Genomic DNA, 144,179 nt, shown 5'->3' with positions numbered 1-144,179 from the left:
TACTCAAGCACCACTACGAGCGCTAATGTGAATCAATGCATTGTTTTACTCAAGGACCACTACGAGCGCTAATGTGAATCAATGCATTGTTTCACTTAAGCACCACTACGAGCGCTAATGTAAGTCAACGCAGAGTTACACTTAAGCCCTTATAACTACATTCGGTGGGGGCATTTTTCAAAAAATCAAAAATGTCTGAGTGTATTGAACCAAGAACACATTACATAAAGAATTATGTAACTAATTAATATCGCTAGGATTTGAATAAGAAAGATATCGAGTAAAGAAACAAGCGACTCTAGACTGCTTTACCGGAACTGTATTTAGGCCGGAAGTGAATTTCAAAATTTGTTCGTTTCTTAGAGTTTGATAGAGCTATCCAAAAGTCACAATTTGAAACCTTTAGCCTTGCAACGTTTGGCACAATTCAGGAAATTGCTTAATTTTACGTTTTTCGTGCTATGGGGAGCCGTCCCTTGTCTCCTACGAAATGTTTTCAGCATTGAAACTCGCTGCGAAGATTCATCTCATTTCATAGCCTTCCTGCAGAGAAACAGGACAAGAGTTGCACATACAGACTTGCTTTAGCCAATTCTACTTGCTGTTCTGGCTTGTCCTCATTGTCTTTTACTGTTTGGACCACCTTAATAAACCAGCTCAAATCTTTCCTTTTCCTTATAATACCGCAGTTCTATGCTACCTGATAATTTCCTCGTTCTGTCCAACAAGAACTGTCAAAGAACGGTGGTCGAAAAGCCCAGCCCTCTTTCATAAAGTGCGACAGTAATTGCCGCTACTCTTCTAGTCACAAGGACGGAACAGCACTCTCTACACCTCCGATGGATGTATCGAACTCTCGATAATGGCTACTCCATGTCCTGTGTTGGCGAGTGTGATGGATCTCAACAAGTGCAACTCCAATTACTCACTCCCGCGTGAGATCATCATGTCAACACATTAACGTGCGTCAGATGTTGCGTGCGGATAGCACGTCGCTGGACTATCGATAAATATGTATCGATAGTATCGGGGCTTCCTAAACGTACGCAGCAGGCGATGTAACCTACCTTGCATGTTACGAGGTACTTCATGAGCGAGTAGGACTGTATTTTATATGTTAAAGATAGCAACATGACGTTAACAAATTATCAAGGTTCGCGAATCACGCCACTTCATAATTGGTTAACTTGTGTCATTAATCAGGTGTTTTTTAATCCGTGAGGTTTCCTCAACTTGGTGATGGAAGTAAAGATTACTGCGTTTTGGGTGACGCGACCTTGCTTCTAACTCGGAGGCCCCAATTTCGATTCCCGGGCAGGTCACGGATCTTAATGTTGAAAACATTTCTTAGCAGACTACCAAAAACTTAAAATTAAGCAATTTCCTCAATGGTGCCTACAGTTCAAGGGCTAAATTTCCCGGAAATTTTCAAATTGTGAATCTTGAATAGCTCTATTAAACTTCGAAAAAAAAAAAAATTGAAAATCACTTCTGGCCTAAATGCAGTTCTAGAAAAATGTCATAAAGCGCTTTTTTTCTTTACTCGTCTTCTTTTTTAATCAAATCCTAGCCAAATTAACTTATTTAAATATTTTTTATGTAATTTATTCCTTTGTTCAATACCCTCAGGCGTTTTTGTGATTGTTCACACCGAATATAGTTATAAGGGCTTAAGTGAAACTCCAGATTGACTCACATTAGCACTCGTAGTGGTAGAAAAAGTTAAACTGCTAATCTAATCGACCGGATAACGATGATTAAGGGCAGGATATTAATTTTTAGGAATTGCTAAAGAATACATTCTCACATTTTATTTACCTAAAATCGTAGCTCATATCCCTAGAATGTGTTCAACAATAACTTGCTTGCCTGCACTGTGGGCTATTGCAAACAAAACCAAAAGTAAACCAAAGCAAACTAAACCCTATGACGCAAAAGGCCCAAAAGGTCTTGGCCAACCAAGTGGACGCTGCTCAACAGATTGCAAGTTGTGGTTGCCACGATGAATCATCTCGACCTCTAGGCCAGGGCCGCTATCTCACCGTCACATAGCTCGTCAATTGTGTTCACAGTGTAAGTGGACCTCCAACCAGCCCTCAGGTCTAGGTAAAGATCGATGACCTGGCCAGATGTGCCACTCGTAACATTCAGTCCTTCGAGCTGAACTGCTATCGCTTGATAGGCCAACGCCCTTCAGAAGTGGAAGCCGTAGGGTTGGTTTGTTTCTCAACTGGGCAACCATCCTCTTGTAACACAAATCGCAGGGAGAAATGAAACATTTCCGACACTTGGTGGGGTGAAGGTAACAGGAAAGGAAAGTCGTCAAAGGCCGTGTGGGCCGAGGTAGTTGGCCGTGACGGTGGATTCCACTACCACTGTCGGCAACTTTTAAGGTGGTTCACAGATGTTGAGGTTGTGCCTTAGTTAAGGCTACGGCCGCTTCCTTTCGACTCTAGCCCTTCCCTACCTCATCGTCGCCGTAAGACCTACCTGTGTCGGTGCGACGTAAAGCAGCTTGTAAGAAAACAGATTCTCTAGACCTCTTCGGAACCGAGCTCGATAGCTGCAGTCGCTTAAGTGCGGCCAGTATCCAGTATTCGGGAGATAGTAGGTTTGAACCCCACTTTCGGCAGCCCTGAAGAAGGTTTTCCGTGGTTTCCCATTTTCACACAAGGCCAATGCTGGGGTTGTACCTTAATTAAGGCCACGGCCGCTTCCTTCCCACTCCTAGCCCTTTTCTGTCCCATCGTCGCCACAACACGTATCTGTGTCGGTGCGACGTAAAGCAACTAGCAAAAAAAAAGACCTCTTCGGGAGCAGAAAGAACACGGCGTGAGGTGATGAATGTACCGGTTGGCCCAGCTGCCCCTTGCGATGTAGTGGTATGCAGCCCACTGCGTATACTACAGTTCTGAAAAACATTGGTTCCTCTGTCTAATATGAGGTAATATAACCAATAAGATGTGTGATTACGTGCTAGAAGACAGCAGGAATGGTGAACACGTCTATGATTTTTATTATGGGCACGCTGACTTAACCCATGAAACGAGCACAGATGCGAAGAACTCGCAGTGTACTTAACACAGGAGGTGCATTCACAGACCAGGAGATACTGTGCATTGCATTCCAAGATTCACAATAGCTGCATAGTTTATGCCGCAGACCTCTCAGGGCCAAATAAACAAACCAGTCTGGGGAAACTATTATCTGCGCACTCTTTAGCGATAGATTTACACCCTAATGCTGAATCGGTCGACTTCGGTTATCTTCGAGATTCGTATTGGCAACCTTTGAAACATAAACTAACAATCGCTTATGATCGCTGTGCGACATCTGGCGTACACTTTAAGTACTCGTACTGTTGTTGTTTACACAGCAAAGCCAAACTATAGAATTCTCCTAGGAACAAGTTTTGCATCGAGAAATGTTATATAGTATTATATATTGTGTGCGTGAGACACAGTTGTTGGCGTAAGATAATAAAGGTTTAGAAAATTCATATCGATCGATCATATTATCGGTTCAATTCAGATTTCATTTCCATTCAGTTGGCAGTATTACCGGAACCGGCAGTGCTCCCTCCTTACTCCTCAACGCAGTACAAAAATCTATCAATAAAAAGTGCGCGTACAATATTAATTATGCCACCTAGTCACACCACAGGCAAATGGCGGTAAATAAAAAAGTCATTATTTGCGTGGGATTCGAGCCTCCGTACCCACAAGCCCGTTCCACTACCATCTCGAACCGCAACCGTTCCAAATGAGCTGTTTCTTCTACCCCGCCACCACACATCTTGTTCTATTACCTCGAATTAGGGAGAGGGACGGGTGTTGTATTGTTTTTTATTGAAATGTAAAGGTCTTTTTTTGAGAGTTGGATTATGACGTTGGCGCTGGTCTTGCGAGAAAACGCGCCTCGTTGTCACGGTTACGTACACTAAGGCCCACGAGAGTTTGAGCGGCGAGAAAGAGTTGACTAACGCTGCTCGAAAATGGTCTGTTGCTATGGCAACGATAACAGCGTTGCCACATTTAAGGAAGCTATCGCCACGTGCGTTGGCTTGCTCTCAGTAGCTTTTGGCATATTATTCGGAGTGGTAATGTGTTAGTTATTGCTGGTTTATGTAATTTACTTGCTTGCTTTCTGGATATTACTTTCGCTGTTAGATTTTTTGTAAATTAATCAGTGGCTAGTTTTCTGTTATATTCTCTATTTAACATGTGTATTTGTCGATGTTACTATTAGGAACTAATGATTCTGTTGGTGATTATGAAATCTCATATTTATCGGCAATGACGTGATGTCTTACATGCTGGAATTATTAGCACGAGCTTAGGAACAGGTCAAAGTTTATTGAATTGCATTAGGCCTATATGTTTTATTAAACACTCGGCCTGTATGAGAGGGTGATATGCCGCAGACTGAGATAACTATGGTAACGCAGTGAACTACGTAGTTACTGCTTTGGCCGCTCAAATGTCAGGCTCCAACTCTCGTTGGCCCAACTACACGCATTGTTGACATGCTTCTGGCACTAAACTGAGTGTTTATTTCTCATTGTCACGTGATATCACTTCCCGGCAAATTCTGTTTTTTTAAAAATAGTTTTGTGATACATTGTCTCATCATTGTGTGCGTATTTTATTTTATTCCACGTATGCAGTTATTGTTCTTACTATTCATAATTAAATAATTGTTACATGTTCATAGTTCGATGATTACTTCTAGGTTATATCTCAGTTTACGATAAGATAGGAAAGCATTGTCTGTATTTCACCGGTGGATTTAGTGTGAATGAGGAAAGCGGAAGATATGGTTGACACAGCCGTCAATAATATGACAGTCGAGGTTTGGGAAAAATTGGGAGGCCATGCCCAACAAAGAATCACTCTCACTCCAGCGCGGGAACGAGAGGAGATCATCGATCTAGTAATGTCACTTGGTGATCCCACGAATTCCAGTTCCAGTGAGGAAGAAGTAGGCTGTGAAGTGGACATAGAAGAAATAGACCTCCTCCCCAGCGATTAGCCCGGCGGCCAGACGGAAAGTAATTGTCTTCGTTTAGGGGCTCTATTCGGTTATGTTCTTAGCATTCCATTAGTGATTACCATTGAGTTACTTGGTTATTTTCGTTGTTTATATTATGATCAGGTAAATGGTCTCAAATATTTAGGGGAATAATCCAACCATCCGGATTAAATCGTAAAGGAAACAGAGAGAGAATTTATAAATTATGAAAAAACTAGCGGATCACATGCAATAGTAACAAAAAGAAATCAATATCTCGGAATCCTAAATTAAATCACTATGCCATCTGTTTTACGTCGAACCGACACAGATAGGTCTTATGGCGACGATGGGAGAGGAAATGCCTAGGAGTGGGAAGGAAGCGGACGTGGCCTTAATTAAGGTACTGCCGCAGCATTTGCCTGGTTTGGAAATGGAAAACCACGGAACAACGTATTCCGGGCTGCCGACATTAGAATTTGAGCCCACTATCTCCCGGATGCAAGCTTGCAGCTGCGCGCCCCTAAACGCAAGGCCAACTCGCCAGGTAAAAAACACTACAGCACTGAAATTAAGCCTGAAAAAAGAAAAATCCTTGCCAAAATATTTGGCCCAGTATGCATACAAGGAGTGTAGATCAAAAGGAGGTCTCCCCAATTAATGCAGCATACTGAGAAAATATCAGATACTTCAGTAAAAGGCGATTGAAATTTTATGGTAATGTTCACAGAATGGAAACCCTCCATGGCTCACTTGGCTGCGTGTCGGCATCTCACCGCTGGGTTCCCTGGTTCGAATCCCGGTCACTCCATGTGGTATTTGTGGTGGACAAAGCGGAGGCGGGACAGGTTTTTCTCCGGAGCTCCGATTTTCCTGTCATCTTTCATTCCAGCAACACTCTCCACTATCATTTCATTCCATCTGTCAGTCATCGATCATTCTCTAGAGGAGTGCGACGGGCACAATTCCTATCCTCACAGCTAGATGGGGGCTTCATTCATTGCATTCATGACGTGGTGAAATGAATGGTGACAGGCTGAGGATTTTCATTTACATTCAAAGTATGGGCAGCGAAACATGTGTTAAAAGGATATTTAAGTACACCTCCTCCTAAAAGTCAATAATAATAGGATTATCAAAATTGAAGTAGACGCTATTAAATTAACGTTGTAGGTGACATTTTATCGGACAGCCGTAGCTTCAGAACGTTGGTGAACAAACATCAGTTTGCTGAAAACCAAAGATGAGAACCAGCACTACATGGACGGAAGAACGGAAGAAAAATTACAGCGAGTGGGTGAAGACATTCTGAGAAGAGAAGAAAGCATATTCATCTGCTAAATAAATTTAATCGTGCTCCTTAATTGGGCATTATGTTGTGAAACATATAGTAACTTACTAATAATAAAGTAGACATTAGGCTTGACAGGATTTTACCTACGGCGACAAGCCAGTAAATGCTGCTGATCGGGATCATCAACATTTAACTTCTCTTAATATATCAACTGGTCGTGGCAGGATTCTAACTTGGATCCGTAAGCTAGAAGGTAGGTACTCCTCTGCATACGCTAAAGTTTTCTATTCTTCGCAGTTTACGTTACTTTGCACTGTCACGGAAAGGTATTATTGGTTGTATCGTTGGTGACGCATATGAACGTCATCTCACGAACGATGTCTTTTGATACGACAATCTGGCTGAAGTAATACATTCGTTGAGTTCGATAATCCGTTCCTTTCAATCTGGCCAAGAAGTGGCCGAGTGTGTTGGACAGTCCCCGGCTCAACCAGCTCGGTGCTATGGGTCGATTTTCCTGGGGTCCCGCCTGCACTTCAAGTGTGTGTGTTTGCCATACTAAACTTTTAAGGCAGAGGGCCGCGTGCAAGTATCGTTTCCAAGACTTTTCTATTTGTTATATCTGGAAATGCAATCGTTCCGCACTAGAGCATCCAGAGAAGTCACAAAGTTGAGACAGCGCAATAACACTTTTATGTCTTATGCAACTTTTCTATAGACTTCTCCAATCGTCTGTATGAGGACAGTTCTGCTCGTACGAAGCTATAACAGTCACGTTACTCAAGATTGATTCTCCTGAGAGAAGTTCGCTAAGAATGTGGTCGACGGTGAAAATTAACTAAGATACTACAGTACTATTACTACTACTAACCTAACCACATGTCTTGAAGGGCCTTGGCCTATGATGTGACCGCTGCTCAGCCCGAAGGCCTGCCGATTATGAGGTGTTGTCTGGTCAGCACGACGAATCCTCTCGGCCGTTATTCTTGGCTTTCTAGACGGGGGCCGCTACCTCATCGTCAGATAGCTCCTCAATTCTAATCACGTAGGCTGAGTGGACCTCGATCCAGCCCTCAGATGCAGGTAAAAATCCCTGACCTGGCCGGAAATCGAACCCGGGGCCTCGGGATAAGAGGCAGGCCCTGCATACGGGGCCGGCACTATTACTGCTTCTACTAAATATGTCTCAAGATTATTGGTGGGAGCTCGGGAAACAACTCCTAAAATCTTATCCCAGTTTATGACTTAATTAGGCATAGAAACACATCTGTTGAAAAACATAGTGGCAACTGCCATACGCGGTCAAATATTAATGTTGAGAAATGTACGCAGTATCGAGCGTTATGCACTCGTTTTTAACTCGATTTTTTTATAACTTGCTTTTCGTCCCAACGACACAGATAGGTCATACCGCGACGATGGGGCAGATAAGCACTAGCAGTATGAAGGAACCGGCCTTGGCCTTACTTAAGGCACACCCCAATGTTAAATACCATATGTAATCAATTAGCAGACATCATCTTGTATCCTTTTTATTTGATCTATATTTTAATATTCTGTCCCATACTATATGAACAGGGCATCTAAAACTTAGTTTGGATACAAAGAAGATTACACAATGAAACAAAACACTCACTCAAACCAAAAACGGCCAAGGAATACAACTATAGTTCTGTGGTTCACGCTGGTGCTGCCACATCCTACCACCTAATTTTATGAACTGAAAATTACTAAACATAGTGGCAAGCTCTTTTTCTTAAGCTTTCGCTCATTAATTATTCCTGGACGTATGTACAAGAAGGCAGAGGCCAATAATTGTGGTATTCTCTCGACCATCGGAGCCCATCCCAGCAATGTGAAGCGACGAGATGCTCAATTGTATGTCCTCTAGAAGGGAGGTCAGCGGGATTCCATGTGCTTCCACTCAACCCCTTGAGTTAATTTTCGTATCCCCTTGGCACGATTCCTGACAAAGACTATTCTTTTATTCGGATCCAGGAAAGCACCATGCTTGGATCACTCCACGCATGAATGGGTTCAGTGGTCTTACTAATGGCATCTCGAACAGAATCAATCTCGCTCCGATGGTAGCTGCCAGCAACTCTAATCCTGGCATCGTAAGTTTCTTAGATGGTGCAACTCCCGACTTGGACAGCACCAAATTGACTATGAGATCTCCCTCTTCAGTTTCACTGCGCAAAAATACGCAAGCAGCATACGCCTTGTAACTTGCGTCAACGAAGAGGTGAACGATTATGAGACGCCCCAATACTTCGAAGGATGGTTATTTCTTTGAACATAGGAACTCGATGAAGCCAAGCATTAAGCATCTTTTCGTTTTCATCATATATAGGATCGAACCAATCCAATTTCTTCTCCCGTTAGTTCTGTAGCATCGGCTTCAAATTCAAATTTGCAGGTCTACTAAAGCCAATTGGATCGAATATTCTCTGTGTCATGGAGACAAAGTTTGTCTTACTAAGACAGCTCACCTGAGTAGCTTTCTCACATCAACTGATATTTAGACTGAGCTTGTCACCCTTGCGATCACATTTCAGCCTTAGCATAGGAGCCGACTCTTCAGAAGAGTCATCTAAGAAATCCCACACTCTGAGATTAAAACCTGCTTTAGCCATAACACTTGTAGCAAGAGTCCGCAGATACTCAGCCTTTGAAGGACTGTCTACACACATAGCTAAATTATCAACGTAGAATCTGGTCTTCAATTTGTTCAACATTGCACCATCTTGTACAGGATAATTATCACTACATTTACTGAGTTGTTGATCTAGAACTGCGGCCAAGAGGAAGGGGCTACAGGTCACCCCGAAAACCACGCTGGAGTGTCTTAGTGTCATTAATCTGCCTTCATGGTCCCACCACAGGAACTTGAGGTAGTCTCTATCTTCAGGATGTATCACAATCTGTAGAAAGGGTTTCTCAATATCCGCTGAGATATACACGGTTTTCTCTTGAAATCGCATCAAAATGTCGGGTAATAGTTCAATAAGATTCGGTCCTTCCTCCAAGCATTCATTATGAGAAGGAAAACCAGCAATTCTTGCAGGGGTGTCAAAGACGGGACGCATCTTTGTAGTACTGCTAGTGTCCTTTACCACTGGACGATGGGGCAGGTAGTGGCCCTTACCATTCCCTTTCGCCTTCTCAATGATGTTACGCTTCAACCATTCACGAAATACAGCATCGTAATCTTACTGTTGGATCGGCGCATCTTTCTTGGTGTCCTCACCAGCCGACCCTCCAACACTTCAAGATAAGAGAACAATTCTGAAACAAGGGAACATGGAAGTTGAATTTGGTATCGACCGTCCACATATTCAACGGTTTTCTTAAAATGGTCCAAAGCAGTTAATCGCTTAGCTTTTCGATCCTGCTTCTCAACTGGGTCACAGATACTGATGGCCTCAAGTTTCCACAGTTCAGCAATCTCCCATCAATTATAATTGTCACACTGTAGGTTGTGGGAAGATTGGTACAGCAACTAGCAATGGGTATATTCTTTTCTCTCACCATTAGATACCAGCCAAATAAAATTTCAACAGCCACAACACTAGAAGAAAAAATTACTCTGTTCCCCGACCAGATCTTTCCCCCGATATCAGCTCCTGTCAGTATATCTATGGGCCAAGGCATGTCAACAATGAGCTTGATACTTAATTGTTTAAGCTCTTGGGCTTGGCCAATGGGAAAAACGAAGCAATGTTAGCTTAGCCAAGTACTGAAACCCTACAGGCGAAGTCTATATTTAACACTCGTAGATGAGCTTTATAACATCGGTGCCTCACCAATCCGATGTTACAGCCTCCAAACAGAGAATGAATCAGACTATCTACACGAATGACATCATACATCATTTCTTTCGCCAAGCTACTTATGATATAGGAGCGTTGTGATCCACAAACCCTTCGTTGCATATCACCATTGTACAGAATAGCAGCGAAGGACTGCAGGAACACTTCATCTGAGACACCAAACATCAAGTTATGATCAATAGCAAGGAGATCTAAATCCGAAGAAGGACGTGCCACTACATTTCCCTTTCCTACTTCTTAACTGGCCGTGACTTTGCTACACATCACCAGAATGTGTCGCCTTCTACAAGAACTACACCTCGCCCGACATCGATTTTGCAAGATGGCCCTTCTTGGTGCAGGCGAAACAACAACCAGCCTGAGCCAGAAGCTTCCTTTTCTCATCAATAGATATGGTCACGCCTTCTGGTAGTCAGTGGTACTGTGTTTGCCTTCACAAAAGTGGCACTGATTCGTAAGACTGAGATTGGATAAGTCAGCTGCGGTAGTACATGGTTGAGTCTCACAAGGAGAATAATTTCCTCTAACCATCTGTTGCGAGTTAGAAGTACCGAAACGAGTATTAGCAAGGGCCACACGCTCTTCCGTCTGTACTTCTCTCCTGAAAAAAGTAATTAAATTGTCCATCTGTTCCTCTAAGGTCCTATCACAATCTCCATTGGTACGCTCCAACTGCTTCAACGTTTCTAGTGGCAAACATGACTCCACCAACGAGAAGAGAATGACAGTGTAATTATCGGATTTTTTTCCAATGTTTCTGATGCACGCAATCTATCATCAGTACTGACAGTTTCATGTTCTTATGACCAGTAGCTAGTTTTAACAATTCCCTAATGTAATGTTTTACCAAGATATCCTTACTTCCGAACTTCTCCTTCAACGATCGAATCGCTTTGTCATAATCCTCGCCTGAAGGCGGAAGACTTTCTGCAATGGACCTGGCCCTCGACTTAGGTACTGTAGCCTGTAAAAGGTATTGGAATTTTTCCTCGTTACTAAGTTCCGGGTCGCTATCAATATGGGAAAACTGTACCCAGAACCCAATCCACAGGGAGATCTCGCCACCGTATCTAGCCAATTCCAACTTCGGTAACCTAAGCCGATGTCTTCCCGAATCACATGACTCGGAAACAGATCGTGCCACATTTACTAGGGACTACTTCAGTTCATCAACCGTGCCTTTCAGTGTACAATACTTATCTTTATACTCATCAACTGTCTCCAACTCTTGTAAGATTTGCTCGTCGGTACACTCGCTTAGATAAAGGAAATCCTGTATATTAGTCTCAACAGCCACAATATCGTCATACCTGACCTCAAATACAGAAAGCTTAGCGACAACTTCGTCTACAGCAACTTGCTTACTCATCATTTCTATGACGGCGTTATAGTTCTTCGTGAATACTCACATTAAAATTCCACGACTCGTCAGAGCCAGTTTTCAAATATCTTATTTTTCCACAGTCGTCATAGCAATGGTCATAAAAAAAAACTACTCCGAAGAATAGACGATAGTCAATAACAACCGAACCCGAAAGCACAAAGAAGATTCGGTAATAGAGCAACTCCAATATAACAGACGTATCCTGTCAATGTCAAAAATCATATGATTAAACAGATGCCCCCTTTTATCCTTTTTAATTGATCTGTATTTTAATATGAACACAGCATTTAAAACATACGTTCAATACAAAGAAGGTTACTCATACCAAAATGGTCCAAGGAATACAACTATAGTTCTGTGGTTCACGCTGGTGCTGCCACACCCAGCAATTGTATGCTGTAAAAATGGACAAACCAAGGAAAACCACGTTCAGGGCTGCCGACAGTGAGGTTCGAACACACTATCTCCCGAATACTGGATACTGGCCGTAGTAAAGTGACTTCAGCTATCGAGTTCGGTGTTAACTTTCTTCTTAGTTATTTATTTCTATTTTATGAGAAAGATTTGTTGATATTCCATATGAATGTGATCTATTTGGTAGTAACGTTTATAACCTCTTAAGCAGCGATTATAAGTTGTATAGCGGGTTGTTGTTACGAAGTTACAAACTAATAAACATGATTGTAGAATTCTTACAAACAAAAATCACCTTTTGCAGATGACCTTACAGTCCTTTCCAACAACAGACAAGAAGCAATCCAGTCTATGAAAACTGCGTTGATGGAGTAAAAGTTCCTAATGGGGATCATTGTAAGTATCCAGGTGTTAACATAAGGAAAGATCTTCATCGGGGTAACCACATAAATGGGATTGTAAATAAAGGGTACAGATCTCTGCACATGATTATAGCGGTAGCTAGGGGTTGTAGTAAAGACGTAAAGGAGAGGGCGTGTAAGTCTCTTGTAAGACCCCAACTAGAGTATGGTTCCAGTGTATCGGACCCTGACCAGGACTACTTGATTCAAAAACTCGAAAAAAATCCAAAAAGGAGGAGCTCGATTTGTTAATAATAATAATATAATATTATTGAACGAATCAACGACTTCCCGCAGTTACGGGTCGCCACAATGGACAAAGTAAAGCGTATCAGGATACAGAATGTTTTATCACATAGAAACATAGCGATGATACGGAATTTTTACGTCATGGAGGTCCGAACAGGTGAGATTTTAGGATGTGTACAGATCCACGTATGGTGGTGGTAACTGTTCTTTCAATGCTGTTCATAGGCAGGTCGAACTTCTTCCAGAATTCTACGAACAAGGCAGGTATTGTGCCACGAGCACCAATCATTAGGCCGATAATCCCTACTTCATTCAGCTGGTATTTTTGTAGAACGGAATATTGGGCGGGTAAATGTTCTGATTTTCAGGATGAACTTCAGTAGACTGGCCGCCATGGTGCTCGAATCGGATAGTCGGATCGATAATGAAGCCTTTCTTGTCGTTATCTTTAAAGGCAAGTATGCCAATTCGTCTTGTGCTCCCTGTCGTAGACAAACCGTGGACTTCTTCATATACACGGAAGTTTTTGCTACGGAGTTCTTCTACAATCGGTGATCTTATCTTGTGGTGACGTGAGTTTCTCAGTACTTCGCCGTAGGGGCAAGAACCCAGAACGTGAGCCAGTGTTTCTTTCTCTCTGACGCATCTGCGACAGAGGTTTCCGTCCTGAGTTCTGCCCGGGATAGTTCGTACTGCAGAAACATTTCATGTCATCTTGATTGCCTCTCACAATTCGCTACAAGAAAGTCCCTGGTGATGCCTAACCCAATTATTGGCCGGAGTGTATTCTTTATACAACTCTACACCGATCCCCTTCTGAGGCAAAGAGCACCAAGTTGCCATTTCACGACTTCTTAGTTCTTGGCGGATTTTTCTTGGATTTGGAAGGTCACTGCCTTTATTGGAGAATCTCTTTATATCTGTGATGTTGAGGGCCTGTAGACAATGCGTCGTTTCGGATATCAGATCACGCATCTTTAAAACGTAGCTATTGCTGGCTCGGCGAAGAGCGTTGCATGCGCTTATTTGTTGCAGATGTACTTCCCAGATTGCTTTGAAAAGTCCGAGTCCTGTGAATCTTCACTATCGGGTGTATTCTTAGGTAATTGCAAAATTTCCTTTAGGGAACTCTTTACCATTTTATCGGCGGTTTTCTGAAAGCAAAGCGGTACTTGTCTAATTTCAGCGGTCTGAAAGGCATACACAAGAGTAGAGCTGACTGCTTTGTTCAAAACAATGAACTTTTGATCAGCCTTTAACAGGCTGTAAGTGCATCTAACCTCTTGTGCAAGGTTTTTAAAGAAGTGTTCGCATCAAAAGTGAGTGTTTCGTTAAATCAAGTTGGCTTTACGTCCCACTAACTACTTTTGCGGTTTTCGGAGACGCTGAAATGCCGGGATTTAGTCCCGTGGGAGTTGTTCACGTGCCAGTAAATACACCGGCATGAGGCTGACGTAGATGAACCATGCCCGAACCTGCCATTGAGTTCAGAACGCCAGCGCCTCAACCGTCCGAGTCACTCAGCCCGAGCTCGATTTGTTCTGCGTGATTTCAGACAAATGAGTAGCCGTACGAAAATGTTGCAATGGTTAGGCTTGGGAGACTTGAGAGAAAGGAGACGAGCTGCTCGAAACGGCGGTATGTTCCGAGCTGTCAGTGGAGAGATGATATTAGTAGATGAATAAGTTTAAGTGGTGTTTTTAAAAGTAGGAAAGATCAGAATATGAAGACAAATATTCGTTTGTCAGAAGGGAAGATAGGGATTGGAATAAGTTACCAAGGGCCATGTCCAATAAATTTCCAAAATCTTTACAATTATTTAAGAAAAGACTAGATATTTAACTGACAGGAAATCTACCAACTAAATGCAGATCAGTAGTGATTGATTGATTGATTGATTGATTGATTGATTGATTGATTGATTGATTGATTGATTGATTGATTGATTGATTGATTGATTGATTGATTGATTGATTGATTGATTGATTGATTGATTGATTGATTGATTGATTGATTGATTGATTGATTGATTGATTGGTTGATTGTAATTCATAAAATAACGACCAAAACCGGACTCCAAATTTCAATTTATAAAGACGTAGTATACAGAAGGAACTAAGTCAAGTTTTGACAATCAGTTATTAATCACCAAATTCGAAAATTCTTCCAGGCAGATAAATTCAAGTGTCTTGGCAAAATTATCGAACCAGCAGCGATAAATCAGGAAACAAACTTTGCTCAACCGCGAGGAGCTTACAAAGGCACCTGGAGCAGATGCAACAAAAGAAATTATATCAAGAAACGCAAAATTACGACATTACAAAAAAGTTATCAAACCAGGCGCAGTTTATGCATTCGAAACCCTGGTAACTGGCGTGGGGTCGCTAATTAAAGCCATCGAAAAACAAGGAAAAAGAATTCTCGGACAAATCCAAGGACCAAAATACGGGAATGGAATTTGGATAAAAAGGAAACCCCAGGGAGTTTATCAAGTCACAGAGAAAAATCACAGATACAATAGAAAAAGGCCTGAAATTCCGGAGAGACCGTCGGAATCCGGATCAATGTTACCGGATATAAAGTTCCCTTCACAATGTTCAAATTTTCCTCACGTACCTGATTTTTCCCACAGGTCTGCTATCTGTAATCATAAATATCAAACTAAGATTCCCGCTGCTATAAAACAACTAATATACCAGATGTTCTCCCACTTCCTAAGTCGACGATTCGCCATTAAATCCATTAAATCCACCTTTCCTTTAGTTGAACCATGTAATTCACACATAATAAATAATAATGTCCGGCGCTGTGGTGTAGGGGTTAGCGTGATTAGCTGCCACCCCCGGAGGTCCGGGTTCGATTCCCAGCTCTGCCACGAAATTTAAGTGGTACGAAGACTGGAACGGGGTTCATCCAGCCTCGTGAGATCAACTGAGTAGAGATGGCTCGATCCTCACCTCAGCCATCTTCGAAGTGGTTTTCCGTGGTTTCCCACTTCTCCTCCATGCAAATGCCGGGATGGTAACTAACTTAAGGCCACGGTCACTTCCTTCCCTCTGCCTTCTCTATCCCTTCCAATCTTCCCAACTCCCCCAATGCCCCTGCTCAGCATAGCAGGTGGGGCCGCCTGGACCAGGTACTAGTCCTCCAATCCAGTTGTATCCCCGACCCAAAGGCTCACGCTACAGTACACTGCCCTTGAGAGGGTACAGGTAGGATCCCTCCCTGAGTCAGAGGGAGAACTCAAACCTGGAGGATAAACAAATTATAAAAGGAAAAAAGAAAGATTAATAATAATTTAAATTAAATCCGACAACCTGATTTCCAGTCACTGACCGGGTCAGAGATGGAATGAATGAAGCCCCATCTTGCGGCGAGGATAGGAATCGTGCCGGCTGCCGAAGCCTGTCGCACTCCTCTGGGGTAATGATTAATGACTGACATATGAAATGAAATGATAGTGGAGAATGTTGCTGAAATGAAAGATGACATGGAAAACCGGAGTACCCGGAGAAAACCTGTCCCGCCTCCACATTGTTCAGCACAAATCTCACATGGAATGACCGGATCATTGTAATATTATTAACAATAATAATATTTTCGTTTTGGTCATCTGAGTGACACGTTAATTCGTTTTAACCTCGTTTCTTCTAGTCTTTCTCCTTGTCCAATATTCTTTCATTCCCATACTTCACTCTTCTAACCATGATCATTTTGTTCTGGGCCTAGTTCTGCCCGAAAACCAGTGCAAGCCTGATTTTTTTATTTAAAAATCACTGTGTTGTATAGCTTATCTCTGTTTACTGTATTTCCATTTTATTAGATCCCTTAGTACCTCTAGGATCCAGCATAATTTGGTTCACAAGAAATTGTATTATTTGCAATATTAACCTCCCCTGCTCCAGTCTCAGGATGTGTCCTAAGAAGGCGCTTCTTCTTAACCGTATGACGTCCGCGATTTTCTGTATCTTGGTGTACAGATTCCCCGTCGTCTGATCTTCGCTGACTCAATATCTTCCTGGCAATCTTTAGCTCCATCATTTCTAATCTCTTAAGTACTAGGTTAAGAGTTTCTGCTGCCAAAGTCTGATAATGTCTCCATTTTGAATATTTCGAAATATTCTCTTTATTGTAGACATACGTAGTTAGTTCGTAGGCTAAATTCATTTTGTTTATTCGAGCTCGCATTGCTTCTTTTCCTGTGAGCCCAGTTTCTATCCATTCTCCTGGGTATTTAAATCACTCCACCTCCTGAATTTTCCCTGCTTCTATTGTCATCCATCTAGTAGCTGTCTTGAGGTTTGTTATATGCTGTGTCTTTGCGATAGAGATCTGTAGGGCTGCTTTAGCCGCTTGTCTCTGTAGTTGCGTAGTTCGGTTAACCGCCTCTTCTAGTGAATCCGACAATATCACAAACAATATCGTCTGCGAATGCTAGACAGTCTACCCGTAAATTATTATTATTATTATTATTATTATTATTATTATTATTATTATTATTATTATTATTATTATACTATTAACAAAAGGGAACCAGTCTTAATATTGCGCTGCTAAGTAAGCCTTAAAATTAGTAACTGCTAAAGCGGAGGAATACTCCAGCAGTCCCGACGACACGTCTTATAATAGCCGTATTTAACAGCAGATTGCGTTTTTAAAACCTGAAAGGTAAATTATTTTTGTTAGGGAAGATTTATTATTCCTCACATTTAGTACAGTATCTTACCACATACTACTTGTGCAATTAATTATGCAAGTTGTACATATTCATTCAAAATATTATTGATAAGTAATATAAATAATTTCGAATCTTAAACCATTTAATTCTAACAACAGATTGTTGAATGACTACCACAATTCTGTAGACAATTTTGTGGTTTAAAGAGCAAAGCGTTGCATCAACATATACCACTTGTCGGTCAGCGGTTGCAGAGTGGCTGGTCCGACAGCTCCGCACTCCGACCGACCAACCGAGCATAGGAAATGAAACTTCGGGGAGATGGAGTAGTCCAGCTGACGTTCCTTAATTGCGGGGATTAATAGTAATCACTTTTATTATCCATAGCATTTAGGTACATAGCAGAAATTACAACAATACTTTTTTCCTTCTGATGTTAATGTTGAGATTAAGAGTGATTGTTCAGTTAGAGTTTTAAAATTCATCAAGTGCTGCTGTCAGGAAGTTGGGAATGGTCAAAACACAAAAGACTCATTTTTTTAAACTTAAATGTTCGGTGAATGGACAACATATATATTTTGACTCAAACATTTTAATATTTTAATTCCAGTAGTTTCAGATTACATTTCATTCATACCTTGCGCTAGAATATTAAATAAAAATAGAGCGAGAGAAAAGTATTTTGAGTAAATACTTCGTAAACTGTTCATTGTACAGGTAACACTTACGTCCATACGTTGGCATTACTGTCAAAATAGTAATGGTTCCTACTTGTCAGTGTTTAAATATTAAATTTCAGATTATCTTGGATAAAAATGTGTCGTGTTGCTGTCTTATGATTATTCAATGAAATAAAATTTAGGGGTAATAAATACTCGAAAATAGGGTCGTTGTAGGGAGCTAGAATACAAGCTTAGATGTTTCAGTCATCCTTGTGCTTGTAATGTCAATTCTGCTTCAGGGATATCTCCACTTAAAGCTGGTTGTTCTACAGTGAAAGTGATATTTGAAAAATTGCCTGTACCTTCGTTATTGGCTGTTAACCAGCTTACATCGGGATTTTCGAAATGATAAACCGGTTCAACTCTTTTGTGTTTCTTGGGTGAGGGTGATGCAGTTCTTGTAATGTTTCTTCTAGGACCCTTGGTACTAGTCACATTGTAACTAGGATAGTTAAGGAACACTGATGGTACAGACACTTTTCCTAGTACTCTTCTAATTTTTCCTACAAATGAATAATTATTCACTTAGAAATGAAATCTGCAGACAACAGAAGAAGCAGAATTAGTGTTACGGACAAAGTTATCGCGAGAAATTGCTTTTAGCCAATCCCTTGTTTTGTCTTGATCTACAAGGAAACTGTGAAATGTTAGTGTCCCTTTGCTCTTTTTCCTGTTCTAAGTACAAAACGGCACAAAGCAATACATATTTGAATATTTAAAAACATAGTTAAAGAAAACCAAATCACTACACTACACAATTTAAGAAGAGCGAATTAACACGTAAATTAGAATTCTTGTTCAGGGCGAAGTTACGGCGAGAAATCACTTTGAGCCATTCATTATATTAATATTCTTGTTTGCAGAAAATTTCTGTTCGAAGTAAAAAAAGGCGCACAACAATATCACATATTCTGAGATATGTAAACACAAATCAAATCACCACACTACACAATAAAAAATAAACTAATTAGCGCAAAACTATCAACTCTCAATAACAAGCCAACAAACATCCCATTACGAACACATCACCAATACTTACAACAGCAAAACACAGTACAAATGAAACTGGAAATGTGATAATTTGCGGAATACAGCCTCTGTCATTGACTTAGGGAGCCAGCGCTCCACCGGCATTATGGTGAAACTTTCCAATTACAGCTTTATGCTTGGCTTCACAAACGAATGCCAAGACCGGTATAAGGAGCGCAGCGAGGGATCCAGTCGGCCGTGAATAGATCAACGGTAAAGCATTCTTAAATTCTTAAATTCAAATCTTCATTAGTTGGCCGTGGGGTTAGGGGCGCGCAGTTGTGAGCTTGCATTCGGGAGACAGCGGGTTCGAAGCTCACTTTCGGCAGCCCTGAACGTGGTATTCCGTGGTTTCCTACTTTAATACCAAGCTAAGTGCTTGGGCTGTAGCCTAGTTAAAGCCACGCCGCCTCTTTTCCACTCCTAGCCCTTTCGTATCTCATCGTCGCCGTAAGACCTATCTGTGTCAGTGCGACGTACAGCAGTTTGTAAAAAAGAAAGGAAGTCTTCCTCGTGAACAAAGCCTCCGTGGCTCAGGCGGCATCGCGCCGGCCTCTCACCTCTGGATATCGCGGTTCAAATCCCGGTCACTCAACGTGAGGTGTGTTCTGCACAAAGCGGAGGCAAGGAAGGTTTCTCTCCAGGCCCTCCGGTTTTCCCTGTCATCTTTCATTCCAGCAACACTCTTCAATATCATTTCATTTCATTTGTCAGTCATTAATCATTGCCCCAGAGGAGTGCGACAGGCTTCAGCAACCGGCACATTTCCTACCCTCGCCGCTAGATCGGGGCTTCATTCATTCCATTCCTGACCGGGTCGAATGAATGGAAACAGGCTGTGAATTTTCATCTTAATTTTCTTCGTGAACAGACGATATTTTCTTCTGAACATGCGGGGCGATGTTCTCTGATAAACGTGAAGAATTTCACCTTGTTTTCTTATTTATATCTACAACTACGGACCGTGAAAGCTACAATCTAAACATTATTATTATTATTATTATTATTATTATTATTATTATTATTATTATTATTATTATTATTATTATTATTATTATTATTATTATCGATGAATGTTAACTTCGCGTGTCGCATATTTTTAAATTGTTTGTAAGTACAACATTAAGTGTATAAATGATTTTTCTAAGTTATTTACACTAAATTGCTGTATGTAACCTTCAGACTGTAAGCTTTGAAATCAAAGGTTAAATAAAATAAAATCTTCCGAGAACTCTTGTATATTGATGGTACCAAGGAAATCTGTGATCACGAGCAGATAATAATCGATGATGGCCGCCACAATTGCAGACCAAACAGCTAGAGGCGGAGTTTCTTTACATCTGTGCTGTTCAGCCCTCAAGGTATTATCTCAACATTAGGTTTATCAATCCATTAGCAGGTCGCTAATTCTGTGGCCTGAAATTCAACTTGTGTGTCTGTTAGGTAAAGGCCAGATCCTACCACTTCACTTGCTACCCGAACGCCTGGAGCTGACCTGCAACACTGCTCTGTGAGCAAGTCTGTCTACGGTCGACTAGCGAAGCACACAACAACCTCACTGTTAGGTTAACTTAACAAAGTAGCTGTATTTCCCTTGACTGGATGCGTAGGTTGGGTGTTGATGGTGCTCCCCTCCAAGCCACTAGATATTAAGTTCAATGCCAGGCGTAATCAGATAGCATTTGAGACTGCGTAAATGTGAAATACCAGACGCCTCATAAAAGAAAAAAGAATCCCTTTGCGAAAAACTAATGATCACGAATATGTCTAACAATAAATGCATCAAAAATATTAATAACGAACGATTTACTTGCATCATTTCACAGAGCATCTTAGGCGACCAAGGCCTTCGGTAACGACTAATGTGACGTTCTATACGTCACATATTTTCGGATGACTCACAGCCATAAGACATATTCATGTCAAAAATGTAAAATCCACGACTCGTACATTTTCTCCGTCACACGAAAAATCATATAATTATGGATATATTTTTGGGCATAGTTTGTAAGACGAGACAGCGAGTAGTTATCCACAATTTTTTGCTTTCCTGTATGGGGGAGAAAATGTTATAGTGCTTTCATTTAGATCCGATCTCTTACTCCTGATATAAAAGCCAAGCATTAGATTAATATTAAAAGAGAAAACAGAAATACGAATTTTTACGTATGCACATGATTTTGGCCGTTCACCTCCTGAATAACATCTGAAGATTCTGAAAGTACGTAGACAAGTAAGTTACTATGTATTATTGTAAAACATTGCTTTATTCACGTAATTTTCGTGCATTTAATTGAGCCATCGAAGTATTGAAATACTATTTCTCAGTTCACATCACGAACTTTCTTTATACGGTGAATGTTGGTAAACTGGAAACTTGGGGGATGTTTACACAATCTCCTATGAGTCCCCTGGCAAGAACCACGCATGGCTTCACTCCATGACGTGTTACCTTAACGTAAACACGATACAAGATAAACACTGCATCGAGCTGCTGGCAACTGATTTAGTTTACGCATGGCTTGTCGTTACTGTTCTCAACTGTACATTATTGATGAGTTCGATAGTAAGAGGATTAAAATGTTAATTTGTTTTGGCAATGATGTGGCACGTTGTGAAGATAGATTTTGCCACTAGCAGAATAAAATTCAAACGTATTTTAACAAGACGCAAGTCTCATTTACCCGTTCTACAGTTATATAGGTGAGTTGTATCAAGTTTAAGGGGTTCTGATAGTTAGATAGCTAATACACTGACTGACAGAGCAAATGCAACACCAAGAAGGAGTGGTCAGAACTTTATGCCAATTGCAGGGTAGACTGACGTCACTGAGGTATGCTCATGATGTGAAATGCGCCGCTGTGCTGCGCACGTAGCGAACGATAAATGGGACACGGCGTTGGCGAATGGCCCACTTCGTACCGTGATTTCTCCGCCGACAGTCATTGTAGAACGTGTTGTCGTGTGCCACATGACACGTGTATAGCTAAGAATGCCAGGCCGCCGTCAACGGAGGCATTTCCAGCAGACAGACGACTTTACGAGGGGTATGGTGATCGGGCTGAGAAGGGCAGGTTGGTCGCTTCGTCAAAGCGCAGCCGATACCCATAGGGATGTGTCCACGGTGCAGCGCCTGTGGCGAAGATGGTTGGCGCAGGGACATGTGGCACGTGCGAGGGGTCCAGGCGCAGCCCGAGTGACGTCAGCACGCGAGGATCGGCGCATCCGCCGCCAAGCGGTGGCAGCCCCGCACGCCACGTCAACCGCCATTCTTCAGCATGTGCAAGACACCCTGGCTGTTCCAATATCGACCAGAACAATTTCCCGTCGATTGGTTGAAGGAGGCCTGCACTCCCGGCGTCCGCTCAGAAGACTACCATTGACTCCACAGCATAGACGTGCACGCCTGGCATGGTGCCGGGCTAGAGCGACTTGGATGAGGGAATGGCGGAACGTCGTGTTCTCCGATGAGTCACGCTTCTGTTCTGTCAATGATAGTCACCGCAGACGAGTGTGGCGTCGGCGTGGAGAAAGTCAAATCCGGCAGTAACTGTGGAGCGCCCTACCGCTAGACAACGCGGCATCATGGTTTGGGGCGCTATTGCGTATAATTCCACGTCACCTCTAGTGCGTATTCAAGGCACGTTAAATGCCTACCGCTACGTGCAGCATGTGCTGCGGCCGGTGGCACTCCGGTACCTTCAGGGGCTGCCCAATGCTCTGTTTCAGCAGGATAATGCCCGCCCACACACTGCTCGCATCTCCCAACAGGCTCTACGAGGTGTACAGATGCTTCCGTGGCCAGCGTACTCTCCGGATCTCTCACCAATCGAACACGTGTGGGATCTCATTGGACGCCGTTTGCAAACTCTGCCCCAGCCTCGTACGGACGACCAACTGTGGCAAATGGTTGACAGAGAATGGAGAACCATCCCTCAGGACACCATCCGCACTCTTATTGACTCTGTACCTCGACGTGTTTTTGCGTGCATCGCCGCTCGCGGTGGTCCTACATCCTATTGAGTCGATGCCGTGCGCATTGTGTCACCTGCATATCGGTTTGAAATAAACATCAATTATTCGTCCGTGCCGTCTCTGTTTTTTCCCCAACTTTCATCCCTTTCGAACCACTCCTTCTTGGTGTTGCATTTGCTCTGTCAGTCAGTGTATTTATACAAATCACACTGCAGACTCGTTGTTCGGGTAGCAGGCACTGTAGGGGTTCTGATAGCTAATATTTATACAAATCTCACTGCAGACTCGTTGTGCGGGTAGCACACACTTTAGGGTTTTGATAGTTCAGATCGCTAATATTTATACAAATCTTACTACAGAACTGTCGTGTGGGTAGCGGAAACTTCAGGGGTTCTGATAGTTCAGATCATTAATATTTATACAAATCTCACTGTAGACCCGTTGTGCGGGTAGAAGACACTTGCGCCATGGTTAAATACGTTTGAATTCTAACCTATTAGTACTTTAAAATCCTTTTCCTAGTCATAATGTTTATAAGTGGGTTCTGTCAGCTGAATAAAGAAACTATATTTGTTGTTGTATAAATAGACTTAACTCAGAAGTGAAACACGTGAAAACAAGGAACTGGAGATTTTCGTGCATTACTCATTTCGAATCTTCAGCATGAAGGCTGATACAATACCCAATTTCTTCACCTCATCCCTCACAGACAACCTAGGCATCACTAAAGAGGTGTTCTAGGAAAATGAAGATCGATGTACCGCGTTACTTCCCTCACTGTGCCAGAAGTCCTAACATATCTCCTTACCACACTATATTATAGAGATGTATCTTTGCATGAAGTATTAATGCACTCCTACAGTACGATGTGTTTAAGGTTCATTTTCCTTAACACATAAACATGGGAAAATAAATAGAACGAAAATTGTTCTGATTGAGTTCGTATCCTTAAGTGATATGGCTGGGAGGTGTGATCAGTGTTCAAGAAAATAATGGATAGAATTAGTGTTGTCACATACGCGATATTGCTCGCGCAGGGACGAAACGCGTCTAGTAAATGGTAGAGATAACCAAACCTAATCCAAACCCCATGACTCGACCGTCCGGAAGGGCCATGGCCTACCAAGTTATCGCTGTTCAGCCCGAAGGCCTGCAGATTACGAGGTGTCACGTGGTCAGCACCACGAATCCTCTCAGCCGTTATTCTTCGCTTTCTAGACCGGGACCGCCATCTCATCATCCTCCTTAATTGTAAGCACGTAGGCTGAGTTGACCTAGAGCCAGCTCTCAGATCAATGTAAAACTCCCTGATGTGGCCAGTAATCGAACCTGGGGGCGTTCGGGTAAGAGGCACATCGCGGGATCGGCACACAGAGAGAACCATAGGATTATATTTCCCATGGCATCAAATTTAAGGTATCTTAGTGAGAGGGAGACAACTTTTATGGACGGAACTTCCAAATGCTGTGATAATTTCATTAATTATCTATTCATAGTCACGAGGAAGAAAATGGAAATAACTTTACCATTTTCAAACTAACCAACATAAATTGTAAAGGTTACAGAGTAAGTGGAAAATTACGTAATTATAGTTATAATTCGATGAGCGCCCGGAAAGTGCAGCAGAGCTGATTCTCCTGTTTGGAATATCCTACCGTACAGAACTGAAAAAGGGCGATTCGGATACACCGAATACAACTACCTTGAAGTGTTTATTCCATTAACAGACTGTAATTAAAAGGGATTGCCCATCCTGAGGACTAGCCGCCCTTGTCCTTCACCACACAGCAGGTTTGTGAGAAACATACAACGGCAGAGAACCATCACACACCTGTCATGGATTAAAAGCTACGCAGGAATACAGCACTACCAAAAAGTAGATCTTCTTGTAAGACAAAGTACAACCAACAATCCACTCAGCGCTCCACGAACCGAACTTCGTGTTCCGCTTATTAGATCTCAGCTAAATAAAGTAGTAAAGGTGACTAAATCTAGAATCCTCCTTAGCCGCTCAACCAACCTATTCTTAAAACGGTTCGTAAGGACCAACAAGCCAAACACCGAGGTCCATGGCTCAATTACGACCCGTTTTAACTGGTTACCCCCCCCCCCACCACCACCACCACCATCACCACCTCCAATTCGGCCCATTCTAAATTAAAGACGCACTTTCACTAACTAATATAAAAATTAAATCCCTTGAAAATGCCCGCTGTCGGCCCCACGATGCAGTGGTAGCTTGCCTGCCTCTCACACGGACGCCCAGGATCCGATTTCCGGCCAGATCAAGGATTCTTACCTGGATCTGAGGGTTGGTTCGAGGTTCACTCAGCCTACGTGATTAGAAATGAGCAGGATGGTGAGATGGCGGTCCAGATCTAGAAAGCGAAGAATAACGGCTGAGAGGATTCGTCATGCTGACCACATGACACCACGTAATCTGCAGGCCTTCGGGATGTGCAGTGGTCCCTTGGTAGATCATGGCCTTTCGAGGCTGTTGCGTAGTAGGGTTTGGTTTGGTTTCGGAAAGGCCCGTTTGTTATAAATGTTAGTTTCCCCCCTCCCCTATCGTCAGTCACTAAATTTACTAAACGTCATTTTAATTTCAAAATGACCGCCTCTGTAGCCTAACAGTTAGTATTACTAGCTGCCGTCCTCGGGAGTCCGGGTTCGATTCCCGGTACTGCCAGATTTTTTTTAGAATGGCAGGAGGGCTGGTATGTGGTGCAGCTCACCTCCAAGGGGGTGTGCCTAAAAAGAGCTGCACCAGCTCGCGATGAGGACATGAGCTTATTGCCCGGCTCCATGACTAAATGGTTAGCGTGCTGGCATTTGGTCCAGAGGGTCTTGGGTTCGATTCCAGACAGGGTAGGGGATTTTAACCTTAATTCGTTATTTCCGATGGCTCGGGGCCTGGGTCATCATTAGAATTCATCACAGAATTCATCCCCATAGACACGCACGTCGCCTATACAGTGACAACTCGAAGGACCTGCACCAGGCCACACGCCATTATTATTATTATTATTATTATTATTATTATTATTATTATTAGCTTCAGAATTTCCTTTACGTCACACAGACACAGATATGTCTTATGGCGACGATGCGATAGGGAAGGCCTAGGAGTGGGAAGGAAACAGCCGTGGCATTAATTAAGGTACAGTCCCAGCATTTGCCTAGTGTGAAATGGGAAACCATGGAAAACCATCTTCAGGGCTGCCGACAGTGGGGTTTGAACCCACTATCCCCCGGATGCAAGCTCACAGCTGCGCGCCCCTAACCGCACGGCAGACTACCCGGTTTACTACTATTATTACTATTATTATTATTTACTACTACTACTACTACTACTACTACGACGACGACGACGACAACGACGAGACACCAGCATTACTGCTATTCTCAAATCTCCTGTAGTACCAGGAATAAAACCCAGGACTGCAAGGACGGCAGCTAATAGTGTTAAGGCTCGTTTTAACGGGGCTAAATTTATTGTCGCAAGTCAAGGTTACCAGGCAAGTTGGTATTACATGGCGCTAGTAAAAGTCGGACGTAGCTGCCGGCTAGTTGAACCCACACATTGCTTGGTATTGACTACACTCACCCACATCGAGGAAGATACATGTATATTGCTGTGATGACGATGGAAGTCTGTGATATTGATGCTGCTGTAGTAGTCTTAAGAGAACTTAAGAAAAATAGTTAACAACAAGTACCGAAAATGACGGCCATGCAGACATTGGATTGCTCGCGGAGAATCTCATGGTGCATCAAAGTTCTTACTTCGTTAATTATCAAATGAAAATCGCACGAATACAAAAGGCATAGTTAGACTGGGTGTAGATAAACTTGAAGAATTCCTTCTCATGTTCGAACCTTTTATACTGTAACAGGAACGCCCGTACTTCAGTTTATCGGAGAGCATGAGGAACGACAAGGCGTGTACGGCCCATGCTAAGAGAGTGAGAGAGAAGGGTAGTGAAAAAAAATTTCATGATTAAGTGGATCCTTCAGTTTATTCAAATAGATATGCAAAGAATTATGTCACCTTTTACAGCTGAATCGTGGGGTTGTTCCTGACGGCGTGGAGAGGACGTTGTCCTGCGGCGGCTGCGTCGTCTTGCGGTCGGCGTCGGCGTTGTCTTCCGTCGTTGGTGTTTTCTCTGTATTAGTGTTGAAGACTCGAACCTGAGGCAGGAACGGGGAAATGTGGATCTTCCACATTGGACGTCATGGGGCACTGGTGTGACACTTCTCTAAGGCGAAGCACGCCGAAATAGTTCCCACAGTCAATGATGTTGAATGCACTTTAGCAGCATGGATAAAGTTAGAGTCACAGTTCCACGAGGATAAGATGGAAGGAATTATCGAATTTGGAATAATAAACGAAAACAATCTAGGACCTTCCGAGGTGCAGCGATTAAGCACTTCATAAAGAAAATTAAATTTACCGGGTACAGTCTCTGCACTGTACTCCATCAGCACAATACACTTGTTGAAATAAATGACAGTCCAAGTTCCATTATGTCGTAACACAGTTCAACGGATAGACACAGTCTTTAAATGAAATCAAAGCTGGCTAGAAACACTACTGCTGTTTTCACACAGTCTTTAAATGAACTCAAAGCTGGCACAGTTTATGCGAGAACACAGTCTTTAAATGAAATCAAGGCTGGCTAGAAACACGACTGCTGTTTTCACACAGTCTTTAAATGAAATCAAAGCTGGCACAGTTTATGCGAGAACACAGTCTTTAAATGAAATCAAGGCTGGCTAGAAACACTACTGCTGTTTTCACACAGTCTTTAAATGAACTCAAAGCCGGCACAGTTTATGCGAGAACACAGTCTTTAAATGAAATCAAGGCTGGCTAGAAACACTACTGCTGTTTTCACACAGTCTTTAAATGAACTCAAAGCTGGCACAGTTTATGCGAGAACACAGTCTTTAAATGAAATCAAGGCTGGCTAGAAACACTACTGCTGTTTTCACACAGTCTTTAAATGAACTCAAAGCTGGCACAGTTTATGCGAGAACACAGTCTTTAAATGAAATCAAGGCTGGCTAGAAACACTACTGCTGTTTTCACACAGTCTTTAAATGAACTCAAAGCTGGCACAGTTTATACGAGAACACAGTCTTTAAATGAACTCAAAGCTGGCACAGTTTATACGAGAACACAGTCTTTAAATGAAATCAAGGCTGGCTAGAAACACTACTGCTGTTTTCACACAGTCTTTAAATGAACTCAAAGCTGGCACAGTTTATGCGAGAACACAGTCTTTAAATGAAATCAAGGCTGGCTAGAAACACGAACATTCTGAACTCAAATATACAGCCGGACCGAGAGACGAATTATGTCGTGACGTGCTTATTTGCACACACTCACTGAACTGACGGCTTACTGCCGACTCACTCCACTCTCTGCCTTCAGCACACTGCCGCTGCATACCGCACACTCTCTCTGCTTTACCCCAGGCTGGCGACTTGCTTATATTGCCGAAGGCCGGTGGGCGTGGCTACACATGTGGGCCCCAAGAATTTTTTTTATCTTGGCCATCTTCACACCGATTGACACGAAATTTCGGCTAGTAGCGTTCATTATTCCTGCCTGCAAGGTGACGCTATTGAAATATTGATATTATATTTCGTTCATGCAGCAATACCATGGAACACGAAGGAACCTTCTGCGTGACGTCGCTTGTCCTTGGCCGGTGTTCTAGAACGTCGCGAACTTGCTCGCAGTTCCCACTATGCCAGTGCGCTCGGCGTAAGCTTACGGCCGGGTATTAGCGAGCTCCTCCTAATAAAAGAATGAAACGTGAATGCTCGTAGGGCGTTACCGTTTCATCTCCCCCCCCCCTGCTCGGGAAAAAGAAAATTGCTGGGCGATTTTCTTTTCGCTCATCTCCTAGTAAAGTATTTCTTGAGATTGGCTGAGTTGAAGATTCCCTCAATGTCGCCATCTGCCCTTCCTACTTCATAGGCACCATTATTTAGTGCGGTAAGTATCCTGAAGGGTCCTATGAATAAGGGACAAAATTTGGCGTAAATTCCCTGGTCGGGGTGCGAAACTGCAGGCTTGCGTATTAATACCAGGTCATCCACTTGTAAGGGTTGTCGAAACTTGTGATGTCGTAACTTCTTTTCTCGGATTCGGGCAGCATGTCGTAATTGCCGAAGGGCCTTGGTAATGCGAGCTTGTTGGCTCACTACTGCGTCAGGTTGATCAGGCAAAACTCGATCCCACGGTCTGTCAGGAGTGAGGTCTTTATGTACACTCAAAGGGATGTCCTGAATAGACTCATGCACGGTGGTATTGACGATCCTTTGCATAATGGGCAGAACTTCAACCCACTTCCAATGCTGTTGTCCACAATACAATCTACAAAATCTGGCAATTTCTCGCATAACCCGTTCGGCTGGGTTGGCTTCCGGGTGTCGGATGGAGTTCATGATATGCCTTATCTCAAGTTCTTCCAGTGCAACTTGGAATTCCATGGAGGTAAACTGACTTCCATGGTCTGTTAAGAGAAATTCCGGCTTGCCCATCTCGGGAATGATGTTTCGACGAATCCTGCGGAGAATGTTCCCGGTATTTGCCTTCTGAATTGGAAGCAACATAGTGTATTTAGAAAATGCATCTATGCTGACAACAATGTATCTGTTGGCACGTAACGCCTTGGGCAAAGGTCCATATAGGTCCATTGCGAAGATCTGGCCAGGTTTTTCAGGTATTAAAGGTCGTGGATATTCCCGGAGGAGCCTGTTATTGGGCTTGATCCTTTGACAAATATCACAAGTCCTAATGGTGTTACGGATGTCACGGCGTAAGTATTCCCACGTAAACCTTTCTCTAATCAAGTTTAGGACCTTGTCCGTACCGGCGTGTCCAGAAATGGAATGGCAATGCCATATAATAGCAGTCCTTATTCGAGGAGGGGCATAAATACGATCTGTTGTTCTAGCGAGGTCGACGTACTTGTGAAGTAGGCCATCATGGTAGCAAAAATTTTGAGCTATCCTAGATATACGAGGATACTCGTCGTCGTCTTGAGGGATAAATCCTTTTAAAAAACGAATCAGCTCATGGCTTAGAGGATCTCTTCCTTGAGCTTGCGCTAGATACTTTAGTCGTCGCAAGAACTCTTCATCTTCATCATTCATGACTTCAATCGCATGGATCGAAACCTCATCTGTCGGATTCCGACTTAATGCGTCGGCTAGGATATTTTTCCTTCCGGGCCTGTGAACAACAGTGATATCAAATTGCTGTATAAACAGCGCCCATCGGGTTATCCGTTCGCTTGTAATGTCTGACTTGAGAATAAATGTCAGTGCTTGATGATCTGTGCAAATAATCACCGGATATCCAAAGATTATTTTCTTCCAGTAAATGAGAGAATGTACTACGGCAAGGGCTTCTAACTCTGTTATCGTATAAGCCTTTTCATGGGGTCTCAACTTGCGGCTCATGAACGAGAGAAAGATGCGAACTTCAGGTTCCCTTGGATCAATTTGGAAAAGAGCTGCACCGATCCCTATGCGGCTGGCGTCACATTCAATATAAAAGCGTAGCTCGTAATTAGGATAGGCCAGTTGAACATTGTCTTTCAACATCTGTTTTGTCGCCACAAATGCTTTATCGCAGACATCAGTCCACTTCCACCTGTTGTTCTTCCTCAATAACTGCTGCAGGGGTGCTACCGTTTCAGTAAAATTAGGGCAATGCTGCGCGAAGAACTGGCAGAGGCCTAAGAATTGCCTGATGTGTTTCATTCTTGTGGGTTTAGGAAATTCTAGAATACATTGAATCTTAGCCGGATTGGGCTTGATTCCATTCCCTCCAATAAGATGGCCTAAAAACAAAACTTCAGTTTTGAAAAACTGGCTTTTCTTGGCGTTAATTTTAAAGTTCTTGGTCTGTAATTCCTCCAACACCTTATGAACATCTCGTACATGTTGTTCCAGGGACTCGGACGCGATGATGATATCGTCCACATAAATGGTGGTGATTGCCTTTACTTCATCGGAGAGTTGTTCCTCTAAGGCTCTGATAAGAACTGCACCAGAGTTCTTAATGCCAAAAGGGAGTCTATTAAAGGCATAAGTGACATTATCAAAGATGAATCCGGTAAATTTCCGACTATCTTCATCCAATAAAATGTGAAAATATGAAGAAGCCATGTCCATAGCAGAAAATACTTTCATGTTATGAAATCTCCTAATTACATCCCGGAGAAGGGGAGGGTGGTCATATTCTAGTACAAGCCTATCGTTCAAAGCCCTCGCATCGAGGCATATGCGCAGATTACCATTTGGTTTTCTTACTATAGCTAGAGGATTAATATAAGGTGTGACGCATTTTGATATGATTCCATCATTCTCCATCTGTTTAATGATGACCCGTGCTTCTTCCAAGTACTTCATGGGTATCGGATAAGGCCGTTTCTTATAAGGTGATGTGTCAGTAACATCTAAGTGGTGCTTGAAACCCTTTCTCGGAAAATACATCTGGAAACTTCTTGAAAAGCTCTTGGATTGCCTTTATTACTTCATCATCATCGTAATCTGGGCTTTCAGCTACATTGGCGTAAAGCGTGAAGTTGTAGTGGTCCTCGTTAAACTCATCATCGATAATGGACGCCATCTGGTCCTCTACGGGTCCCACTTCCTCGGGTCGCCCCTCTTCGTGGACGCTTTCTTCGACAGGCGGAGCCTCGCTCATCTTGCCTTCTACTATGTCCACCGGGGTCTCACATTCCGGATTCTTCACGTCATTATAAGTAACCAACTGTAGCCCTACAGATTCGACGTGAAAAAATTTAATTACATTAGCGGGATAATCAATGATTCCCCCATGTTGAATGAGAAAGTCTGATCCAAGAATTAAGTCAAATTTCATTTGCGTCAAAATCAAAAACAGATGTTGGAACTTAACACCACCAATTTCTAACTCAAGAAACGCTTGGAATTTGCATTTAATAGCTTTGTCAGGAACTATGCCTTTAACCTTAACTTGAGCAACCGGCAAGATGGAGATGTAGGTCGTCTCCTGCGCCACATCTATTAATTTCTGCGAAATTAGTGAGCCTTGCGATCCTGAGTCTACTAAAGAGTGGACAATCATATTGCCTAACTTAATGATAATGATCGGTAAGCCGCGTTGTATCTGAGGCTGTCGTGGTGTTGAATCCTCATATAGTAAATCTGCATCCTCTAAATACCAATGGTTAATGAGTGCACTACATACTACCTCTCCTCCCTCCGGGTTTTCAGGCAATCTCTTTATTGCTTCGACAAAGTTTTTTTTTTGGTACCCGTAGCTCTTGGATCCATTTCTGTTCTCTCATTTCTTCTCTGCATCTCTGCCTGGTATTCCAAAGAAGCTGCTCCAGGTAAGCCCTCTTCCCTGTTCTTATTCCTTACATATTCCGTAGTCTCTCTCCAACGTTTCTCTAATTCTTCCCGCTGGGAGTTCCTATTATCATTGGGTTGGTTAGCTGCCTGCCTCCATGAAGGTCCAGGTTGAAACTTAGCCCTCCCTTCGTAGGGACGATTCCTAGATCTTCTGTACCGAAACGGAATATCTCGGCGAGTTTCTCTTTCTTCTCGCGGTTCTGGATTTACTTGAACCGGAGTCTTCATTTCCATAAAGTTGGTTGTAGTTTCTTTGGTTCGACCTGCTTTTGCTGCGCTCTGAGTGTGCGCAGTATCGAGTTTCCTCAGGACATCATCGAGCTGCTCCAAGTCCTGGACGTTTGCCGCCACCAATATTTCCTGAACATTTGGTGGAAATTGCAGCGTTATGACCTGAATAAGTTCTTGCTCCGGTAAAGGAGGGTCGAAAAACTGCATCTTTTTAAGCTGAGATATGAGATAATCTGAATATCGCGAGGAATTGACAGACGTGTTATACTTTCTAGAGTATAATTGAAGTTTTATCAGGTGCTGAGCCTCAGCACTCCAAAATCGTCTAAGTAAGGCTTCCTTAAACTCTTCGTAAGTGTTAATACTGAATTTAAAAGCGGTAAACCACATTAACGCCTTGCCTTCTAACAATCGAGACGCTATTGGTAAACGACGGTCGGTCTTAACGTGATTTTCTTGAAAGAATTCTTCGAGGTTGAGGAGAAACTCCTTAGCAGTATACTCTTCCTTCCCCGAAAATTTGGCTGGTTTTTCCTCAGTTATTTTAAAAACTGTGGAAACATTCATGGATTCTCCACTAGTGTTGTGAAGGCTAGATGATGAAACATCCTGTTCGATTTGCGATACTTTGCTGTTGAGAGCTTCTATACCTCCTTGGAGTTCAAGTTTTAGGGTTTTAATTTTCCCCTGTACAGAATTCTCAATTTCCTTGACCTCCTTTTCTATGTCGGTCTTGACTTCTGCTACGTCGCGACAGATACGAGTAATCTGCGTGTGAGCATTATCTAACTGAGTCTTAACACGTTTATCGGCCTCCTCTTGCTGACTTTTCAGAAGAGTAATTTCGTTTCCCAACTTCATGAAATTATTTTTAACAGATTCATGAAGTTTGTCTTGAATAGACGCGATTTTAGTTTGCGCAAGAGATAATTGAGCATGGGACTCTTGAAATTCTTCCTTTAAGCTTTCTACTTCTTTAAGGACTTCCTGAGAAGAAGACGGGAAAGCAAGTTTTAAGTCCTCCGCCACTTGTGATTTTATATCTTGCTTAATGGTTTCTAAGTCACGTGTTAATCTTTCATTTATTTCCGTAAACTTAGAATCCATCCTTTTGTTAGACTCTTTAAATCTTTTTTCAATTTCGGCACCTGCACTATTGAGCCTACGTTCCAAATTATTATTAACTTCTGCAAATTTTTGATCAACAGATTCTGTCAATTTTACAATGTTGGCATCATTAGCCTCCCTTAGTTGAGTGATACTACGATTAGTTACTTCATTAGACTCCCTAAGTTGACCTATACTAGCCTTAGTGTCTTCCATACGACTTTCCAAGGCCGCGTTAGATTCAGCAATCCTACGCCCGAGATTAGTGTTACTTTCCGTAATCCTGTCATTTAGACTGATTTTTAAAGCCTCAATGGCAGCTAGTATATTTTCCACATTAATGTAGTTATTTTCACAAAATGCAGAAAATACAATCATTCACCTCATACGTAAAATCACCATTATTGTCCAATGGTAAAGTTCAAAATTTCACCAACACAAAATATCAAACACTTATGCATAAAATTAAATATCACCATTATTGTCCAATGGTAAAGTTCAATGTTTCACTGGCATAAATATCAAAATTTATATAAGACTGTGCATGAATATTATGCCTGAAATGTTTTACATAGCAAGAGAAAGAGAAAAAAATAATCACTTGTGCCATAAACTTGATCAGAGTTCTGTGCCAAAAGTTTAAAATTTCGTCAAAGTCATTGAATTGAACTTCGTAAAATTTTAACACATTCACTGAACTGGAATTAACGTACGTACTATGCACTTTTATTTGAATTGTTAAGTTAAGATATCACTGATTTCAAAGTTAATTTTTATCACTTTACTCTCTTTAATCTGGCCCCAACGTCACGGGTGCCACTATTCATTACCTTCTCTCTGTAACAGGAACGCCCGTACTTCAGTTTATCGGAGAGCATGAGGAACGACAAGGCGTGTACGGCCCATGCTAAGAGAGTGAGAGAGAAGGGTAGTGAAAAAAAATTTCATGATTAAGTGGATCCTTCAGTTTATTCAAATAGATATGCAAAGAATTATGTCACCTTTTACAGCTGAATCGTGGGGTTGTTCCTGACGGCGTGGAGAGGACGTTGTCCTGCGGCGGCTGCGTCGTCTTGCGGTCGGCGTCGGCGTTGTCTTCCGTCGTTGGTGTTTTCTCTGTATTAGTGTTGAAGACTCGAACCTGAGGCAGGAACGGGGAAATGTGGATCTTCCACATTGGACGTCATGGGGCACTGGTGTGACACTTCTCTAAGGCGAAGCACGCCGAAATTGTTCCCACAGTCAATGATGTTGAATGCACTTTAGCAGCATGGATAAAGTTAGAGTCACAGTTCCACGAGGATAAGATGGAAGGAATTATCGAATTTGGAATAATAAACGAAAACAATCTAGGACCTTCCGAGGTGCAGCGATTAAGCACTTCATAAAGAAAATTAAATTTACCGGGTACAGTCTCTGCACTGTACTCCATCAGCACAATACACTTGTTGAAATAAATGACAGTCCAAGTTCCATTATGTCGTAACACAGTTCAACGGATAGACACAGTCTTTAAATGAAATCAAAGCTGGCTAGAAACACTACTGCTGTTTTCACACAGTCTTTAAATGAACTCAAAGCTGGCACAGTTTATGCGAGAACACAGTCTTTAAATGAAATCAAGGCTGGCTAGAAACACGACTGCTGTTTTCACACAGTCTTTAAATGAAATCAAAGCTGGCACAGTTTATGCGAGAACACAGTCTTTAAATGAAATCAAGGCTGGCTAGAAACACTACTGCTGTTTTCACACAGTCTTTAAATGAACTCAAAGCCGGCACAGTTTATGCGAGAACACAGTCTTTAAATGAAATCAAGGCTGGCTAGAAACACTACTGCTGTTTTCACACAGTCTTTAAATGAACTCAAAGCTGGCACAGTTTATGCGAGAACACAGTCTTTAAATGAAATCAAGGCTGGCTAGAAACACTACTGCTGTTTTCACACAGTCTTTAAATGAACTCAAAGCTGGCACAGTTTATGCGAGAACACAGTCTTTAAATGAAATCAAGGCTGGCTAGAAACACTACTGCTGTTTTCACACAGTCTTTAAATGAACTCAAAGCTGGCACAGTTTATACGAGAACACAGTCTTTAAATGAACTCAAAGCTGGCACAGTTTATACGAGAACACAGTCTTTAAATGAAATCAAGGCTGGCTAGAAACACTACTGCTGTTTTCACACAGTCTTTAAATGAACTCAAAGCTGGCACAGTTTATGCGAGAACACAGTCTTTAAATGAAATCAAGGCTGGCTAGAAACACGAACATTCTGAACTCAAATATACAGCCGGACCGAGAGACGAATTATGTCGTGACGTGCTTATTTGCACACACTCACTGAACTGACGGCTTACTGCCGACTCACTCCACTCTCTGCCTTCAGCACACTGCCGCTGCATACCGCACACTCTCTCTGCTTTACCCCAGGCTGGCGACTTGCTTATATTGCCGAAGGCCGGTGGGCGTGGCTACACATGTGGGCCCCAAGAATTTTTTTTATCTTGGCCATCTTCACACCGATTGACACGAAATTTCGGCTAGTAGCGTTCATTATTCCTGCCTGCAAGGTGACGCTATTGAAATATTGATATTATATTTCGTTCATGCAGCAATACCATGGAACACGAAGGAACCTTCTGCGTGACGTCGCTTGTCCTTGGCCGGTGTTCTAGAACGTCGCGAACTTGCTCGCAGTTCCCACTATGCCAGTGCGCTCGGCGTAAGCTTACGGCCGGGTATTAGCGAGCTCCTCCTAATAAAAGAATGAAACGTGAATGCTCGTAGGGCGTTACCGTTTCAATACTAAACAGGATACAATTCTGAAATATGCACTTCTCTACCTTGAGCCATTCTAGGCGATAAACATTCTTTATTACATTGATCATTTTACGTTAATTCTCTAGATTACCAGTGCAAATATTCTCTTTCGCCAATACACTCATTACTTTTGTTACATGTTTCCGTGGCCCACAGAGGAGTAGAAAGCGCCTGGATTGAATGGCTGGAGATAGAACACTTAGAGCAAATGTTTACTTTAAGAAAACTGGAAAGTTTATTTTCTTCCTTTCTTAAAATTCAGAGAGTAATTTAATGGTATAAAACAAACAGTTGAAATATAACTTGGGGATATTCACATTAACAACGAGCTCGTCACCTCCAATAAAGCATTGGTCTTAGAAGTCCTTAATAAGGTACAAGGTTAAATGGCATAACTCTTGTTTTGCCAATAAATTACCGGTACTCTCTCTGAATTTTAAGAAAGGAAAGAAAGAAAATTTCCAATTTCGTTAAACCCAGGCGGTTTCTACTCCTCTGTGAGCCACGAAACCGCGGTAACGAATGAAATCCCCCGGGTTTGATTGGCTCGGCAGGTGATAGGCAGGAGGAACCGAGAGAAGTGTTACCAACTTCACCCCGTTCAAAGAAAACGATAACCAGAAAAAGATTTACCAACTACAACAAATGAAATATCTTAATAAATTAATTTGTGTTTAGTCTATTAGAGATCGCTAGAAAATAGATGGCAGAGCCATCTAACCATCGGAGAAAAAAGTTTAAGGAATTCTTAAAACATCTTGGTCACTGGTATAGATGGCCATAGGGAAGGCGTATCCCTGGTACAAATTTAGCCATGGCAGAATCCCGTTTGCTTGTATTGCTATAATCGGAATGTCGTATTTTCCAAAGGCACTCATATTGCTCACAGATATGAAGAAATCCTACAATTTCATCACAGTTCCACTTCGATGACATCTTGGTTCTGTCCTCGCTAGCCAATAACCAGTTACCGAGTAAATCTGTGTTTGCACGAGGCGAGTACGTCACGTAACCGGTACGTTGCCGGGAGTTCAACTCCGCTTGCCACTAGCCCGGTAACAATCAATCAATCAATCAATCAATCAATCAATCAATCAATCAATCAATCAATAAATCAATAAATCAATCAATCAATCAATCAATCAATCAATCAACCAATCAATCAACCAATCAATCAATCAATCAATCAACCACTTAACATTGATCTGCATTTAGGGTAGTCGCCCAGGTAGCAGATACTCTATGTATTGTTTCCTAAACTTTTCTAAAATGATTGCAAATAATTAGGAAATTTATTGAGCATCTCCCTTGGTAAATTACTCCAATCACTAACTCCGCTATCTATAAAGGAATGTTTTCCCCAAATTGTTCTCTTGAATTCCATCTTCTAACTAGCGAGTAAGGTCACAAGCCGCTAGAACTTGCAGCTCGTAAACTACACCCGTGAGGGGGCGGACTCCGAACAAGTGGCGTAGCCGCTGACAACAAAGGAGCGTCGTTCACTGTGCTTAGCAGCGCGCTCTAGCGTGGTACTTGATGAGGTGATGTTGCAGTTCAACCTTCTCACAAACTGAACACTGTCAGAATCAGGAGAGGGCAGCACTTGACCAAGACAGGTGAGATGGGTACTTGACTAATAAAAATTCAGCTTCTTCGTGGAAGCATTTTCATTTAATGTCATTTAGGCTGCCTGCAGGTCAATTTTGATGTTTCGCTTTACTCAACAAGATACCAGAAAATAGGAAATATTCTGGCCATATATATCTGAATTTTTATTAGCTTTGGGTGGTAGAAACTAAGTGTGTGATTAGAGATCCTCTACACGCCGGTATCGCCCGATATCGAGTGTTCAATGGACTCAGCTCCACCTTCCACCGGCTCTTGAAGCCATGATACTCGACCACAGATCCATAGAGAGAGCTACGTGAGGGGCATCGAAGATATATTATCTGCTCCCACGCAAACAAATTGGATTATCCAGGAGGAATTAACTGTATAAAATATTAATATAAACCCAAAGATATTGCAGGCGATTTTTAATTCTAGGGAATCGCTAATTAAGTAATCAGAGAAGAATTATAATCGAGGTCAGGAGACGTTAAATCTGAATTCCTTCTTCAAGAGGATAATACGTCAGTCTTAATTCCTTGCCTCTCCTCGCGTCTTTCAGCTGCAGCCGTTATTACAAGAGCAGCTGGTACCAGCGTTCAGTCCCGTCTCCAGCGGCAAATTTTAGTTTATATTAGCGAATGACGTTTAAAAAAAGGTTAGCAGGACTTGACGAATAAGACGGAAAGAATATGTAGTATAAGAGACGCTTTTGTAAAAATATAAAAGCACAATCACTGCCAAGAAAGGAATTAGAATACTCTTGCGAAGCAAAATGAATATTATTAAGTTAAGCGATAAAGGATTGCGGAAGATGCAAGCTGAAGTACAAGATGTAGGATCCAAAAGTTTAGAGACTCTTATCAAACAATAAACCTCAAAGATATATATAAATCCAGTGTTGTAGCCCTTCAGGCAAGCTACTCATTGTTGGAAACATCCAAGGGATATCAGCTACTAATTTTAGGTAAATGAAACGTAATAAAGTATAAGAATATAATATTTATTCTTAAAAATTACAATCTTTTTCTTAATCATCCATATCTGGTAGCACTAGAGAGACGGTCGACTTGATGCGTCGCTTTACCTAGCTCCTTGCCGGGTCCACACACTGTAATCGGAGTAGTTACACAGCTCGACACGTGGCGTTGGCGGGCCTAGGTTTTTGCGGCAGAGAGAGAGAGATTTATTACAGAAATAAATCATCCGTCCTCCAATGAGGGTGACCATTTGGATCCGGAATACAGTTTCAATTTCAATGGAGTTTAAAAATATCAAGAGATGAAAATTTAATCGTTGAAGCTGTTATCTTCTTTTTTCACAGAGTTAGTGGCGGAGAAATGCCAATCACGTTCTCAGGTACAGATGGAAGCGAATGATTTGCAGAGAGTCCCCCAGTACCTGTATTACCAATTTTTCTAACTCGCAGAATGGAACTTTCAAGTTTTGTAGGAAGTTCGATGTCTGACTAGGGAGGGCGCCTCTTGCTCCGAATAGCAGACCCCTATTAATCCACCGATCGATAGGTATTTTATACTTAGATGAAAGGTAAGGCAAGCATGGAACATAAATAGCTTGCTTTTCTAGGTCGACATCCCGAGCCTGATCCAGGTCCCTTTCAAAGCGAATGGTGGAATCTAAGACCATCGCTTTAATGTCTGCTCTGTTGATGGCTACGATGTCCGCCCTCCGATTAGAGTCATCGGTAGAGATACAGTGCACCTCCCATCCACGCTGTCCCAAGCCTTGAGCAATCGACGATCTTACACGGTGGTGGCGGTGGTTGCGCATTAGTTCAGTGCTCCGGAAGAATCCCAGCACATGTCCAAGGGTTTCTGTCTCGCTGCAGCCATTTTGGCGGTAACGGGTTGTGTTGAATGACCTACCGGAACCGACCTGACTGCGGTGAGGTTGCATGTCATCTTCACTGCATTCATGTATTCAGAGGAGGACAGAGGTGATTTATGAGTCATCCAGGAGTTTGCTTTCGGGCAGTCTTAATGTAACACTACTCCTTTTCCTTTATGTGGTAGCTGGCACCACGACTGAAAGGATCGATTTCTCATAATTTCGCGTAGTTTTCTTCCGTAAATCTTTGGGAGGAGACTCCTTTTTTATGTCAAGTTTGTGGAGTGCCATAATCTTGTTCTTCAGATAACTTCCTTCTATACTTCTATACTTCCATACTTCTGTATGGAAAATGTATTGACTTTGCTTGCCGATTTATCGTAATATAGAGGTATGGAGAATGTCACATAGCTTAAAGGTTACTTTCGTTGATATTTGCCAAAACAACGTCTAGAAATGAGATTTCGGGGAGATGGAGTAGTCCAACTGACGTTGTTTAACTGTGAGTAATAAGAGTAATCACTTTTATTATCAATAGCATGTATATGCATAGCAGAGCTTACCATAATACCTTTGTATTCTGATGCTAATCTTGAGATTAAGAGTCATTCTTCAATTACAGTTCCAAAATTCTCCAAGTGCTTTTGTGACGATAGGGGCTTGGTCAAGAAATAAAAGTCTTTTAAATTTAAATATTTCGTATATCTATAACATAAATATTTTGACTCAAACATATTTAAATTTTCATTTCAATTTATATAGTCTGAGATTACATATCGTTCATTTTAAATTTTTAAATTAAAATTCAGTGAGAGGAAAGTATTTTGAGTAAAAGTACTTGGTAAACTGTTCATTGCAAAGATAACACTAAGCTTCATAAGTTGGCCTTACTGGCATAGCAGTATTGGTTCCCACTTGTCAGTGTTTAAATGTTAAAGTTCAGATTATCTTGGATAAAAATGTGTTGTGTTGTGTTGCTGTCATTTGGCAAATGTGACTCCGCATAAAGTGTTATTCGATGAAAGAAAATTTAGGGATAATAAATACGTAAAAAAGACAAACGAAAAACTAATATGAATGTACTAATTCAAGGTTCGATGTAGGGAGCTATAATAGAAACTTACGTGTCTCAGTCTCCTTGTGCTTGTAATATCATTTCTGCTTCAGGCTTATCTCCACTTTATGCTAGTTGTTCTACAGTGAAACTGACGTTTGAAAAATTTCCTGTAACTTCGTTATTGGCTGTTGATAAGCAGCTTCAACTCTTTTGCGTTTCTTGGATGAGGGTGGTGCGGTTCTAGTAATTTTTCTTCTAGGACTATTTATACTACTCACCTTATAACTAGGATAGTTAGGGGACATTGATGGTACATAATCTTTCTTTAGTACTCTTATACTTTTGCCTACAAATAAATAATCACGTCCTTTGAAATGAAGGCTACAGACAACAGAAGAAGCAGAATTAGTGTTAGGGATAGAGTTATCTCGAGAAATTACTTTGAACCACTCCTTCGTTTTGTCCTGATCTATAGGGAATTCGTGAAATTATAGTGTACCTTTCCTCTTGTTACCGTCCGAAGTACAAATAGGCACATTGCAATATATGTTTGAATATTCCCAAACACAGTTAAAGAAAAACAAATCGTTAAAGAAACGAATTAGCGCATAAATTAGAATTATTTTTAGGACGAAGTTACGGCGAGAAATCGCTTTGAGACACTCATTACATTTGTTCCTGTTTGCAGAAAATTTCTGTTCGAAGAAAAAAAGCGCGCACAACAATATAAGATATTCCAAGATTTGTAAATACAATTTAAATTATGAAATCACCACAATAAGCTAATTATCGCATAACTATCAATTCTCAGTAACAAGCCAATCGAAGACCTTATTACGAACACATTACAAACACTTACAACAGTAAAACAATATAAATGAATCTGGAAGTGTGGTAATTTTCGGTATACAGCTTTCCGTCAGTGACTTAGGTGGCCAGCGCTCCAGCGTGAAACTTTCCAATCACAGCTTTATGCTGGGCTTCACTAGTGAGTGTCAAGGCCGGTGGATTAGCAGTTTGAGTTTTTCTACCACTACTAGCGCTAACGAGAGTCAATAAATTGCTTCACTAACGCCCTTATAACTACGTTCGGTGTGGATATTTTCCAAAAATTAAAAAAAGAAAGGCTGAGATTATTGAGCCAATGAACACATTACAGAAAGAATTATGTAAATAAGTTAATAAGCGATGTTATGCTGTTTGGAACTCCCCTCAGGCCAGAAGTGATGTTCGAAATTTGTTTTTTAAATTTGATATAGTTATCCAAGTTGAAACATTTATGGGCCCTTTAGCCCTTCAACTTCCGGCACAATTGAATAAATTGCTTAATTTTGCGTTTTTCATAGTGTGGGAACCCCGATGTTTTCTGCTAACAAATGTTTTCAACATTAAGGAAACCACCTTTTACTTCCCGAATATCAAATGATCATAAATATGTCTCACAGTCATGGCCATCCGTCAATGGCTGCCAATTTCAGATCACAACCAGCCATAAGACATAGTCTGCACGGTTGCTAGGTAACATTGTCTGACCATCAATCCATACCTTACATCACAGTCTGCACGGTTGCTAGGTAACATTGTCTGAACACACCTTACGTCACAGTCTGCACAGCTGCTATGGTTACACTTCCGTGATATTTGTTTTTCGCGTCACGTTACATATATTTTCGGATCACCCCCAAACATAAGACATGTATTATGTCAAAACTTTGACTGGTAACAATAATCATTATTTCGTAACGAACATGAAGTTCGTTAGAATTGTGGAGTGATTTTGCTTTTCGGTGCCAAGAGGTGCGTTTTGGACTCCTATATGAAGCGTATAAATAGAGGGCTGATGAAGTGCCAATAACCCCTTCCAGTTCAACATTATTTACATAAACATGCTGCACGGTATGAGTAGCTATAATGGCCGAAGAGGAAGTGTCCTGTTTGAAGGATCAAATATAACTAATATTGCGGTCAGAATTAAAATTTATCTCGATATTTACCCTCGTAGTTCCATGTGTTTGGATACCACATGTACGACCAGCTAGACTCCACCTGTCCAGACATAGGTGGAACATCTTCAACAGTATCAATCGGGTGCGTTGACCGTGCGGTCAGGGTCGCGCATAGTGGCTTCATACCCTACTATCGACAGACCTGAAGATGACTTTCCGTTGTTTCCCCATTTTCAGACCAGGCAAATGCTGGGGTTGTACCTTAATTAAGGCCACGACCACTTCTTTCCCATTCCATTCCCAGTCCCATTCCTAGAACATTTCCTATCCCATCGTCGCCTATCTGTGTCAGTGCGACGTAAAGCAACTAGTGAAAAGAAATGAACAGCATCAGAACTGACCAAGGAATATTTGCTTATATTCTCCATGAACGGGGATGACCGACTTCGCCACGTTGTGACTGTGTGACTACAATCCAGCGCATGCAAAATTTGGTCACTGGCTGTCCTCAAAGAGCTTTCCACGGCTCCTTGATGAATATTCATGCTGTGACCTCACAGGCTGGATTTGATCTGGAGATATGAACTTCAATATTTGTGTTTGGCTCATTAAATGTGTTCCTGTTATCAGACTCTTCCTTAGGGAACGAGAAATAAATAAAATATAAATGAAGGACTGAGATACGATACACTACCGCCCAATGCCTTGCCTGAAAATGTTTAGAGCCCATTCAGCTGATGGATGAGATGAGCACAACCGCCAGGAAGCATCACAAGAAAATGTGCATCGCTTCAAACTCATGTCACGGTCAGTACGACCTCATGACATAAGAAGAAAACTACAAGACGCTCGACTTTATGAGACTGGATCAGTGGTAGGGTGTCGGCCTCTGGTTCTTAAGACAGTGGATTCAAACCCCGAAGGGGTAGTCGGATCCACACGACACTCCATGTCGTACAATGTTGGCATGTAAAACATATCTGACGACACATTTGCTGTTTAGCGGACAAAATTCATTAAAACTCAGCTACAGACGCTGAAGAGAGATTCTCTTTACTCTGCCATCTAGTAGACCTAGAGTAAAACGGAACGTTGGAATTGACGAGCAGACAGCGTCAAATTAAAATTTCTGCACATGGATGCTGAGGCCGTACAATTAATATTATTATTATTATTGTCCGTTTCGCCCACTTTGTGGTACGATAGATCAATCGTGTTTTCCTGTCCTCTCAGTACTTTTTCATCCTTTCAGATCTTGCCCTCCTATCTTCTTCAGAAATTCTGTATAGTCGTTTCGACTTCACCCTGTCCTGAAACCTCTTTATTTTATTTTTGGTTATTTTCTTTGCAGATCCATCTACAAGCATCTCTTCTGTAATCTGGAACTCTCGTACGTCCTTCTCAGTTCGGCTTGGTTTTCTCATTACGGAAATAGTCTAACATTCTTTTAGTTATCCTTTTCGGGTCCATTCTTAGGATGTGTCCATAGAAGTCAATTCTCCTTTTCCTTATTGTGTCGGAAATCCTTTCTGATTTCCTATACAGCGGTTTATTGCTGATCTGTGAAAGTACGTTATTATGGAATTTGGGGCCTAGAATTTTTCGTAGTATTTTCCTTTCCTTTATCTCCAACTTTTCCATTGGACCATATGTAGTTATAGACAGTGTTTCTGCAGCATAAAGGGCTTCAGGCGCAGAATCTTGTTCCGCAGTTCCTTTGCATGCCGCACTTTCAAATACCACCGGACTAAACGGGGATCGAACTTGTAATTTTGGGCTCAGAAGGCTAGAGGTATTAGCAATTGAGCACCCAGGCCGGTGAAAAGCTAATTTAATTTTGATTTTCAACAGTTTCACGTGAACACTTTTCCTGGACTTCGATACAATTTTAAATACATTTCTAATCTAAGTTCCATGTGTACGAAAAAGTGTGACAAGTGAGCAAAGTTCCTAAGCAAACCGTACATGTGCACGCAATTGATTGCATCTCGAAACGTTACTGCAAAATCACATTCCCACACCTTCCACTATGCAAATATAAATTTGCAAGAAAATGGAGATACAAACATACAATAAAGAAACAAAGGTCCAAAACAACTCGCAAGAATGAAGTAGACAAACAACAAAAATATTAATAAAGTAAAAAAGCACAAACAAATAAACGAAATATTCAAGAAAGATAAACGAACTGTGCCCCTCAGAGCGATCTTTAAACTTTAATTTCTGCAGGAAAATAATTGTACGCAGATGCTAGTATCTGGACATAATTATAGAGTTTTGTATTTTCATACAGGCACGTTGCTGTTAAACTAGAAGTTACTCTTTATCACAAATACTGCAACTTTGATCTTCATATGATGTAGATAAACATTACGCTGAAGAGAAAATGTATCGTTACATTTATTCTTTTGTGAACTAAGACACATTTACCACGCTTCAGTAACTCCTAAACTTCACCCGTAGTAAGCTACTAATTGCTTGCTCCTTTCGTCCATTCCTCTTCTGTGTATATATAGAACACCTGGTGTAGAGAAGCCACTCTAAATTCCTACATATCTTACAGGCAATACTAATGTTAGAGACCTGCATTAACCGGTTGAGATGGGTGAAATTGTCGACCTCCTTGGAAGGCTGTGTACTGTAACCAGCATATAGATGGCCTAACTAGGAAACCTCACATCCAACAATGCATTTTCTATCCATTGTTTCCTCTAAGACTGGTCACGCCTGCTAGCCACATACTGATATGCATTCCATCAGAACTATTTTCGTTCGGTCCATTTTACTATACGAGTGTGTAAAGGAAAATGAACCTTGCCGTACTGTGCTATAGGAATGTATGTTTGCGTGACGTATTTGGTCACTCCTGCGGTATAATATATACAAGCTTCCAAGTACGATTATATGTTTCTTTACTCGAATCGCTAGCAAAGTCTCTCGATTAGGAAATGGATCCCTGATACAGTCTCAAGTCAATATTTTCAGAGAAGTAAGAGTGAAATATTTATCTGGTTTCTGCACCTGGCTTCTTATTTCTTCCAGCACCTCACGATCAAGCTGGAGCTCACTGCATTATACGAGAAAATATCACCGGAAGCAGTGTTCATTTTAAAGTCGTAAAAACGTCTGCTCTGCTGATGCTAGTGTTAATAGGCACAGTGGATGTCTCTCTGCCCCGCCGCACAGTAGTACCGTTGTTATCGTCCACTTCTACGGGCGCACACGATTTTGGTCATGCAGAGCTGATTTCGGTTTAATTTTGCTCACAATTTTGTTTTCCTTCCATAGTGGAGTACTCGGATAGTTTCGCTAGCTTCGTTATGGTTTAAATTTCAAAACTTCAAATAAATATTATTTTTAAAGAGACACGTGACGATAACAGCTTCACCAACTGAAGTGATTTTGAGTCGCTTTTTCGGGTATTATATGGGCTTTTAAGAACATTTTGTTTTACGAAATCAGACCGACGGTCTTACTTGTTTGGTGGGTGTCGCCACAGAATTTATTTTTTGAGTGCCAAATGGTAGTTTAAAGTCTTTTTTTTTTGCTACGATGTAGTTACAATGACGATTTCATTAATACATACAGAGGTTTCAGCGTTGAAAGGTAACGTCACGTTTTGTGACGAACGTATCAGCGCTAGAATACGCCGAGCTCCGGACAGGAAAGAGAAATGTTTGCACGTCAAAACACTTTCAGAGTATCAGAGATTTTGTTCTTCTTTCGGAAACTTACCCTTCCATTTCGTTGCATACTACTGGTTGAAATACGCTGGGTCACAGCATTCATAAACACGTAGGTTGTAAAAAGGTGGCAGTGAGTTTAAAAATCAGACGCAATTCTTCTTCCACCGCTTTTGTGGTGATGGAGGAATGAGGAGGCAGGAGTGCTAAGTCGCACATGAGGACTTAATCAGATTTTACAATCGGAATCTGTTCTTGGTTTTATGTACTCTATATGATAAAGAGTGTGTTGGAAAAAGTGTAAACACCAAATTACCGTGTGAAAGAAATTAGCCAGACGTAGTTAGACGTAGTTAAATTATTTGACATTCTCGGTAATCGAACCCAGGATCCTCTGAACCGAAGACCTCACCACTAACACTTCAGTCAAGGAGGCGAACAAAACGCAGATGTTCAGGTGTTATATACACAATACACTTTTAAAGTCGAATCTTGACTTTCCTCCTAGTGTCACTCAGTTTTATAAAGAAGACATATTCATACGGCTACGTAACTTGCAGCACATCATGAACAATCGCTGGGAATTCGAATATTCTGGCGGATCTGTCACCTTGACAGCTGAAATCAATGTACACCGGTTGTATGGTCAGTTTTGCAGTTCTCTATACTGGATGTTTGGAAAATCGAACTTAAAGTTTTACACTACTTCATATTCTGATCATAGCCACGAAACATCCACTTTTACGTTTTATCACAACTACAAGGACGAGGAGAAATATTATAATTATGCTACGGCAGGGATTCGAACGACGACCAAGTTTTTAAGAAACCCGTGATTTATTCACTCGAATATCTGGTCCCTGTCTCAACAAGCGTACTCACTTCGTCACGTTTTAATTTAAAATCCGACGGACCTGAAGGCAAAGATATAATGGCATTTTAATTTCAGAAATTATCTAATAATAATAATAATAATAATAATAATAATAATAGGTAGGTAAGGGTTGTTCTGCCCGAAAGGCAGGTCCGAACCTCCGCAGAGGTGTTCCTGAGCCGGATTTTACGTGCGGTAGGGTGGCCAGTTCCTTTCCGCTCCTCCATTCCCTTATCCCCCACCAACAGCGCGTGGCAACCCATCCAACTCCTGACCACGCCCAATGTTGCTTAACTTCGGAGATCTCACGGGATCCGGTGTTTCAACACGGCTACGGCCGTTGGTTAATAATAATAATAATAATAATAATAATAATAATAATAATAATAATAATAATAATAATAATAATAATAATAATAATAATAATAATAATAATAATAATAATAATAATTGTACCGGGCGGTACACCTCTACACCGTTTATTTAAAAGTTGCGCCAGTTGAAACTCCTCTTCTGGAGGAAGGTTGAACTTTATCTACTCTATTAATTCTCTACTTTCTCAGAAGATGTCACCACGTGGAAAATTTTGAGTTTTTGAACTGTGTCACTTTTGATGTGTTTTTGTTTCGCTTGAAGTAAGAAGCGTGAACTTTCTCTTCTAGAGGACACTACTGAAGATCAACAATAGTGCAACCTAGTGCGGAGTCAAAGAACTATTTTGTTGGAGAAGTTTTTATTTCAAAAGGTTGTTTCTTGTTAAATTTCTTTCTGTTATGGTTTAAGTTGGCTGTATACCCCTCTTTTTCCCCTTGTTTTAGATTTATCCAATCCCGAATTTCTTTTAGTAATTTCTGACCAATCTGGTGTATCTTCCCCCAACTTGTATCTGTTGCGGGGTCTTATCCAATAAAAACATTGTGGGCGGGTGTTTTCTTTCCCCTAACGCCTAGAAACTTCCGCGAGAGTATTTAAACTGCTGATTTTTGGGTCTCTGAGCCACTTCTGTTCCATCTTTCAGTGTGTTAAGTACCTAGCAGGAGGCGGGTGGCGCCTCTTTCTTCGGCAGCGGTCAACAATAAGGTAATGGCCGATTAATAAATTCTTTCTTTTCTTGCTCAGCAGTTTAACTCTCGGGGCGGGTGCGAAGCGTTCCACCATGTAACCTTTTCCTAAAATGTAACTAGTCTTTTCTTCTATTCTCTTGAAAAGTTACATACTGGGATAGAGAGTGCTAACCCTCTCGAGCTCCCACTCATAATGTTTTGAGGTGAACTTACTGTTTCTCAACCTATTCTTCGATAACGTAAAACAAATTGTTCCTTTCTAAGTCACCTCTGTAGTATGGGATTAACCCTTGCATCAGTGGCCTAAGAGCCAAAGTAGGTTTTAAAATCAAAGTGTATTAGGAGTGCAAGTTCGCCTCCTCTCAAATTGTTTTAGAGGTCATTTAATTAACCTGCTTTTCATTTAATAGACCTCAGTAGATTGGGTATTTTACCCCTGGGTTTGTGTCCGTTGTGGACAACTTGAAGGTGGAGTTTGGTGTGGCCTGGGAGAGGCTTAAATTAAAGAGCGTGTGGCTCTTTTGGAAACGGAGTGTTGTGTGCCTCGAGGAGGCTTAACTGTGTAATTTGGAGCAAGTGCTCCAGGGTTTGATTGGGGTCTTCTGCCCCTTTGTTAAAATTTGTATATCGGAAAGTTGGGCTAGTTGCTCAAGAATTGTGAACTCAGGGCTCGAAGCCCAAACTCTGTAACCCCTGTAATTGTACATTTCAAATTGTGTTTCGGCTACTATGTACCTGTTCTTTGTTATTACTTAATATTGAAAAGAAAATATAACCTCGTTAAATTTTACATTAACTCTGATTCCGTAGTTTGAAACCCATTCACGCCCGCACCTTCTTACACCTCTACCTACCGCTAAAACACGGTAACAAGTGGTAGCAGAGCGTGGTTGAATGGGTCTCAATTTAGCTCCTTTTGACGGCTAAACATTGTTTGTTCCGAACTCTAACTATTTTCCCAGTTGCTGGAATTTTTTGAGTTTTTCAAAATTGTTCTGTCACCATGCCCGGCCCTCGCGATGTTCTCCTTCTTAACTATTTGCGCAAGGAGGAGTTGATCTATGAATTAACTATCAGAAATGTGCAATCTGGAGGCACGGTTGCAATAGACACTAACAAGCTTAGAGAGTCCCTTGATTTGCCCATTTCCATCCCCAATTTGGGAGAGAAAGAAATTGACGACTCTCTTTCCACGATCACGGAGAATATTACTGGGCTAGCTTCTGTAGTTAGTTTTTTTGATGAAAATGATCCGTCTCCTAATCAAATTAAGCGTGTGCAAGGCAGGCTATATCATTTTTCGAATAGGGTTAACGATCTGTTGTCTCTAAAACTGAATGACGTTCAGAGGAAGGAAGCTAGTACGCTCCTGGAAAATATTTCTGAATTATCTAGTAAGGTCACTCAATTGTTAACTGGGGAAGTTCCTCCCAAATCTGATCAACCCACCATAGTGAATGCAGGTAGTGAGGAAGCGCCTCCCAAGGGAGAAGTTAATAGGATAACCGTTGCTGCTCAAACTATCCCTGCCCCATTGGACAACGAATCTGAACGTCGTGCATCATTGAGTAACATCCGTTCTGAATTGACTTCCTTGCCATTGAAACCTTTACCTACTATGTCACCCGGATTTAGTAGCTTGCCTCATCCATTGGCAATGTTGCTCAGAGGTATATCCAAGTTTTCTGTTAATACCACCAGTGACGTAATTTCATTTTTAAGATTTCTAGTGGAATTTCAGGATCATGCCCTTGTTTTTTCTCTGTCTCCATGTAAAATCTTGCAAATTATCTATCCGTATGCGATTGGTATTCTCTCCGACAAAATAGTAAGAGCCATAGCTGAACAGTCATCCATCGAAGATTTTCATGCACATCTACTTGCTAATTTTATTCCTGCCCGCGCAAGGTCATCTCTGATTCAGAAATACTATTATCGAGTACAGAGGTTGGATGAAAACTTGGCTGATTTCATACAAGACATTAAGTTTTATACCAGGGTGTTTGCTCTTCACTTCCCTGAGGACCAAATTGTACAAGCTATTGTGGAAGGCATTTCACCATCTTATAGGTCATACTTGTGTTTTGCGGCGTGCCCGCAAACTTTTTCTGAACTTGAAGCGTTGGCCGTCTCAGCGGAAGGAGTTAGATACGCCGATTCTTTGCGTGTAGCGAAAGAACCCCCGCCTTCCTTTAGTAACACTCGGCCTCCACCTCGCCGACCAGTCACACCCCGTAAATGTTATGCTTGCGGGTCGCCTGACCATCTTCGCAATAAATGTCCATTGGTCAAAAGTAGTAGGGCAAATAATGGAGCTGGTTCAGCACAAGGCTGTTTTAAATGTGGGGCCTTCTCACATATCGCCAAGAATTGTCCGAACTCAAATAGCACCCCCTCCTGCTCAACTTCTGGTGCAAATTCCATCTATGCCAATAATAAAAAGTGACTAGTGGCTTCGGTTGAGTCGACTAATCCATCTTCCCGAGACTCAGCCCCTAGTAAACAGATTGTAAATGCAGAGAACGATCAGCCTTCAAATTCATCTTTTGAATGCCCTAAAGAATGTCTTAGGATCGCGGCGGATACCCCCGCACCGGTTCCTTTTCTTAAGATTGAGTTAAATAACGAGCCTATAACAGCTCTCTTAGATTCAGGTAGTGTTTGTTCGATTATTGCGGCTGAATGGTATTCTAAATTGAAATCGGTTTGTAAACTTCCTGACTATGTCTCTTCTCCTGTTCAATAAGTTTCGGCTAATTCATCTCCATTAGAAATTCTAGGTTCCTTACTGGTCAAAATTCGTGTTTTTAAGTTCACATGGAAAATTAAATTGTTTGTGGCCAAGCAATTGTCTTGCCCCATTATATTGGGAGCTGACTTTATTTCTCACACTGGTCTTGTGCTCGATCTCAAGTCTAGGTCGTGCACATTCAAATTTGCTTCTAGTTGTAAAATCCCACTATTAAAGTGTAATTCTGTGTCATGCTCTTCTATTTCGCCTACCCAGGATGAGATGTTGTTAGACCTTAGACATCTACCTGAGGAGCAGGCTGATAGTATTCGCAAACTGTGTCAGTCGTTTCCCGAGGTGTTCTCTGATACTCTTGGTGTTACTGACCTTATAGAATACAAAATTGAGGTTACGGATTCGATTCCTGTCCGTTTTCCACCGTATAGGCTATCTCCACCTAAAATGAAGGCTCTGAAGGAAATCATCGATCAGATGTTGAAGGACGGTATTATTAGGCCCTCTAAGTCAGCGTATTCTTCGCCTATTTTTCTAGTACCGAAACCCCAAGGAGGCTTCAGGCCTGTCATTGATTACAGGGCTCTCAATCGGAAGGTGGTGTTACAATCTGTGCCCCTTCCCGACCTTCATTCTTGTTTTTCATGGTTTCGTAAGGCCAAGTTCTTCACCATCTTGGACTTAAATCAGGCCTATAATCAAATTCCCCTTGCCGAAGAGTCTAAACACCTTACAGCGTTTGCCACGGACTGGAATTTATATGAATACAACCGCGTGCCTTTCGGGCTCCCCACGGGAGCAGCTGTGCTCACTAGGCTGCTAGATAGGGTCTTCTCCGACATCAAATTCGAGTACTTATATCACTACTTAGATGATGTCGTAGTATTTTCAGAGACTTTTGAAGAACATCTAGATCATCTGCGAGAAGTTCTTGATCGCCTTCGTAAGGCTGGGTTAACTGTTAAGTTGTCCAAGGTTGCCTTTGCTAAGCCTTCTATGTCATTCCTAGGGCATATTGTGTCACCCGATGGTGTAGCAGTCGATCATTCTAGAACACAGGCCATCCGTGATTTTAAACCTCCCAAGGACATTAAAGGTATCGCCAGGTTCATTGGTATGGTGAATTTCTTCAGAAAGTTCATTCCTAACTTTGCTAATAGAGCGGCGCCCTTAAACCTTCTTCGTAGGAAAGGCATCAAATTCGAGTGGGGACCTTCTCAACAAGCCGCTTTTGAAGATCTGAAATTAGCTCTCTGTAATGCCCCTGTCCTTGCTATGCCTGATTTCTCGAAGAAATTCATTGTCCAAACCGACGCATCGTCGTCAGCAGTAGCGGCAGTCCTTCTTCAAGAGACTGAACTAGGGAGGCGACCCATCGCCTATGCGTCTAGGACATTGTCGGCTCAAGAATCCAAGTATTCCATCTATGAGCTCGAAGGTTTGGCAGTCTTATTTGCCTTAGAAAAGTTCCGTCTCTATCTGGAACATGTCAAATTCGACCTGGAGACAGATAATCAAGCCTTAAGCTGGGTCTTAGGTAGGCCGCGTCGTACTGGTCGTATAGCCCGCTGGGCTATTCGTATTTCCGCCTTCCAGTTTGATGTTAGACATATCAGAGGTACCGAAAATGTTGTTGCTGATGGACTCAGCCGTATGTTTCATAACGACGTCGAGACCCACGAACCGGTCGACAGTTCATCACCTTCCGAGTCCATGCTATCTGAGGTTAATGCCATCCTAACAGATGCTCCCATGCTTTTTAGGGATATCGAGAAATACCAACGTGAAGATCCGACGCTGGCTCCGATAATGGAAACCCTTTCTTCTGGGGAACATGTTGTCCCTTATGTTCTGAGGAATGCTGTTTTATGTTGCCCTTCGAGGCATGATAAGACGATGAAAGTTGTTGTTCCAGCAGTTCTTGTACCTATGATCTTCAAGTATTATCATGAGACCCCATTAGGAGGGCATCTGGGTATCTTTAAAACTCGTGAAAAGATTCGTGACATGTTCATCTGGAAAGGTATGGACGGTGAAATTCGGGAACTTGTAAAAGCTTGTAAATCTTGTTTGATCAGTAAACCCACAATGTCCACTAAAGTAGGCCTTTTGTCTTCTCATCAAGCGTCGCGCCCCATGGAACGCCTGTATATTGATTATGTAGGACCCTTCCCCCAGTCGAAGGGAAATGCCAACAAATTCATCTTTGTATGTGTAGATGGTTTTACCAGATTTTCTTGGTTATTTCCGACTAAGCTGGCTACCGCTCAGTCCACCATTACCTGTCTAAATTCCATTTTTGCTTCTTTTGGTCCGTGCCAATATATTGTATCTGATAATGCTAAGGCGTTCACATCAAATCTTTTTCGTAAATTCTGTTTTGACTTGTCCATCTCTCATGTAACCACTTCTGCTTATTACCCTCAACCATCTCTGGCTGAACGGGTTAACCGTAATCTCAGGTCCGCACTTATTGCCTATCATCATGAAGATCATTCTAGGTGGGACACGTCCCTGCATTGGTTAGCTTTTGCTTTGAATTCGGCGGTTCATGAATCACACAAGTTTACTCCAGCTTCTTTGATGTTTAAGTTTGTTCCCAACACGCCGCTCTCTAACCTCTGGTCTCTGAGTGACATTCTGCCCGAGACAATAGATCCGGATAATATTAAAGATCTATGGAAGAAGGCTAAAGCCAATCTTAAGGTATCTCATGAAAAGGTTAGGGAAAGGTATGATCGTGGACGGAGACCCACCCCTTTAAAGGTAGGTGACCAAGTAATGGTCAAAAATTTTGATCCCGCGGGCAAGCTTGCCCCCAGATTTCAGGGGCCTTGTATCATTCTCGATTTTCTTACGCCGGTTACCTTATTGTTAAGTAATCCAGCCACCGAGAGGATATTTAGAGTTCACCTGTCCCAGGTGAAGCCGGTGTAATTTCTGTGTTAACTTGCTTTATATTATTTTGAAAGGATATGAAGGTTATATTTTTTTTTGAGTTTCACTTTTAAGGCATTCTGCACTACCTATAATATTTCGTTTCAGATGTAAGCATTTTTGTAAAACCTGTCCCGACCCGTTAAACTGCCATTCTGTCCTTTCCACGGCCATTACCACGCTCCCGTCTCCTGCTCCACCTTACACTGTGGCTTCATAATATTTAATGCCATGGATATCTACACGCCGCTGGCCCCTCAACCTTTCCATAATGCCTGTACCCTCAATGAAGACGATGGTCCAACACAATTCTGCCGCCTAGCTTTAATGTTTCAGTGCCCCCGCAGCCGCGCAGCGCCGTGCAGCAACTGGGGAGGGGGATGGGCCCCCTCCTCTCCAGCGAGGCCGACATGTGCACGGCGAGCCGGAGCTCTCCTCCCGGCCAAGGCGGATGTGCGGCGCACGACCTGCTACTGGCCCGCAGCCTGTATATGTTCACCGCGGGCGCGGCGTGTTTCAACACCTCTGCTCCCCTCATAGTGCGGGCGAGCGGTATCTCAGGGTACTTAAGGGGTCCGAGCGGCCTCCTTTTGGACGCAAGCTGCAACGGCCGGTCCGGCCATCCAACTTCATCAACATCAACTACATGGACAGTTACTATAAGAGATAACTACACTTGGGAATTCAACAGCAATATTTGGTGGACATTGCAAATTTTACCTTCACCTTTAAGTATTAAAAGCTTATCTTCAGGAATTCAACTTCTATAAACATAAAGACTTTACTTCACCTGCAACAACAAAATTTTGGAACCGAATTAAGAAATTTCTCAAATACTTCTGCAAGTTATCTTAATCTCAACATCAAAACTTGGAACTTATTTTCAAACAAAAGTTTATGTTCTTCTGTGTTACCCCTTGGAGGAACTTTTGGGGGGGGAGGTCTGCACCGGGCGGTACACCTCTACACCGTTTATTTAAAAGTTGCGCCAGTTGAAACTCCTCTTCTGGAGGAAGGTTGAACTTTATCTACTCTATTAATTCTCTGCTTTCTCAGAAGATGTCACCACGTGGAAAATTTTGAGTTTTTGAACTGTGTCACTTTTGATGTGTTTTTGTTTCGCTTGAAGTAAGAAGCGTGAACTTTCTCTTCTAGAGGACACTACTGAAGATCAACAATAGTGCAACCTAGTGCGGAGTCAAAGAACTATTTTGTTGGAGAAATTTTTATTTCAAAAGGTTGTTTCTTGTTAAATTTCTTTCTGTTATGGTTTAAGTTGGCTGTATACCCCTCTTTTTCCCCTTGTTTTAGATTTATCCAATCCCGAATTTCTTTTAGTAATTTCTGACCAATCTGGTGTATCTTCCCCCAACTTGTATCTGTTGCGGGGTCCTATCCAATAAAAACATTGTGGGCGGGTGTTTTCTTTCCCCTAACGCCTAGAAACTTCCGCGAGAGTATTTAAACTGCTGATTTTTGGGTCTCTGAGCCACTTCTGTTCCATCTTTCAGTGTGTTAAGTACCTAGCAGGAGGCGGGTGGCGCCTCTTTCTTCGGCAGCGGTCAACAATAAGGTAATGGCCGATTAATAAATTCTTTCTTTTCTTGCTCAGCAGTTTAACTCTCGGGGCGGGTGCGAAGCGTTCCACCATGTAACCTTTTCCTAAAATGTAACTAGTCTTTTCTTCTATTCTCTTGAAAAGTTACATACTGGGATAGAGAGTGCTAACCCTCTCGAGCTCCCACTCATAATGTTTTGAGGTGAACTTATTGTTTCTCAACCTATTCTTCGATAACGTAAAACAAATTGTTCCTTTCTAAGTCACCTCTGTAGTATGGGATTAACCCTTGCATCAGTGGCCTAAGAGCCAAAGTAGGTTTTAAAATCAAAGTGTATTAGGAGTGCAAGTTCGCCTCCTCTCAAATTGTTTTAGAGGTCATTTAATTAACCTGCTTTTCATTTAATAGACCTCAGTAGATTGGGTATTTTACCCCTGGGTTTGTGTCCGTTGTGGACAACTTGAAGGTGGAGTTTGGTGTGGCCTGGGAGAGGCTTAAATTAAAGAGCGTGTGGCTCTTTTGGAAACGGAGTGTTGTGTGCCTCGAGGAGGCTTAACTGTGTAATTTGGAGCAAGTGCTCCAGGGTTTGATTGGGGTCTTCTGCCCCTTTGTTAAAATTTGTATATCGGAAAGTTGGGCTAGTTGCTCAAGAATTGTGAACTCAGGGCTCGAAGCCCAAACTCTGTAACCCCTGTAATTGTACATTTCAAATTGTGTTTCGGCTACTATGTACCTGTTCTTTGTTATTACTTAATATTGAAAAGAAAATATAACCTCGTTAAATTTTACATTAACTCTGATTCCGTAGTTTGAAACCCATTCACGCCCGCACCTTCTTACACCTCTACCTACCGCTAAAACACGGTAACAATAATAATAATAATAATAATAATAATACTCCACGTCCTCAGAAGCAAACCTCAGCCGAACATGACTCTGTGCGAAAAGTAGTTCATATCACCATTATAGCAGTACGTCTGATGTTTTGTCGGTCATGAGTTTGGAAATAGACAGGTAAAAGGTCAACAGATTTATAAAAGAAAGGGAGCAATAATTACGAAATATATTATAACAATCCCGGTCTATGAAAACAGAGTAGAATAGAGTGAAGCTGAGAATGAACAGGAAATAAAGTATACTACTTAGAAATTAGTTGATATATGTAAAATAAGGAGGTGTAGATGGAGACGATAGAAAGAACAGATACAAAGTTAAGTGGATGAGAGGATAGAAAAAGTGAAATAACTGGCACAAAAAGAAACAAATCGACTCATATGGACTCTCTGCATTGTTCCACCAGGTTCTACTTCAAATAATAGCGTATGAAGAAGTGCACTGAGTGAAGTATCTCCTATAGCTGTCCAATGAGTGTGAGGGTTACTTCAATGAATCGTATCCAGGAAATTTCATTGTAATTTTTGTCCTAAATGGGGGATAATAATTGCTTTCACACAAATCAACAGAAAAATTAGCGATAAATTCATAAATACCACTACCTATTACTATAGAAATATAGATACGTAACTACAGTGACAATTTCGTTGTAGACATGACCCTCTTTTGTGGCATTCTGCTTCATCGTGCTGTCTCTTGTTTCCTTCTCGAGATACAGGGCTAGCACCGTAGAATGGAACTGCTATGCCTGTAAGTTCTCAATATCTTTGTCCATCACGACCAGCTCGGACAGTTCAGACGGGAAAATGCAGGTGAAAAGAATATCGTAAATAACACAAAAGATACTTTTTTGAAAGAAAAATATAGCATGATCATTGGTCCAATAATTATATTAATTAATGAGTTATGGGCACAAGTCAACAACTCGCCCAACAAGTAACATGAAGTAAAAAATTATGATTTTATAATTACTTATAATGTGAAAATGTTATAATGAGTTATAAAGTACTTAGTACTTGCAAAGCAAAGCAAAGTCACCTCCGTACAGGCCATGAAGGCCCTTGGAGGAGTGGAAGGTATAGGCTTCCACCATTGTTAACCTCGGCACGTGATGGGGTAGAGTGGTTAGCTCTACGCCCGGCCGCCTTTGCCCCCAGGAGTTAACCTGGTACTCATTTTTGGTGTAGGCTGAGTGAGCCTCAGGGCCATATGCACCTCCGGAAGTGGAAATCTCGTTTCTTCAATTTTACGACTTCCTGACGGGGATTCGAACCCACGTCCTTCCGGGCGAAGCGAGCACGCCTTTACCGCCTCGGCCAGGCAGCCCCTACTTAGTACTTACAAGTAACTCTCTATCATTGACAAGTTTACGCAATGTAAACAGCACTGTACATATCTACGCATGATTTAAGTGATTTGATACAATCTGAGGATGTTCTTGTAGAACGAAACATGGCGTTGTATGTTTGTAGTGTTATAATTTGTATTTAAATTTTGTGTGTTTGACAGACTGGAAATGTTTTATGTCCTATTTCACAAAGTCGGCACTGGAAAGTATGGCTTCCTTCTTAACAAATTTCCAGTAAATAATTCTAAAGTTTTTGTCCTCTTTGCAGGTAGGAAATCGGCCATCATAGAAATGACATTACGACCCGAAGATGGACGTGCTCTGTTACTATCGATTTGTCTGGCTGATTGAGACGCATATATATTTTATGTTCCCTGATGATAGACTCAGGCCACTGTACACATAGAAGGAGTTTTTCAAACCCAGAATGTAGCATTGGTTTCACGTGCAGTTCATTTATTTCCCTAGCAAAGCTAAACAAAGAGTTGGTTCGTTCATTCTGTGAGACATCAAGATCTGTCTTGGAAACTGCTGATCACAGATAGTGATGGGATTACACTCCAAGCAGCGGAAACAACTGGGTCCTCTGTTTGAATAACTGGCATACTTCTGTTAGTAACCATTCCACGATCATCCTGAATAACTGCTTCAGTTAGCGATATGAACACTAGGGGCGTTTCATTAATCTTATTGGCGTGAAGCGAGGACAAGCTACAATGTCGCCGCATGGCGACGATGGGACATGAAAGGGCTCGGAGTGGGAAGGAAGCGGCCGTCGCCTTAATTAAGGTACAGCCCCAGCATTTGCCTGGTGTGAAAATGGGAAACCACGGAAAACCATTTTCAGGGCTATAGACAGTGGGGTTCGAACCTACTATCTCCCGAATACTGGATACTGGCCGCACTTAAGCGACTGCAGCTATCGGGCTCGGTAGTACACTAGTTTATACGTGAATATAATATTTGAAAAATTCTTAGATACTGAATTCTAGGTAACATTTACAGACAAAACAGTGCATTATTTTCATTTCTAATGTGCTTCTTGTAATGTATTCATATCTCACTTCAAATTTGCCAGATTTTAAACTAGTACCTACTGTGTTTTTGTAATTTTTCAAATTGGCTTTACGTCCCACTGACGAATTTTTCGGTTTTCGGAGACGCCGAGGTGTCGCAATTTTTCCAGCAGGAGTTCCTTTACGTTTCAGTAAATCTACCTACACGAGGCAGACGTATTTGAGCACCTTCAAATACCACCTAACTGAGCCAGGGTCGAACCTGCCAAGTAGAGGTCAGAAGGCTAGCGCCTCAACCGTCTGAGTCATATAATTGTTGACTAGGTATCAGAACGTAGCTTCTTGTTGCGCTAATCACGTATCTGTGGGATCGCGAGAGAGAACTGCGTCACAAACGTGGATTTAGCCCTGATTTACGGCTGGATGCCATTCTTGACGCCGCCCTTATATGCAGGGATGTAATTACTACCCTACTGGGTGTTTCTCGTGTGTTGTGTTGTCTAAATCTGAGGAGGAGAGTGTTGGGACAGACACAAACAAACAGTCCCCGAGCCAAAAGAATTAATGAGAAGAGATTATAATCCCCGACGCGTCCGAAAATTGAACCCGGAATCTTTAGAACCAAACGACAGTATTCTGATTTATTCAGCCAAAGAATCGGACTATCAGAATGCATCAGTGTTAAAATATCTATTTTATTTTCTATTTTCTTTACGTCGCATCGATATAGATAGGTCTTACGGCCACGATGGGGCAGGAAAGGCCTAGAAATGAGAAGGAAGCGGCCGTGGCCTTTGACTGGTGTAAAAATCAATCTTCAGGCCTGCCGACAGTGGGGGTTCGAACCCACTATCTTCGGGATAAAAGCTCACAGCTGGGCGCCTCTAACCGCACAGCCAACTCACCCGATGTTAAAATATCTCAAATACTACATCAAGAAAGCGAAGTTCTTTTGTTTTGTGTTCGTACTTCTATTTCTGGGTTGTATAATGTACTGCAAAAATCTTATCACATATGCCATAAAATGTAAATAAAATAATTTTGCAAGGAATACGGGCTGCGTGATGATTCAAGTCTCTCAAAATCACCAGTTACATGTTTAGGCAGCAGCTGGCTAGAATATAAAGTTACCAAAGCGATTATCAAGTATACTGTAATCTGCACAACAGTTATGTTATGAGCTTTGTATAACCGTTAGGTGTTTGGAGCATCAAGACGCCTAAGATTTATGTTGCTCTCGATACATTACTGAAGAGCGGGCTAGGTGACACCGCAGGTCACATCTCAGTCTGCAGCTACCAGTCCGCATGATCCTAATTCTCCTACATGGATGTAAAAGGTGAACCCTGGATCCAAATACTGAAAAACTAATAGATGCCTTTGAAATGTATCTGTATGGAAGTCTCTTGCGCATAACTTGGATATTGAAACTTTCAAGTGTCAAGATCCTTCATCGGATGAAAAAGAAAAAAAGACCCGCTACGTATTATAAAACAAAGGAAAACACAATACTTAGGGGATATTATGAGGGGTGAGCAGTATCAATTATTACAGCTAATTATTGAAGGAAGGACACAGGGGAGACGGTCCGTTGGTTGACGGAGAAATTCATGGCTGAAAGACACTCGAAAATGGCGCAGATGTACATGAGAAGGAGCTTTTCTTGTTGCATTGGCAAGATCCGAGCTGACTACGTGGGCCGCCAACCACCGTATGGAGAAAGCACTTTGAGAAGAAGAAGAAGAAGAAGGAGATGTGTGACATGTAGGCCTACCTGTTTTACACGACATGTATCAATTGAATGAATGCACGCAAAAACGAGCTCACCATCAAATTAGCGAAAATTGAGTTAGATTCTGTGGCATCCTTTGAGATCTCATCTGACCAATATCACACTCCATGCAGTTCCAACTTTTTAAGAGAGGAGACAGAAATCCTTGAAAAAAACTGATTAACATTTTAAGACTGAATTCAACTTAACTTATAAAAAAATCTCCCTCGTATGTTTTCTCCGTTATAAGGAAAGCAAAATAACGGATATGTTTGTGGACTTAGAAGACGAGTTAGCGACTTCATGTCCACAATTCTGTGCTCACAGTTTATGATATAAACTACATTTACTGAAATGTGTTATCATCAATAAATTACCTATAAACAAATAAAAGTTTTCGACGTTTTGGGCGTATCTAAATCATCTTGACAGAATTCCAAAATCGACCTAACTGTGAAGCAAGTTTAATGGGCCAGTATAACATGGAAACAATTCTCTAAACCCATAGGTAAATATTAGAAATATCGAGCTCGATTAGATGGTATTATTATTATTATTATTATTATTATTATTATTATTATTATTATTATTATTATTATTATTATTTACGCAGTTATGTACGTACTTCATTTCGTATAGATCGTGGTCGTATAATTTATTATTCGAGTGTTGTGTGATCTGCCCAGTGTAACAAAACATGTGAGGTTATGTCACAATACGTCTTCTGTATGTACATTGATAAGACTTTATGTAATGTAAGAACACATAATTAACAGTATATAATTATTACCTGAAAATATGATGTATAAATCCAATGCCATGTTATGCAACACAGGGTAAGAGTCCAGAACAACGCACCATTGTCACTAGAGTTGTACAGAACATTCTATTTATTTGTAAATAATTCATTGGAGACTCAAGAACATTCGAAAAAAAACATGTTTTGTCATACTCTTCTAGAAGCCTGGCCAGGCAATATATATACAGAGACGGTGTAGAGTGCTTGCTTGCTTGTTGTTTAAAGGGGACTAACATCGAGGTCATTGGCCCCTAATGGTACGAAATGAAATAACAAAAAATTCAAATTCATCCACTGACCAAAATAAAATAAAAAAGTCATGAAGAATGAATGGATGGACATGAACCCTACAAAAAACAGTGGATCAGACTCAAAAAGTAGTTAATTAGAGTATTACTGACCAAGGGACCATTTATAAAGCACAATGATGCTTGATGTCTGAAGGGGTGCTAAATTCACTTCTAAGGCCCCACAGAATGGTACATGTCGCGAGTAAAGTAGAACCATGGTATTTGTCATTTTGGGGTACTGATCAAAAGTAGCGAAGACTCACGGTGGTCCACACAAGATGGTACTACTCACAAGTATTGCACTTCGTACAGGGAGCGCAGACCTCTGGTGTTTCTCACGCAATGGCGCCACTCATAACCAACGCAAACCGGTAAGGTTCCTCACCTAGGTGTACTAGTCACGGGCGCCAGTATTCCCGTGGTGTTCCTCACATAGTGGGTACCAATCACAGTCAACGCTGACCCACGGTGCCGCTCATATAGCGGTACAACGCACAGGCTACGCCCAGACCCGCGGTGTTGCCCACATGGGTACAACGCACGGGTACTGGAATCCACCAGGCCAGGCTTTTTACTGCAACTAATCACAAACCTATTTCGTACTTAATATAGTGATACTACTCGCAAGTACATGCAACCAATGGTGTTCCCCGCATGATGGTACGAATCAAGGGTAGTTTCATGGTTCTAATTCAATCATCCCTTGGTCGCCCCTTTTAGTCGCCTCTTACGACAGGCAGGGGATACCGCGGGTGGATTCTACATGTGCCTCCCCCACCCGCAGGGGGTAGTGTGTTTGGTCCGCGAGAGGTATTGTATTTCCCTCAAGTCCGCCGGCAAGCCGGTTAGGACCCCCCTATCTGCCACCTGGGACGCGCCACGTGGGAGTATCACCTCTCCCCCTACTACGCCTGCGTAGCAGGTTCGTGGATGGTGTAGAGTTGTTAGTGCGACTTGCTAGTGAAAGTCCTTAGTCAAGTATGTGAACTCATGATGTGATTTTGTTGTGTTGGTAGTTGGTTGATATGCTAATGTGGCAGTTTTATTCTTCTTCTTGTTCTTCGTACATCAAGTGTTTGTCAAAATGGCGGTTCATTATCATGTGTATAAGTTTATAATTTGTAATTAAACAGTGTATACGACTGACAGCATTTCGTGTGTGCGTCTTTGTAATTACGACAACTGATTGTTACCAAATATTCGCGTATGATGGCGTCACAATAGAGGAAGGATAGGAAACACTACGGAATTTCTTAGTCCATGATACATGTCCGTTCTCTTACGAAGTTAATTCAAAATGGAACTTAAAATATGCCGGCCGACATTATTTTAATTTCCATAATGCATTGCCTTAAAAGAGTGTTCAATGCAATAAACGAATGCAAATTATGAAATGTTATATGGACATTTATTGCTTCTTATTGGCCATATGGTCTGTTTACATCTCCTTATTTCAACACACCTCTTAGCCATCTCCTAAATCAATCACGTCAGCTTTAAACCGCCTGAACCTCCTGGCGAGAGAGAAAGGGTTACCTTCTAAATGGCCCGTCTCCCCCTTCAGGGCAGGAGTGAAAACTTGCTTAAAGAAACAAGTAAAGATGTCTTCTTCTTTTGAAGGTGATGATAATTTATGTGAACATAAACGTTCTTCTACCAGTAGAACTACATAAAATTTAAAAAAGAATGTCAGAAAGTGGGAAGTGTAAAATGGTTGATGGTGATTCTTACATTCCGTAGAGAGGTAAGCTGAGGAAACGAAAGCTTGGGTGGAGACATTCAGTAATTGTACATGAAATTTAATACCATAGCTAGAAGATGGTAAATGTATTTTGTGTTTTTAGATTCTGGCCCCGTATGTTGTGTTCCATTCACCTTCATAGCTGAGGGTGTACACTCACGCACCACGAGAGGACTGAGAAGGTGCGACGTTCGAAGATCGGAGGTTCCATTCCCACTTCTGACAGCAACTATCCTGAATGTGGTTTTACACTGGGTTGTTTAGCATTCCCTAAAGGCAAATTTCGAGATAGTACCTTACTTCAAGTCCCCCGGCACGAACCCCATGACGACAACTAGATATCATTTGAGGAACCTTTCTTCAATGGGCTTGATTATCATTAAGTGGGAGCACCTGAAATTAATTTTTTCTCCATTCCCCGTTGTGATTATCAATAACAGTTGATGATGTACGTAAATTTAAAAAATTAAGCTGCTACTTCTTTCCAATAAAAACAAAAATACGTCAATTTTATCGTCCGAAAAATGATTTTTTTCCACTGTCTCTTATTCTCCAGTTTATCAAAAATGAGAATTAATCCATTTTTGCATGCATACATTCAAATGCAGGTGACTGTCACGGTCTTCATATCCCCACTGTAGCTACAAATAAAATACGCACAATAGCCTGATAACATCACATTTACGCAAGTTATTTGACAGCTTAATACAGCAGTTGATCACAAAGCTCTGAGCGCCTACCGTGAACCAAAAGGAAAACAGTAACTTTTACCACTGGTGATCGACACAAAAAAAAACTTGGAGATAAAAATAATGACGCGAAAGTTCCACGTCCACGAAAGTCAAAGCTTTGAGTCTCCTCTAGCACTTGTGATTGCGTCCAACACGACTGATATTCCTTTCATCACTCGACGGAGCGAGTCTCAGATGATGCTTGTTTTTAGAAGCATTCTCCATTCAACTGGGTGTTGATATTGTCGCATGCTTTGGGATCTCCTCTGACCAATATCACACTCGATGAACTCAAGATTGAATTGAGTATAAGGATGATAACTATTTTAAGAGAGGTGGCAGATATCCTTCGAAACAAATGGCTTGTCATTTGAACTCTAAATTCAACTTTAACTTAAATTAATTCTCGGTTGTACATTTTCTCTACTACACCGGAAAGAATAGAATTATGGGTATGTTTCTGGACTTAGAAGACGAAAGAAAGAGTTCCTATTAACAATTCTATGCTTAGAGTTAAGAATAAAGTGGGTTTGCCTGCTGACGGATAATCGCGAACACGTCCTTCTTCCGCTGTATCCAGTACTGCGTCGAGTTGGGAATCGATTTGAGGACCGAGAGATTCAGCTCTCGATAATGTAAAACCATTTAATGCAATAAGAACAATTATTACATTCTGCAATACATTAGTATGCTCCAGACGTGAATACGCTACTGTTATATGGAACTCGTATAACAAGAAAGATTTCTAAATAATGGAAAAAGTCCAGAAACGTTTCCTACGAATGTCTTCTCATAAATGTCCATTTGAAATCTCTTAAATCACGTAGAGATTTATGTACAAAGTTTTAAATTGCATCTTTTTTATTTTTTTTATTTACCGTACATGCTCTCTGCATGCTCCACTACATGAGTAGTACTACATGCACTTACAATATATTTGCGAGTTGACCGTGTGGTTAGGGGCGCGCGGCTGTGAGCTTGCGTCCAGGAGATAGTGGGTTCGAATCCCACTGTCGGCAGCCCTGAACATGGTTTTCCGTTGTTTCCCATTTTCATACCAGACAAATGCTGGGGCTGTACCTTAATTAAGGCCGCGGCCGCTTCCTTCGAACTCCTAGGCCTTTCCCACCCCATTGTCGCCGAAAGACCTATCTGTGTCGGTGCGACGTAAAGCAACAGGCAAAAAAATGCACGAACATAAATTACATTTTAATAATTAAATTTATAGATGACTGTTAATCTTATCAATATAAATCAATATCAGTCTTCCTTTTACCTGAGAGCTTAAAAGTCCAGAGCATTAACAAATTTGTAAAATTCCTTTAAATACTTTTTTAATAGCACAGATTTCTCCATTGGCCAATTATCACCTCTATTAACACTATTTAACAAGAACTGCCTAATATTTTTCACTTCACTGCACTCGAAAATTATATGATCTATTGTCTGAGGGCTGCTGTTACAGGAACACTCAGAGTTACGTATAATTTTAAGTCTGCATAAGTACGAAGCAATATTCCCATGTCCAGTCAGTATTGTAGTCATATTTGGTGTTAAGTTGATTTTGGATTTGAATCTGCCTGCAACTGTTGGAAAGAATTCCTTTGATAGTTCGTAATATCTTTTAATAAATTCAATGTCCACAGGTGAAAACACGAGTTTCATTTACGTTCTACAGTGAACACGTGAAAACAGCCAATCACAATAACTCGACACTTCACAGACTATGTAATAAGTAGAACAGAACAATATGGAACCAGAGAACTAACATTTTCTCTCTCAACTTAGGCTCATGATTTAGGCATCAGAAAGTTTCAATTTTGATTATGTAGTAATTACGTTAGTAATGATTATTACACGATGTTGCTATCATCGTTGCTTTCTTCCTTTCTTTCTTTCTTTCTTTCTTTCTTTCTTTCTTTCTTTCTTTCTTAATCCGTTTACTCTCCAGGGTTAGTTTTCCCTCTGACTCTGCGAGGGATCCCACCTCTACCGCCTCAAGGGCAGTATCCTGGAACGTGAGGCGTTGGGTGGGGGGATACAATTAGGGAGGAGGACCCGTAACTGGCCCAGGTGATCTTACCTACTATGCTGAACAGGGGCATTGTGGGGGAATGGGATGACTGGAAGGAATCAACAAGGAAGAGGGAAAAAAGCGGCCGTGGCCTTGAGTTAGGTACAATCCCGGAATTTCCCTGGAGGATAAGTGGGAAACTATGGAAAATCACTTCGAAGATGGCTGATTTCAATTACCCATATCATCTCCAGCACAATAAGTTGACCTCCCGAGGCTGAGTGGACCCCGTTTCAGCTCTCTTACCAGTTTCTAAATTTCGTGGCAGAGCCGGAAGTCGAACCCGGACCTACAGGGGTGGCAGCTTATCACACTAACCACTACATGACGGAGGCGGACGTCTTGCTACCAATATGTTAAATTCTTCCTTTCTCGCTCTCATTACCGTGATCATCATACAATTATTTAGTATCTGCAGTGTTATAATTGGAGACATGTTCTCTGTTGTACGCTTTTCATTAAAATAAAATTAAAATAAGTGAACTAAGATGAGTTTCTTGTCTTCAAGTTCCGCGCGAGTGAGTTTCTTGTATCACCAGTGGTTTTGAACATGGCGAACAAACCTTCGGTCAAACGAATACGCATAATCTTCATCGTCATGTTCGGGTTTCACTACGCGTCTGTCTTCTCTACGAATTTTACTGGTAACCAACATAAACGAAGTGACGTGCTTGATCTGGATGAAAAATACGTAGCCTATCTGAGGACGAGTTCCTATCCTGAGTTCAATTGGCCGTATGCCCACCAGCACAGTGGGCGCACTTTCTGCACAACCTGTACAGTATATGAGCCAATGCATGTTTGTTTGTGTGTCCAACCCTTGTCCCGTTTCTCTACGGGGTCGGGTATGAGATGAGATGAATCTGTCGTGGTGAATTTTTATGGCGTCAACCTCATCAGAGGAGTTAATGAGATGAAATGAATGGCGTGATATATGATAGTAGGGAGAGGGTGAAATCCGGTGCCGGCACATAGCCTACTCCTGACGAATAGCAACAAGGGGTCTGCTCAAGGCTTAACGTCTTCATCCGACGGACGAATCACCATCAACAACGTCATATGCTCTCACTCCATAGGAGCACTGCAGAGAGGTTTGGAATTTATCCAGGCTTTTGGCACGCAATCTAGTGATAATAAATTCTATACCACCACCTCCCCTACCCTACCGGCCGACATTCTAATGATGACCAACGGGACTCGAACGGATAACCACGGTGTCAGACCACTTGGACTTCAGCGCGTTAACGATCACGGCCACCAGTGAATGTATATTTTATTTAAACATTAACGTAACAAACTCCTCTTCCTGTTCCTAAGAATATCGGTTTTACATAAAATCTCCAACTGCAGGTCTGATTGGCAGCTTGAATCTCTGAACTCTTAACTACGAGGTAATTCAACTTCAAGTTCAAATATTGACTTCTCTTGAGATAACTTACCAGACTTTCAAGATATAGCCGTGGAAGGTGTAGAGAAGTAGGATGAGTAATTTAAAAAGACTCTTAGGACATCATCTGGAGTGATATACTTGGAAAGAGAGGCACAATAAATTACTAATTTCTGAATACACCTCTTAATTAACAAAATTCAATTCTCGAATTTTAGCTATGATAAAAAACCAATAAAATAAACTGTGATCAGATATGTATAAATGAGGTACTATTTGATGTAGTTTTGAAATGGAAGTACTGTATTACATTTCAATTTAATACTGAAATCGCCGTTGCTCAGCCGCCCACACCTCGCATAACACAGAACTTAAAAGTCCAGTACAAAATGCCTCACTTCTTCCGTCTGTTTGATCTGCGGTCAGGTGTTATTCCTTCCTGACCCCTACGCTATAGATTATCGAGTCAGACAGCGTGGAACAGAACAGTGTTTTGATGTTCACAAATGCACACACTTCGTTTTAAAGTGCAGCCTTTTGGAGAACGCGATATAATTATGTGGATGTTTCCGCTACTGGGAAAAAGCACAGAGTCATGGATTATATTGGCAAGTTGCGTATGATGAGAAAAACTCTGCTGGATTCAGTGAACTTATCGCGTGTAACGGGCTTTGCTGTGACCTAGACGAATCGTCAGTCAAAGACCGTGGAAACTCGTTTAAAACACGGAGCCAGTTGTACCTACTGTATATAGAACGCTGTGTTCTTTAACGTTAGGAAGAAGATGGCGAACATTTGTTGTCCGGTTACCACGATGTCGATTTCCTGACTTCGCAGAAGTGTCTACCTAAATTGAACTGGCCCAGTCGCTCAGCTTGTAGAGGACTGATTTTCAGGCTGACGCTTTCGATACTCGGTCACTCCAGGGTTATCTAAATTTGGCTCAGATACGGTGGAATATTAGCCATGTGAAGGAACTGTCCGGTGTCAAAACTCCTACATCTCGGGCGTCTACAATTATCCACAGTCCTAGTCCTTCAGACAAGCAAATCAGTGTTGAAAACATCCCAGGGATATCATTTACGATTATTAGGTAAATAAAATATAATGAAATATGAGAATATATTTTTATTTATTCCTAAATTTTACAATCCTTTCCTTAATCATCGCTATCCGGTCGAGTAGATTACCAGTTTGCCTTCTATCTACCACTACGAGCGCTAATGTGAGTCATTGCTGAGTTTCACTTAAGCCCTTATAACTACATTCGGTATGGACTTTTTTAAGAAGTCAAACAAAATCCTCAGGTTATTGAACCAAGGAGTAGAGTATTTTGTCTGCTAAGAAAGGTTTTCAAAATTAAAGCTTCAAACGTAGTAAAAAGCTCACGGCTCAACATCCCCGAAGGGCCATGGCCTACCAGGCCCTAAGGTCTGCAGATTACGAGATGTCGTGCGGTCAGGACGACGAATCCTCTCGGCCGTTATTCTTGGCTTTCTAGACCGGGGCCGCGATCTTTGTGATCACGTAGGCTGAGTGGACGTTGAACCAGTCCTCAGATCAGGTAAAAATCCCTGTCTTGTTCGGGAATCGAACCTGGGTCGTCCGGGTACGAGGCAGGCATGCTACCCCTAAACCGCGGGGCCGAATGTAAAAATACTCACTTGGACGTAAACAAATTATTACTTTTAGCAAGAACACCTAAGATAAATAAATAAATATGCTAACTGGATTAAAGGCACGTATAAACTGATCAGCCAGAACATTATGACCACCTACCTATTATCGATATAAACCCGTCCAGGCGATAGCAGCGTCACCTGACGAGGAATAAATGCTAGTCAGACACACGCACGGTGCATGCAGTAGCAGTGAGCCTGCTGCACGTGTACATAACGGTGAAGGCGCGCGATCTATCTGAGTTTGACCGAGAGCAGATTGTGATGGCCCGGAGATTCGGCACGAGCATTTCGGAAACTGCACGACTTGTCGGGTGTTCGAGGCGTGTTGTGGTGAGTGTCTTCAACAAGTGGCGAAACCACGTCCAAACGTCGAGGGGTTGGGCGTCCAACCCTCATTGCAGATGTCGGACGTCGTAGGCTGGGCAGACTGGTAAAACAGAACAGAAGGCGAACTGTGGCGGAAGTAACACCAGACTTTAATGCTAGGCAGACTACAAGTGTGTCTGAACACACAGTGCACCGAACACTTCGACGACCCATGCATGTGACAGTGTTAACACCACGACATCGGCAACTACGACTGAAATGGGCACGTGACCATCGTCACTGGACGTTCGCGCAGTGGCGGAGCGTTGCATGGTCTGATGCGTCCCGATACCTTTTTCATCATGCCGATGGGAGGGTGCGAATCCGTCGTCTTCCAGAGGAAAAACTCCTTGACACCTGAACTGTGGGACGGAGACAATCTGGCGGCGGATCAATTATGCTCTGGGTAACATTCACGTTGGCATCCATGGGTCCAGTGGCGCTCTTCCAATGCAACATGATGGCCGAGAAGTATCGTACACTGGTTGCAGACCACGTACAACCCTTCGTAACGATCATGTTTCCCAACAGCAGTGGGATTTTAACATGATAATGCGCCATGTCACAAGGCCAGGAGTGTGATGGAGTGGTTCGTGGGACACAGTGTCGAGTTGTAATTGATGTGCTGGCCCCCAACACCCCAGATCTTAACCCGATCGACCATGATATCATTGAACATGGCGTCAGAGCTCATCGCCACCCACCCCGGAATTTACAGGAATTAGCTGACTTGTGTGTGCAGATGTGGTGCCAATTCACTCCAGCGACCTATCAAGGCCTCATTGCTACCATGTCGAGACGCGTCGCCGCTGTTATCCGTGCCACAGGTGGGCATACCGGCTATTACGTAGGTTATCATAATGTTCTGGCTGATCAGTGTATATTTATTTAACAAAGCCGAGCTTTCCGCCAAATTACACCGGCCTTCATCAGGAAATGTTAAGTTCTGCTTCAGACAGTGATCATAAAATTTCTTCAAAGAATGCGGAAGTCACGACCATACTATCCGCGGTCCCCTACTAACTGGACTCAAGGATCGTCGCACTGTGCCATGGTGGTGTTCTGCACGTATTTCTGGAGTGCAGGTCTCCATGTATTCGATAACTTGGAGGCGTCTTCCCTGTTGATATTATTTGGGCGGAGCTAACTCTATAACTTCCCTTACAAATCGAGCATATACGTATTTTACAGCCGCGACGACCCTCGCCTGGTCAAAAAATTTGATTTGATGGTCCGTACTGTAGAAGTGTTCTGCTATGGTACACTGGCTTAGCCTAAAGTATTTTCTGTAGAGGATGAAATAGTGACTCTCTCCACTGTCTTCATTAAAAATTGAAGATGTCTGACTTTGAAAAATGAAGGTATCGGTAAATGGAATGCAAGAGGCATCAATGTCGTAAAAATAAATGCTTAAACCTGGTGAAGTAGCTAAATAATTCAGACGAAAAATTGATCGAGGAAAATCAGGTAGAAAGAAATAAAGCAAGAAAAAAAGAAAGAAAGAAAGAGAGAGAGAGAGAGAAACATGGTACAGGTAAGTGGGAGTACCTTAGCCTCAGCTAGTGGCCCTGTGAATGCTAATAAGTTCCAAATCTGAAAGTTCCCCTTCCTTGTACCCGCTATGATTAGCAATCTGCACCTTTGTGCTAACTTTGCTGCCTACAGATTTTTAAAAATATATTCTTCGTATTTGCACTAAATTAGTTCACGTTTTTGTGGTGCATTGCTAAGCCTATGTCGCTTGTTCCTTGGGTGGAGTATGAAACATAAGGTGACACCCAGAATGCATAAATTGAAGGAGAGAAAATTGGAGTGGTGAGAGTTACTTAAAATTCCGGGGAACGGAAGGAACATTGTAATGAGAGCGAGCTGCTGGATGTTGTTGTAATGTTGGTCACGACCAAGTGTTCTTGTCGTGAGAATTAGCAGGCACAGTCGAGTTGACTTGGCTTATCCTCTCACAACACAAAAACATCCACTCACAGCTAGAGTACAGTTTGATGTATGGGGCTGTTATCCCGGATTCAAAGACCGGAACTAAGGATTGCTGGGATTACTTGTCACATGAATTACTTGATCTTCCAGTTGCGAAAGAGAAAACAGAATTTACATACGAGATACAGAACACTTAGCAAGCTATACTAACATTAGTAGGAGAGAAAGTTGGGGAGCTTGTTCGTTTGTTTATAGAGGCAAACCTCCAGAACTACTCAACCGATTTCAATAATACTTTCACCATGACAATGTTTATTATCATCACTAGTACATAAGTCTGTCTTCGGCAGGCCAAATTACTATCTATATAGTAATTGTAAATTATAAATGGACTATTAATATATCTTTGCTAACGACCATGGGCACCACGTTTGCTGCTCTACCGTGTGCTACTTTTTTTCGAATTGGCTTTACGTCGCACCGACGCAAATAAGTCTTATGTCGACGATGGGATAGAATGGAATGGAAGGAAGCGGTCGTGGCATTAATTAAGATACATCCTCAGCATTTGCCTCGTGTGTGAAAATAGGAAACCACGGAAAACCATCTCCAGGGGTGCCGACAGTGTGGCTTTAACCCACTCTCTCCCGTATCCAAGCTCGCAGCTGCGCGCCTCTAACCGCACGGCCAACTCGCCCGGTCGTGTGATTATCGTTAGTGATAAACGCAGAATAGAAAATAAAAGTGATTGACTTCACTGAAAGACTGTACATTTTATTGTATGGTGGTCATCAATGCATAGTTCTTGTAACCCAGTTTAAGTCTCTCAAACAAACTGTGGAAGGCAACCGAAGGCAGGATGTGCGCATGTGCCGATGTTCCTACGTCATTATAGCGAATATGCGACAGCCATTTCACTGATAGAAACACGTTTTTCTTTAGAAAAACAACAAAAGCTGTGATCGTGGGATATTCATTGTATTTATCTTGTAAGGAAGACATGACGATTTATCAGTGGTACCAATTTCTGGTGTTGAAACCTTCTCAATGTCGCTGTCAGTGACAAACAGAATTAGTGATGCTGTATATATATATATATTAGAGCCGGTATTTTTATGTAGCAATAGGATAGAATGCAAACATTGTGTATCCCGTACAACGGTCAAGCTATAACATTTGCATAAATACTAGGGGTAGGCCTTTGCTGGTAAGATGTAGTGTTTACAGTGTACCATGTCTGCTGGTACGGGCTAGAATAAAATTGTTACTTTCATTGACCTGTCTCAGTCTTATACTTGGCTTTGACAATATGAAAGTGGCTGAGGTATGAGTGATGCTAGTAATACCATTCCTTATGCAGCTAGTCCCTGCTGTGAATGGTGTGTAAATGTCGCTCATAGGGTCGGTTGGTGCACGCATTTCAGTGGGCTTGGCAGACTGATGTGCAATAGCAACTTCTGGCTCTGTGAGGAAAGCAACGGAAAACTACCTCACTCCTCTTTTCCCTAGTACGCCTCTTCACTGATAACTAAGCCATCTATGACAGCTAATGGTGAACCTTTTGAGGATCCAACCAGCCTTCGGGCTGAATACCCAACATACATACACAAATATTAAGGGTACGGACGATCAGAATCCCTACAATTTATTTTACTCTTGAACTTACTACATTATAGAAGATAAGGCTAGACCACACTTTTTAACAGCCAAATTAGTATGCAATGAATTTGCATAAATATTAGGGATACGGAACCCAAGAACCCTTATAATTTATGTTACTCTTGCTACAGTACGGAATAGCGGGCTAGGCGACCTATTAATGTCAAAAATCCTGAAATTAATTATTATCCCTGAAACACCCCACCGCTAAAACTCATGAACGGAAAATATAATGGGGCCTGATAAAACATGTCAGTAGGATTATTTAATGAATAATATCACAGCACACGACTATTCTTACTAATTATTATTTTAGTTATCTAGCTTTTTAGTAACGAAAATTCCACAGCCTGTTTCCAGTTATTCGACCGGTTGAGGAATGGAATGAATGAAGCCCTCATCTAGCAGCGAGAATTGGAATTGCGCCGGCTGCCAAAGAGTGTTCCACTCCTCTGGGGCAATGTTTAATGATTGACAGATGAAATGAAATGAAATTGAAGAGTGTTGCTGGAATAGAAGATGACAGGGAAAACAGAAGTACCCGGAGAAAAACCTGTCCCGCCTCTGCTTTGTCCTGCACAGGTCTCACATGGAGTGACAGGAATTTGAACCATAGAACCCAGCGGTGGGAGGCCGGAGCGCTGTTGCCTGGGCCACGGAGATACTAACAGTTAATAATACAGAAATATAATTTTCATGTCGCAGTAAATTTGTGTATAGTTATTAATTAAATCATGTATGTAATGTTAGCAATGTCACCTTCGAAACAGTTTATGTCCTAGAAAGTTAACGTTTTACCAACTCATTATACCAACATTTACGAGTTGATCGTGGTGTGGGTTAGTGTAGTCACGTCCTAGTTCGTGAACCACGGGCAACGGCTGAGTGGCTTACTAAGTGTTCCTGAATGTCAGGACACCAGTTTATATGGAAATGGAATTGGCATATTCTGACTCATTTCCCTCATTGTACTTAGACGGGCAGGACTATAACATCAACCGGTGGTCCCTAATCCATTAGAGGAGAGAGGCAGTATATGTAACTAGGGTCCTGCTTCACAGAATTTACCGACCTATACGGGTAACAAAGTCCCATTTACATTTGACGGGCGGGGGATTCCTTGGAAACATCTTGGCGATTAAATGGAATTCTACGGGGGGGCATATAAAATAAATTACATAGAACTGGCTGAGTCAGCGAAGCATGTGCAAGGAGTTATTGACATATGGGGAAAGGGAAGGTAACCAGGAAGACTTAGGAGATCATATGATTATAATTTGTCCATAACGGATGTTCATAAAAGGGAAGGGTAGTGCGCAGGGTAGGACTGTTCATCAGGAATACTATTGCACTCAACATAGTTTTTTTGTTAGCCTAAATGAGCGAACGATGTAGAAAGATTTTAGAGGTAAAAGAGTTAGGACGGGAATCATCTTGATTTACTCACCATGTGAAGGTGCAGATGAGGATGAAGTTGTCAAGTTCTACAAAGCTTTGTGTGAAAATGTAATTATGGTCAACAACAAGGCTTAGATACGGCTAACGGGCCTTTCCAATGCGAGATTTGGAAATACAACTGACATATATGAGAAGGCGATGCGGAAATGTGGGAAAGATATATTAATAAGAATGGGATGCGTTTACTGGAGTTATTGCCTGCTGCCATTTCTTGATGGATACAGTACTTTTGTATCCATCTCTTGGCACAGGCCAGAATAAAGTGTAGCTTTCACCAAAGTCCCAGTCTCATCCATGGCTGTGAGAATATGGAAGCAGCTGGGGTATGGGTGGTGCTAAGTAATGACATTCAGAGCACGGCTAGTGCATCTGAGTGTTATGAAAGGTGTTGCTCATAGGGTCAGTCGTGCTGCAATAGCACTTTCTGACCCAGTGAGGAAATCAATGGCAAACTACCTCACTCCTCGTCTTGCCTAGTACGCCTCATTTTGGTGCTGCCATTGGTTTTTGCGGTTTCCTTATAACCGCATAACCTTTGGTGGTGCTATTTGAGGATCCAACCAGCCTCTGGGCTGATGACCTAACAGACATGTGCTAATAAGGAAGTAGAAGTTGGCTATTCACTGCTACATATGTGATGGTAGGGGCTCCAAGCTCATAATATTTTACATCATAACCACAGCCCTTGAACGGCCATGGCCTACAAAGCGATCGCTACCCTGCCCGAAGATATGCAGATTGGGAAGTGTCGTGTGGTCATCACGACGAATCCCCTCGGCCATTATTCTTGGCTTTCTCGAGAGGGGACGCTATCTCACCGTCAGATAGCTCCTCAATTCTAATGACGTAGGTTGTGCGGACCTCGAACCAGCCCTCAAATCCAGTTAAAAATCCCTGACCTTCCGAGAATCGAAACCGGGGCCTCCGGGTAAGAAGTAGGCCCGCTACCCCTACACCACGGGGCCGGTAAAATTAGTAGTTTACGTTATCAGTATTATCATTATACTCTACAAATGTAATTTTCGATAAAGAACGGATTACTTTATGGAAATGGAGAGTAACATTACATTTCTACTGCGTACGTTATTTTAATGACCAGGTTTTCTTCAATGGAAATAAGGTTGACACGATAGTTGCTGTACTTTGGTAGTTTCATATTGCCTTCAACACCTTTCAGCAAATATTGTCATGTCTGTATTCTTATTCTACCACTTCTTCCCACACCTGTGTGGTCGCGGGTGCGAACTGTGTTGCCCATGTGGATTTGACTCTGTTTTACGGCTGGATGTCCTTCCTGACGCCAACCCTCTTGCGAGTTCCTGGGCTGGTTGGTAGAGTGATTAAATGGCTTCATAGAGCAGTAAAATTATCATGGAATCTTAGTAAGGTACCTTCTGATTGAATGAAAGCAGTAACTGCGCCTTTCTATAAGAAAGGGGAGAGGTAATATTGAAACCACTATCGAGGTACTTCGTTGATCAGTATACCAGGCAAGGTATTCACTGGCATTTTCTAAGGCAGGGTGCGGTCAATGGTTATGAAGTAAATCCCGATTTTTATGCAGTAACAGGTTAGATTGCAAACTAATTTGGTTGGTAGGTAGTGTCGGCCACCCGCTCTTCCATAATTAGCAAGAGTAACATAAATTATAGGGGTTCTGATGGCAGTACCCCTAATGTTTATGCAAACCGCATAGCATAGTCGTTGTGAAGGTAGACTATGCTTACTACTCGCTTCAGTAAGTTTGCATTCTAACCTATTAATGCATAAAAATCCGGGCTCTAGTTATGAGTAAGTTGGATGGGATCTGACAGAGGGGTTGTCAGGATCAGATTCTCAGTATGAGTGAGGTAATTGAAAAATGCTACGGGAGGAAGACAAAGTTTGTGTTTATGTTTCGTAGATCTATAGAAAGCATATGACACAGTATCGAGGGAAAATATTTTAGGTGTACTGGGGGGGGGGGGGGAGAATATGGGACTAAAAGCATTTGAAGGCATTTATGTTTAATGATTTCCGGGTTCAAGGTCTTTACAGAAATTAGATAAGGCTGTAATCTTTCAATGAAAATCTGTTCGCGAGAGCTCTCTGTGGTCTGAAACATTGCATGGAGAAACACCTATGTCCTGATCAGTTAGTTTCTTTGCGTGAATTTGTTTTCGTTAGATGTGCTACGTGCAAACCTGGAAAATCCTACTTGAAAGGAATGAATAGTCAGTGTAATGTATTTTTAATTCATCAACTCAAAAGGGTTATATTCGTCACTTTTATGGAGTTGATTAAGATATACGGTTTTTGCGGTTCCTGCTAATAGTAACTTATTAATCTGGAAGATAATAAAGTTTAATAACTTTTCATATTTACTTTATCGGCCTGCGGTAGCCCAGTAAGTAGTATGACGGTTAAATACACGTGTTCTGGGTAAGGATTCCCTCCTATTTAATCTTGGTAGCGAACTGCTTTCTCTTCTTATAATCATGTCATTAACCCCATCACTCAGTCTAATTGGTATTTAAGGTGTGCAGGCCAGGGGCATTACGGGGTAGCTAACAGTTTATCGCCGAACCACGCCCTGTTAAGTGGTCGTATGTTCCAGGGCGGGACGAGGCAGCTCTGTCGTGAGCGTGAGACTCTCTTCTCTACCGCCAGCACGAGTTCAGGGTCACACTCGCTCAGACTCACTCCATATTTCCAAGTCCAACTCATTCGAAGCTTCCTGCATGAAGACTCTGCCCAATGAGTGTTTGAAATATCAAACTAAAAATCAACACTTCTAGTCTTTCAGGCAAGCAACTCAATGTTGAAAACATCCTGGGGATATGAGCTACGAATATGAGGTAAATAAAATGTAATAAAGTATGAGAATATTGTTTTTAGTTATTGCTAAATATTACAATCGTTTTCTTAATCATCGTTATCCGGTCGGTTAGATTAGCACTTTGCCTGCGAGCGCTAATGTGAGTCAATGCATTGTTTCACTTAAAATTCGGTGTGCACATATTTCAAAAATCAAAAACCCCTCAGGGTATTGAACTAAGGAATCCATTACAGCAGCAATTACGTAAATAAGTTAATTTGTCTAGGATTTGAATGAAAAAGAAAACTAGTAAAAAACAAGCGATTTTATGCTGTTTTTCCGGAACTGCACATAGGGCTGAAGCGACTTTCGAAATTTATTTTTTAGTTCGATAGAGCTATCCAAGACTCACAATTTCAAACCTTTCCGGGCCCTTCAGCCCTTCAACTTTCGGCACAATTGAGGAAATTGCTTACCTTCACGTTTTTACTACTTTGCCTGCTAAGAAACATTTTCATCAATAAAAATGCTCTACTTCACTGGAAAAAAGTGTAAAGCTCTACTTCGGGAAAATCAAACGATCATAAAATTCAGGGCCCTCAGAAACCTCTCAATCGTCCGCACCTTCGTAGATTTCAAGAAGGCTTATGATTCAATTGATCGTCAATATCTGTTCAGCATCCTGAAAGAACAGGGACTCGACTCTAAAAGAGTGAAATTCATGGGAGAAATCTCAGACAAATTCGTGATAAAAACTGGTGTCCGGCAAGGAGGTGGATTGTCACCCCTCCTCTTCAACCTCGCCCTAGATAAGGTGATGAGGGAATGGGAAAAAAACTGAAAGCGAAAATTAGCTGGAACCTAGTAAACATTGGGACACAAAGAACAAGCTTAAAATTTCATGCTTAGCCTTCGCGGATAACCTATCCATTTTGTGCATCGATGAAGTCACATCGATAAAGCAAGTTTAAATTCTACAAGAATGTGCCCAAAAGGTAAAATTTCATATCTCCTTCCTGAAAACTGAATTTTTCTGTTCAAATATAGTTATCCATAGTCTCAGTACAAAATACGGAAAATCAACAGAGTCCCTCACTTCAAATACCTGGGCAAAAACCTCGAAACACCGGACAAAAGGAAATAGCCCAAAACAACCGTGTCCAAAAGCTCAGAAAAGCATATGGGAGAAGAAGACAAATCTACAACAAAAAAATATGTCTCCCTACGTTAATATGAAACATTACAATACTGTAATCAAACCTGGGGATTTGTATGGAGGGGAAACTCTAACGCATTGTTGCCAACCTGGCGGATTTTCCGCTAAATTTGGCGGAATTAGAAGACTGTCGGAGGAGAAATATATAATTTAGCGGACAGCGGATTTTTGGCGGAATTCTAGATTTATTATAGCGGAATTTAGTGTTTTATCCATTTTACGTATTTTTAAATTTGTACTCCAGTCTGTCCCCGAGCTATTCCGTATTTATTTTCAGGAGCTAGCAGTTACATGAGGAAAACATGTTATTTGGATTTGATGTTATGAGATCTTGGTATTATAAATTTATAATGCCTGGCGAAAGGGTACTTATCTCTTAGTTGACGAACGACGACAAATAACGAAACTGTGAGAGAATGGCATTTATATATATGCTATGAAGGAAGACCGTTTAATGAACTGGCCTGTTTTGTGTGTGGCCCTTGAGATAGGAGATTCACCTAGTTTGCACCCGGCACTAAAACGCCTACAAGTTTTAGCTCGTCGGCTCGCAGGCAGGGGGTTAATCCCAGTGAAACTCACAGATCAGGTGAGTGCAGACGTTTATTATTATTATTATTATTATTATTATTATTATTATTATTATTATTATTATTATTATTATTACTCATTTTTATTGCTCATTATTTGAGATCGGATTTCTTGGCGGAATTTTAGCGGATTTTTAGTCGTATTTAGCGGAACTTGAAAATAATTTGGCAACACTGCTAACGCTTCATAAAAAGGGCGAGCTCGAAATTATCCTCAAGGAAGAGCGAAAAATCATGAGGAAAATTTTAGGACCAAGACACACGGAAGAAGGGTACCGCCTCCAATCGCGGAAATCCACATAAAATTACCTAATATTGCGGCAGACCTCAGGAAAAGGAGGCTAAAATTTTATGGACATGCTAAGAGGCTTCCAGAAATCGGACTAACCCACCAAGTTTTTGAAAGACTTGATAAACTGAAGAATTTACCTTGGACACAACAAACAAAAGCGGACATGATGAACGCACAAATTCAACCTGTAGAAATTTTAAATCGAAATATATGTATATAAAGAAAATTGACAAGGGGGAAGTTACTCCAGAGAATGAAGTACAAGAAAGAGCAGGTACCAAGTGGACGGAAGAATGGAAGAGGATCTTTAATGAACAGACGAAAGCATCCTGGATCCTCCGCAAACGAAATAAAAAACAAAGCTTCGTGTGTACCAAAATGGATCATTCATGCACAATAAATAAATAAATAAATAAATAAATAAATAAATAAATAAATAAATAAATAAATAAATAAATAAATAAATAAATAAATAAATAAATAAATAAATAACTATCATCATATTTTTCTTGTATTGTTAGTCAGATTACTCCAATACTCCACATTCTCTCTTCACGCACTTTAGGTGTTTTAGACATTATCGGAGCTGTTCGGGCAAAAGGTCATATCTCCGAATGCTTTTCCTACCCATTATTTCCCTTAAGACTGGTCACATGTATATGCAGTCCATCAGAACAATTTTCGTTGTGTTCATTTTCCTTTGCTAATGTATAAAGCAAAATGAATCTTAAGTACATTACACTACAGGAGTGCGTCATGTAAACATGCATTCCTAGAGTACGGTACGGTAAGGTTCATTTTCCTTAATACGTAAGCATAGGAAAATTAACGCAACGAACATTGTTCTGATGAACTAAATATCCATATGTAACTGGGAGGCGTGAGCAGTCATAAGGGAAGTAATGGATAGGAAGATCATTGTCCCGGAACAGGGATTATATATTACATGGTGATTCTCTGAAAATAGATTTCTTTCTATGTTTGTTGAGTTCTCCACTGGTAGAGGTTAATGTGGAGTGTACTAATGAATATTACAAGAAGTTGATAACAGAGCCATGTCTCCCAGTCATAGCCATCCACGAATATTTTGCATCACAGCCTGTACGGTTGCTAGGTAACGCGTTGCACGTTTTGTATCGCTCATTTCGTGACGAAATATTTTCGTGTGACCCACAGCCATAAAGTCATGTTTATGTCAAAATATAAAGAGAGAAGTTTGACCACACATTTTGTGGCTTCAAAGCAATTCGAGTAATATGTATACCATAGCTTTCATGATTGATATGTAATATGAAATTTATTTCTTTACTTGTATAGTGGATACGTACTATAAACATAACACCTCTAGGTTCAATAATTTCTGGGAAAAGAACATAATAATATCATGTGCTCATTCCTATTTTTGAGTTACTGTGCACTGGAGGCTCAGTGATCGACTCAATTACAACTGTATGTTGCTTACGTACATAGATACATCTTCGTTATAATTTGTTTAGCGGTCAGTCTGCAAGCCTCTGTGAATTTACTGAGTGTCGCCACAATCCCCTATTTGTAACTAGTGCTGTGGCCTCATTTATATATATAACTCATGTGTTTAAATCGTTACAAACTGAGTCTAACCATCGTCGTCTTGGTCTCAAACTACTTCTCCTACCCTCCAGAACAGAGTCCATTATTATCCTAAGTAACCTGTTCTCCTCCGTTCACCTCAAATGACTCCACAACCGGAGCCTGTTTATGCATACAACTTCACCCATCGAATTAATTCCTAATGTTTTCAGATTTCTGTACGAAAGGTACGGCCATGTTATCTTAATTCATACGATGCTACCGGTACAACCTTCAGCCTGAATAATTAAATTGCTGTTCTTAGTGAAAGGAATTTGAGATTGTGGATCTCCATTGCAGTCTTTATCGTAGCCTCTGTTCTATCTTCAATGTGCCTTGTAAAAGTGAACCTAGTGAATTGTAGAGTCACTGCTAAATATTTGAAAGATTTGACTACTTCAACTCTTTGGTTTCCGCAGATATATATAACCGTTGATGACAATTTCCTTCCTTTTTCGGAACTTTGCCTTACTCTGGTTATATGTACTGAACCCTTGAACTTACCATTCCATCGTTGGTCGGCCACGGCTGCTACAGTAGAACAATTTAGAACTCTTAAATCATGGGTCGTTGCGGGAATAAATTCGGTCACGATCTTAACCAAACGATGGGGTTCAAAGAAAGCCTAACTACTTGAAATGAGGAACAAAAATGTGCTTACTAACTTTTATTAACTTGAAATAGCACGATAACATAATTAATTTGATATGCATTCTTGCAGAAAAAAAATATAAATTATTGGTTTTGAATGTTCCAAACACAGTCACATTACATAACGTCACTTCGTTTCTTCCAATGCCGAAGATTTACTTCAGAGAAGCTAATATGTTAGTGGACAGCGAAACTGAAAAACTGAAAAGGGGAGGACCTGAAAACCGGGCACCTATTATTCCAAACAAGAACTGAGAGTTAATCCACACGATCCGTGGAAAATCTGACTTTCAACAAGTAGAACGCCTGATTTCCTCTCAATTAAGGTTATCCACCAGTCAAATACCCTTCACGGATACGGAACATCCGCCGAATGGACCCTTAATCGAACCAAACTGACTATCAGTTGCTTTGGATAGGTTGCGAAATATTATGGGAAAGCATGGTGTTCACTACAAGTTAACAGCACCATTCACTATTGAAATAAAATTCCACCATGTATTTGTCATTCATGACACCCTTAAGTGATAAGATAATCCCGATGCTAACTGTGCATCACCCCAAACAGCTGTTCGGAAGGAACCAACAACAACAGGATCCGGGAGGATCTTACGTTAGATCGTTCTAAAGGAACAAAACTGCGAAAATGCAGGAAACAATTACTAATCATGCATTTAGAAGAAATGCCAAACACTGAAGTTAATCAAAAAGTGAAAAGTCACTTGAAATTATTATTATTGAACCGATTTTCAGGTTAGAAATGGGTTTGTTATGCTTAATAAAATTACCAGTCCACGCTAAAATTTACTACAATTTTAAGGAATTCTTTCCCTTGAAAACAATGCTACCAGTACAGATCTCTCTATTTACTGTCTGTCCCAACACACTACTATAAAGTGATTACTTACTTACTTACATTAACTATGAATAAAAATGAAAATACGAAAAGATTAAAAATAAAATGAAATACTGGCTGACGAATCGAAACCGCATTCGCAACTCAAGTCTCACACTAATACACTGAGTGTCAATATGCACACTATCAAACGAGAACGGACGTTAAAACGAGAAAACAATAAAGTCCGTAAAAATAAATTAACATCTCGAAGTCATTAACGCTTAACACGCACGAAGAATTACAGTAAAAACATTTAATCGATGTCGAGCCGATATCCAACACTTGGACAGCCCTCACTTCTCTGATATCAGTCCCGTTATCTCAATGGAGAGCTCCGCATTGACCCTCTTCATAAAATCACATCGTACTGTAAATGCTACCTTTCCCCAGGCCGCTTCAAGAGACAAAACAAAGAAAAACATCTAAACTGAGACTTGAGTGTGTACAGCTACCATCCCAGACCTATCGTCGGGCTCACTTGAAATCTGTGCACCCTAACCCTAATCATTATGTACATGATGCCTTCCAAATCCTATTGTCGGGCGTGACCTAGGACGTCTCATCATCAGTGACTCCAAGAATAACACGTGACGTCCTAAATCTATCGTCGGGCGTCAAAGTGGGTCGTACTACGTCTCCCTTAACTTATCAGGCGAACTCGCAATTCAAACAAACTCTGATATTCAACACTAAATTTGGTCAGACAAATACCACACGACGGAACCAACGTCTCTATTATCAAAGGAAAGCAAGTCGAAATACAGTAAATATCTACCTCTCGAAAAATACAGTAAGTGTCTACCTCATTATAATATGTGAATTCAAAAGTAAATAGACGTGACGAACGATTCTCCACCTCGAACACAATCTCAGCCTGTGCACTGAAGTGTTAGAGAAGCAAATGAAAATTCCCAACACACGTTTACCCTTTTAGTGGATGCCTTAAAAATAATAATCATCACCACCGCATTCGAAATTCTCAGATCGCCTATCATCAATTCCAACCATCTTATCAATGACTTCTCCAGTGAACAAATTCAATATAACCCAACCGTGTGTCCAAAGTGCTCTTCGATCCTGGAGATCGCACATTTTCTTAACAAAAGTCACTGGATGTTACTACCCAGACTTAACATTTACTAGAGTCGTTTTCACTTGGAATCGTTCTATAAATTTACACGGCTTCACACCATGGTCGTCTCAAATTCGGATTGATTGCGGAAAACAATACAGCCTGTCTTAACACAGCCTGTTTCCTAAATACTTCCTCTACAAAATACAGCTTACCTCAACACACTTTCTCATCGCTTTATTCCAGCGGTACCACTTCTCTCTCATCTCCACGTACATATAAATCCATCGCTCTCAATCCCTTTTCCTTCACGACCCTTTTTCATACTTCGATCCCCTGGTGAAAACGACAACCATTATCAAACACATCTCTTACTTTACTATTATTACAACTTTCGAACCTCGAGAGTCCAAGAGCACACATCGACCTTTCGCAACACTGGTATACACGATGTCTCAAAATTTCCTTCCCATTAATAACTGTGACTCTAACAAATTTTCTTGACATTATCTAAATATGCTTACGATCCTTGTAAATATAACTGGTTAAATGCAATTTAACAGAGAAGAATTTCCTTATCCCGCGGTAGGCATTATTATTATTATTATTATTATTATTATTATTATTATTACTATTATTATTATTATTATTATCGACCAGCATTTCTGAATGCCACTGACACCTGAGATTAAGATATTCGCCACGACAAATTTACACTTATAACGTTCACAAACCGCACTTTGAATGATATCTCATCTCAACACAAAATTTTAAGCGTCGCATTTTACCGTTCTTGACACGAATTTTACACACTGAAATTTTCACACGCTGACCAAAATTTACAACGCCTCTCGCCTGATAATTACGAATATCAACCCGACAAGCATCTGGAAAATTTGTTTAGGACAGACAGTAACTAACTAACTACAACATAATATAAATTAGACAGACCTGCACAATGGTGACATTCTCAGCATTCTGGTCACATCCTCACCAGCAACCTCGTACTTAGCCACTCATTTTTACAGATAACATTTTCATCTTCAAAATATCACTCATCCAAACACTACCCTTCACACACACGATATTAAAATTACCATATAAATAATGCACTTTCTCTGTAACTTGCACCACGAACTTCCCTCGTCCTGCAGTCGACTACAACTGTCTGATGCTTTCTCAGAGTGGTTTCCCTCTCCGTTGTTTCAATAAGAACAGGTGTTCAACCGATAAAGGGAGCAGAACTCCTCTGCGTAACTTCCCCCAGACCCTCTTCACTTACAAGAGTACATGAAATGATAAAATATAAAATCTGCTGTGTATATTATCCAGCCTACACCTTCCCAGTTCGTCTGCAAACGTTCAAAGCTTCTCCAATCACTTTCTCTCCTTAACCAAATATATGGACCTTAGCCACGAACATGTACTTAGATATTGGTCGGTCAATCTGGCGCGAATTTCTAATGACGACGGGCACAAGCTCCCGCGGCTCCAAGTTCCAGATCGACACTGAAAAATCTACGGTGGGGGGTTTCTTTTATAATTTCCGGAAGGACGCTATCCCCTCTATGAGGCTTGGTTGTGTAATCTGCCAAATTTGCTTCTAATAAACCGATTTTGATAAGACTTGTCCCAGAACTCCGGACATACTTGCACTTATGTTCGATGTTACTTTTATAATTTTTCTACACTCACAACAGGAGAAATAAATTGTTTATGCCCGTGCGTTTCGCGCGTTTTCTTCTGCCCATGACCTTGGCACGTGTAGCTGGTTCGCTGATCTCACGCTAACATGCACTTGGGCTTAACTGCACTTAAAATTTTCCCCGGTGTCACTACCTTCACAGAGGGTGTATGAATAATTTTGCTTATTTATTTCTTCATTTACTATATTGTCAAAATCCCTCATTGTGCAGAATTCCATGGATTTACAGAATTGTCGGGCACTCGAGCCCCACCGAGGTGTCCCGGCAATTCACGAGCTCGCCGTGAGGAAGAACCTTACCACGCGACATCGGGGCTCGTAGGAGCGCAAAAATGGCTGCCCTCAAACATACAGTAGTTTCTGAATACCAAATAAATATTTGAGAAAAATAAAAAATTTTCTCACCGTAGAATTATGGGTTCAGTACTTCATTCTTTCGAGACCATTCCAGTCCTCTATTACGATCTTACTGTTATGATCTCTTGCTGTTGCTCAGTATAACCATATCATTTGCATATAAGTATATATATGCACATCTCCTGTTACTACGTCACGTGTGATCAAACGATCACCTAGTAGTACGCCATTCGTTTGTATGATATCTTTTGACTGAAGAAGACCATTTCTGATGTTTATTATTAACTAAACCAGCTTCGAGCTTCTCTATGAGGATTTACCCCTTCAAAAGCCTTTGTATAGTCGATGAACAGAGCGAAAGCGTGCCCTTTTGGTTTCCTTATTGAATCTCCAATATACTCGAGTACACGGTGCACTGCTTGTACTGTAGATCTCCCTGGTATGAACCCATATTGTTCCATTGGCATGATTTTCATTAATCGGCCAAAGATCCTGTGCTAAGTTAGTACAAGCTGTCAGTATCTTTTGATTAATGAGAAGTACAGTCAAACTATTTTTAAAATCATATATACGAATTGTGTTTAATATTAAATATTAATTAACTCACTCCTAACTTAGCTTTTATCCTCTCATTCCGAGTGCCCTCCTGCCATTGTTCCTTCCTGTTTTGCCTGAAATCAGTCTGTTACTTCTAACTTACGAATAAGGTATCCTGAGTCCAACCAGATTTCACTCCCTTAAGGCTAAGTTGGTCTGAAAACAGATCGATGTTAGGATACTTTCCTCAGGGAGTTTATTTCCTTCTTACAGACCGGCGAGGTCACTGCATTAGCTTTAATGCATCTTGATTCAATCCCACTTACTATATTACCATCCTGCGAGGACACATTCTTGCTGCATGTTGTTCAATAGCAGCAAAACTGTTCTTCACTAGAAGCTGATAAGTATTACATTACAAATGCCACCTTCTTGTATCGTAATGAAATCTTCCTTTCTGTGTACTGAAATGATGTTTGGAGGATTCAAGCCTTAGAAAGAAGCACAAAGGGACGATAATCTTATCAGCGTTTGCTCGCGTCTGTGCCTATTTGTGGATCTCACACACATGGGCAGAGGTTTCTCCCTTAAACCCTTCCAAATTGCCAGCCGTGGCACTAATTAGGATTCCTTGCGTTGTAATTTGGCGAGGCGGGCTGTGTTTTGTGAGACACGCAAGCGAAGAGCCTTTCCTAACAAGCAAGCTACTCCATTCCGCTCGGTAGGCCAAAAGATTTCCATACTTCTCATGCAAAGTGCACGTAGAGTAATGAGAAGAGCACTAGACTTCAAACACTTTTCTGGAGGGCTGTTTACAATAAACATGCCCTTAGATTTTCACTTCTATTAACGAAACAAGGACTGCTACAGGTCGTGCTATGAAAGTTTTGAACACGTTTGAAACCAAAACGAAAATGAAAGTTTAGAAAAGCAGAAGTTTTGAATGATACTTGTAGTTATGTTTCTCTGCTAAATGGCAACAGATGTGAATTGTAGGAATTAATAAGTTAGAATGTTAACGTATTTAATCAAGGCGCAAGTGTCCACCACCCGCACAAAGGGTCTGCCGTGAGAGTTGCATAAATATTGGCGATCTCAACAATCATGACCCCTACAATGTATGCAACTCAGCTACATATTTGAACAGCGGACAGATTATAGTACTCGTCACGTAAGTCTTCACAATAAAAAGAAAATATAGCCGCCTCATTCTCTCTTCTTAAATGGCCCATCACTGCTACCAACTTGACCAGTTACATATTGAAAGTACATGACCAAACCATCAACAAACTCACCTCAATGTAAGTATCAATAATAGAGTTTCTCTTACCCACGTAAATGATCAATAAAGATATCGATAATTAAGGCGGTTTTCAAGCTCAATGAGGAATTAACGAAACACGCTCTCTCTCTCTCTCTCTCTCTCTCTCTCTCTCTCTCTCTCTCTCAACCTCACTTAATGTTATACCTTTCTCCCGTTATTTTGATACACCATTTACTATAATCGTATTATTCGGAGTTTGCCTGGTGTAAATCATTCAGCTCACTTCTTGACTTTTGCTATTACTTGTCTTCTGAAGTGAAACCACGCTGTAATAACAAACACAACACGTGTACATTTGCCGTAAGTCAAGAAGAATGCAAACCGTTCCACAGTCGTGACAAGACAATGTTAGGTTAAGTCGGGTTGAAAAAAATTCCTTACATTTGAAATGAACTGATTTTTATAGAGGAGGAAATATTGCTTTCCTTTTCGGAGAATTTCTTGCAGATTTTTCTTGCTTCTTATACATTCTAATTGCATTCTATACATACGAATCGGAGGAAGTAGAAGCACATTATTAAAATGCTGTCTTTGGGTACACCAACTACAATTTCAAACGGATTATTAGAACATGCCATAATTTTACTTGCCTGGTTTACCCCTACAGACTTACAAACCTACAGTCATAGGAAATATGCTTTACTTATACCCGCAGATGTAACGGTAGTGATTTTCATCATACGGCAGCGGTAATATTTAAATCTCGCAAGTCACAAAAAGAATCATGACTATATAGTGGCAACGTGCAAGATAAAGAATAACTGTAAGACGCCGTATCGGCAAGGCGTGTGGGCCCCGGAGGGGCCTGGTGCACTTCTTTTCATTTGACTCCCGTCGGCGACCTGCGCGTCGAGATGAAGACGACACATACACCCAGTCCCCGTGCCAGGGGAATGAACAAATTATGGTTAAAATTCCCGACCCTGCCGAGAATCGAACCCGGGACCCTGTGCGAGTACGCTAACCATTTAGCCATAGAGCCGCATAATCGGCAAGTAGGGTCCCTAAACTGTGTAGTTATTAACACTGAATGTAACTCAACAGTTAAAAAAGTAACTAGAATCACGACCTTCAGGGTTAACAGGGGTAAGGTTGTACCCTAAATGTGTAGGCTTACACTTGCGCCTTGTTCACATACCTACTCGGGTCTATAATTCCTATCTCTACGCATGACAGAGTTAAAATATAAGGGTTGTTCGATTGAACATGACAAACAATGATGTATGGGACAGCCCAAAGGTGGCAGCACTGCATGCTTTGTTGTAGCAACAGCTCAGAACGCAGTCAATTTCATACACGCGTCCGTTAAGACACTCATACAGTGAGATTCACTCCCTCATTCATACGTAAAGAACAACAACAAGAATTAATAATAATAATATTTATTAGGACGTCAAAAGAAGTCATGTCATCACATTTGTCGATTTCAAAAAAACATATTATAGCATAGGCCAAGAATCCCTTTTCGAAATATCTACAGAATTTGGACTAGATCAACAGAGAATAAACACTCATGGGGACCAAATCTAAGGTGAAATTTATCGGAGAATTGACCAGAGAATTTCCAGTAGACACAGGAGTACAACAAGGAGACGGAATAAATCCATTACTCTTTAACTGTGCGCTTGAAAAAACTGTAAGAAAATGGCGAAAGGCAGGTGCAGCAATACACCGAATCGGACCAAAATATAAAGGCATAGCGTTGGACTGTTTAGCATTTGCAGACAACAAGACACTAATTGCCCAAGAGATCCCCGGTGCACAAAACCAACTTCATCTCCAGCAGAAACAAGCAGAAAAATTTGGGTTACAAATTTCATTTGAAAAATCAAAATTTATCACAGACATCAAAATTGTACCATCTGAACTGCAAATTGGCTCCAACCACGACTCTCGAGTGAGAAAATTGTAATTGTAAAATTTGTAATGAAAATAAAACTATTGAATCGCTACCGACTCTAGTAAAATGGAAACTGCATTTCAGTTAACAAAAAAATACTAACAAAAAGAGAGCCTCTCCTGGAACTGGAAAATCCGACGTTATACTACAGTAATCAAAGCCGAAACTCTCTACGCCTCAGAAACAGTTCAATCTCCAACACAAAACAGTGAAAGGACAATTAGATATGAAAAAACGTAAAATAATAAGAAAAATCCTAGCACCGAGAATCAAAGATGGAGAACATTTTCCAAAACGAAATGCGGAAATATATAAAAAAATATCTAAAATTACAGACGCAATGCGCATGCGAAGAGTACAGCTCATGAGGAACTTAGGAAGTATGGAGTCAAAGATTCACTCACAGAATGTACACATTCTTAAAGAAAAAAAACTACCAGATCAAATTGGTACAGATAGGTAGAGAAAGACCTGAAGGAGTTAGGATCACCAAATCTACAGGACCGAGACAAAACCAGTAAAATCACACTCACACGGGATTTGACGATGGTGACTAGCCGACACGCATGGTCCCTGCAACAAAAACATCCATTCACTACGTATGAAGGAATACGTGGCTAAACGAAAAAGCTAACACGTGGTCCTAAGTGACCCATTCGCAACGAATAATAATAATAATAATAATAATAATAATAATAATAATAATAATAATAATAATAATAATAATAATAATAATAATAATAATAATAATAATAATAATAAACAGGCTAGTGGCATTAACACACCAGCTACATAAAAAGGGACCGAAAACAGACGTCAACAACTACCGAGGAATATCACTTTTATCTGTCGCGTATAGGATTTTTTCTAAACTCCTATTGAACAGACTGACACCGCAAATTGACCACAAGTTGGGAGAGTATCAGGGTGGCTTCGGGAAAGGGCGTTCCTGTCAGGATCATATCTTGAGTCTAAAAAGGATAATCAAATACCAAAGAAAATCTTCATCTCTTTCGTTGACTTTCAAAAAGCATAAGATTTAATAGATAGAGACACATTAATGAACATTTTGAGAGAATATTGCATCGATCCAAAAATATTCAACTTACTTAGGTGAACACTATCAAACACCATATCCAAAGTGAAATTTCGAGGACAGATCGGCAAAACCTTCCAGATAAAAACAGGTCTGAGACAGGGTGACAGCTTATAACCAACACTCTTCAATGTGCTTCTAGATAAGGTCATGAAAACATCGTGGAAACATAATGACTCAGGTAGTACAATAGGTAGTAAAATTAAATATGTCAAACCCAAATGTTTGGCCTTTGCTGATGATTCGTCACTCTTCGCTGAGACAGAACAGGAAGCAATAACACAGATAAATGAACTACAGGAGATAGCCCAGAAAACAGGTTTAAAAATCTCCTTCACAAAAACAGAGATGATGAACACGGCCAGGAAAAGAACAATGAAGACGAAATTGGGCGAAGTGAAGGTCACAAAGCAGTTTAAATACCTGGGAGAGACTATCAGTAGCAACGGGATGGATAAAGAGGCCATGGAAAATAGGAGGCTTAAGCCACCGAAGCCATTTACAACAAAAATAATCTTTCCATTAATGCCAAACTAAGACATTATGATGCTGTGGTAAAACCAGTGATTCTGTATGGGGTGGAAACAGCAACACAAACGAACCTGGAAAAACTACTAAATATTGAAAGGAGAATATTAAGGAGGATCTACGGCCCATGCGTGATAGAGGGAAACTACAGATTACACACGGTAAGAATGGGTCCAGCAAGGTTAAATAAAGAAATTTTAAACAAAATATACTACTTGAAGAGCCAGGGTGGATATGCCAAGCAGATGAAGGAAGAACTCAAGAGGTTAGGAATTGCAGATGAGGAATGTCGTGATAGAGACCAATTCAGGAAAAGACTTTCTAACATAAAAAGTTCTTGTTGAAGAAAAGAAAGAGCGCAGAGGGGGAAGATGGACTGAAGAGAGAAGAGTGCAACATTCTGAAGGAATGAAGGCACTGTGGAGAATGAGGAAGGAAGAAGGGATGATAAGATGGAAGTGAAGTGGTATTGGCGTGGTCTTAAGTTTGGCCGGTTTGCAAGAAAGAAAGAAAGAAAGAAAGAAAGAAAGAAAGAAAGAAAGAAAGAAAGAAAGAAAGAAAGAAATAATAATAATAATAATAATAATAATAATAATAATAATAATAATAATAATAATGTTTTGGTCGTCAAGGTTATGGAAAAATGGGAGAAAGAACTCAAGTAATATGAGTTTTGGAAGCCAGTCCGACCGTTCTTTCCCAAAGATAACCTCTACATACCAACCTCGCTTTTTTAGATGATCCGGCGATACTAACAGAGGACGAGGAGACTACCGAGACAGCTCGAGGTACTTAAAGAAAGTGCAGAGAAAATGTGACTACAGATATAGGTCCAGAAAACTATATTCTTATGTTCAAGGACTGATATCAAGAACGTGAGAACAAAGTATGATACAATTAACAAGGTCCTTTTCTTAGATTACATTGGAGAATTTATCGAACAGACAGACCTCGTCTCTAAAAAATTAAAAGTCATTAGTGTTAGTTCGAAACATCTACAACAAAAATCTATGTCAAGGCATACACAAATTTGACATTACAACACAGTCACTAAACCAACAGTCCTTTACGCAAGTGATACACTGGCACTCAACAGAAAACGAGAACTTGAAGGAATAAAACAGAAACAAGAGACGAAGATCATTCGAAAAATCTTAGGAGCAAGATACCCCCAAGGCGGACACAGGTAACAATCAATCAAAACAACAGAAAAGTTCTCAAACAACAACATTGATGCTAGGAAAATATGAAGAAATTCTTCGATAATGTCACTAGATTACCAGAATATCGACTGGCAAAAAGGATAATAGATTAAGCAACCTCACCTGGCTTTACGAACTTCAAAAGGACCTCAAAAACAGACATTTTTGAAAGAAACATATTAAGACACAAAATAAACAATTAAGAAGCAACCACAAAAAAAAGTACAGACCAAAGTGGTCGGAAGAACGTAAATAAGCCTTCTCAGAAAGAATGATGGTATATTGGAACAACAAAAAGAACCCACAGAAGAACAGTTATTTCTTAACGACTTCCAGTATTGCGAGAATTCGCTAATAATAGTAAAACACAGCCTGCTTTACTCCCATAATTTATTTCAGCATGATCCAATAACTGCACACGCAATACTACTCAGACTTGAATGAGCACAATCACTAATTGCTGTATATTGAGACGTCTCTCACAGCAGAACTTCAGCTGGACAGTCTTTACCTGAAGGATGCTATAAGCCTGATTGACGGGCCTTACACTTGCGCCACACAACAGTCCAGTCACGCTACACAGCAGCTGCGTGCAGACAGCTAGAGTTGAACACAGGCTACTGGCCGCACAACAAACAATGACTGTTCCTTGGTTCGACTCCAGTGATTTACACAGTCGCGTACAGTGACCAACTAAACAGCAACAGTCCAAGAGTGCCAAGCAGCAGGTAAATACTCCTCACAATAACGACCACCAACACTGTTACAATTACACTCACGGTAGCTGCTCCTATCAGTGACTCAGTCCACAGAAGTACACACACACACAGTACTCCAAGGCAGTGCACACCGTATTCCGTTGCGTACGAGACAATACCCTGGAACACTGATGGCGACCAACAGCCGTCCCAGACCAACTACTCACTGGACACTCGGACAAAACAACCACCTCGCTCGCAGCAGCCTTGCGATGGTTTACTAGCATATTTAAGATACGACTAGCGATGGCATATTCCCGTTGCTTCTTCCACAAAGCGCATGGAGAAACTGGATGAAGAGAACAATAGACGAGGGGCTGCGGAGTGTTCCCGGGGCGGGTCGGGAGGTCCCTTTCAGAAAATACCGAAGGCACTGCGAAAAGGCTTCGAGCCGATTGAGCACGTAATAATAATAATAATAATAATAATAATAATAATAATAATAATAATAATAATAATAATAATAATAATAATAATAATAATAATCCAGTTTCTGCCAATCAGCTTCCAACAACAAATACATTCTGTCAAGAACAAAACACCGTGTGTTTTATCACTCAAATTTATTTCAGGATGACCCAATAAATATAAACACAATTCTATCCAAACATGAATGGCCACATTAAACTAAGTGCTGTCTTCGCCCTCTTCCTTCAGTAGGCGATCTGGTCCGCTGGTATTACCTGGGAGATGGTGATCCTGACTGAGAGGCCTCCAGCTGCGGGCTGAGGATTCGTAAGATATGATAACTATAGCTGGCAATTTTACGAAATATCTTTTGTTGTTTGGGTCGTCAGTCAATAGACTCTCTCCTTGGCACAGTATTCTGTGCTAACCTCTTCAATTCTCCGTAACTACTCCATTCTACATCTGCTGAAATCGGTTTTTCATATTCAAAACTTGGTGTATCCCTGCCAATTTCCTCTGCCTACACTTCCCTCAGAAACGAACTGAACAAGACCTGGGTGTCTTGAGATGTGTCCATTCTGTCTCTTCTTCACTAAATCCATCTCCTCTCACCAGTTCGATTCAGTATCTCTTCATTCGTGATTCGATCTATCCATCTCACCTTCAGAATGTCCGATTCGTTGGCGGAATGGTCAGCGTACTGGCCTTCGGCTCAGAGGGTCCCGGGTTCGATTCCCGGCCGGGTCGGGAATTTTAACCTTCATTGGTTAATTCCAATGGCCCGGGGGCTGGGTGTTTGTGCTGTCCCCAACATCCCTGCAACTCACACACCACACATAACACTATCCTCCACCACAATAACACGCAGTAACCTACACATGGCAGATGCCGCCCACCCTCATCGGAGGGTCTGCCTTACAAGGGCTGCACTCGGCTAGTAATAGCCACACGAAATTATTATTATTACCTTCAGAATTATTCCGTAACACCACATTTCAAAGGCTCCTATATCAATGTTCTAACTGAGCAAATTTATTTTCTTAAGAAAGAACTTCCTGGCTTATGCTAGTCTGTATTTTATGTCCTCCGTAATTCTGCCGCCATTATTTATTCTACGCATTTAACAATATTCATCCACTTCCTTCAAGACTTCATTTCCTAATCTAGTAGATCCTGCATTAGCTAATTTCATTAATCCATTACTTTTGTTTTTGATTTATTTATTTTCATCTTGTCTTCATTCCTCAAGATTGCGTCCATGGCATTCAGAAATTTCTCCAGATCTTCTCTAGATTCGGGTAAAATAACAATATAATCGGCAAATCTCAAAGTTTTGACTCACTCTCCTTAGATTGTGATACTTTCTCCAAATTCCCCTTTGATTTCCATTACCGCCTGATGTATGTAAACACTGAAAAGAAGAAGGGACATACTGTCTAAAAATATGAAAATTTCAAACATTTATTTTGCATTAACACGCACACACGGTACATATACGCATCTTCACTGTGCTTTATTATTCATGTCAAAGTTCAGTCTGCAATCATTTGTCAATTAACTATGCTAAGTGCCTACCTCCGTGACCCCGTTTCGTTTCAAACTTCGTACCCTTAAATATTTAAAAATGGAGTCTATTCATCGTCGCCTTCATCCGTTTCTACTTATCTTAATCTCCACGATCCTAGTCTTTCTTTCTCCTAGGTTACGTATACGCTTTTGTTCAAATGACCCCACCTGGGAGGCCAGTTTATGCGTAAAGCTCCATCTCTGGTGTTTCCTCGTAAGTTAGCCTTTATCTTGACATTCCGATTACCCTCCTGCAATTGTTACCTCCTATTTGTCCCAGCAATACTTATCACTAATTTCAAGTCTTCTCTAATCTACGAATAAGTTCATCTGAATCCATAGAGCGTCCATTCCCGTAGGCAACACCACAATTATATTAATACAAATATAATCAAAATATGTTCATTAGACTGTTAGTAAAATAATTCTACAGTTCATTCCTTTAATTGGTGTAAAATTTATAATTATGCTTCAAAATAAAAGCCGAAAAGTGTTGCAACTGGAAGTCCACATTTTGAAAACAGATCAGACTCTTTAAATATTCCATGATCACGGAAATAAGTGCTGTATTTAAAGACAATTTTTAACTTCCTCCTTGGAGAGAGTTGGTTACGTAAGTTGGCTCAGGTAGCTGTTAGCTTGAATTTGGGCGTTAGTGGGTTCAAACCCCACTGTCGCAAGCCCTGGAGATAGTTTTTCCATGCTTTCCCTTTCTTCTTTCTTTTTGTTATGTCTCTTTTACCAAAACAGACATGTCGTATGGCGACGATGGTATATATCAAGGAAGCGACCATGGTCTTAAGGAACAGCCTGGTGGAAAACAACAGAAAACAATCTTCAGGGTTGCGGCCAGTGGGGTGCGAACTCACTATCACCTGAATTCAGGATCACAGCTACGTGACTCAAACTGCACAGCCGGCTCACTTCCTTCGTAATCGTAGCCCTGTCCTATTCCACCTTCGTCAAGAGGCCTGTCTGTGTCAATGCGACGTAAATAGGCTATTAGGAGGGGAAATACATTCATTCCGCGTTGCTATGATAGTATTCATCCTATGAAACTACACACCCGCTATACAGTGGAGGCAGAGAAGTTGTCGAGGTCACTGGAAAGAAGTGTACAGCAACACGGTTAGGTGTTCGTTCGCTTTCACTGTAACTATCACCATCCACTTCCTCTCACCAGTCACAAGTCCTTTCAGGAAACGATCATGTTGACGATATAATAGCAGACAGAGAGGCGCTCAACCGAATTCGGCTCATCCTTTGATGTTGTACCCCAAATATCCTGGCGAAGACGGTAAGCGAACCTCTTCACATGTTTATTCACATTACGGGAGCAAATATTCACTTTATCGGTACGAGATTTGTTTTTATAGGACAAATGTGCAAACTAAAATTTTTGTAAACAACTCCAAGCATCAGTTACACTATCTTGGCCATAAAAAGGAAACATTTTTTCTCTGGATTTGTAGAGCCGTTCTTCCCTTGCAATTGTAGTAGAGTATGCGGTGCTACTTTGAACTTTCCACATTGATAAACACCAAACTACAAAGACTCTCATAGATTTCCGCTGTAAACTAATTGAGCAGCTAATTATTGCATCCTTGATTACGGTGATCTTTGTATCTTTCCTGCCTCAGGTGTATATCGTACGTGCAGCGTCATCAGGTGAATATTGGTGATTCCGCGATGTGAACATATTGTGCCACACAAAATGTCACTTGTGTAACTGTTCTTTTAAATATCCATATCTCAGATTTTCTATATTACTCTTGGTCTTTCCTTGTTTGTCTCTGATAAGTTTATAAAAACATTTCTTAGCAGATAAAGCAGTGGTCCACGTAATACGGAATTTCTTCAATTGTACCGAAAGTTGAAGGATTAGAGAGTCCAAAAATTTTTCAAATTGTGAATCACAGAAATCTTTATCAAACTAACAACACAAATTTCGAAAATCTCTTCCGGCCTCAATGCAGTTTCGGAAAAACAGCGTAAATCGCTAGTTTCATTACCCGTTTTCTTTTTGATTCAGATCTTAGTGAAATTAACTTATTTACATAACCTCTCTGTAATGTGTTCCTTGATGTAGTTACAAGTGCTTAAGTAAAACTCTGCATTAACTCACATTAGCGCTCGGAGTTTTAGAAAAAGTCAAACTGCTAATCTAATCCATCGGATAACAATGATTAAGAAAATAATTGTAATATTTAGTAATAAATAAAGAATATATTCTCATACAATATTATACTTTATTTACCTGAAATTCGTAGCTCATATGCCTCGGTTATTTTTACTCTTGAGTTGCTTGCCTAAAGGGCTAGAGCTGCGGATTTTTTATTCAAAGCCCGCTGTATTGTTATTTTCCTCCCTACAATAAATAAATAAATAAATAAATAAATAAATAAATAAATAAATAATACGACTTTATATCTGATTCTTCAACTATTAGAAGAAACGCTCGTGTGCTAAATCAGTAGGAGTATATTGGAAAGTGCAATTCTTACTTCATTTCACTGTCTGACAGTTAAAACTCGGGTACATCACTTCCAACTGTTCCGTGAAATCCCTCCAGATTCATTCTTTCCTTCCTTTGAGGTCTTCAGATATTTCCCTCTAATAATTAAGCCAGAATACACGGAGATTTTAATTTTTATTGAAGATTCAGTAATAGAATGTGGAGCTGGGGAACGCTTAAAATAGCTTAGGATAATTGAGGCTTCAAGCCAACTGCGTCCTTTAATATTCTTGCTTCCGTTCGTTCGTCCGTTCCACCCTCTCCCCAGTGTGGTTTAGGTGGCAGGCTGTTCTTTTAAAGGGTTGCACAAAATAGAAGCTGTAGCGAATTAGTCTATGAGATGCTCTGTTTCCTTTGCGCGTTTATAAGGCTTTCCAATCCGATTGCTTGGAAGTGTTGTAAGTCGGTTCCACTGTAGAATATACTGGATGAATAAATTTTGAACAGACTATTTATTTGTCTCGCTGACTATGGGAAAATAGACCTCTACTTCGATATAAAAGTGTCGGTCTGATATAATTTTCATGCAACGTAAGCTCAGAGAGAAGGATATCAGACTTAAAAGTGAGCAATAATGTTTATTCGAGGGCAGTGAATAAAGGAGTGGAAATATTCATCATCATCTAGGTATTCTGCCTTATGGCAGGCCTTGTCATGGGATGAACGTCTTCCACTGTTGCCTGTCCTGCGCCAAGGTTTTCATGTCCGAATATTTATTTCCTTGGATATTGTCCAACATTTGATATTTTTTCCTTCCTCCTCCTCGTTTGCATTTCACCATTCCTTCTATTCCTTCTTTCAGTAAACAGTCCCTCCTCAAAAATTGTCCAATCCATTCCATTTTTCTCCTTCTAATGATTTGTAACATACTTCGTTCTTCTCCAACTCTTCGTAATACCTCCTCATTCCTTACTCGGTCTTCCCATTTCACTCGTTCTATTCTCCTCCATACCCACATCTCTAGTGCCTCCAATCTTCTCTCATCTTTCTTCCTCAATGTCCAAGTCTCTGCACCATACAGCGCTATGCTCCAAATGTAACACTTAGAACGCAAGTTTTACTGAGCTAACAAGTACAATTGCATTACATTGCTTCATTGTAGTCAGTTGCAAAGTTTATTGCATTTTACCAAATGTCGGGAAGCCGTTGGGGACCGTTTTTAAGGCGTTCTCTCTTGTTGACAGCGACGGAGCGCCCTACTGCACGGAGTACAGGCGCCACGTCAGGAAATTGGCCGGCTCGGAGGGGCTCCTTCAAGTTCGGAAACAGGTCGAAGTCCGGTGAGTACGGAGGCTGTTCCAAGACCTCGTGACGTCATCGTTGCAATAAGAGCTTGACATTCTTTGCGACATGACAATGTGCGTTCTCATGCAACAAGATGGCGTGATTGTCTCGGAATAAACGTGGAAGTTTGCCCCGCATAGTCGTACGCAGATGTAGCTCCAGAAATCGGCAATAGTAGCCAGTGTTTACGGTTTGTCCCTCAGGCAACCCATGCGTAAATAACAACCTCGTAGTCGTATGCCACAATCAAATCACCCGACTAGGTTTCTGTTGAAATTTCTGTGGACATTGTGAACCGGGTGACGCCTTTCATTCGATTGACGATTTAATTCAGGCTGCTCCCCACGTCTCATCAATGGTGACAATACGCTGCAGAAATGCGTTCCTTCGTTGTAGTATCTGTCATGGTGGATGTCGGCCAGTGCATACCTGTGCCACCTGTGTACGTCGGTGAGTTGATGTGGAACCCAAAGCGACGCAATTTTTCTCCTGTTAAGACATTTCGACAGTTTGATGACTTAGACCAAACTCTAAGGATAATTCCTGGAGAGACCACTCATGATGTCAATGTAATCTTGAGGAATGTGCGGTGCAAATCCGCAGCCTCATTCCGAAGCGCACGATACACCGTGACTCATCGTGCAACCGCCCTATACGGTAACTCACGTAATCTTCGATAACATTCTGATGCATTTTTGCCACAGGAAACCTCGATTTTTAATCCACGAATGCTGATCCCCTTCTGAAAACCTGCTTTAGAGCGGCGAAATCGACACTCTTCACTTCAATGCCACACAGGAACAACACTTTCAACTGAATGCCCATCAAATGAACACTACACACCTGACCGCTCCCATATCCTATTTGCGCAGGACCGATCTCCTTCGAGTGCCTGGACTACGTTGCACTACTCTATTTACAGCCGTCATACATTCAGGGTACTTATTCACCATGGATCAGAAGTCCGAATGTCACTAAAAGCAAGAAAAAGTAGAAGGTAATCCCGAGCTGCAAGATTTTAACCTGGAGGAGGTGAGTCCCGACTAAATACAACCCGGAGAATGGTTTTCCCTGGTTTCCCATTTGACACTGGGCAAGTACCGGGGCTGTGTCTTAATTTAGGCCGCTTCCATTTCAATCATACCTGCCGAATCGTCAACGAAAAATTCCCTGAAACAGAGTGAAGTAAACAAACACTTTCCCACATTACAAAGAAAAGCATAGAATTATGGTAATGATTTTGGGCGTAGAAGACGAGAAAGCGAGGACAGGTTGATTCCCTTCTTTCACTCCACCCACAGTTCCAGTAAAACGAAATATATATGGAACATCATGATATACGTCTAATAAAATGGTCGCTGGTTTACACACAATTTTATGGCCATAAATATTCGCAAAACACGTATTATAAGTGGCGTTACAGTGTGTAAGGGGCTTTGCTTTGACCTAGACAAAACGCCAGTCAAGGAGTGTGTAAACACGCCACCATTTGTAGCTGCTGTATATAGAAGGCAGTGTTCTGTAATAACGTGAGGAAGATGGTGACGAAGGCTGGTTGCCTGGTTACCACACTGTCGGTTTTCTGTCCGCACAGTACGGTCTGAACTTGCTAATTCCAGGTAGATCTCCAGCCCCGAAACACATCCATGTTATAAAAGAATACTTGCAATTCTTCGAAAATGTCGCGTTAGGAAATATCGAATACAGTCCCAAGCGCCTTAGGCGTGGAAAGTCAACGTGGCCTGAAGAAATAAAATGCTACGATTTATTAATAAACGTAGGTTTTCGTGGCTCGTTGTATTAAAATAAAAACATAAAAATACTGTCGGAGGCAAACTTTCACATGCCCTGTTGAAATCCAATGCAATTTGGTAGAAAGCTCAGCTTTGTTAAATACATATAAGTGGCTTAATTAAAGTTCGCATATTTTTGTATTTATTTCGCTATGATTTATATTGAGCTTCGTTTGTTCAGATACTGGATTAACTTTATTTTTAGAAAGCTCATTAAGGATAGGCTTATAACATGAACAATATGACACATATGGTCGAGTTTCTACAGTTTCGCTCAAATATAGGATCAAGACAAATAACTCCAAAAGTGGTCGTGCACTCGAGCTAAAATCTAAATCGAAGCGGTTCTTTATGAATGACAGAAGCTCTTTCGTTTTTAAGGAACCGAAATTGAAATCTCCGCAATGAATGATAGGCATATTGTAGTGTAGTCAGTACTCGTAGTAGGTCAAGCCAGAAGCGCCTGTATCAGAGACAATCTGGCGATATTGTACGAGGCTCCTAGATTGATGTTAACACGAGTTTACTCATCCCAAATTCCCAACTTCAGAATAACTTTTCCGTGTACACAATATGAGATGAAGTGACACAAAATCTGTCTTAACATATCGAGCAATTTACAGTCGCGGTCGCCAGCGGGATACAGGAGAGCGTATCTACACGACGCCACAGAAGATGACTACCGCAGCAGTAGTCGAAACGTCTGGGGGAAGCGAGAGGAGTGGACCACGGCATAATAGCCCGGAAGATTTTTATTATATTGCCACCGGCCGTGAAAGCCTTCATACGTTAAATTATATTTTGCATCCAAGAAATCCAGCATAGTCTTTTCTCGGTTCTATTATGGTTATTCTGCTTTCAAGTGGTTGTAAGGTCTGCATGTTGTCGATTCTGCGATAGGACCTTTCTCTTCTGAGGTTGCTGCGTTCCTTTCACGGTTCTGAGTTGTTGAATGATTGCCATGTCTTGACTAAAGAAAGTTCGACTCTTGAAATCTTCATCCAGCTCACAGTGCTAGTATTAAAGCATTGGATATTTAAATATCTCTCGTTATCCACGGTGAAGTCACGAAAATCCCTAAGCGTCATCATGATTACATTGTAACTGTTCCCTCTCCTAAGCTTCACACTTGGGGAGACAAAAGTTAATAGCAGGGGACATATGAACATAAATATAAACTATATGTGGCTTGCCCGCAAATTGCCACGCAAATAGAATATCAATTATCATTCCATGGTTTCCCATTTCTCTATGTATTGTTTGGGCGCCAGCTTGACAGTTTGAAACAAAACTGTTCTGCAAAATTTATATTGAATAGCATAGAGAATTATACTTAAATCACAGGGGTAGGATTTTAAATAATTAACCATTAAGTATCACTTTGAGAAAGAAAATTAACGCAATATCTGGTCAAATGAATTTATTAAACAAAACAAAATGAGATGAGTCGGAACATTTACTTTTATTTTGGAGGGAATTAAGAATTTAACGTTACTGTAATTTACTGTTGCTTGCATTATCTAAATTGTGGCTCACCAATAGTAGCTTCACTTGAGGTCATCTGTATTCCGTGGTTACTCGTTCCCCTTTTCTTGTTGTATACCGGCTCCATGGACATCCTTCCTTCCTTCCTTCCTTCCTTCCTTCCTTCCTTCCTTCCTTCCTTCCTTCCTTCCTTCCTTCTGCGATATGGTTTGGGCTATCTGGACTAGCACTCCCTAATTGCCTAGTCATTAAATTAGACATTGGCCCTATGCTTGTGAAAATTGATCACCGTTGATCTTAGGAGGAGAAAATTCAGTGTTGTGAATTTTTCCATGATATGAGAAATATCAATCAAACTTAGCTATTCTCCTCATACAATACAGACTTAGACTTGAACTAACGTAGTTCTTCGTCCAGAATGATATAGAATATATGACAAGCCGTATACTTGTTTCGTCTCACCCTTATCCGACAGCATCACAGCAGCTACGTACTGTATCGAAAATAATAATTGTTTCTTGAAGCGACAACTCACTGTACCAAAAATATAATTGTGTGTCCTTGGATTGCTCCGTGCGGGATAATATACACGAGCCATCCCGTCCCTAGGTAACTGCTTCATACAAAGTCTCTTTACAACGGAATCGTTGATCTCATATCATACCTTTCCTCTCTTCATTCTTCACAAGAAACCAGTAGGCGTGTCGATGATATAGTCTCGTAGCTCGCTCTAGCCTTGCGCACGGGTTGCTGTATAATACTTTGCTCATGAGTTAAACCCCAGTGACTCATCCCAAATTCCCAGCTTCAGAATAACTTTTCCGTGTACACAATATGAGATGAAATGATACAAACTCTGTCTCAACATATCGAGCAATTTACAGTCGGTACATAATGAATTCCTTTCCTACATAATATAATAATAAACTATGTTCTAACATATGTAATATGATTCCAATAGCCTTTTTATTTACAATTGATTGAAGTTTAATTAACATGTCTCAGTGAATAATTGACGATGCCGGTTAGTTTTGATATCGAGTGATATCACGTAATAGGACTGTAGAATTACAATTAATATGGCTGGAGAAGCCTGGACGGTTACAACAGGAATTTTTCGAAAATGTTCACCCTCTCTCATTATTTCCGAATCTCCTGGAACCACTGTTGGCCACAATTAAACAAATCTAGTATGAACATCACGTGAAGATGCTGGCCTAACAACTTACCATTTTGAATGGAATAGGTTTAGAAGGCATTCTGGAAACTGAAATACCACTATGTCGAACTATAATAACTATGAACAAAGTTTACACACAGTTAACTCTCACCAAATGGCAAAGTTTGTACCTAATTCCACCAGAGGCACGGGCTGACCTACCACCTTCTCCATGCCAAACCTTGTCGACTTAACACAGCGTCCGTCTTGCGCCTATCGTAGAAACTAGTCTACTGTACCAGTTGGCTTACAGCCTTTTCCATGCCATTGGCATGAGCGTTTACTACGTTTTCCATGAAAAATCTAAATTTCTATTTCCGACGTACTACGTCTTCCAAGTCAACGCCTCAATTATTGAAAGTTGTAATTGCGATTTTCTCAATATACAGTTTCCTTAATAGCAAGAGGCAATACTTAATATCTTCTGAAGTATCGCAGCTAGAACAATGAACACTTCTTTTAAATGCTCAATACCTTAGGCGAATTTTAGAACCACAAAAATGAAAAACCGACTTCCGCACAACGGGTCTAATATATTGATTTTATTATTATTATTAGTTCCTTGCCAATCCCTGTATGTGTGAGAGTTCCCCAAACTCTTGTTCTGGAGATGCTGACGTATGTCTTTTCTAAGTCTATAAAAGTAACTACTGCATCCTTCCCATACTCCCAGCTCTTTTCCATTAGCTGTCTCACAATGAAAATGGGTTCCAATCTTCAACTTTCCGATAATCCCCTACCCCTCAAAATTGCCACTTGCTCTGTCACGCCTGAAGCGCGATCTTTTGATCTGGAATCCTACAATTTGCCTTTGGTCCATCTGACAATCACGGAACTCTCTCAGCCCTTTTGGGTGGATACCATGCCCACTCAGTCATGTGGTATTTGAAACAGTCGTATCGATAGGTCACACAATCCCTGCACTAAGACGTCACCGCAAACCGAGAAAGTATTTCGTGGTACCTACGTAAAACTATTATTATTATTATTATTATTATTATTATTATTATTATTATTATTATTATTATTATTATTATTATTGGACCCATGATGCTCCGCAGCATTCGTTATAAATACGTCAGACAATTCGTCTTGATAAGCTTGTCGTTGTCATATTGATTTTCCAGCCCTCTAAAATACTTTTACGAACTTCTAATACCGGTACATAACAATTTATTCATTCATAATGAAGTTTATAACACTTCTTGCCATACAATATTCACTGTGCTTCGATAATTCGGGCGTATCTGGACCTTAACATTTTCAAACGATCTCACCCGAAATAGTGCGACATACAGTCGGCCGTGATTGAATACTGGTTCGGGTCAGTAGACACCCACTTTTTCAAGAGTTTGTCCCTGCGCTTTATTACTGCTCATACAGAAGGCTGTTCCCGTCTGTGCGTGCGTCGACTGCTTTCTCTTAGCAGCATGTAAGTTAAATTAGGAACGTTCTGCCATCTGTTGAGTAGAGTTGGAAGCTGGGGAAGGTCAGAGAATCAAAGAGTATCTAGCAGAGAACAGTATTCTTCCATGATCAGAGGAAGTGTATACTCTCTGGCTTAACGGGTAGTAATCAAACATGGCTGCATGCAATGACATTATTAAGGATGAAACTCGCACATATCAGAATATTAATGAAAGTCTTGGTCGTTTAGCAACCTACCAACTACAGAACGCATTGCACGATAGGTTAACCCTTCGCCTGCAATTATTGGACTGATCGTTTAGTGATTTGGTTCTAAGATTAGTCAATGTTGACTGATCATAGAGACCCGTCAATGTCCCATGATTCACTGGCAGGTTAAGTCTGGAGAGAATAAACAAGGATGAAGCAAATCATTTCAGTAGAACGGACGGGCGGACTTGACAACTTCGATTTTAGTAAACTTTTTACATATATTTTTATTATTAATCAAGAGGTGAAAAACTCATGTTCTTGGTTACTGCCCAAAATGTGAACTATTGAAAAAATAATAGTGACACATGCTCAAGCGACCGTCTGCCTTGTCGTAGCCCCTTCAGTATTACCTGAAAGGGGATGACTAAGCCAGCCCGGAGAACTTCCCAGCCCACTTGAGGACATGCCACGGCCCTTCCTCTATTGTTCCATCCATCTGGTTTCTGTTGAGTTGTTTACTTGTTCACTGCATGTGACTCTGTGAATTACTGGACTGTCTGTGGAATCGAACAAACGAACAGCCATTGTGTTTTGTGTGGCCAGTGGCACTGTGTTCAAATCCAGCTGTCTGTACAAGCTGATGTATGAATTGACTTGACTTGGGAAAGTGAAAGTAAGTATCATGTGTACCCAGTCCCCAGGTAGAGAGCGGGCTGGACCTCCTGCTGCGCCATAAGGAAGAGCAATTTGTAAATAGACAGTAATTAGTAAGTGTGACCATTCATAACTGGTTAGAATTGTGTGTATTTATATGAAATACATTAGAGTGATGAAAGAGATGGAGTTTTATTCGCAACAGAGGCACCTCAGGGTCAGGAGTAGTATTGCTGAACCTCCCGAAAATCTGGCGGATTTGAAGCCTTTGAAAACGTACACTGTATCTCTAGCGGTGAATCCAGTAAGCGTGCAGACATTGTCGCGATTGACAGGAAGATAATCAACGGCGTTGTTATTCGACCAACAGTATGATCTGAGAGTAACAATTCATAGACCAAAGAAGTTGATTCTGAAAAGAAGAGACACTACCAACCCTGTTTTAAATACTCTGAAGAAGAGTATCACACGCTCGCCGGTTTCTGGGAGGTGATTGGGTTACTCTTCGGTGTGCGAGGATCTGTCAGAAAATGTTTATTTCTTCCTCCGTTTAGGTATTCCAGTTTCGTTTTTAATATATATTTCTTTAGTTGGCTTACGTAATTCATTGTCAACGGTAAGTCACCATTTGTACGGTATATGTAAAGTTTTCCTGATCGGGGATAGCTGTACATTTCATAAATCAACAATATGTAAGCTATTTTTTCCCATAATAAACAGTGTGAAAATGACTGCCTATGTGATACTGTTACCGTACGGTAGACCTTGTTCTAGGGCAGCTACCCCATGTGGATTTTTTCTAACGTCATAAAAAAAGGAAATAAAACCTATTCAATTTCTGGAACGTGGTCAAACAGTAAATTCACAAATCACATGAGAATAATTACCTCTGCCCTCAGTGACAGATCAGTATCTGAACTCTTTGTCGGAACAGCGGATTATGAAAGATACGGAGACAGCGAAACGGATAAATTGGTACACGCTGGGAAGACAAAAGTTTGGGCTATAACTACTCCTGCTCTGCCGGAATGGAAGCGATCTGTAATAGCCCAATTTTGTCCCTACCCCGGGACAGCAGCGAGAGCTAGAATTACGGGAGATTAGACGGGATCCTCGGAATACATTTTTATTACATCCGCTTGCCATTGTGCGACAGGGGAGTGTCAGTAAATCTACGGCCTGCTAATGGCGGCGAATCAGTCTCCTTTTGTGACGTCATCCACTGGTTATTACTCATAAATTTGTGGAACTCCATTGAGATGAAGCCTAGCGTTATTACCGCAATAAAACAGAGTGGCGTAGCAATTGACTAATATCTAATACATAATGAACTATTCCTAACAAGGACCGGATTTAAGTATACTGTCCTGTAGTGCAAACATATGCAGAAACAATAGAACTTTCTGTCTATGGATCACGTTTAAAATACACTAGTCAACAAATAAATAAAAGTTGCCACTTTTCTTAACATAAAAGGAACATTTCCTTTTGCGAGAAAATCAATGTTATATCCAGAAGAACTACAACCCTGCGTTAAAGGAACTTAACTTGTAGCCGCAGCATCTTTGAAAACCAAGGTCTACGGTAATGACTAATGTGGCGTCACTGACCATACACTTTCTACTTCAACACACTCTACTGTTACTTATTTATAGAAATGTACAACAGCAGCATCTTTGGCAGCCAAGACCTACGGTAACGACTAAAGTAACCCCCGTCACACATTTTGCTGCGGTACGCTGCTCAAGTTTTCGGATAACCCCCAGCAAGTGGTCAATTCCAAGTAAACATGAAAACTTTTATTAGCTCTCAGTTTTAAGGTATTTGTATGTATTGAACCCAACTCCATCAATTTTCCTCCATTTACTTATTCACTGGAGCGTTTCTGCCTCTTCGATTTCCGTTTGTGGTCTACTTCTGAGCAGTGTTTACACTTTCAGGGTAATATTTTTTACAAGCTGCTTTTACGGCATACGGACACAGCTAGGTTTTATGGTGACGATTCGACAAGAAAGGGTGAGGAGTGGAAAGGAAGCGACCGTGATCTTAATTCAGGTACAGCCGCAGCGATTGGATAGTGAGAAAACGGGAAACCACGGAAAACCACCTTGAGAGCTACTGATAGTGAGGTAGGAACCCTCCAACTACCGAATGCAAGCTCACAGCTGAACGCCCGGAACCGCGTGGTCAAATTGCTCGGTGGTAACTTTGTACTACTGTACATAGGGTAATTTTGGATAAGGTTATCTATAGGGTAATATTAATGTAATAATGAAAAAATAGCAGTTTTGAATACCGTACGGAAATTGTTTACTAAAGCATTATTTGCCTTCTTCTTCTCCTTCTTCAAGTGCCATCCCTTCTTAGAAGGTCGGCTAACATTATAGAGATTCTTGCTTTAGTTGATGCAGCGCGAAACACCTAAACAATGGAACAGTTAAAACAAGTTTTCAGATTATCAATCCAAGAAATGCGTCTCCTTCCTGGTTTTCTTTTGCCTTGTACCTTTCCTTGAATGACCAGCTGCAGTAGGTGATATTTCTCACCTCACATCACATGACCGAGATAATGGAGTTTTCTGATTTTCACAGTATTTAATATTTCCTTTCTCTTTCTCATTCGCCTCATTACCTCATTGTTTGTGATCTTATCTGTCCAACTCAGCCGCAGTATCCTTCTGTACGACCATAATTCAAATGTCTGTAATGTGTCCATTTCTCTTTTATTCATGGTCCAGGTGTTAACGCCAGAAAACAAGGTGGAGAAGACGTAACATCTCAGAAGTCTACTTTTTAGATGTAAAATAAGGCCTCCTCAATTTATTGAATGCATTTCTGGCTTGGCCGATCCGGGACTTTGTATTCTTAGTACAGCCAATATTGTAGTTCGCTTTTGTTCCTAAATACTTGATTTTTTTAACTTTCTGTACTGTCTCTCCATTGATCATCAAGATCTCATGGTGCTGTATTCAGGATACTACCATAAAAAGCACTTATTTCTAATTCTGTTGTAAGAGTTTTCTTGAGTGTTTAAATTCATCAGAGCCCTGAGCGTGATGTTCGGTATGCATAATTGTGTCTGACGTGTGTGTTTTTACCTGATTCCTGTAGCAATTTGTATTACCTTTACCTAAGAAATACTGCCGGCCCTGCAGTGTAGGGGTAGCGTACCTGCGTCTTACACTGAGGCCCCGATTCCCGCCAGATCAGGGATTTTTACCTGGCTCTGAGGGCTGGTTCGAGGTCCATTCAGTCTACGTGATTAGAATTGAGGAGCTATCTGACGGTGAGATAGCGTCCCCGGTCTAGACAGCCAAGAATAACGGGCGACAGGATTCGTCGTGCTGATCACACGACACCTGGCAATCTGCCGGCCTTCGGTCTGAGCAGCAGACGCTTGGTAGGCTAAGGCCCTTCACAGCTTTAGTGCCATGGGGTTAGGTTATTTAACAAACATTATATCTACCAAGACATTTGACAATGGCACACACATTAATGGAGAGAGGAGATGCAGCCTGCAGATAAGGAACAACTGTTAACGGTCAGCATATTTCGCAGTAAGAAACCGTTTCTAATAATTTAGAAGAATCAGGATTTAAATTTAAAGTTCGTAATCAATAATCAACCATTCTCTGTTAGCATTTTCTTCTTCTTCTTTGTCATTTGGGCCCACTGAGGACCACGGGGCTCGTATTTCCTCGTCACCTGGGCCTTCTGTTTTCTCGTCTTCCAGAATTCCGTCACTTTTTGGCTGTGAGCCAGTTTTCTGTCCTTCCACGTAGGTCTGCTGGTTCTTGCGTTCTTCCTACCAAGTGACATTAGAAAAATTCCCCGCTGGATGGTTTGCCGAAACTGTGGGTGGTCATGTATAGACTCATGCGGGATCTCCAGTTGTTCCAGATCCGACTTGACGGAAGGGATCCACTCGTTCCTGAATGCCTTTTCTGTGCTCGGCACAGCGAAGTCGGTAAGTATAGGTGCCGTTAGAAGACCAAGCGCCTTTTTCTTACAGAAGTAACGACGTCTTGCTGATGTTTGTATGGCTCATCGTTGTGCGAATTCTGAAGGTGCCTCCCTCTTTTCTTACGGGTCCCACCACTCCCCTGAGTATCTTCCCTTCTTTGAGTTCTAGTTTCTCGTAATTTAGCTTTGTAACTGTTCGCTCTCCTCATCAAAATACTTGGGGAGATGAAAGTTATTACCTTGGGACACATGAATATCAAATAAACTATATGTGGCTTGCCCGCAAATTGCCACGCAAATAGAAACAATTAACATTCCATGGTTTCCCATTTCTCTATGTGATGTTTGGGCGCCAGGGTTACAGTTTTAAACAAATCTGTAAACCAAAATTTATATTTACTAGCATAGAGACTTATACTTAAATCACAGGGGTAGGATTTTAAATAATTAACCATTAAGTATCGCTTAAGAAAGAAAATTAACGCAATATAAAATACAAATGAATTTATTATACAAAAAATGAGATGAATCGGAAAAGTTCCTTAAAGCGTGGAGGGATTTAGAATTTACGTTATTCAAATTAGTATTGCTTGCTTTATCTAATTGAAGCTCACCTATTGCAGTTTCCGTTGAAGTCATCTGGTTTCCGTGGTTACTCGTTCTCTCCTTCTCGATGTAGAATTGACTCCATGGACATCCTTCCTTCTCGGATGTGGTACGGTCTATCTGGACTAGCACTCCCTATTTGCCTAGTCTTTAAATTAGACATTGGCCCTATACTTGTAAAAACTGATCAGCGTTGATCGTAGGAGGAGAAAATTCAGAGATATGAATTTTTTCATGTTAGTAGAAATCTCAATCCAACTAAGCTATACTATATATACGGTACAGACTTGTACCAAATTCCATGGACTTGAACTAAACATAGTTCTTCGACCAGAATATTTACTGAATATAACACAAGCCGTAAGCTTGTTTCGTCTCACGCAGATCCGATAACATTCCCGCAGCTAAGTACTGTATCGAAGCGACAACATACTGTACAAAAATAACTATGTCTCGGAGAGACCACACACTGTCTCAAAATCAATAACGTCGTTCAAAGTAGATGTTCACAGTTCACAGTTGTAATAGTAGGTAGTTAGTTAGTTAGTAGGTAGTTTCTCGTGTTGAGAGTCTCTTTATATCCGGGCTCACCCCCACTCTTGGTAACAGTTCAATCCGAGATCTCTATACAACGAAGTATCTGATTCGTAGATCGCATTATCATCTCCCTCTTCTTTCTTCTTGACAAGACCAGAAGGCGTGGCGATAATGTAGTCTGCTGGTATGCAAGCCTCGCGCGCGGGTCGCTGTTTAACCCAAGTGAGTCACGCAATTTCCCCGCTCAAGAATAACCTTTTCCGAATACACAAGTATGAGATGAAATGACAACAACTATGTCTCAACATATTGACCATATTTACAGTACATAATGAATTCCGAGCTATATTATGAATAATAAGTTAAATAATAAATGATGTTCTAATATATACAATGTGATTCAAAAAGCCTTATTTACAAATGCTTGACGTAGAATAAATATGTCATTACGAATAATTGCCGATGGCGGATAAACTTGATATCAAATGATATCCCGTAAAATGATAATATATTAAATTAGTTTGGCTGGAGAAGCCTGGACGGTTACAACTTCCTGCAAATAACGTAGCTCAGACGGTACAGCGCTGGCCTCATGAGCATAAGTTACCTTAACAGCGCCATTCGGAGAAAAAGCTTCCCCCCACCGGACGTGAGATTTGAACATGGAACTCCGAACTGAAAGGATCGCCCCATAGCACGTACTGTACGATACAGTGACATCGTCTCAAACCGACGGCGTGTTTGTGTTTGATAGTGTTTACTCGGCCGCTCTTAAGTCACGTATAGATTTAGCAACATCGCCTCTCAAAGCCCATTTGAATTCGCGCGCGAAACGATTTGATTCGCTAACTTCAGTGAAGCCCAATGGCAGTGCTCTACATCGGGGCGTGATCGTATATAGGCGCTGTATGTGCATCACAGCTCACTGGATTGAATACGGTGAACGCAAGTTGTAATTGCGGGAATTTCCAGACATGAACACTGTAAACGTAAAAGCGATACTAATATTGAGTTGTGATGAAGCTATTATAATGTGCTGTGCCTACGGTTGCACTAAAATCTGCCTGGAACATCATTTCATTCTAAGTGTGGCTTTTATAGTAAGTGTCGTACAGTATGTTATATTAATTCATTGTTACTGTGCTAGTATTTAGGGGTCCCTGAAGCACCGCCCATATTTCATAAGATTTCTTAGGTTAGACCTACTTTACCACTTACGAAATATGCATCCTGTTGTGGGCGGGGACCGTAGAAAAACCCACGGTATCACCTGCCTGTCGTAAAAGGTAACTAAAAGGGGCCCAACGGGCTCTTAACTTGGGAGTGAGAGTTGGCGATCATGGGTCCCTTAGCTGAGTCCTTCATCGCTTCCACTTCTGTCAGCCTCCTGACTTTCATCTGTCCTATCTAACCTCCCTTAGTCAGTTGTTCTTTTCCGATCCCAACAATATTACGTATCGAGGGATAGGGAGTAGCGACTCTCATTTTCACTCCCTCTCTTTGCCATATTGGCCGGCCCCATGGTGTAGAGGTACCGTGCCTGCCTCTTACCCGGAGGCCACGGGTTCGATTCCCGGCCAGGTCAGGGACTTTTACCTGGACCTGAGGGCTGGTTCGAGGTCCACTCAGCCTACGCGATTAGAATTGAGGAGCTATCTGACGGTGAGATGGCGGCCCCGGTCTAGAAAACCACGAATAACGGCCGAGAGGATTCGTCGTGCTGACCACACGACACCTCGTAATCTGCAGGCCTTCAGGCTGAGCAGCGGTCGCTTGATAGGCCAAGCCCTTCAAGGGCTGCAGTGCCATGGGTTTGGGGTTTGGGGGCACTTTGCCATATATTTACCTTCATTTTTCGAAGGGTTGGAGAACCGTTCAATTTTTTCCCTCTCATTAATGCAGAGCTGTCGGACAACGGACTGGTTTTTTTTTGGGGGGGGCAAGTGTACGAGAATCCCGGCGTGAAAACTATGCCTCTATACTGATCTGTTTCTTAGAACGCCGTTGAGTCGGAAAAGTCTCTGGTTCTACACTGGCGGGGGAAAAACGATCTGGCTGAGACGCGGTACGTTCCTCTAGTCAGAGATGAAAAGCTCCTCGACCGGATAACGATGATTAAGAAAAGGATTCATCCGGGAAATTGCTGCTCGTGTCGGATGAAGTGTGTCGGCAGTGCAACGGTGTGTACAGAATGGTTTACAGGAGGCCGTAGAACACGAAGAGATGGGTCTGGTCGCACCACCCAGGCCACCACCCGAGAAGATCGACACCTCATCCGAATGGCATTGCAGGACAGATCTGCGTCCTGCTCGGCTCTGGCGCAACAGTGTAACACTTCGTACACTACCAGGAGTGACAGTCCGCCGTCGCCGTTTATTATGGTCTGGTTTACCGGCGCGTTGTCCACTTCTCCGCCTACCTTTGACTAATGTGCATAAACATGCTAGACTGCAATGATGTTTGGAACGACGTCACTAGGGACGGGAATGGCAGCAGCTGATGTTTTCGGGCGAATCAAGGTTCTGTTTCTTTGAAAATGATGGCCGCATTTTGGCTCGCCGCAGACAGGGATCAAGCATCGCATTGACTGCATTCGCATAAGAAATGCAGCGCCAACTGAAGGCCTTAGGGTGTGGGATGTTATTGTGTACAACCACAAATCACAGTTGGTACGTGTCCAGGGCACTGTGACCAGTTTGCTCTACGCGAATGAGATCCTGTGACCCGTAGCCATAGCCTTTCTGCACGACACCCCAGATGCCATATTTTAGCACGACAATGCGCGACCACATGTTGCTGCACGAACACCCACCTTCTTGTTGTCGCAGGATGTCAGACTGTTCCCCTGGCCCGCCCGATCACCGGACTTGTCGCCAATCGGAAATGTGTGGGATATGGTGAAACGACGGATGCGGCGCTGTGACCCAATGCTCAACCACCAAAGATGAACTGTGGAACTATGTGAATGCAGCATGGATGGCTATAACCCAGGACGATATTCGCGCGTAATACGCGACGATGCTATAATGCATGGAACAAGTTCTGAGTGCCCATGGAAGACCCATGGCCTTCTAGGCAACATTACACATGCTTAACCTAGGTGACTGAAATGCTAATCGTTTCTGCAGAACAGACTAATGAACTTCCTATCTCTAGTCTTTCAAGGTGTTCTCTTTTTTATGTACATGAGTGTATTTTATTTACCTAAACTTCGTAGCTCATATCCCTAGGTTGTTTTCAACAATTAGTTGCTCGCCTGAAGGGCCAGAACTGTGGATTTATGGTACTGTCAGTTTTAACCTGCTAATCTACAGCTGCCCTGTAACTACGTAACTACAAATTTCAGTACCTACCCATGAAGATAAATCTCACGCTGCTTTAAATGTAATTCAAATAGCAGAAACCATTTCATTTCCCAGAACGCCTTCGCTGCGTACATCCATCCTGTCTGTAATTTTACTTCCCCCGTCTTTAGAGTTAAGAGTGCCTCTCCTCCATAACAATACGTGCGAGCTCCAAGCTGTCCGTGTCCCAGGGTATGAATTATTTAACATCAGCCCTTCATATCAGGGAACTTAAATACTCCAACACCTGCATCGCCGGATGAGGTCACACCTTTCCGAGGAAAATATTTAACACTTACCAGTGCGAATATTGTAGGCTTCCTAGCCATAAAAACGTATAAAATATGTATAAAGGAAGGAATGCTCGTTCTGGAAGCTAGCGTATAACCTATGTACTTTATTTGGGAATGAAGCGGTCGGTGTGCCATAAGTTCGGTGAGTAGTTGTGATTACTGTTTTAACGGGAAGTACAGTTGAGCAAAAAATCTCTTCCCTTGTGGGTGGGGGAACGCCGTTGTAAAAGGTGACTTTAAGTGGACCAAGGGCTCTCAAATAAGGAGAGTAGGTCAGTGACCATAGGTGCTTTCCACTTACATCAGGCTCCTCATTTTCATGTATCCTATCCGACCTCCCTTGGTCAAAATTTGTTCTTTCCCTGCCCCGACGATATTTGATATTTAGTTCTAGATAGTCTGATTATTTCACACCCTTCTTGGTCCTTGTATTTCTTTAGCGAATACCTTAATTTGTTTTACCCTGTGGGTGTGGGCGCTAGAATAACACCCGTGGTAGCTTCTGACTGTCATAATACGCGATTGAAAGGACCCCCAGGGACTCTTCAGTTAGGAGTGTGGGTTGGCGACCACTAGCATTACTTGCGAGTTGGCCGTGCGGTAAGGGGCGCCCAGCTATGACCGGGAGATAGTAGGTTCTAACCCCACTGTCGGCAACCCTGAACGTGGGTTTCCGTGGTTTCCCATTTTCACACCAGGCAAATGCTCGCGCTGTACCTTAATTAAGGCTAAAACCGCTTCCTTCCAACTCCTAGCCCTTTCCTATCCCATCGTCACCATAAGACTTACGGTATCTGTGTCGGTGCGACGTTAAGCAACTTGTAAACAGTATATGTATTTCACCTTGAATAACATTTCATGAAACTTGACTTTTTCCTTCTTTCCCTTACCCAAATTTAAGAAAAATATATGCGAATCCATGCTATATTTCTTATATAAAACATCATCAGCTAAATTGTTCAAATTGTAGAAACTTCAGATAAGTCTTTGTAAAATTCTAAGGTCATGAGTACCATATATGGTAATCTCCTATTTCTTTTGTATCTTGCTATAATGTTTTATACTGTTATTTGAAAGATAAATAATAAAATAATATTAATTTTTATTCCATACAAATTGTGGCCCCGGAGGGTCCGAAAGCAAGTATGCTGTGGAAGATAAGTTAAGTATATTAGAGTCCTAACTACACCAATACTAAAGACACATAAATAAATAAATAAATAAATAAATAAATAAATAAATAAATAAATAAATAAATAAATAAATAAATAAATAAATAAATAAATAAATAAAATCTAACGATCCCCATTATCACGGCCTGTTTTATATTCCACAGTATTTTTCCTAGACCCTGCTTATGTAAGTATTTGAACCCATTCACCATTCTTATAAGATAATATAAATTGATCCAGACACAGCAATCTTAGTGTGGGGAATGTTATGGCGCAGCAGAACTCTCACCTGAGTGGTAGTCGAACCACGGAGCAGAGTAATACTCTCGAGAGTTTATTTTCTTTGTGGTGCCCCTGATTGCATTCTGATGAAGATAAACGAGCTCTCAAGTGATGTCGACAAGGTTGTGACTTCCCCACTCGGAGAACAATCATCAAATGAGAAATGCAACCAAGCAAGTAAAGGGCGCCAATCTTTAAGTTGAGGACTTAAAGATAAAATTTATAATCAAGCTTGGACAGACTCTTATCACAGGGGTGAGGTGATAGTACACTAATCATTAAGTAGGAGAATTAGAAATCAAAAGGCTAATTAAGGCAGATTAATGAAAGTGAACTAGAAAAATACTATTTATTATATTTAATATGAATGACGACGGTTTAACGAGAACTGAATTTAAATTAGAAAATGAGTTTAATAAAAAATTGAATGACTCTACTTCGCGAAAACTTGCAATATCTTTAACTCGCTTGCTCACCATGTCGTCTTGCTCTGCTGGTCCTTGGAAAGCTTCCCTCCTTGTAGCTGGAACATCACCGGTCGTCTTTGATATCTCTTCATCTGCAGCTCAGTACCATTCCTGCCTTACAAATTGCACCCACCACTAATTGGAAGATGACTTCAAAACTAACACTCCCTATTATGCTTTATCCCATAGATTGGAGATAAGCCCTATGTCACAGTTAGAAGAACCACCTTGGGTTATATGGAGAGGATACTCAATTAAGAATCCTTCCAACTTTACTGATAATGTTCTCTGAAGTTTCATTTCTATCTAGATTAAAACTATCTATTGACTTAGACTGGTTCAAACCGGTCTTATAGCCGTGCTGTACGTACTTCCTCATGAGAGTGGCTATACCCCTCATTCAGAATTTCTAAGTATCGAGACGCAGAATCAAGTAGAAAATCAAGTAGAAGCCTCGTAGAATAACTCGTAGAATAATGTAGAGAGACTCGCAGAAGCGAATAAGACGTTGTAGAGAGACCCTCCAGGAGCTCCAACACGCCCTCTTATAACCTTCTCTCGCGCTAATTACAGGCCGCTACACGTGGTCCAATCAGATGACACTTCTCTCCCCACTCTAGATTTTAGAGTAGATGGGTCCCACACAAGATATCAACTGTTCTTCTATTCGTCCTTTCACTCAGTATCCATGGCAACATGACGCTCCTTTGAAAATATAGGCGTTGATCAGTTCGAATAATTCTGGTCGAAATACGGTAGCTTACGTTAGGACGCGTGAACACGTGCTCGCTTTTCTCAGAACTTGATGTTTAAATTTGTCCTTCCTTCCTCCTCGGTGATGTGGCAAGATAGCGGAAATCTACTGCAAGTTAATTTTAACCAACTGTCGCAAGAATCTAAGTGAATATTAGGATATTCAGCCCTCGTTTATAAGTCGTAGTTACAAAGTAATGAAATGATAGTGAGCAAATGATTAAACATGAATTATAATACAATTACATACCAAATAAATATCATGACGTTAAATTCCTGAATTAATTACACATAATAAAATTAACATAATTACACTGTAACGTCTGGAACGTTACATACGCCCCCATGAGTTCTTAACAAATATTACATGAGTTGAGAACTCACACACTTACTCCCACATTGACTTGAAATACCTCAATTACCTGCCCATAACGAGCGACATTATTTTCATACACTTAATTATATCTCTCTCTTTCCATATCTCTCTTAGACTGCTTACCATTGCAACTGTCTGTTATTTCAGTTCATCTTGAGGTTTAGATGCTAAATTATGCCCAACACAAGCAACTTTCCATTTTTGTAAAAAAAAAACAAGATTATTCTAGAGAATATAACATAATATATACAATTCAGATTACAAACTCTGCCGAGTGTCTATCTGTCCTTTTCCTCCCCATCTCTCCGACATTCTTTGCTAGATAGCAGTAACACGTTCTCTTCCAATCTTTTACATTAAAAAAATGGAAAACCAATGATACAAACAATTTACACTTTTATCACTCTTTCGAATGTTTCAACCTTATCTTGAAGCATGATGTAAGACACTTCACACAAATACACACGTAATTTAAGCTCACGGTAAAATTATTGCAAGTTAGAAATGCACATACGGGAAAATTAATTATTTGCCGTCGTCAGCTTTAATTAGCCTTCTGTAACATCTCAGAAAACAAATATATAAAATTTCATGGCCTCACATACGGAAAACAGATGATCTATCGTTAATGAACGAGCGTAAATATACCGCTACACACAAAACATCTCCCTTGTTTACAAACACAACTAGGAAATACCACCACAATTGAGACGTAAACACCTACCGCTCGTAGTCTGACATAACAAGTAGCAACTTCCCCGAGTTACTGACCTATATCTCACAATCCGGTTCAGCCACCTCACACGACAGGTATCTCCTTAAACTACTAATGTTGTACGAACCATTCATTACGCTCTCGCCATCCGCTAACTTGTAAGCACAGGGTCCTAGTTTTCTATGTACTTTATAAGGGCCTTGATATAAAAGAAAAAATTTCTTTGTTACCTTATCCTCACTATTTGACAACATAGGAACTCTCACCAAAACCATATCCCCTACCTCAAAGTTATCAAGTACCTTACGTTTCTGTTGCCTTTTACGTTTATCTCCAGATTTAATCAGGTTCTCCCGTGCCAGTCGGACGTAAAATTCAGCATTACGAGGTGGTTCCTCAGGCAAACCTAACACTCTCACTACGCTCTCGCCTTCAATACCCAGACGTATTGATTTATCACACTTAGGCACAACAATTAAGGGATTAACATATTGACTGTTTGATAATTCAATCACATCGTCTGCTAACATAGCTTGAATTTGATCCTCTACGGCTTTTGCATATTTGTGTGGTATCGGATATCGCGGTCCGCTGAATGGAGTCTTATCCAGCACAGAAAAAGAATGTTCATACAGATGGGTAACACCAGGTTTCTCGGAGAAAATCTCCACGTGTTCACATAACACTTCAAATAACTTGTCCTCCTGGACTTCATTCAACTCATTTCTACTTACGGCTTCTTTCAAGCCACATATTTTATCCTCATGAATCCACAACTGACACAACTTCAGGCCCTCACTAGCCTCTTCATTAACTTTAGAAACCTCTCTCATTCTCCACACTGTACTAAGTTCCGTTTTCCTCTGAATTTCCTCCTCAAACTTGACCTTGATATCCTCATTATTCCACCTCAAATTTAGCACTAGATCATTGTAATTTAACTGAGCCAATTTTAACGTTAACCAGTCAGATCCCAAGATAAGATCAAATATTAAATGCGGAATTACCAAACATATCTGAACGCTAATAAAATTATTAATACAGATCGGGACAGCTACTTGTTTACAAATTTGCTTAGACCTCTTTCCAACAGCCGTAATGATGAAAGTAGACTTAACAGGCATTTCCTCCAACTGAATACCCTGTTTCACTAATGACTCATACCACTGGGAACTAATACATGATATTTGGCTACCAGAATCAATCAAAACTTTAACCCACGCCCCCCAGACTTTCAATTTAACAACGGGATTGACTACTTTATTACTTGAATCTCCATTATTCTGCTCGGGTTCATACAACAAATCGTCCCTAACATCGAGGTCATATGGTAACACTTTCATGGCAAGACACTTCGCTACCTTCTTACTAGGCTGGAATTCTGACCTAACATTACAGCCTCTCGTTAGTTTAAAGGTTCCCTTTGTGTATTGACGTTAGACTCATTAGTACATTGCTCTGACCTCCGTTGGGAATTTCCTGTCCTATATTCAGCTGCTCCGCTCCTGCTGTTCTGCTGAGGTCTGAACTGATTGCGAGCTTCGTGATTCTGTGTACTACCGTTATGTCTCATTCCGTTGTGATGACTAAAGTTCTGAATATTCTCCGTTCTACTCCTAAGGTTACCTAACGCATCAAAACTGCCTAGTAGGTTCTCCATCTCCTGAATAGTTCCAACTTTTTGCATGCAGGCTGCTTCTCTCACCCTGTCCGGAAAATGTCTTAAAAGTAGTCTTACTACATCAGACCCTTCGGTTATACCATCTAAGTTCTGACAAATCATGACATGTGCCAGGAAGTACTCGGTCATAGTAACTCCTTCATGCTGTTTGTACCTCCCAAATACCACCCTTTCTCTCTCCCGAGCTTGTATCGCTTCGTTCCAGAATTTCTCTCTAAATTTATTTCTGAATTCTTTCAGGTTCGTCATCGTTTGCCTATATACCATGAACCAAGACCGAGTTTCTCCTACAAAAGCATGGTCAATATTTTCCATAACGTCTTCCCAGTCCATTGACCCTTCCTCTAGACGCTTTTCAAACCGTTTCTCTATCATCTTAAGGAAATCTAGCGGGTTTGTTTGTTTCCCATTAAATTTAGGTAGTTCAATTTCCCTAATGTAGCTATTTCCTAGACATTGCCTTCCCTTGAAAACCTGTTTATCCTTTGCCACCTGTTTTAACGTATTTTCTGCTTTCTCCATCCGGCATTCTACATCTCTGTCTCTCCTATCAATTTCTCTCTCCAAATTAACCTGCTTCTCTTTCAATGTCCTAATTTCAATCTTATTCTCTTCAGCTATCGCAAACCTTTCTTCACTTGCCCGGGTCTCATCTTCTATTCTAAGCTTTACCGTGTCAATCTCTTGTTGGACGTGGTCTTTAAATACCCGTATTTCCCCTCTTTGAGTCTCAACTCTCTTATCAATACTAGTGACCTGCCTCATTACTTCCTCCCTAGTAGAGTTGTTTTCCTTCCCCATTAATTCCAGGAATTCACTTCTCTGTTCCGCAAACTTTTCTTCTACCTTTTTCCCTTGCCGTACATATTCACTTTCCTGGTCCTCTAATCGCTTATTAAAATGTTCATTTTTTAACACCAGATCGCGTAACTGCCTACTGTGTTCGTCCATTCTCCGATTCGCTTCCTCCTTATTTTCCCTCATCTCCCTACTTAATTCAGCTTTAGTTTGCTCTAACTGTTCTTTAAGTTCATATTTAATACTCTCAATTTTAGTGTTATTTTGTTCTACATCTGTTTTAATTTGTTCCAGTTCACTCTTAAGCTCAGATTTAGTGTCCTCTATCTTACTTAACATTAACTGCATCATTCCCATTAACTGATCATTGTTATTACTTTCATTGTTAGTGTTTACTTCCGCTTCGCCCCCCATCCTACTATCATCTGACTCCATACTGACTTCTTTCTGTTTGCCTTCACTCTCCATACTACTTTCACTTCTATCTTCAATTTCCTCTACAAGACTACACAACTCTTCCTCTGAACTCAATACGTTATTGCCTTTTATCGCCCGTCCACTGCGCAACATCCTCTCCTCTTTCGTCTGATCAGCCATGACCCTTCCCACAATCAAACACTCTTAATGAAACGTGGATATCCAAATTTTGCCCATAATACGAATTCTGATATTGTTACTGTTATTAACTGCTCCGTACTTAATGATTTTCTCGCCCCACGTTGGGCGCCATTTATGTGACTTCCCCACTCGGAGAACAATCATCAAATGAGAAATGCAACCAAGCAAGTAAAGGGCGCCAATCTTTAAGTTGAGGACTTAAAGATAAAATTTATAATCAAGCTTGGACAGACTCTTATCACAGGGGTGAGGTGATAGTACACTAATCATTAAGTAGGAGAATTAGAAATCAAAAGGCTAATTAAGGCAGATTAATGAAAGTGAACTAGAAAAATACTATTTATTATATTTAATATGAATGACGACGGTTTAACGAGAACTGAATTTAAATTAGAAAATGAGTTTAATAAAAAATTGAATGACTCTACTTCGCGAAAACTTGCAATATCTTTAACTCGCTTGCTCACCATGTCGTCTTGCTCTGCTGGTCCTTGGAAAGCTTCCCTCCTTGTAGCTGGAACATCACCGGTCGTCTTTGATATCTCTTCATCTGCAGCTCAGTACCATTCCTGCCTTACAAATTGCACCCACCACTAATTGGAAGATGACTTCAAAACTAACACTCCCTATTATGCTTTATCCCATAGATTGGAGATAAGCCCTATGTCACAGTTAGAAGAACCACCTTGGGTTATATGGAGAGGATACTCAATTAAGAATCCTTCCAACTTTACTGATAATGTTCTCTGAAGTTTCATTTCTATCTAGATTAAAACTATCTATTGACTTAGACTGGTTCAAACCGGTCTTATAGCCGTGCTGTACGTACTTCCTCATGAGAGTGGCTATACCCCTCATTCAGAATTTCTAAGTATCGAGACGCAGAATCAAGTAGAAAATCAAGTAGAAGCCTCGTAGAATAACTCGTAGAATAATGTAGAGAGACTCGCAGAAGCGAATAAGACGTTGTAGAGAGACCCTCCAGGAGCTCCAACACGCCCTCTTATAACCTTCTCTCGCGCTAATTACAGGCCGCTACACGTGGTCCAATCAGATGACACTTCTCTCCCCACTCTAGATTTTAGAGTAGATGGGTCCCACACAAGATATCAACTGTTCTTCTATTCGTCCTTTCACTCAGTATCCATGGCAACATGACGCTCCTTTGAAAATATAGGCGTTGATCAGTTCGAATAATTCTGGTCGAAATACGGTAGCTTACGTTAGGACGCGTGAACACGTGCTCGCTTTTCTCAGAACTTGATGTTTAAATTTGTCCTTCCTTCCTCCTCGGTAATAATAATAATAATAATAATCGTATGGCCTCAGCTACCGTGTGCAGACATTTCAATTTGACGCCATCTGGCTGTCTGCTCGTCAATTTCGACGTTCCGTTTTACTCTAGGCCCCCACTAGATGGCAGACTGAGTAAACCGAAACTCTCTTGGGCGTCTATGGCTGAGATTTAATTAATTTTGTCGGGTAAACACCAAATGTGTCACCAGAGATCTTTTACATGCCGACATCGTACGACATGGAGTGTCGAATGGACTTTTTTCCGCCCTTCAAAAATCCGACTACCTCTGCCGGGTTTGAACCCGCTATCTTGGGATCCGGAGGCCGACACTCTACCGCTGATCCACAGAGGCAGCTTCCTCCTCGGTGATGTGGCAAGATAGCGGAAATCTACTGCAAGTTAATTTTAACCAACTGTCGCAAGAATCTAAGTGAATATTAGGATATTCAGCCCTCGTTTATAAGTCGTAGTTACAAAGTAATGAAATGATAGTGAGCAAATGATTAAACATGAATTATAATACAATTACATACCAAATAAATATCATGACGTTAAATTCCTGAATTAATTACACATAATAAAATTAACATAATTACACTGTAACGTCTGGAACGTTACAAGGTATCACAGGAGAACTCACACCAATAAATCTTCACTTAGAGCTCAATAAAACTGTAAAGGAAGCCTTACAAATATTATCAGTCCTAAGGCAAGAATTAATGAAAATAAAAGTTAACGCGTGGAATGAACTGTGGCATTCAAAATTAGACTATTTCTTTGATTTGACTGCCGTGTCTAATGTTTGAAACGTTTTATTTAATCAATAGGAAACGTATGATGATATGTTTTTTAATTTTTAGCATGATTATCAAATGTAATAATGTTATGTAATAATTACTATATGCTGACGCGTTTTAAACCTGCAAGGAGATCATCTTCAGAGCAATAACAAAGATGTTGGTGGCAACTGTCACTCCACAGAAACTAGACTCAAGATAGAGAGACCCTGTTAGAAATGTAGTTCATTCCAGCGTCTCCAGAGTCAAGGAGAATGACGCTGAAGAAGTAACTATGGAGGCCATGAGATGAGCCACATTCTTAAGCCTGGTTACTATGGAGTGACAATTGCCGCTAACATCGTTGTTATTGTTCTGAAGACGATACTGGTTGCAGGTTTGAAACACGTATTTCACGACCTAACATCCCCAAAATGATATAATGCCATACAGTGGTCATGAGAGTCTACCTTAAGAGATTCAGACTTGATAGCCTTCGAGGAGGTTCACGGGCTCTCTATTACAGGCATCACCCGTCCAATTGACATGATGGCCTTCAAAGACCACCGAAAGAGCTTTACGGTATAATAATAATAATAATAATAATAATAATAATGTTATTTGTTTTACGTCCCACTAACTACTTTTTAAGGTCTTCGGAGACGCCGAGGTGCCGGAATTTAGTCCCGCAGGAGTTCTTTAACGTGCCAGTAAATCTACCGACACGGGGCTGTCGTATTTGAGCACATTCAAATACCACCGGACTGAGCCAGGATCGAACCTGCCAAGTTGGGGTTAGAAGGCCAGCGCCTTAACCGTCTGAGCCACTCAGCCCGGCTACGGTATAATAGATCCGACGATCAGATTCGAGACATCCGAAGCGCGACCCAAAAAAAAAGTACATGAGGAAAAGAAAACCATATATGAACCAACCATCTCATTCTATCAACAGGAATACCCGCTGAATGATATCGAAGTTATGGGATTAATAGCTGGCGCTAGAGGAACGAGTTCTCTTTTCTCTTACAGTTCTGCGAATCATTTAACCTCAATCAGGCATTAATAAAAGAAATAGCGGTCACTGCTGTGAAATATTCCGTCCAAACCCTGAAGAACCATATCCCCTAAGCTTTTTAATGCAACTCACAATGACTGTCAATATTCGCATTGTCTTCTTATATACTTAGCTCTCAGGGGCAATCTCCAGTTAGGGAAAGTCGAAATAAATAAATAAATTATTTGTAATAAACATTTGTTAAAAATGAGCTGAAGACTGAAATTCAGCTTATAGACAGTACTAGGAAAAACAGCCCTGCAAAATATCATGCAGTAGCATTATCTTAAAAGCTGAAGAAGATCTGATGGATAGATAGATGTAAAACAAGTACAGTTTTGAAATAACAAGAGTGATATATGTAGCCGAGACAGGCGGGAGTTGGTTTATATGTCCACCAACCGTGCTCATTTGGAAGTGCATTTTCATTTTCTTACCGGGTATCTCACCCAAGAGTCGTCGGGTGCCTTTCCCCTCGTGTTTCGCCTGTGGGTGGAATAACACCCACGGTATCCCTTGTCTGTCGTAATAGGCGGCTAAAAGGGACCCGAGGTGCTCTTAACTTGGGAGCATCGATTGGCGATCACGGGGCCCTTAGCTGAGTCCTGCCATTGCTTCCACTTACGTCTGCCAAGCTCCTCACTTTCATTTGTCCTGTCCGACCTCCCATGGTTAGCTCTTTTTTTCCGACCCCGACGGTATTAGAGCACTCGAGACTTAGGGAGTCTTTCATTTTCACACCCTTCGGGGCCCTTGCCTTTTTTGGCCGATACCTTCATTTTTCGAAGTGTCAGATCCCTTCCATTTTTCCCTCTGATTAGTGTTATATAGAAGACGGTTGTCTAATTGTACTTCCGCTTAAAACAATAATCACCACCAAAACCTTGTCTTTCTTTGGCCGATACCTTCATTTTTCGAAGTGTCAGATCCGTTCCATTTTTTCCTTTCAATTAGTATTATTTAAAGGATGGTGCCTAGTTGTTCTTCCTTGTTCTTCCTCTTAAAACAATAACCACCACCACTACCACCAGAATAATCAATAAGCGCCTGTAGATCTTTGCACTTCCACTTTCCGCAGAAACAATTGATCCTGTATATAATGTTCGTCGTGGATTTCCACAGGGTTTGTATCCACGTGGGATAAATAATTAAAATAAAGTACAATAAGATATTAATTGCCAGGAACATGCCATGCACTCATTATATTTACTTGAGCGACTCTACATTTAGCTCTTTTTCATTTTGTTGAGACGAGGTGATTCCATTTAGCCGCGCACTTCTATTTCTCTAATTGGCAGGGAAAGAATCCATTAAAGCCTGCCTGTTCCAGTAAGTCGCGGTGACCTCCCTGCCGTGAACTCAGCCCCGTGATAAGTGTAGACACCCCGAGGTCAGATTCTCGGAGCACGGCTAGATAACCGGCACGATATACGCTCATTGTGGGACCTGCTGCCTTCAACACGGATAACGGGGAAGAGGAATTGCTCTAACAGTGCTCGTGTTGACGGAGATTTGTCTTCATTGCTAGGCCACAGGAGAGGGTACAGCTCCGAAACAGCATTATTATTACCATCATTTGGATCCTGAATCCACAAACTGGTTTAATGCAGCTTTCCTTGCCTCCCTATAATTCTCTAACCTTTTAATTTCTATGTAACTAGTACATCCTACATCTACTATAATCTGTTTGCATATTCATACCTTGGTCTACCCCTACCGTTCTTCTTTCCCCTGTGGGTGGGGGCGGTAGAATAACACCCACGGTATCCCCTGCCTGTCGTAAGAGGCGACTAAAAGGGGCCTCAGGGGCTCGGAAATTTGGAGCGTGGGTTGGCGACCACGGGATCCTCAGATGAGTTCTGGCATTACTTCCACTTACTTGTGCCAGGCTCCTCAATTTCATCTACCTTGTCTGACCTCTCTTGGTCAACTCTTGTTCTGTTCCGACCCCGACGGTATTAGATTTGCGAGGCCTAAGACCCTTCGCGGCCCTTGCCTTCCTTTGGCCGATACCTTCATTTTTCGAAGTGTCGAACCCCTTCTATTTTTCTCTCTGATTAGTGTTATATAGAGGATGGTTGCCCAGTTGTACTTCCTCTTAAAACAATTATCACCACCACCACCCTACCGTTCTTACCACAACCTCTTCCCTCAAAAGCTAAGTTAAGAAGTCGTGTGTGTCTTAAAGGTGTGTCTTAACATTCTACCTCTTCTTCTCATCAAATTTAGCTAAATTGTTTTCTCTCACCATTTCGATTCCGTATCACATCATTCGCAATTCGATCTAGTCATCTCATCCTCAACATTATTCTGTAACACCACTTCTTCTTCTTCAATCGCCAAATCCGGTCTCCGGATCTTCTTCAGACTTACAGCAAATAAAAACAATATCATAAGAAAATCTCAGAGTTTTGATCCCCCTGTGGGTGGGGCATTTAGAATAACACCCACGATATCCCATGCCTGTCGTAAGATTCGACTAAAATGCCCCCAGGGGCTCTCAACTTTGGTCCCCCTGTGGGTGGGGGCGGTAGAATAACACCTACGGTATCCCCTGCCTGTCGTAAGAGGCGACTAAATGGGGACCTAGGGGCTCTGAACTTTGGATCGTGGGTTGGCGACCATGGGGCCCTTAGCTGAGTCCTGGCATTGCTTCCACTTACTTGTGCCAGGCTCCTCACTTTAATCTATCCTATCCGACCTCTCTTGGTCAACTCTTGTTCTTTTCTGACCCCGACGCTATTAGGTTTGCGAGGGCTAGGGATTCTTTCATTTTCACGCCCTTCGTGGCCCTTGTCTTCCTTTGACCGATATCTTCATTTTTCGAAGGGTCGGTCCCTTCCATATTTTCTCTCTGATTAGTGTTATATAGAGGATGGTTGGCTAGTTATGCTTCCTCTTAAAACAATAATCACCACCACCATCAGTTTTTTGATTTCATATCGTTGGACTGTGATTCCCTTTCTAAAGTCCTCTCTGATTCCCTTAATCGCCAGTTCTACATGAACATTGAAACGGGGAGGAGAAAACCGACAGCTCTACCTCAGTCTTATCTGGATTGCTGCATCGTCTTAATAGCCCTCAATTTTTATCACTGCAAGTGGATTTTCGTACAGATTGTAGATAATATTTATTTTCCGGTGTTTGATTCTGATCACCTTCAGAATCTCGAATAACTTGTTCCACTTAACCTTATCGAATGCCTTTTTTTAGATCTACGAATACAATATACGTGGGCTTGTCCTTCTCAATTCGATTAATTCGATCCTGCTCTGTGATGAGACGTAAAGTGAAGACTACTTCGCATGTTCCTACTTCTTCTGAAGTCAAACTGATCCTCTCCCAACTCAGTATTATTATTATTATTATTATTATGTGCGTATGGACCCAATGGATCACGCAAAGCTCTAACGATTCTGTTTTCTGAGTTGCCAAACAGCTCTCATCCTTTCTCCGTGGATCCTTTTTCGTTCTTCTGTCCACTTTGCTCCAGTCTTCTTTTTCACATCGTTCTCTGGTTGCACTTTCCATCCATTAATTTTTTTCCTATAAAGGTTTCTGTCCGCGAATTGTTGACTTAGCATCACGCTACAATTCATTTTATCTTTGTCTGAAGTTTCCTCTTCCTCCAGTACTATCCCCCTGAGGGTGGGGGCGGTCGAATAACACCCACGGTATCCCCTGCCTGTCGTAAGAGGCGACTAAATGGGGACCTAGGGGCTCTGAACTTTGGATCGTGGGTTGGCGACCATGGGGCACTTAGCTGAGTCCTGGCATTGCTTCCACTTACTTGTGCCAGGCTCCTCGCTTTAATCTATCCTATCCGACCTCTCTTGGTCAACTCTTGTTCTTTTCCGACCCCGACGCTATTAGGTTTGCGAGGGCTAGGGAGTCTTTCATTTTCACGCCCTTCGTGACCCTTATCTTACTTTGGTCGATATCTTCATTTTTCGAAATGTCGGATCCCTTCCATTTTTTCCCTCTGATTAGTGTTATATAGAGGATGGTTGCCTAGTTGTACTTCCTCTCAAAACAATAATCACCACCACCACCATCCTCCAGTACTACTTCATATTGCCGCTGTACTGTTTCTAATGTTCATCCGTCCAGGCTCTTCCGTTCTTTATAGTTCTTTCGACCTGAAAACCTTCCAAATCATGAATCTATCTAACATCTGAATTTCCTGGATGTTGGACTTCTTTAGATCATTATGAACTTAACCCATGCCTTCGTTGTCTTCTTGTTCACTTATGCGTATCTTCAGATCTTCATATCTTCAGATCACTTCTTCCCCCTGTGGGTGGGGGCGGTAGAATAACACCCACGGTATCCTCTGCCTGTCGTAAGAGGCGACTAAAAGGGGCAACAGGGGCTCTGAACTTTGGAGCGTGGGTTGGCGACCACGGGGCCCTCAGCTGAGTGCTGGCATTGCTTCCACTTACTTGTGCCAGTCTCCTCACTTTTATCTATCCTATCCGACCTACCTTGGTCAACTCTTGTTCTTTTCCGACCCCGACGCTATTAGGTTTGCGAGGGCTAGGGAGTCTTTCATTTTCACGCCCTTCGTGGCCCTTGTCTTTCTTTGACCGATATCTTCATTCTTCGAAGTGTCGAATCCCTTCCATTTTTTCCCTCTGATTAGTGTTATATAGAGGATGGTTGCCTAGTTGTACTTCCTCTTAAAACAATAATCACCACTACCACCTCAGACCACTTCAAATATCGGTTACCACTCTTAAACAACATATGCGGTTAATTTGGGTATGTTTCCATCGGTTTAGTTAATTTTCCGAAAATTTCCATGTGTTCCTTCATTTTTCAGTTTTTTCGCCGCCTACGGCCATGAATTACCGCCGCCCGCGAAGGGTTAACACTAAAATAGGCAATTGTAAAGCGAACTGGAACTCATTTTAGAAATTGCGGCACTGAATGGTTTCACACCATTATTGCAGAATTTCCCGAACTCGAACAAAGTAAGGTCTAACAAGTGAGGACTGTATTTACGAGAACAGATTGTTCAACTCATCAAACCCTGCATTAGGTTCCCCCTGTGGGTGGGGGCGGTAGAATAACACCCACGGTATCCCCTGCCTGTCGTAAGAGGCGACTAAAAGGGGCCCCTTGGGCTCTGAACTTTGGAGCGTAGGTTGGTGACCACGGGGCACTTAGCTGAGTCCTGGCATTGCTTCCTCTTACTTGTGCCAGGCTCCTCACTTTCATCTATCCTATCCGACCTCTCTTGGTCAACTCTTGTTCTTTTCCGACCCCGACGCTGTTAGGTTTGCGAGGGCTAGGGTGTCTTTCATTTTCACGCCCGTCGTGGCCCTTGTCTTCCTTTGGCTGATACCTTCATTTTTCGAAGTGTCGGATCCCTTCCATTTTTTCCGTCTGATTAGTGTTATATAGAGGATGGTTGCCTCGTTGTACTTTCTCTTAAAACAATAATTACCACCACCCTGCATTACGGAGCGTGTTCAAAATACTGGAGGACTGCGGAAGTCAGTAATTTTGGCGAGATATTAGGCTTTAAAATAAAGTCAAAAATCTGACATTGGAAGAGGAATGTTATTACAAAAGGCAAAGGTACAACGACGTCAACAAAATCATCATAACTTATTCCGGTTGCAAGAGATACACATGCGTAAAACAATAAGAAAATAACTATATGTTCCAAGTGTGCTTAAGATAGCGAATATATGATGAATGAGATGAATAATTTTTTCTCTGAACTAATTTTTCCGTTTGTAGAAAAATTGTATGATTTTTTTACAACTGTTGTTAATTAACTTGTTTTTTTTTAATGTTCAAAATTCTGTATATGGTATCCTCCGTTTGGAAGAAAACCGTCACAACACAAAAGTTTTTTTTTTTTTTTTTAGTTTTGTTGGCAAATAACTCCAAGATGTGTATATTTATATGAGGAAAGTGTTGAATGTTAAACTCGCATAGGAAAGGCACCTTCTCGGATTATTCTTTTCTCTCCAGTGTATTATTTCTGGATTTGCCAGTTTTCTTAAAGTTACTTCAAACCGATTGACCTCCACATGTTATAGTTCGAGATATAACGTGTTTTATTATGGTTTTAATTGTTATCCATGATTGAGTAATGTAACACTGTTCTGGATCTAAAACACAAAGAATTGGTTATAATGCTGGGTATCATATGGAATGAGGGGCTAACGAAGTCTGTTCTGCGTGTGGAATTACTTAAATAAGTTGCATAATAATAATAATAACATTGTTTTTATATCTCACAAGCTACTTTGACGGTTTTCGGAGACGCCGAGCTGCCGGAATTTACTTCTCCAGGAGTTCTTTTACTTGCCAGTAAGTCTGCCGACAGGAGGCTGACCTTCAAATACTACCGGACTGAGCCAGGATTGAACCTGCCATGTTGGGGTCGGAAGGCGCTCAGAGCCACTCAACCCGCCAGTTGCAAGATAGATCTGACAACTAAACAGAAGAGAAATCAATGATATTTTACATCGAAATTTGCGCAGGATAAAATAAGGCTAGGTTTATTGTTGCCTTGTACATCCATGTCGTATAAAAATTGCAGTTTGTGCGATCAATTACTTATAAATCTCTAATACAAGGACACATCTATAATGAAAGTGACAGCATCCATTCACTTACTGAAAAATATATCAGCAGATGCAAGAAAAAAGAGCAATATGTGACCCTTATAAAGTTAAGCAAATACAACGGCAAAACCTTGTTCCGCACAAGAAATGTGTTACGAAGATGTATTCGACCTTGAAGATATTGCCAAGCAGCTTGGCCTTAAGTTCAACAAAGCACAGATGATGAATCGGTTAGTTTGTTAGACGTAAAAGTTATGGTACAGGAAAGGCAGCTCAGGACACCATTTTATAAATCTTCTTATGAAGGTGAAGAAATTTCCACTTTGCGTGTCTTATCTTCAACACGCCAACAAGCCTTTCTGTGAAAATAAAGTTTACAGACACAAAAAAAAAAATGAAGTACAGAGGACAAAGAACAGGGATTACTCTCCTTATAAAAAAAGAACGCTGTACCAAAGGTACTACTATAACTTTTATAAAAATGTGTACTATTTTTTTTGCTATGGGTTTTACGTCGCACCGACAGATAGGTCTTATGGCGACGATGGGATAGGAAAGGCCTAGGAGTTGGAAGGAAGCGGCCTTGGCCTTAATTAAGGTACAGCCCCAGCATTTGCCTGGTGTTAAAATGGGAAACCAAGGAAAACCATTTTCAGGGCTGCCGATAGTGGGATTCGAACCTACTATCTCCCGGATGCAAGCTCACAGCCGCGCGCCTCTACACGCACGGCCAACTCGCCCGGTAAAATGTGTACTTAAAGTCGCCTTGTGGTTAGGATAACTGGTTCTTTTCTGATGCAATTATCGCTGTATTTTTCATAAAATGAACTAATTATTACAGTTTTATAGTAATTGTGTTCTATTTCTTCCTTAATTTACCGACAAAATATAATTACAGATTTTGGGTAAGGCTGTCAAAATCGAAATTAGGGGTGATTTGGGGGGTATCATGAGGTTGAGTATAACATTATTATACCTAAATGTTGAGCATAATACCTTAGTTAAGTTAAGCTCTTGAACGTATGATCTTTGACATAAATCTAGATTTTAAACACACGCTATTTTCAAATGATTCTCCTGCAGATTAACTGTTCTTGAGTTGTGACGGTCTTCTTTCAATCCAACGATATGTTGATTAAAGAAATAAAAATCACACACAAAGAATTTAGTCTGGCGGTCACAAAAATCCCCACGATGGTAGCTTGCAGTTTAAATCTAGTTTTGTATTTTTAGGGTTAGTAGGCCTATCGCTTTTATTGTTAGAAGTCCATGGATTCAGGAGAGGAGCAATTCCTCCACGTTCCTAGAATGATTGATGGAAAATCACAGCAGAAGTCGCTACACGAGACTCTGAAGTAGAAGCGAACAGAATATCGTACTCTGTAACATGACACGTCTTATTGTAGGCGGCAGCTTCATAGAAATTCACTCGAGGTCGTCCTGCGTGTTCACTCGCAAGCTGTGCCCGCAGTGTAACAGTTCGTGTTCTTGCGTCATACGGTCCTCATTATTCATCCTCACGAAAGTGGTCGGTTCAGCCAAACATCAACAACCACAAGCAAAAAGCATGTTAAAGGATTACAATGAGATGTAAATTGAGGGCTGTAAAACAAAACGCGCGCGAATTACGAGTGTTTATCGAGCCGCGCCACAACTATGTAATTTAGACTGCTACGCTGAAAGCTCGCCAGAAATAGTGACAACGGTAGCAAAACAATAATAAACATCTGGAATTATTCCCACACTACATCAGTAGGAGGCCTAGGGCAACGAATAATTGTGTAATATTTAGAGGTAAAATGCCTCGTTGATCGAAATGTGTTACACTAACTTATGTACTCTTCGACATGTTACCTTTCGTAAACAGAAAAAAAGGAAAAGCTAATGGTTACGAATATGTCTTCCATCTTTGGTGACCATGGCCTGCGGAGTCCGACTCGTTGGCTGAACGGCCAGCATACTGGACTTCGGTTCAGAGGGTCCCGGGTTCGATTCCCGGCCGGGTCGGGGATTTTAACCTTAATTGGTTAATTCCAATGGCACGGGGGCTGGGGTATGTGTTGTCTTCATCATAATTTCATCCTCATCACGACGCGCAGGTCGCCTACGGGAGTCAAAATTCAAGGGTCGGGGGGAAAAAACCAGGTAAGTCACTTTTTCATCGAAATTGAGATATTGTTACAGTCCACTTCAGAGTGATCATGCGTATCTATTCAGCGGTCGCAAATGGGAAAAAAAAAACAGGCGAGTCAGGAGAAATTAGCACTCAAAGTTTCGCTGTTAGGGGAAAGAACTAGGGAACTCAAGCACGAAAGTTGCTTTTTCTCAAGTTGTACAAATATTGACTCTCCTGCTTTTTTCCCCCTGACCCTTCAAATAGAAAGACCTGCACCTGGCAAGCCGAACCCGTCCTGGGATATCCCGGCACTAAAAGCCATACGACATTTCATTTCATGGCCTGCGGAAGGACTGATGTGACGTCACTCCCTGTACTAGAGGTGCGCCTTCCCTTTCTGTTGGTTTTGTGGACCTTCAACACTATGGCCATCTCTGATAGCAACTAAGAACTTTTGAAATGCTGTACAAGTTTTACCTCTGATCGCTGCATAGCTCTAAAGTATACTTAGGAATGAACACTGGAGGGCAAAACCGAAAATTAATTTCTGAGAATATTTGAATATTGAGGTTGGTTAACCTATCGTTATGCTCATGTTATATTTTGTGTTTCCAAAGTTGTCAATAGTGTCTCTGACGTCTCCTCTAATTCTACCAGCCTATTACAAGCTAGAAAGGTAAATAATTCACCTAATAGGCCTGTTTTCTAACTTGTGGCAGCCCAATCATATCCTTGGATTGTAAAGATGATCCTCCCGTTCTCCCTTTATAAGAGGAGTGATTCCTGGGCCCCGAGTCTTATTTGGCTAGTGGGTTAGTGTCTGCAACCTGAAAGGGGACTGAGAGAGGCTCCCTCGGAAGTTAAGAAGGCGGTGGTCACGGCTTTCAGGAGGTTGAAACTAAAGAAATATGGCAGAATAAATTTAAATAAGTAACTGCTTCCACGTGTGACGTGTGCTGCAGACTTCAGCCGTTTTTCATTTAGGAATGTACTAGTTAGGCCTTTCCTCTTCTAGTGATGTTGGTTTTCCTGCTCAGTATTCGGGCCTAAATTTATTCCCTACTGGGAACTTAATTAAATGTAAGGGAGTACGAGTGGTTACCCTCGGAATCCTCCCCTTTTAATTCGAATTGGGTAACTAAAATTTCTTACCTTCTAAACTTAAATTTATTCTCGGCCTTTAATGTTTTCCATTTTAGTTATTCTGTAGCGTGGGATTAATCCCTGTTTCTTTCGGCCTTAAGTCCGCTTACGCATTTCTTTTTTTGAATTTGAATTTCTTGGAGTGCTTGTTTTCCGCCTTCATCCAACTTTTGGATTCTGGCCTTTAGTAAACGTTTCCTTCTTTTCATATTTCGTGGCCGTGTAGTATGTGTCATATGCCTAATACGATTAAAGTGACGTAACTCCATGTACCAGATTAACACCTTCCCTTCCTGTTTGTTTTGTAGACCTTCGCTACTATGGCCATCGCTGATAGCAACTAAGAACTTTGGAAATGTTAAAGTCTTTCCTCCGATCACTGCAAGGTTCTAAAGTATATTTTGGAATGAACTCTGGAGGACCAAGCCCAAAATTAATTTGGGAGAAAGTTTGAATATTGAATTTGGTTGACCTATCGTTATGCTTATGTTATATTTTGTGTTTCCAAAGTTGTCAATAATGTCTCCGACGCCTACTCTGTTAGATGCTAGATGCTAGATAGTTAAATTATTCACCTATAATACACCTGTTTCCTAACTTGTGGCCAACCAATCATATCCTTGGACTGTGAAGATATGTTGATATTGTAAAGAAAGTTTTCTTTCTTTTTTTCTTTACGTCGCACCGACACAGATAGGTCTTACGGCGACGATGGGCTAGGGAAGGCTTAGGAATGAGAAGGAAGCGGCCGTGGCCTTAATTAAGGTACAGCCCCAGTATTTGCCTGGTGTGTAAATGGGAAACCACGGAAAACTATATTCAGGACTGCCGACAGTGGGGTTCGAACCCACTGGATTCTGGCCGCATTTAAGCGACTGCAGCTATCGAGCTCGGTAAGAAAATGGTTTAAGAAGATTCCTACACACCGAGCGGCTCGGTTGGGCAGTCGTTTATGTGCGGCCAGTATGTAGTATTCAAGAGATAGTGGGTTCGAACCCGACTGTCTGAAGACCTGAAGATGGTTTTCCATTGTTTCCCACGTTCACACCAAGCAAATGCTGGGCCTGCACCTTAATTAAGGCCACGGCCGCTAGCTCTTTACTGTCACATCGTCGCCATAAGAGCTGCTAGTGGCTTTACGTCGCACCGACACAGATAGTTCTTGTGGCGACGATGGGACAGGAATGGCCTAAGAGTTGGAGGGAAGCGGCCGTGGCCTTAATTAGGGTACAGCTCCAGCATTTGCCTGATGTGAAAATGGGAAACCACGGAAAACCATCTTCACAGCTGTCGATGGTGGGATTCGAACCCACTATCTCCCGGATGCAAGCTCACAGCAGCGCGCCTCTAACCGCTCGGCCAACTCGACCGGTGCCGTAAGAGCTCTCTGTGTCCGTGTGATGTAAAGCAACTTGTAATATATCGATGGCCTAGTGCAAATAGTATGTCCATTTACGGCCAGTTTGGAGTTAATACCATATTTGGATATCTCTCAGACATATCTAGCTAATTCAAAATTACATTATATCCACATAATAAGGAACATGCTGATTTCCAAGTTGCAAATATTGCATGTCCTAGTTAAATCAACAACTCTACTTCACGAATGTCATAATATGTCCGATATAATAGCTTTAGCCTACGTATGTCCATTTGGTTTTCATTTAACTTGAAGGCGCAGATATTATATGTCCGGACATACTATATTGCTGCTGAAAATTTCGATTTCTTACTGCCTTGATGGAGCAAAAATATTGTATGTCTGGGACACTGTTTTGAAGGTTTTGAGAGAAATTTATAACTGAACAGTGATTATTCAACTTTATTTAATTACTTATTATTCATAACTTGTGATTTTATTAAGAAAATAAAATCATTTAATAATAAGTGATGAAAAAAGAATGTTGAAATCAATTCCTTTGAGAAATATAACTTTGGTGTCTTGAAGTTCTCTTTCACATTGTTAGTGTCACATATTGTATGTTCCATACTTCCATTAAAATATAGTGAATAATTCATTTACTGCTGCACAAGAATGTGGCCCATTTGTTGAAATACAATTACAAAGAAATAATCTACAAAGCACTAACAATGACTACAGCTATTGTTAGTGGGGTTACTTGAAGTCGCAAGTCTACCGCGATCGTTCGACCTCATTAAGGATACTCAAGGACAACATCCGACTGCAATTTCTCACCATATCCACGGATATCCTGTTCATAACATTGTTTCTCGACTAGAGGTACTGTTTATAAATGACGGCCGACATGTTGGGCGTGTGTTATAAGAAACGAAGGCTTTGTTAAACCTCGATTTATGCTATTATTGCTTGTGTATCGAATAGGCGCCATATTGTTGGTCATTTTTTGTACTTTATTCATATATCAATAAAACCCCATGCCATACCAATCATGTGTGTGAATTATTACCTCTATTCCTCCCATATTCCGTTAAATATTGCCTCGTCAAATGTTAACGAATTTTTAAGTCACCCTGTACATTAATCATGGGAAAACACCCAGGAACTCTTTCTTACACGTAATGTTGAAAATGTCTTCCATTACCATTGATATATGTATCAAACCTCCGTCACAATGAACTGAGCATGCGCCGATATATCCCTGGAGTATTGCATATGGTTTCGCAGCCTCCTTCATGTAAGAACGGGTTTCATGTGGTGTGCTGGTCCCTTATGCTCCTGTGTGTTTCCCATGAATGATGTACTATGTAAAATTGTAGAAAACGAGTTTTTCTTCCAGACGCATGCGCATATAACATTTTCTTGTCGTATGTGCTACGAATGCGTCCTCAAAGTTTGGTCTATGTTATTGTTACACACAGTACATATTCAAATAGTGAAATGGAAATTGCTTTACCCATCCGCTGTCGATCACGTTCACGATATCCCCTACATGTCCTAAGAGGCGACTAAAAGGGGCCACAGGGGCTCTGATCCCCCTGTGGGTGGGGGCGGTAGAATAACACCCACGGTTTCCCCTGCCTGTTGTAAGAGGCGACTACAAGGGCTCCAGGGGCTCTAAACTTAGGAGCGTGGGTTGCGACCACGGGGCCCTCAGCTGAGTCCTGGCATTGCTTCCACTTACTTGTGCCAGGCTCCTCACTTTCAGCTATCCTATCCGACCTCTCTTGGTCAACTCTTGTTCTTTTCCGACCCCGACGCTATTAGGTTTGCGAGGGCTAGGGAGTCTTTCATTTTCACGCCCTTCGTGGCCCTTGCCTTCCTGTGGCCGATATCTTCATTTTTCGAAGTGTCGGATCCCTTCCGTTTTTTCCCTCTGATTAGTGTTATATAGAGGATGGTTGCCTAGTTGTACTTCCTCTTAAAACAATAATCACCACCCCAGGGGCTCTGAACTTGGGGGCGTGAGTTGGCGCCCACGGGGCCCTCACCTGAGTCCTAGTATTGCTTCCACTTACTTGTGCCAGTCTCCTTAGGCTCCTTTTATACTTACATGCCACATGCTACATGCCACATGCTTGAAGCCAGGCATGTGGCGTTCGCACTTGGAAAGGGCCCTTTTATAGTTTCGTATCTGTCGAGCAGGTACAATGGCAGAGTTTACATCTAAAGTATTCGCAGCTGCATACCTCTGCGAGATAAGGGCGGGAAAAAAAAAGAGGAAAAAGCATTTCAGTTTTCATCCTCTGAACATTCAAATATACAGTATATGATAGGAGCTTTCAAAATCCTTTACACTGACCTACGAGAGGACGAAACAATATTTTTAATTGTTTTAGGATGACCCCAAAATCATTTGATGAATTATTTGGAAAAATATAATGTCAGTTCCATATTACAAGAAAACACTTCCTGCCCATTCGTTCAATAGAGCGGTTTTGTGAAACTACAATCTACAGATGTATTAAATACAAAGAACATTATATAAAATACCATGTAAAAAACTAAATGTAAATTATTTCCAACATTATGTTTGTAACTTTAGCTTTGAGTAAAGTTCATGTCCTTTGTATATTGCTGACTAGTCATTTCACATTTAAAACTATTCAGAACTTGCTGATTTCCAAGAATGTGTAGATTAATCTAGGCAAATATATGATATGCCGGCGTTGATGTGGATCATTATAGTAAATTTGGAATTGACCTGGATCAGACAAAGATGTAGAAGGTTGATTTGGGAGGACATAACTCAATTGGGACTGACCCGAATCGGTTTGGTTTCGAGAGTGTGCATTATATGAATCTTTCTTCATACGTAGGGGTGATAACGCTGCAGATTTACTCCCACGCCTTATTCCGAAGATCTCGATTTTTGTAGTCTTCGTTACCTGGATTCCTTAATACCGATCTACTGAGCAGTTCCGTATCTAATCCAGCATCCATTGTCCTGGTTAGCACTCGACTAGACCACAAACTGTACTGAACCGCCCGGCATGAAGCGTCAACTATAAACATTCCCATAAGGTTTTGGTCCCACCCGCGCGGCGTGACATGTCAGGCGTGGCGGCCACCTGCTCGTCCCGACCCGCCTCAGTCACATGCCTGGCGGGAGGAAGCGACCGCGAGACGCGAGCTGGTAAGTATAAAATGGTCCCATTTAAACAATGTTAATTCACATGCTTGGCGTGTGGCATGTAGCATGTGGCATGTAACTATAAAAGGAGCCTTACTTTCATCTATCCTTTCATCTAACCTTCATGTTTCGAAGTATCGGACCCCTTCCATTCTTTCTTTCTGATTACTGTTATATACAGGAAGATTGCCTAGTTGTATTTCCTCTTAAAAAGTTTGTTGTTTTTTTTTTGTTTTTTTACAATTTGCTTTACGTCGCACCGACACAGACAGGTCTTACGGCGATGATGGGATAGGAAAGGTCTAGGAATGGCAAGGAAGCGGCCGTGGCGTTAACTAAGGTACAGCCCCAGCATTTGCCTGGTGTGAAATGGAAAACCACGGAAAACCATCTTCACGGCTGCCAGGAGTGGGGCTGAACCGACTATCTCTCGGATGCAAGCTCACAGCTGCGCGACCCTAACCGCACGGCCAGCTCGCCCGGTAGAACAATAATCACCACCACCACCTGTCGACCACGTAGTACATGATAATGTAAATCTCAACCAGTAACCACAAGAAGCTGTTATTAAGGGCCGCTTCACACTAGGCGACAGGAATCAGGTGAATTTCGTGTCGCCGCGCTACTCAGCCGCCTTCCCCGGCCTAGCGCCAGTTTTTATAACGAGTTCCCAGGCAGAGGAGTGTCTCTTGCTGCTCGTATTATTGTCGAAAAGAAAGAATGAAAGCTTCGCAGGTTTAATTCACAATCTATGATGAAAGATCGTTTGGAAAAAGGACTTTTGTATAAACTATCCCCTGATTTATGTGATAATGGTACCAAGATTTTTTATAATTATCGGTACTTCACTTTTCTCTGTAGACTACTGAGAAGACGATGCTCTAGTTGTTCGTACAGCCTCATTTTCAAAATTGTTGGTTGATTCCCTTCAACATTCATTTTAAAAGTAAAATCAAGAGCGCTCTCAACAAGGTGCCTTATATTGTTCTCTTCACAACTTAATTAATAATAAAAAAAATTCTGCCCTTACTTACTTACTTACTTACTTACTTACTTACTTACTTACTTACTTACTTACTTACTTACTTACTTACACTTACTTACTTATACTTACTTACTTACTTACTTACTTACTTATACTTACTTACTTATTTACTTACTTACTTACTTACTCCATGGCTCTACGGTCCTTTGAGGACCTTGGCCTCCTTGACCATAGCTCTCCAGTCGTCCCGGTCTTCAGCACGCCTACGCCACCTCCTGACTCCAATGGTCCTCAGATCTCTTTCCACATCCTCCAGCCATCTCATCCGGGGCCGACCTCTCCTTCTTCTGCCCCCAGAGTGTCCTGTCAGTGCTTTCCTTGGAAGTATTCCCTCCTCCATCCGTTGTACATGCCCCAACCATCCAATTCGTCTCATTTTGATTGAGGTCACCAAGTCCGGTTCCTTATACAATAATCTTATTTCTTCATTTGTTCTGATTCTCCATACATCTCCCTCCTTCACTGGTCCAAATATCTTCCTCAGTACTTTCCTTTCCCACACATTTAATCTCCTCTCTGTGGCCTCAGTCAATACCCATGCCTCACTTCCATACATAAGCACTGGTTTAATTATTGTTTTGTAGAGAGTCAGTTTTAATTTCCTGCTTACGTTTTTACTTCTCAGAAGGGGATACAGTGCCTTGTAGGATCTGTTGGCAGCCTTAATACGATTTACAATATCTGTCTCAACTTTATTTTCTGATGTTATTACTGAGCCAAGATATGTGAAGCTATCTACTGCTTCAAAGGTGTAACCATCCACTTGGAGTTTTTCAGTGTTCCTTCCATTTCTCTCCGATACCATATATATAGATTTAGCCTCACGTATCTCCAAACCCAGGGGCCCAGCCGCATCGTTCAGCTCCCTCAAGGCAGTTCTGCGTACGCCAAAATTTGGATCAGTCTATTGTAAATATTACCACCCGGATTAGTAGTTACTGACCGTACAGCTTTCTCCAGCACTAGATTAAATAACACTGGTAATAAGGCGTCTCCTTGCCTTAGGCCTTCTTCGGTTCTGAAAGATCTTGACAGACTTCCCTGTACTTTTACCTGACTTCTGCTGTTCTCCAGGGTCACCCTAGCCAATTTTATTAACTTCTGTGGAAATTTAAACTCCTTCATTGTTTCCCAAAATGTCGATCTCTTTACTTTGTCATAGGATTGTTTAAAATCTATAAAATGATGTCCTAGTCGAACGTTTTACTCATATGTCTTTTCCAGAGTCATTCTCATGGTGAAAATATGGTCCACTGTCGATCTTCCAGGTCTGAAACCAGCTGGGTACTCCCCTATGATTCTTTCTGTTCTACTACTAACTCTCTTTGTTATGGCTGTAGAGAGGATTTTGTATACTATACTCAGTAAGGATATACCTCGATAATTCTTGCACTGCATGCGCGACCCCTTCTTATGTATAGGGCATATATTTGCTAGTGTCCAGTCCTCCGGCATTGTACCTGTTTCCCATACCTTTTTAATTATCTCGTGTATTTTCCTCACCAACACTTCTCATCCGTGTTTTACCATTTCTGCCGTTTTGAGTTCATTCCCTGGGGATTTACTGCTCTTCAATTGTTTTATAATTTCTCTTATTTCTTCAATTGATGGTGATCCCATACCGTCTTCATCCTCATCTCCATTCTCCTCATTCCTCTCTTCCCCCCTCACACTCATCTCCATATTCACCCTCCTCATCTCTCTCTGAAGTTTCCATACGGCCTGATCCTTCTCTTTCTTCATTTATTGGTCTGACAGAAAGTAATGTTTCAAAATGTCTTGGCCATTTTTCCAGAATTCGTTCTTTCCCAACAATAAGTCTATCAGTCTCATCCTCAAGCATAATCACTCGAGGTTGATATCCCTTCTTTACTTGTCCAACCCCATGGAAGAATTTTCTACCTTGTTTGTTTTCAAAATTCTTCTGCATTCCATCCACTCTCTCCCTTTCTTCTATTCTTTTCTTGTTCCTTATCAATATCTTTGCTATTCTTTGTTTCTCTTTAAAAACTGCCATATTATTTCGAGTGGGTCTCTGTAGCATTCTTTGTCGGGCAAGATTTCTCTCTTCCAGAACCTTACCCACTTCTTCGTCATACCATTTATTTCTACTCTGTTTCCTTCTTTCTCCAAGTACTTCCTGCGCCGTTGTATTTATTGCTAGCTTGGTTTCCTCCTACATTGTGTTGATGTCCACATCTCCGTTACTGCCCATCTGTAGCTTTCTTTGCAGCCGGTCTCTATAATCTTCCTCCTTCTTCTCATCCCTTAACAGTTCTACATTATAGATCTTGCTCTGCTCAGCTCTGTCCCTGGGTTTAATTGCCAGTCTTTCTCGGAGTTGATCCTCACCAGTATGTGATCTGAATCACTGTCTGCACCACGCATGCTTCTCACATCCATTATACTGGAGGCATGTCGCGCATCTACCAGCACATTGTCTACCTGGTTCTTTGTCAGACCATCCGGTGATATCCATGTATCTTTATGGATCTCCATATAGGGAAAAAATGTGCTCTTAATCACCATCTCCTTGCTAAAGGCAAAGTCAACCAATTTACACTCGTTTTCATTGGATTCTTGGTATTTACTGTGATATCCTGCCACTGGGTGGTTTTATTTCTCTTTGCCTACTTAGGCATTATAATCCCCTAGGACAACTTTAACTTTAACTTGTCATATACTTGCTCCATTTTTTCATAGAACTGTTCTTTCTGTTCCTCTTAGGTATCCTCTGTTGGGGCATGGACACTAATTAGTGATATGTTGGCAAATCTCCCTTTCAATCTTAACCGGCATAGTCTGGGGCTTATTGCTTCATATTCAATCACATTATGACTGATCGATTTCTTGACCATAAACCCTGTTCCTATTCTATTTTCTTCCTCCCCACTATTGAACAAAATATAGTGCTGTAGATCTGTCACCTCGATTGTCTTCCATCTTATCTCCTGTAATGCTGCCACATCTATCTGATATCTAAGTAATTCCTCCTCTAATTTTCTTCTAGCCCCGGCCTGAAAGATACTTCTCACATTCCATGTTCCAATATATCCGTATCGTTGCCATTTAGCGCGTTTTAGTCGTCGTAAGTTTGGGACCGTCCGGTTACCTTGATTTGGTTTCTGAACAATATGTTGTTTTATGGTAGTGGAGTTGTTAGCCCCACGTACCAACCCCCAACCTGGAAGACCAGGGTATCACTCTTAGTCTGGATCATCACCTTAGACCTGTCCGGCTTGGGTGGCCCTACCAGGAGCATATGCTTCCGCCGGCATAGCTCTAAGGATCATTTGAACACGCAAGCCTCCAAAACACCCGGCAAAATGTATTTTGCCTTCGTCAAGGTGGTGATACCATCGGGAGGCCTGCCTGCCCTTGTATTGGCAAAATCTTCTCCGTCATCTTTCTATTCTGCCTGAATTTTTCCCAATCAATTGAGGTCGGCACTTGACCCGATTTTACGGAGTGATGTACTTACTATTGGGGGCTTGGTGTGTATAGACGAACAAAAGTACCCAGTACCCGGGTCAGTGGCATTAATTATACGAGATTAAAGTCCCCAACCAAGCAAACGGCCGCGCGGTTTGAGCCACGGAGCTATAATATTGCGTTCGGGATATAGTGAGTTCGAACTCCACTATAGGCAGTCCTGAAGAAGATTTTCCGTGGTTTCCCATTTTCACACCAGGCAACTGTTAGAGCAGTCGCTTCCTTCCCACTCGTATCTCCTTCCTGCACCCTCGTCACTATTTGACATATGTGTCGGTGCTACCTAAAGCAAATTTTAAAAAAAAATCCCCGAATCGTTCAGGAATCGAGTCCAGGACCCTCTGGACTGAACGACGCTGTGCTGAGCATACATCCAAACAATTAGGACAGCAAAAT

The sequence above is a fragment of the Anabrus simplex genome, chromosome 9 (assembly GCF_040414725.1).
Source record: "Anabrus simplex isolate iqAnaSimp1 chromosome 9, ASM4041472v1, whole genome shotgun sequence".
Lineage (NCBI taxonomy): Eukaryota > Metazoa > Arthropoda > Insecta > Orthoptera > Tettigoniidae > Anabrus > Anabrus simplex.
Note: the sequence above shows the minus strand (reverse complement) of the source record.